The sequence below is a fragment of the Phaseolus vulgaris genome, chromosome 11 (assembly GCF_051622355.1).
Source record: "Phaseolus vulgaris cultivar YP4 chromosome 11, ASM5162235v1, whole genome shotgun sequence".
In the NCBI taxonomy this organism is placed as follows: Eukaryota; Viridiplantae; Streptophyta; class Magnoliopsida; order Fabales; family Fabaceae; genus Phaseolus; species Phaseolus vulgaris.
The window spans coordinates 950,213-1,090,980 of NC_143508.1; the positions used below are offsets into that span (position 1 = coordinate 950,213).

Below are 140,768 nucleotides of genomic sequence, written 5' to 3' on the forward strand. Positions count from 1 at the left end.
TCTGTTTAAAAAAAATATGATTTTATTTTAATAATGTACAATAAAAGTTTATATGAAATATTAACATATACTCAATGAAACTCATAAAAAGTAACACTAAAATACTCAAGGAACTGTATATAAATTTTGTCCAAAGTAAAATTGCTGAAATATTCAAAGGGTGGCAAAAGGAAAATAAGAGGTTGGGTAAAGATAGTTGACTAATTTGAATAAATCAAAATATATAATAAAATATTATTTAATATATTTTTATATGATCGAGAAGATCACGTCTCCTTCCTCACGTGGATTTTTTAGATTTTTTGGTATCGGCTTAAATTTGATGCAAAATTGTTTTTTTTTAATGTTTAAGTAAATATTTGATATTCGTTAATTGATAATTGATGATAATAAATATTATTAAAAATATATAATATATAAAACAATAAATAGAAATACAGCTTAATTTTTTTTTAAACAAAATAAGAAGAGAGAAGAGTAACGTCAAGCAGTTATTATTATTTATATTATTATTTATTATTGTGTTATCTTATTTTTCATTTTGTATCAAAATACTTATTATATTGTGCTTCTCTCTTTTACTATATGAATACCACTTAATTTATTTATTTTTTATTTTGAGAATAATAACATTGAAATGTGAAATTTGTTTATATTTAATTGGTTTGCTTATGACAGAAAAAGTTTATGTCAATATGAATCAAACTTTTTCAGTCTTTAGGTAAGTTACGTAACATCAATCTATACAATTCTTTTTCTACTTTCTCTTTATCAGAGTTGCATGAGTTATATATATATACATATATATATATATATATATATATTAGGTGATTTTCCAGCTGGATATAACATTTTCTAATTCAACTAGTTTATGAAAATATCTTTCACATTTTCTCCAAATCAAAGGAAAAAACTTACATATAATAATATCATAACTACAATCTTTCATAGTATCTAAAGTTTTATTTTGATATTTTATTAAATACATCATATGTTACCAAAATAAACTTATAAATAATTGAATAACAAGATCAATTATGATGAGTTTTTTTAATTAATTCATTAATGTTTTTAAAAGTCTCAACAATGCAAAATGTTTTATAAAAAAAACAAAAAATAAATAAAAGGGAATGGAATTAAATACACAATAATTTAGTTTGTTTCATTTAAAGTATTATTAACCAAATTTCACTAAAAAGAGTTCTTCATCCTCTCAAGTATAATATGAAGATCTAAGATCACACTATAACTCCACGAATGATGAAAAAAAAAGAATTATTAATAACACATTATTTCTTGAAGGATTATTATAAGTATGTTAAGGCAAGTGTTTCTTACTCAATAAAACATTTATCTTTCTTCTTTATTTTGTATTCTTTGGCATTAGTATATATTTGTAAGAGAGGTGTACTTAGTAAATAGGCTTAGATGGATTTTTTTCAAGCTTCTTTACATGTATATAACTTTGGTTAAATGAAAAAAAAAGAAGACAATGGAGAAGATGCAAAGAAGCCTAAAAGCCCATGAGTCGTAATTTCAAGACAAGGAAAGCATTGCAAATGAAGCATGGAATGCATGCACAAAGTAATAATATCTTCATATATTAGAAAATAAATCATTAAATATAAATCAATTTTAAAAACTAAAAATAATTAGTTGTTATATTGACTAAATTATATATTATTTTAAAGATTAAAAAAAATTATTGATACCTAATTAACTACCAAGGTTTTAATAACCAATTATTTATATTCTAAATTTGGTAGCAAAAATCTTGGTAACTAATACTAATTTAAAAACTATTCGTCAATAATAAAATTAATTTAAAAATTAATAATTTTTTTAGTCTCTAAAATAGTATCTAATTTAGTTAATATAATAATTATTTTTTTCTATAAAATTAGTTTCTATTTGAAGATTTTCTTGAGTGATAATTTTCTATAAACAAAAATTTAGTTTGAATTTTGAATTTCAATTTTTTCCTTTTTAGGTCCATATTTTGTGTGCTTTAAGGTCACATTTGCATTACATTTTATTAGAATTAGGGCATTTTTTTTTGGACTTGCTTACTGTAAAATAACCATCTTTCACCTTTGTAATGTTATTTTTCTTGATTGATTCTTTTTGTCACGTTTAGTTTTGTTAGAGAAAAAGTCTAACACCTAGAATTATGTGATTTCACAATTTAATTAGTGAGATAAATAATAAGTGAATGAAAAGTATTAAATAATAATAAAAAATAATCTCTAATATTATATTTATAGACCTTACATGAAAATGTGGGTTAATTACTTTTTCCGAAGATGTGTGATGACTTCCCAAATTGTTATAAATACATATTAATTGTGCCATAGTAGCAGAAGTATTAATCATTTCTACTTTTTTTTCAAGAGTGAAAATTAAAACTTATAAGCTTTCCTATTTTCTCTGAGCAAGAAGAATACAAAGAAATAGATAAAAAAATATTTAATTTAAATTTCTCTTTTTAGGAAGGGGAATATAATTTTGGATTTTCTCATTTTGTGTGTATTAATTATTTCCTCTTTATTACCCCATCTCTCTTTTTTCTTTTGGCAGACAAAAAGCATGAAAAGGTGAAAAAAGTTTGATATCTATATTGGGTGAGATAGTCCTTCACCCCACATTCTTCCTTCCTTTTGGGTTATGCAATCACAACAACACATCAAACCATTTCTTACTTTCATTTTTCATAACTATATTTTGGTTTTCGCTACCAAATCCTCTTTAAAATTATCAAATTAAACCAAATCTAATTGATAAGTATGGTTTAACATATATATTACTACTACCTCTTCAACAAAACTAAAAATTAGTTACACAAAATTATAATTTTTTTTTAAGTTAAAGATAAGATTTACATCCATTTATTTACAAAATCAATTTAAAAAATAAAATTTGAATCCACTGTTTAGTATAAAATTTTATCTTTAATCGATCTATATAAAATGTTATAGTTATATGATATTTCCAACGAACAAAAAAGTATTTCTCAACAAAAAGTTATTTCCATTATTTAATTACTTCCTTTGGAATCTAAAAGCTGCTTCTGTTATTGATTAGTCACTGACTCGCTGCTACTGAGAAATTTGTTAGTTAGTGATCAAAATGCATTGAAAAATTGGGAAAGGTATTCATATATATATATAGAGAGAGAGTTATGGTACATAAATAACAGCTTAGTGAAACTAAGATCATCATTTTCACAGCAAAACCTTCTTCATCTCATTCTTTATGCCACAAATAGATTCACCATTATAGTACCTAAGTGTTTAGTCAGAAATAACTTAGGATCAATGAGTTTCATTTAGAGAAAAAAGAGAGACTAAGAGTGATCACCATGATATACATATACATATATAATAGATTACTTGAGTTTTGGAGAAGAAGAAGAAGAGGAAAAGAGTTGAAAGAGATAATATACAAAAGAAAGCAATTAGTTGTAGTTTGATTTGATGTGAACTAGAACAACTTTCCTTCTCTTAAGTAGAGAATGGTATACAAATTTATAGTATAAAAGGAGTATATTATGAACAAAACTTATAAACACTCACTAATCATGGGAGCATAGAAGCATAATGATGCATCTTCTAAGTATGTAAAACCTTCCTCTACCTTCTTTGAGAAGGGCACCCATGTCTTTGCCCATTAGTCTTCTTTTGGATACCCTAATAGTTTCAGCTTCAAACTTCATCTTCTTGTTTTCTCTTTTCTCTTTTTGAAACATGTAGTGTACTTTATAGGGCATTTATGTGTTCTCTCTTTTGTGCTTTTTGAGAGGCTTTGGATGTGCAAAGGAGTTGGAAGATGAAGATGAGGTTATGGTTAAATTGCATGAAAAAGGAGGGAGAAGAGTGCACTTATTATATAGGGAAAAAAACTAAAAGGGTTTTGTGGTGGTCCTGTGCTCCTAGCTTTCCCTGGTCGCCATTCAAGAAACCAAACGTGGGGTTTGTGGTGGATCATATGAGATGTCTCAACTATACAAATTATTAGATAATCTCACACTAATTTTTTTTGTGTGTGTGTGATGATTTCATATTAAACAAATATTATAAATCATTAAAAAAAATATTAAGTAAATAATTTTAGAGACTGAACAAAATCTTTGGTATCTAAATTAATTTTTATTATTGATAAATAATTTTTAAATTGATATTTAGTTAACTTCCAAAAAGTTTTAGCTACAAACTTTAGAATCTAAATGATTGTAGCTAAAACTTAAGAAAATAACTAGATACCGAATTAAAAATTATCTATCAATAGTAAAAATTAATTTAAATGTAAAAAAATTGTTTTTTTTTCTATGAAATTGATATTGAGTGATTTTTTTAATAACAAATATTTTTATTTTAAAATAGTTTATTTCAATTATTATTTTTCTATTGCTTTCATTAGTTCTGTTTATTTAACACTTAAAAAAATAGTATAATTATGAGTGAGAAAAAAAAATGATAAAAGTAACATGTATAGTAGTTATGGACCATAAAATAATTTTTTGCAGCTATATTTTGGGGCCCAACACTTCTGGCAAGCTTCAATAATAAAGAAGGAATGTTGAAAACCATACAACAAACTCTGTGTCTCTCTCCTTCCTTTTGTTTTGTTATTCCACCTCATATAATCAAATTATGGATGCTTAGGGCTTTCAATCTTATCTCCACCAAGTACTTCTGTGCACCAGATTCCTATCATCATGTGGAATGGAGAAAGTCAGAAATCCATTTTTAATATTATTAAATTTGAACAATATTATGAATCAATACACTTTAATGTATTAATTTTAAAAAAGTTAAAACTATAACTTGTTTAATGACTCTTTTTTTAATTTATAACTCTTTAATAATTTAACTCAAAAATTTGTTAGAAAAATATGTCCTTAATAATAATTTGCACAAATTTATGGTTCTTTATAACTTTTATTTTGAAAGTTGCATTATTTTAGGAAACGAAAAGTGTGATTAAAAGAGGATAACTCACTAAAAGTGGTCAATTATATTTTCTAATGGAGATGAAAATGAACCACTTAATGATATTCTGTACTAAAAACATAATTACAAAATGAAATATTTTCAATAACATGCTAAAATTATTTATTTAAAATAAAATGTTACTTCTTCTTTTTTACATAAAATGCTGTAATAGACATATATTCTTAGCACATGTAGGTTACCACTTTTGGCCAGACCAAGAATTGGTATGGTTAGGTAAGTGAGTGTTCATCACCTAAACGTTACATGTGTTGGGCACTTTTATATATCTTATATAGAAGCATAGTTTTGTTTTCGTGTACTTTTTAGTTCTTCATCAATCAAGAAAATTAACATGTATTTAGTCTAAACAAAAGCCATAATCTACGATTAGAAAAAGAAATGGTAATGTTTTTTATGGATCAAGAATTGCTCTTCTATTCCTTCTAAATAATATTGTGCGAGATTCGATTTTTCTCTGGTCTCTTTGGTACGTACTTCAAAAGGTATTATAATACCTAAATTAGAATTTGTTAGGTAATACTTATTAAAATTTTGTATGTGATAGTGTTGAGATTTCTTTCTTAATTTAGTGAAACCATGATGAATGAATATTGATAATTGATTCATTAAATATATTTAATGATGGTCATTCCAAAAGTCTCTGTTGAAAATGTGATAAACATTAATTATCTACTATCTCTTTATAAAGAAACTTTCCTCTCATTCTTTATATAAAGGAAACTTTTGAGGAAGAGATGCAAGTAAACATAGAGAGAAATGAGAGAATGTATATCTATCATAGTGTGAAATTAAAAATCCTAATAAGATACCAGAGATGTATTGTATTATATCCTTATTGAATGAGATTAAGTATTATCCTCACATAGTAAAAAAATTCTTACTTCCATATTAAATATATTTTCTGAACTAAGTCCCATAAATTTTAGTTATGAAGTAGAAAAAGTTTTCCATATTAAAAATCATTAGCATATTTTTTCTTTTGTTCTATTTTTTATTATTTATTTATCGCTTCCCAAGTACCTATTTTGTGTTTACAGAAAAAAAGGGAAATATGTTCTGATTTTTCCTAACAGATAGATAACTTTAATTATATTATGTGATTTTCTAAAAGTTGATTTAATCAGATTATCTATAAAATATCCGATCATATCATTGATAGAATATAGGATCACGTCACTAATGGACTACTCAATTGTTGATACCGATGGTAAAGATAAAATTATGAGTGTCTCATGGTAACACATTTTTCATTAAAATATGTGGTAAATGAAAACGCTAAAAGTGACAGTGGTGAAATTATGAGTATAAATGTGAGGCTGTGAAGGAGGTGATGAGAATCCTGTAACAGCCTCTGAACAGTATATAATGATGACTGATTCAATGATTCTGAAGAGAATCCTCTCCTAATCCTATATGCTATGAATAGTTGGCTAAAAAGAGAAAACAGTTAGAAGATCTTCAACTTTTGTCATGCACTGTTTATTTACCATTCTCATTCGCAACTTGTTTCATAAAAGCTTCACCAATCAAGAGGAAGGACAAGCTCGCCATGCTAACGTCTTCTTTCTCATCGTGGACAGCATTTTCAAAAATGAAAAATTATCACATTTTTATAATTTTAAAGACAAAATTTTATTTTTAATATATAACAGGCAGTGGCTGTCTCAAAAATAAAAAAAATAAATATTACAAAATTAATAAACGTCTAAGTCGTCATAATTTTCTTTAAAAAAGTGAAAATTTTAAGTGATAATCTTGGCAGGGAGACGAGGAGAAAGATAATGTTAAGCTCTCAATAATTAGTGTAAAACCTGACGTTTTACCATGATTAATCATACACAGTTAATTAAAAAGTATTTTATACTTGATTTTTAAAATAATACTATAGTACATAAAATAATATTATAGAAATCACCAATTTTACAGTTTATTATTAGATAATCCTATCAATTCATTCTAACTAAATTCTAAAACTCACTCTAAATACTCTAAATAAAACTATTTATATGGAATTTACAACATTAAAAGACCCCAATAAATCTCGTGGATAATCAGTTAAAATAACCTATCAATGTTACATCTGACAAATTTTGTTTGGTTGGTTTGATTATATATACTGTTTTTACTTTTAGTTATAAGAGTATCACCTTACTTTCATTTTTATTTTTAAATTGCGTAAAAGCATGATACAGTTAAAGGATGTTTGTATTTTTTTTTTAAAACTACCGTAAACAAAACATAAAGTAAATTTGTTATATTTAAAAATGAAAATGAAAAAGCATTACTTAAATCATATGACTAAGTTCATGTTTGTTTTTTCATTCAGTTAAACTGAACATGATTCAACTATTTATTTCTTTGTTAATTAGGGTATTGAAATGTTAAAAACCTTTTCCTAATACATCCTTAATAAAATTTTAGTGAAGACTTGAAGATTGAAAAACAAAAATAAAAAAAGGGTACCTGATTTGGCTGTAAATCAAGATCCAAAGTAACTTAGAGATGTCTCGTAGCTGCATTGATGGCAAAAAGAAAGGACATTAGTAGGAAACCAAAATCAATCTTTGTGTTGCACGTGATATTCACGTGGTAAACAAGGTCGCTGTCTCTGATGCAGAAGACAGCATTTGCTTGGTGTTCCTCCTCATTCAAATTTTTTCTGTAAACCACACACTACTTTCCTTGGCTGAGGGAGCTTCCTGTTGTTTTCCATCTCTTGGGTTCCAAGCGTTTCCCTTTAACTTGAAGGAACTATTACTGGCTGGTGGCCTCACATTACTACAACACGATAATTACAGCATGTTAAAATATTTTATTGTGATTTAATATTTATCATAAAATTGCTACTTTTGTTATATAGTATTAAGTAGATCAATTATGACAATGAAATAGTTTCCTACGTGCAACAGCATCGTGCATTCTGAATTATTGTGCAGGTTTAAGTAATACAGATCCCCCAAACCTTCCACATCAAATTCACCTGGAAGTTAAAATAATTGCAGCGTTGTCGTCAGTACCGTAAACGATGATCATGATTCTCACTCATCTGATGTTGAAAGGGCCAAATCAAAATTGACAAGTCAAGAACCTTTAGATGGATGGGCATCGTTCTGCATATAACTAAGCCCTGCATACCTATATTTTGAAGGAAAGTATGTTGCTTTTACTGTTTGTAAGATAAGATCAGAAAGGACATTATAACTGCAGCACTAAAATTGAAAATCTGAAACTCTAACACTGTAAAACTTTTAATAAGTTACAGCCCAAGGAAATTCTGTCCGAAGATAAAAATAAACAGAGACGTATAAGTATGGTAAACCTGTTTCAAGTGGAGAAAAACCTTGTAATTTGCAGAAAAGGTTGGCCGTTTCACGATTTGATGAATGAGTTTATCATTTATGAGCAGCCTTACTCACAAATAATAACCTGAAAGCCCCAGTTTGTTTCTTACTGTTATACTTAAGCAGAACCAATGCTCTAAATTATGGGTCCCAAACTGAAGCGGATGGTGACAAAACAATCACATACTATTACGTAATGTCAATAAGCTAGTTTGTGGAGACTTCGAGCCGGACCCCTACCCAAAAAGGGCAACTCAAATGAGCATATTTGTGCTTTTGAGAGCTAGAAAATGATATGAGGAAGTCTCTTTTCAGGTACGAACGATGTCAAGCACTCCCTGCGGAAAAAAAGGTACATACAGAGAGAGTACGAAATGGAAATACTTCCTTGTCTTAATGTTGTCGTACCAATTCAAAATCTATAAGCCTGTGAAGTCTGTAGTTGACCAACACAGGCTAGTGGCCATAACCCACATGTGAGGCAGCATAATCCTCAGGAGCAACTGTATCCAAACATGAAAAGCTGCTTCACCGCAAAGAGTTTGTTGCCCTGTAAAGCTCATACTGCGAGAGAGATAATTCAACAAGAAAACTATCTTTCACTGACCTGGTTGCAGTTCTTTACACCTGCCAACTTCAATGGAGCAATAACACGTGCTTCATTTTTTTCTTCAACTCTTCATATAGTTGTTGCCTCTATCTGGCGCCTGGGACTTTGTGACCATAACTTAGTTTTGATTCAAATGTGCGCAGTAGCCATTTACTTGCTAGTCGCTATTCTACGTATATTCCGTATGTAGGTTAAAAATTTAAAGTAATATAAGAGAATTTGAATGAGATATCATGATGCTAATTAATAATGAACCAAACGGACTAGCATTCTGGCATTGTTTTGTGCTCATCACTTGCCAGAACAAGGAAAATAAGCTGACTGTTTAGTTCTTTAAGTAACTTTCCAAGTTTATATCCATATCTAAACCTCAGTAAAATATCACTAATAACCAAACTTGACTAATTGACTTGAGACTCCTGTTAATTGCTTAAAGAAAGGAACTTTTTGACCATCATCGCTGGTCCCAATTGCTGAAAGCAGTGTGGTCTTCAAATCATTGATATCCTTGAGCAATTTCTCATTTTCCCAGGTACTCCTCTGTAACTGAACTTGTAATGCTGCATTAGGGGGCGCGGGGAAGTGGATTGGAAAGGTTGCAAAACATCACTGTCCAATAATCAACATCTAATACTTAATTAACTTTAATGATTAGTTTTATATACCAAAATGTATGTAGATATATTAACTTCCCCGTGTATGTCGTCTTTAATTTGGCTTAGTGTGAGAAACTAAATTCCAAGTACAGGACTAGCAAATGATCCTAAATAGCACAAGCAGTTCTCACAAATACAGATACAACAAAAACAAATGTCTCATACCACTAGCGATACACAGATCACAAGAGAAATTTAAAACCTGTTTTCATGTTCAAGTCTTAAATTCATAGGACTGCGGTTAAAAAAAATCTACCTGAGTTCGAACTATGAAGATCTTCAAGAATCTCCTCCACAAATGCCAATACGGAATTTTTAAGGACATTATTTTTATTATCCAAAAGTTCAATTTCATTTTCAAGGGAATCTTTCTCCGACAACAAATCTCTCACTTCACAATCTTCTCTCTTGTCAATTTCTTGCTGAAATTCTAGACATAGGGTTGTAAAAGCACCCCTGCATCGAAAATAGTCACCCAGTCACCAAAATTGAGATGTACGTTGCAAAAGATAACGTCACTTCCACGGAGGAATAACTTCATTTTAGAATTAGATCCCATGAGAAAGCTATAAGTGAGGCTTCAAATGGTATTCGAAGTTGAAATACATAAACAAATACATGAAGGCACTAATGCATATGTTCTATTATATTAGCCACATAGCAAGCAAAGGGGAGTGAGAAACTAGCTTCAAAGGCTATATTCAGTCAGGTATAGGATCATAGAACTGGTCCTCAAACTAGATCCTGTATTATTTTGTAGAAATAACACAGATCCCATACCTCGTATGAATCTCCGGGAACAGTTTTTGTCATTCGAATTCCTCAAAGTACCCCAAAATAAATGCGTAGACATATAGCAATCTTATAACTTTACATCTAGTTCAAAACTGATACTTCTTGCACTATTCAATTGATATTTGAGAGATGTTGCCGCCTATGAAAAATATTTGCTGGCGGAGTTACGGAAAGCCCGGTACAAGACCTCAATAACTACATCTACGTATATTAATTAAGAGTTTTTCAATACCGTTTTTCATCCATGTCATTAAGGATCTCTTCCCGCTTCATTTTAAGACAGCGTAACTCCTTCTCCAAGGTGTTTACTGAGGTCTTGAAATCAGCTATAAATGAATAGAAAAACATTGTAACAATGTACATAAGTTGAACAGCAAAAATAAGATCTCCAAATTATGATTTGTTAAAGGAAAATTAGCTAACACAGATCCAGCCATTAAAGATCCAAGTTCCGATAAATGAACGCTTTTTAAAGTAACTAGAACTTCAAATCTGCAACATTTATTTCATTCAGAATTAGTTCTTGTATATGGAAGCAAACATCACCAGAACGTCGGAAAAAGGGACGGAACACGTGTTTTTAGGAAGTATACATATTTCATTTTTGGATGAATAAATCTAATCTCAATATAAAACTACATACATAGACCAAGACTCATGAGTTTGGAAGAAACATATTATTGGAGTGCACGGAGATGGATATGTTGAGTAATACATACATTAGTGGAAATAGCTCATACATCTAATATCTTAACAGTTTGAATTGGACGTAATGTCACATTTGCTTATATAATTTACTCATGACCTAATTTGTGATGCACGTCTGAGAAAAAGGCTTACTGCTAGATAAAGATGTGCATGTTGAGCAGCATTTAAGCGGCAACGACCCATACATCTAATGTTTAAGGTTTTAAGTAAAAAGAAAAATATTAGAAGTCAAAATGTAAATTTAACATGGAGTAAAAAATCAAGACTTAAGAACCTGTTTGGATAAAATAACGTGTTTTTAGGAGTTTCTCTATTAAAAAAAAATATATACATTTTTAAGTAGCGAAACTCTCAAAAATATTTCTAACATGTATCTAAAAACAGCCTCCTATATTGCCTTCATTTTTTTCCAAACAGGGAAGGGTTAGTGGTACTAAGACTAAAATCGTGAAACTTATTAATTAACATGTCCAACAAGTTTCATAGTATGTTATTACGATGTCTATGGACTTTGAAATGAATCTGATAAATGTGAGGAAAAAAAATATTCTATTAATAAAAAAATAACTTGTAGCATTGGAAATGGTCTGCGGCATTAAATATTAGGAAAGCAAGTCCAGAAAGAAAATTTCCAGCAACGTCATGATAAATCACAGATTATATTTGTTTTATCAAAAACAACTCGCCTTTCCGGTAAATATTTGCATATTTATTTAAATAATATTTTCGTTACAAGTCTATTATAAAATAAAAGACATAAACAATAAAGTAATAAAAGTAATTGATTAATTACCGATCAGTTGATTTAGGATTTTTTCACGCATGGATCAACTTACAGATGAATCAGGAATTTGAACCGTATATTATTATAAAAAAAACCTATAAATTGAAGTGCATTAGGAGGTTTTCATTTAGCTTGTTTCTAAAAATTCAGGAATTAATTGATGAAAGCAAACATCTAATACTGCAATGCAAGCAACTAACTGAATGCACGAAGAGCGAATTGAAGTTAGCAGAGTCTATGATATACCAGCGACGGTGACGTATCCAACGGTGTCGAACTGCAATAAGGCGGAGGTTTTGATCAAATCGGCTTCCCTAGTTGCCAAATCGGCCTCGATCTCCTCGCACTTGACGATGCTGGATTCAATCTCTCGAGTAATCTCAATATTAGCTTCTATTTCTTCGTTTACCTGCTTTTCTCCAACACAAATCAACAACGAATGAAGAAAAAATAGCGAGGATAAACACAGATTCATACCTACCTGATCCAGCATTTCCTTCAGAGATGAAATGTGAGCGAGCATCGTTCCAGAATCTTCCATGCTTTCTCTTCCTCTCTCTGTTACGCAACGAACCAGTGCTTTCCCGCGCTATTTAATTTAAAACAGATATATATATATATATATATATATATATATATAAATTAATAACCAACTGAAATTAACCTGTTTTTTTTTAATATTTCTCTGCTGACGTAATTTCTTTTTTAAATAATTAAACCAAGCCACCTAAAATTATTTAAAATTGTGTTGATATGGAAATGCAGAAAGTGCTAAAATAGGGAGATAGAATAGTGGAGGTATGAAAATGACTTTTGAATGTATATGTTAGGGAAAGAATATAAATTATTGTTTTTTCTTGTACAAAAATTATTTCCTATTTTTGACATGTACGTTTAAATCAATTTAATTTTAAATTCATGTTAAAAGTGTTTTTTCGTTGAAGAAAAGTATGGAAAGTACTTTAATACATAATATATATTAATAATATAAATATTTATAGAAAGTATCAAATTGACCATATTTCTTGTAATAAATCCAATTTTATGATTGATGTATTATTAATGAATCTTAAGTAAAATTTTAGAAATTGTCACATAACATATTCAAGAAAATATCTTGTAATTTATATAAATAATATACAAGGATATATATACTATATCCTATCGGTTTCAACAATTATTTATAGAAGATTGATTGTTCTTTCTTTGCTTTTTTTTTTCTACTCGATATTTAAAAAAAAAAAATCTCCAAAATATATTTAGTGATTAATATATTAATAAAAGCATATCTGGATTATTGAATACCCTAAATTCTAAACACAATCTTATTAAATCTGTATATGTACATGTGTGGATGTTAAGACATAAGTAATGTTTGTTCACTTGGTACATAATTCGTTATCGTGCTGGTAGTCTTCAAATCCTTCCAAGTTTTTTCTCTCTTGTGTGTGTTCCGTCGGTCGGTGGAGGTACCTGCGATTGCATTCCGACGCTCAAATTAGTGCTTGTGTTTTATTTGTTCCCTGGTATGAACAATGTACATTTTTCCCTTCAAAAGTCTCGTTTATAAGTTGACTTTGACCTCTGCTTGTATGTGACAGATAATCAGTTCACCTAAACGTGTATAGTGATCACCAAAACATGTATAATAGTCTTCAGATCGTGCGTAGTGGTTCTCTGATATTTTGAGAGTGATGTATCTTTGGCTCATTCAACTTTAGTTACAAATAATTCTTTATTACGTATTTGTTATATATTGTGAATGTCGCTTGATTCGATCTTTCATACCCGACCGGTAAAAAATCTTTTATGCGAATTTATAACGTATTATTTGATTTGTCGTGTATTTTTTTATTTTAATTTTATCCAATTTATTAGTTTCCGATAGAGAGTAACGTGGTTCACTCTATCTCTATCGTTAAAAATAGAATTTTCATTATTCGGAATGTCACAAGGCTTTTGGTTTTCTCTTCTTGTAGTGAAGTTGAAAGGTTAAAGGGCACTTAGCTTGTTCTCATTTGAAGTCAAAAGGGAGTCCCATAAGCATGCAGACGCTGATCCTCTATCGCTTCCTCCACCCAATTTCTCAAAACGCTGTCGTTCCCCGCTACGCCATGTCTCGTTCCTCCGAAGCCTCCTTTCCCACCATCACCACTACCACTATCTCCTTCTCTCAGCTCCAAGTATCTCTCTCTCTTTATCCTTCATGTTCCTTGTTTTCGTTTTCCATGTTTTTGTGATTTTTTAGAGTCCGAAATAAACTCTCAAGTCGCGTTCAGCTTTGAAATACTACTATCATTCGTATGATATGCGTTTGATCCTCTGTTTTTGTAATGCCTTGCCTGGTTCAGTGATGGCTTTGTCTTTGTTTTTATGCAGTGCCGTGTATTTGTTTGATTATTGATCTTCTTATTTCGTTGTGACAGGATAAGAACGCTGACTTGTCGTTGAAGATTGAAGAAGGCTTTGGAACCAATGGATTAGGGATTCTATCCGTCACTGATGTACGGGCTGTTTCACGTGTTTGTTTCCATTTTTTCAGTTTTAATCACTTTTTTCATTTCTGCAAAATCTTTATATTAACCCATACACCTAGAAACTAGCTGTTTTAGTCTTTACACATACACTTTTTAATCCGATTTGGTTTTTAAATTTTGGTATATTTGTTAGATATCCACATCGACTAAGAGAGTAAGAGATTAGAACATTTCATAATTTGTGAATGTTACTTTATAAACTAATTTTATAAAGTTGAGTTATGTTTAAAATTCATTTCTTAATAATATTATAGAGATTAAAATGGGGAGTTTCTAGGTGTTCAGCTTAAAACGCAAAGTAAAAGTAATGGAACTTGTTTCAAATAAAACATGCTTTGTGTTTGATCCTCTGTGTTTTTCGGGGGAGGGGTATAATTCGTTGGTTTCTGGAGTTGCTCTTAACAGATTTAATTGTTGATGATGTTTGTTGGTGTTTGGATATAGTGTTGAACCAAGTCTGTAAAAAATTATCTACTGAAACAACGAATACAAGAGTAGAACTGAAGGCTGCGTCTGTAGTACAATTTACCAGCTATCATCGTTTTTTTTTTCATTGAACAATGTAGTGTAGCAGCACTTACTTCCGAAACAGATTTTTTTGTACCAAACCCCTCTGCTAGTTTATATAATTATTTCTTCTGTGATAGATGCGGAATGGGGTTATGTATGCCCATTTATCGTTATAAACATAATTTTTTCCTTCATAGTGATGATTATAAAAAGATGTAGCATCTCTGGAGCTGGCAATTCCTGTGTATTGATTTTCTGCATGCATTACAATTTATGCTGTCATAATTATTTTATTGGAATTAATTACAGGTTCCAGGATACCCTTCATTCCGCAGAAATCTATTGCAACTTGCACCTAGGTTTTGTGCTTTTGAGATGATATTTCTACATATATATTCCCGGTGCATTAGTTTTAAATCATTCAAGGAGACCGTTGGAAGCCGATATTTTGTTGATGATAACATATTCATGTTCCTTGGTCAGGTTGGCAAAACTTCCCAAAGAAGTGAAGGAGGATCTTGAAGATCCTAACAGTAGGTAACTTGTCTGTATTTAAGACTTCTTACTACTAAATATTCACTTTGCATTGCATATTCTGTTTCATTCATTTGCCTTACATATTTTCTTCTGCCGTTAGTTCAAGGCCCTGTGTTCATAGCTTTCTGTGGTGGCAAATAACTTACGATGTTTCTATCCACCCTTAATTCACAGGTACAATTTTGGTTGGAGTCATGGGAAAGAGAAACTTGAGTCAGGGAAGCCAGGTAATTCTTTCATCTGTTAGACATAGTAATTTTTGGTCGTTTCTCTTTGAAGCCTTGAATTTTTTATGGGTTAAATTTTGTTTATTGCTATGTTCTCTGGTGTTTCAACCCATTTCTATTTACTGTGTGTTCTATTTTGGATATGCATAATTATTTGAAAAACTTGCTGCGCATTTCTTTGGTATTTTGATTATTCTGTTTATGAGATGTCTTGTCATGCCCATAATTGTAATTATTTTCTCTGTAATAAAAACTATTTTCTGTCTGGACAAACACAGGAGTTATTTTTGTTTTGTTTTTTGTTTTTGATCAGCTGAGCTATTTTTGTAATCCTATGCTTCCAAATTACTTATGAGAAAGAGGCCTGGTTTGTTTGAAAATATTCAGTGAGAAATATGAAATAGTGTATTTTTTGAAGTTTAAGATGTAAAGAAACATGTAAAGCATAGATACATCATACATAGTGAATATGAATTAGTTGTACTTTTCAAAGCGTTATGTGAATTGTGATAGCATAGCCATGACAACTCTTTGTCTTAGAATTCCATGCCTGGTTAATATTTGATCTTTAGATGGAAAAATAGGCAAGCAACCTCTGGTTGATACTTAGATGTTGAGCAGATGTGCTTTATTCAGCACGGAATGGTTTCATATGGAGACCAGATTTGTGCATTACCAATCAGATGCTTTGAATTAGAACCCCACACAGATTTGTCGAAGTTTTTTCTGTAGTTACTGTGCCCATTGGAGAAATTGTTATATTGATTTCTGGAGTCAGGATGCTGGATTATTAAAATATTATTTGATCATTCTACAAGTAAATTATGATTTTCATTTGTATGGAAGTGACTTTCTGTCAAAAGAAAGTAATGACTTTTGTGTTAAAGTTCTTCATAAAATTAAAATCTGATCTATAATTCTAGTTAGTAACTTGAACTATATGATATTTATGATAATATTTATTTGTATCTGTGAACTTGGGAATTCTGGTGCCTAGTTGCTTGCGTGCATGCATTTTGGAAAATCCAGAAGTTATCTTATTAAGTACGGCTATTTTCGTTATCTAATTCTTTTATTTCTTGAGTGCAGATATATTAAAGGGATCTTACTATGCCAATCCCATACTTGATACACCCACAACAGAGGTTTCCCTGATACAACGGTAATAGTGATAGATGAAAACATCATAGAATTTTCAATTTTTTGTGTTATTTATCATATTGGGAAAAACTTAAGTCTCATATTGGTTAGAGATAGTGGCATAGCATCAGTGTATAAGTTGGAACAACCTTCTCGTTATGAGCCGATTTTATAATATTGAGTTAGGTCCAATTCCCAATTCTATAATAGTACCCTAGATCTATTAAAGGAGTCACCCACCATCTTATATATGTACCAAGCCCAATAATGCTGGACCTGAAGAGGTGTATTGGGAAAAACATAAGTCCCACATTGATTAGAGATAATGTTAAAATACAGTATATAACTAGGAGACAACCTTTCACCTTACAAGCTAGTTTTATACGAGTGAACTAGATTTAAAGCCAAATTTTAAGATATTATAATTTAATTGTTATTCTTTTAGATATATGGCCTTCACATAATTTATCACAGAATTATACCAAGTTATCACGTCACCTCACCTCACCTCACCTCAGTCAACAAGTTATTTTTAGTTATCATATAGAACCAATGTAGTTTATGTTTCTCTTTATTGTCATCTTATCCTTCTTACTTTCTTAGTTGCATTTATATTATATTGTGTAGCTCTGTCTGAAATTCTGTGTCTATGATCATACACATCTCCTTGGATTTGTGTTTTCTGCAGGTATCCATCATATTGTGGATCAAATATATGGCCTAGGAACGCTTTACCAGAACTCGAAGTGGGTAGGCCCTGAAGCCTGAACTGATTTTGTATTGCCGAGTTTGCTTACCTGATTTGTGGAGATATATATTGCTGTCTTTATAGATAATTGTGTTTCCCATAGTTTTACACAAATGATCATAAGATGATGATTATAGATGATAAGTTATGCCTTTGTGAATGCAGTAATCAACCTCTGTCGTTACCTTTTGTCAGTTTTTTGTGACTCTTTACAAGTTCACCGTAGATACTGGAAACATTACTTAGCGTAATTTACACTTACTGAAAAAATATTTCATATTGTACAGAGAATCTTGTAAAAATTACTAAAAAGGAATTCTTGGTAAAAATATTTCCAATCCAATCAATAATTGGTTACTTATTTATGTCTTGAGCAGCTGAGTGCTTCCTAACTTGAAGATATTTTCACCAACAATTTCCTTTGTAATTTTCTTGTAGTCTTTTCATTCTTTCTGGATAAATGATTAATGTATTCTGAACTTAAAGTTTGAAAATTAACATGATATTCATACTTCTTCCAAACGATGTTTAAATTAGTGGGTGGATGAATGTAAATTATCTTGGTTTATTTTTTCTTGATGGTAAAGTGATTGGTTGCAGTTCATCATTTATTTATTTTCAACATGTAGCCTTCAAAGCACTTGGCATGCTGATATTTGATGTCGGATTGATGTTGGCATATCACTGTGATCAGTATGGTAAGACAGGAAGCACTATTTCATTTGGCTTTAGACAAAGACATCTTGAATGGTCTATGGTGTTCACCTAGCTTTCTATTTCATTGGAATTGTTGCCTGTGGGAAGTTCGACTCCTTTTTTTTGCTTATTTATTCCTTGTAAAGTTAATTTTCCGTCCTATTTTGGAATCAAATAGAGATTTTTTTTCACTAGTTGAAGTGACTTATATAATAGAGAAGTTCTTAGTGGTTTTACATTGAGTAGGAATAATAATAATCTGGTCTAGAGATTCTTTCTTGAAAATAACAGGATTTGATTTTTATCCCTAGATATCTCGTGGAATTGTTTTAAAGGATATAATACTGCTTCTTTTTTAGCAACAGTAGACATAAGTTACCTCAAAATGCATGTTATTCCTTTTCCCTCACTCTTGCCCTATAAGCTAGGAGTCATCCTTAAATTTTTTTAGGCTGGTGCAAAATTTTCATATTTACTAGAGATAGAGCTTGGTAAGAGTATTTAAGTGGGGGCAGCTCTCACCTCAAAAGTCAGTCTTGAAGAATTAAGTTAGGCCCAAAAATATATTCTATAGTTGTATAAGAGCAAATCCTATATCTAATAAAAGGGTCACATATCACAGTGTTATCCACTTACATCCAATAGTGTTGGGCGTGATGAGGTGTATTGTGAAAAACCCAAATCCAGTGTCTACGAGAGATAGAGCCTAAAAAAGAGTATGTAAGTGGAGGGCAACCTCACCTCACTGGCATGGCAATTGCCACTCACCATTTCTTTTTTTTTGCTCATAACAACCGGTTGTACTTTTGTTTTTACTTCTATTTCTGTCGTAATATATTATCACACTCAAACAACTTGTCAGTATCGAAAGGGATGAAAACTCATAAGGATGAAGGTCTGGAATCAATACTTCGTCGCTCCCGCTGTCACAAAGGACGTTTGCTGTATTATTTTCCTTCCCAACAAGGGTAAATCTGTCATAAATAGTCTCCTTGCTTGTTATAAGATTTCTGTCATAAAAAATGTTCTATATATTTTTTTTTCTTTCTAATTGGTGAAATTAAAGTCAAGACAATAATAAACCTGGAATTGTTTTAATATTAATATGGTAATTGAGAATCATTTCAACTTGAATGATATCACATTAAAAGAACATTATGTTGGTTTTTTCTTTTACGTAAAAGTATCAATGTGGTTTGAATTTACGATCCCATGTAATCCTACTAAAACCCCTCATCACTAAGTCAATTCTACTGGCTATTGTACTGGCATCCTTATTTTAGTTTAAACCCTGATTATAGGGGGCCTAGTGGAGGGTTGGACCTCTAATAAATTATCACCATGTCTCGAAATCTAAAAAGACTGTGGATAATTGTTGTAAGCTTGATGCTAGAGTAAACATTTTCTATACTTTAAGTTGTTAAGGAGATTGAATGTGATGCTAGTGGCGGAACACTTATCTTTGATTGCTGTTTAAAAGGCATTACATTTCTTTTTATGGATATCCTTACTTATGGACTAGGTTATAGCCTGGAATCCTAATGCTTTTCAGCTCACTTCAAAATGCTGTTTAGAGTATATTTTAGTTCTAGAGTTTAATAAGTTTAATATAATTATATATACTTGAAAAGCACAATCATTTCTAGTTATACATGTTCATATGCATGAATATATATATTAACAAGTTACAAATGATGTTTAACAGAGACCCAGATGGTAACTCTTTATCTTCTTGGTGTGGATGGCATACTGACCATGGTTCACTGACAGGTTGTTTTGTATGTTTATTTTTATAGGATATGTGTTGTGCTCTCATTCTTTTTCATTCAGTGTGAGATTAACTTCTCATAATCTTCCTAGTTAACTTAACTAAAGAAGTCCGTGGACATTAAGAAGTTAAATTGTTGCCAAGTGTATAGTTCTTCAGATGCTATCATTTGCCTAATTTCCATTTCAATTCAATATGTAGGTCTAACTTGTGGTATGTTTACGAGAGATGGTGTAGAAATGTCTTGCCCTGATAGTGCTGCTGGCCTCTATATTCGAACAAGAAGTGATCAAATTGTCAAAGTATAAATTCTTCTAGAATTACAAGTAAACTGGATATATAAATGATTAAAAAATTACATAATTGAAAAATTAAAATTGGTTCTTGATTCATCTTTGTTTCAATGTGAAGAACCCATCCTTTCTTGGCAGGTAAGTTCTTTTGACAGTATTGAGTGATTTTGGACAGAATTTTTTGTGAAGTGGATTCAGATGCTTTAGACAGGGATGATGCAATTTTAGATAGGGAAATGCCCGTAAAACACTCTTTAATAAGGAGTATGAATGACTTAAATGATTTAGTAACTCACGAATTTCGTCCAATAATGTCATATTCAAAAGAGTTTGTTGCTAGAAATATTTCCGTTGGTATGTAAATATGTCAATTCATATGACAGCATATAATGAAAAATTTTATAACACGTCAGCTGCAAGAAATATTCCTTGACTTCAAAAATAATAAAATCACTGTTTGAATTGTTGAAAATTTGAAGCTTAGACTTTTAGTGAATTAGTATAATGCATTTAGTCATTGTTTATTCTATATTATAGGTTGTCTTTGGAAAAGATGATATAGCATACCAAATTGGTGAAACCACTCAAATACTTTCTGGAAGTTATCTTTGTGCAACACCTCATTGTGTTCAGGTAATTTAAAAATTCCAATGGCATACATGTTATATCGCCCCTTTTTTATAATAGGCATGTAGAATAATATGTCATGGTCACCCTGTTGAAGTTGTTTAATATATCTTGCTCCAAGGTGTTGGCACCCAAATCCAATCAAAATCCAAATATTTGAACCAGATTTTAAATTTAAATCTATAATTTTTATAAAAATAATTTGGATTAAATTTTTATAAAAATGCAATTTCTTTTACTCAAGTGTTTCCTTTTTTGTTCAGTTTCCACAAGCAGTCTTTTGTAATCAAATGTGAATGTTAATGTTATGATACTTTTAGGCTCCCAAGGGGAACAAATCTTCTGGTATCGAGCGCTCGACATTTGCATTATTTATGCAACCGGACTGGTATGCTCTCCAAGGCTGAACAATAATGCTGGACTGTTCTGTTGCTTAAATTATGTCAGGAGCTATCTTCTGTAGAACATTAGGGAAATCTCAGGTCAGTGATCAATTCTGTGAATAATGTGTCAATAATTATGCTTTTCAGGGATGAAAAACTCAATTTTCCCGAGGAAATTCACATTCATAAAGAGGTACGTATTAATCTTGAGGTCATGATAATTCTTCACATTTAGCATGAAATAACTCACCATACGAGATTTGAATTAGTAAAAGATGACATTAAAAGAAAGAAAAGTAACGGAGTGACTTTTGCAATATCATATGTGACATGCTAGGCAATAACGTTTCAGGGTTCCACCCAAAAAGTATTGTTTTCTACATAACCGTTTAACGACACTAAATCCATCTCACTTTGAAATCTATGAAGTTAGCATTCTGCATGTAGATGATACGGCCTGAAACTGCTGCTTTCTTCATATTAAATGAGGTAAGCCTTGTTTCTAATCTCAAGAACGGGCTTATGGGCTGAAATTTTATCATTTCTTTTCCAGCTTATTCCATCAAATGCTTCCCTTACTTTTGGAGAGTATTCAGAGATGCTGCTGGACAAATATTATCACCAAAAACAGTAATGTTTATATCTTGACCATTGATGTTGATCAAACTCGATCTTTTTTTGGCTATCTGTTTTAGCTTCATGTTTATCTGCTTCGTTTTGCTCTGGCTCTCTGATGGTAACTTGGTTTACTGTTCCTTTTTTCCAGGACCTAAGGTCGATCACTTGTTGCTTCTCTGCAAACAGGTATAACTGGTTGAAGAAGAGACTTGGCCTGTTAATTCAAATAATACTGTGTAAATGTGTAGTTGCTATTGGATAGTAGCGAAAGAAATGGATAGATGGTTGACTTGTTACTTATATGCCAACAAGTATAACTAGTTGGGAAGAATTAGCCTGTTTGTGTAAATAAATGTGCAGTCACTGTTGGAAAATAGCAAAAGAAAAGGAAAATTATTATAAACTACGTAGAATGAAAGCTACTGTAGAATCCAATGTTTGCTTTCTTTATAAGGTACATAGTTCAACTTTTTTAGTGTTATCACATCATGAGCCTTAAGCCTATCTAGCTTAACAGCATTAAAAGTTTGATTACTTTTCTGTGATTTGGACATGTTAATAAATGCATGGATTTCTGTACCATCTTTCTAGAGGAAAGTTGTCGAGCAAACTACACGAATCCGCAGGCAAACACCGGCAGATGGATCGAGTTTAACTAACAAAATGATTTGCAAAATTTTATATTTTTAGTTCACTTTAACAAAAGAAAAAGGATAACTATTTCTTTAATTCCTAAGTGTCCAAAATTAGATGTCTCTTTCACTAACATAAAATCAAACACGGACAAAAAATGACCACCAAATAAGATAGTAAATACTTTGGGCGGTCGAACTATTAAACAGTCGTCATTGTGGAATGTAATTGGGCTACACTCTAGAAGCCTCGCCGAGTCTATTTAAGAAATAACACTGGGTTTATATATATATATATATATATATATATATATATATATATATTTATTTATTTGTGTTAGTTAGGATTATTGTACCTGTACGACAGTTGAAAATGATTAAATTTATTATATTAAAATAGAAGATTAATAAAATTAATTCATAGTTAGAGAATACATTTTTAATCATATCTAAAATTTTAATTCGGTACAATGTCGAGGAATTCATGATAATTATATAAAAAAAGGTGTAAATTTTAAAAATCAGACACACGTTCTCACTCAATATTAATATTACTTAACATTAAGATCTCATTTTCTTTTGTTGGTATCATCCAAACTTGAAATTCTAAATAAAAGAGTGAAAGAAAAACGTAAAGACCACTTCAAAAAGAAAGAGAAGTAGATCGATCTATCGAAAAGGAGGAGAATAATTCTTATTTTAATAAGATGTTAATTTTTTTTCGTATTCGTGTCATAGGTTACTCGATTTGGTCACTTAAGTTGAAGAAATTTGGTAAAAGATAAATTGAGTGAGGAAATTTGGAAGCATGGTGATGGTTTAAATAGTAATGATGGTAAGGGTTGAGGGTGACTAGGCATATTCAATAATTGAATCTTATCTGGAATGAAGTAGCCGACATATTGTGTTTCTGCCGCCAAACTGAGCAGTGGCCACAAACTGCACTTGAATCTCATACTTGTTACACTCAAACTTCTATTCTTCTTCTCTTATTTCCTATTTACAAAAACGTGATTGATGTATATATAATATAAAGACGATAATGCCACCTGGGTTGGACGGGGAGGTGTATATAGAAAGGAAATTTCCTAACACCATCAATTATTCTATTCCATTATTCTATTATTCTATTATTCTATGGAATAAATAATGAATTCATATTCCATACACATACCAATTCTCCTCATTTTTCATTTATCCACTCTTTCTAATTGCTTATGGAATCATCCTTGTCATCCATGCAACTTTCTCCTCTCTCTTTTTGACCATTTTCTATTCTTTTCTCCCTCCTTCTAGATTCCTATCAACTCAGTGTATGTATTAAAAAGCATGCAAATTTTTCTTTTACTTCTTTTTTTCATTTCAAATCAAAATGGTACCTTTCATTGGATTCAAAAAGATATTTTTTTTCCTTATAAAATTTGGACACGGTACTATGATTATAACTAGTGTTGTTTTTTTTAACTAAAATTAAAGTTTTATTTGCATAATAAATTATTTCACTAATTAAATTTATCTTCAAAAACTTAAAGTTAACTCCTTAATATTTATTCATAAACTCAAAAAATATACTTAAAAATTAATTACAAATAAAAATATTTCAAAATATATAAATATAGGTTAACTTATAAACACTTTATAAACTAATTTTATAAAATAATTAAATTAAAGTCTACTTATTTGAAGTGTTAACAAATATTTATATTTCCATGCTCCTCCATTTATGACTTTTTTGTGTGAATTTATGTGAAATAATGATGACGAAAAAGTATGTTTGTTAAGATAGGATCTGAAATTGGTGGTTGAATTTTCTCATACGCGTAAGGTATAATACTGTGGCTTAGAGGAGAATGATGGTGACATGAAGATGAGAGCATAATGCATAGTGAATCGACATGAACGTAGAAAAGTGGGCCCAAAACAAGTTGAAGATCAAAAGAGTGGACCCCAACATGTTCTATAAAACTAAGGAAGAAGGTTGTGTTAATGTGGCATTCTTTGCAAAGTGCAAACACCTTTGATTCATCGTACCTTACCATGCCTCTCTCTCAACCTTGCCGGAAAACCAGCCTTCGAAAACGGTGCTTTGTGGTCGCAAAGCAGCAGAAAACGCGCTTCTACATATTCGGACGCTGCATAGCCATGCTCCTCTGCTGGCACGACCATGCTATCTCCGATTAGATCCTCACTTTCAGCTATGCAAGCATCGGAATTTTTTATTTTGCCCTTCTGGGCACCCTCGGATCACGCTTTTGTCACTGTTCCGACCTCAAGTCCGTGATAACATCGTGGGATCAATTACTACATTCGAGGTATTCGAAATATCGTATGCTTTGAAGTTCGATGTTCTGTCACGTCTATCAGGTGCTTCGGTGGGTTAAAGAAGTAAGAAGTATTTAAAGTGTTCTTGACTTCAACTTCTGTAAGATTATATTGACGATACCGGAACAGCAGACAAGATGAATCACAAGGAGGGGTGTGGGAAAGTGGAGGATCACGTTGAAGAATGAAGGTCAATCACTGCAAAGAGTTGTGTGGTGCATGATTGAGGTTGGGTGAAAGATGGTGGAAAAATGGAGTCTTTTGAAAAGGGTTGGTTGAAAAAATTGACCCGTTTGAGTTGAGTGGCAGAAGTTGGGTACTTGTAACCACTGTTGTTGTAATTATCTGAGCTTGTTTTGGACAACAATTTTATTGGGCTGAAACAAGTGTGTGTCTTTCCTTGAAATTAGTTTGATTCACAAATTGGTTAAGGTTACTTGCTGATGTGAATTTTGCTTGCTGTCCCTCACCTATTTTTAAACGGATTGAGGGTTGAGACCGAAAGTTTGGGTTCTGTACGCAAGTATGAGTATAATGAAAGATTGTTGTACTTGTTTGTTGAGAAATAACTTGTGATTGTTAGCTAGAGTTTGTCATGGAAGATCATTCCCATAGTAGATCTGTTATCAACTGCTAAGCTTTTGAAATCTTTCTGTATACTGAGTAGTAACTGCTGACTAAAATCATTGTCTATCCTAGTTGTTATGTAGGCAGTGTAGGCAGAGACGTATCGGACCATTCATTATATAGTTTCACGCACGAGTTTCTAGATCTCAATGTAAAAAATGAGTTGAAAATCCCGACTAAAAGTTAAGACATTTTATAGTATATAAATTAGTACAAACTCTATCGATTTCATAAAGTTGAGTTAAACTTAAAGTTAAGTGGTCTTTTTGAAAAATTCATATTGTGTAGTTATACTTTGGAATGTTGGCGGAACATACCAAGAATTTGTTCTGCCTTTGATAGACATATTAATTATAATCGGTGCTGATCCCAATACCTTCACATTCAATATACTCTTTGCTTAGTTATCTACATATGGTTTTGCAGTTGAAATTTTGGATGCATTTCTTGAATTCATGTGGGTGATGAGATGTGAAGGCAATAGGAATTTGGATGAAATAATTGCACATAGTTGTAAACAGTGTTTAGATAAAATGCAATTTGCCTACTTTTTTAGGGGTACAGTAACTATTTCATGTGACCCACTTTCTATTCTATCTTTCTGTTCCAATTGATTCAAGTTAGTTTGATGTTAACTCAATCATCTCCTTTTTTTTTTTTATGTGAGGTTATGATTGAGAAGTGCCTCGTGGGTTCATTCTTAGTTTTTAGTGGCCAATATCACCACTTACTTTTGACTGGTAAATTAATCTCTTACAATATTTTTCATTTTTACTTATTATGTTTGGTAGTGTTTTCGAACGGGGTTGGAATCAATACAACAATTGTCATTTCTTCTCAGTTGGTCGGTCAGTCTACTCCTCCTCTCTTCGTGTAAACTCCTTATACTCCTCTTATCTTTGTACTTGTCATCCTTGTGAACTCCAAGCTCGGATGGTACCTGTAAAGGTATTTCGACGTTCAAGTGATATTTCGGTATTCGACACTCAATGTATAATGATGACATACCTTATTCTTAAAATTTGTGTCTATTTATATGATTATCATGAGTCATTTTTTATTGACCGAATTAAGGATATGAACCATAATTAAGAACATATTACATAATGTTTAATTGTTGATTAGTCTGTTAACCTTCTTAGGGTATGGTGGTGTAGGTCGAACTTGACCAAACATAGCTTCTAATCGATCGTTCGGTCCTGATCGGATCGGTACAGGTAGAAACAATGCTTAGGCAACAGGATACACTATAAAGTGATCAATAACAGCGCCACAAAGAGATCCGTAGTTGTGAATTCTTGTATGATAGAAAGAGCTGTAGAATGTTATTCTGGTTCTGTTTTCAATTGCTGTGAACTTGAAGCTCACAGTCTTGAATTTTCCCTTTCCTTGAGATTTGAAGGGAACTTTGAGGCTGTCTTTTGCTGCATATGCTTCAACCATCATTGATCCATGAGAACCATTTTTGGCGTCTCCAACTGTGAACTTCATGTTGCAGACTCTAGTTTTCTTGAGGTATCTGGGGTCTGGCTTCTCCTCAAAGTTACCATTTTGGATGATGTAAACTGTCAGAAAACAAAAAACAAGCACAAAATATTAGTACATGTGAAGATTGTAACATATGTCAAGTGTCAGAATCAAAGCACATTTGCACATATAGTACAATTTTGTAATCAGAATTAGAATATACGAAATGGTATGAATAGAGAGCATTACCTTCTGGCAACCTGTGTTGAAGTGCTGCAAAGGCTGAAGCAGCACATAGCATAGCCAGAGAAAGAGTGAATATGAATGTCACTGACAAGCAAATGTGAATGTGCAAGAACTGGGAATGATGATATGTTGATAATCATATACCAGATTATAAAAGAAAAAAGAAATAATTTTTACTAAAATAAAATAATTTTAAAATTACAATTATAAACTGATGTCTTTTAATTTTAATTTGCAGGTGTAAAAAAGTTGTAAAAAAGTAATATGTTTATTCGATATGTGTTGGAATACTTCAATATATTATTGGAATAACTTCAATATGGAAGAATTTGCAACTTTGTTTTGTCACATATAATTTATATAATTTAAAATGTTCAAGGGATGGACATGGAATGTGATTAAAATTTCATTTGTAAGTGTGTTAAAAAAAAGTATAAAAAAAACATTTAGCATACTTTGTTAAATGTTTTAATTACTGAAATAAGTACTAAGTGATTTTATTTTGTAATAAACTTTATTTTCTAATAATCCTCTGAATAATTCCGAATCTCTTTTAATAATGTATTCATTTATTAAATAAAATATTCAATACTTTAAACATTTAAATATTAATTTAATATACTTGATTTTATTTAAAATTTTGAAGAGGGTAATATGCAAATATGAATATTATATGACATTAAGATGAACTGGGATTAATCTTCATAATACATTATAGATGACATTTAATTTTATTATTATTTTTAAAACATGTAAATATTTGTATTAAAACTACGATATTTGTATTTCATAAAAAATACTACTTTGATTTAGTATTACCTCATATAAAATCCAAATGATTAAAAATATATTTTTACCATTTCTACTTTTTCTACATCATATATTGTTTTTATTTTAATATCATATAATGCCATTTCTTCCCATTGAAAGACAATTCTCATGCAATTTTAATATAATGTTATCCTTAAGTTATCATTTAGATTAATGTTCTTAAATTGTCTTTAAAAGCCAGTTATTATTTAAATATAGTAGTTCAGAGAAAGACTTCCACAGTATCGTGAATCTGACAACCTATATAAATAAATAATATATCATATTTAAATATACATAAAAAAATAAATTATATATACATGACTAGTAAGAAGAAAAATAGAGGCAAAAGTTTATTGGTATTATTTTTTTTATTAAAAGCATTAATATAGAATGAAAAGTATCTTATTTGTCTAAAAATCTATTAGTAATTTGACATTAAAAAAATTAAACCTGATCATGGTAACTAATTTGTTTTTTGCTTAAATATATTTTTATTTTAGTTCTTCAAAAGTATTTATTATTTATTTTTGTCTTTGTATTGTATATATTACTTGCTTTTTTAGTTTTTTATAAAATATTTTTCAAAAGGAGTATTTCAAAATTGTATAAAGACTAGAACAAAATACAATTATGTTTTAGGAATTGAAAAAGAAATTTAAGACTTTTTTATCTTTATTTTAAATTATCTAAAGTCAATTTTTAAGAAATGTGATGTTTTGTTTTGGGATTAATATGTGAGGGTACTTTTATCCACCATTATAAAGATGAATTATAGAGAAAAACCAATTTTGTCTCAAAAGCTATTTTCTCATCTTCTCTTCCCACTTAAACTAAGTATTTTATTTATAAAATATTATATATATATATATATATAGAGAGAGAGAGAGAGATTAGAAATATATTATATTAAATAGAAGTTTATTAGGACGAGTTTCTCGTGACACTAAACAATTACAAATAAGTTTATTTAAATAGAAGTTTTTCAACAACTACTGCGTTTTGTCAACCTGAAAAATATTATATGATTGAACAATTGAATCTATTGAAAGATAAAACCCAGTAGCACATTTCTTTATTTTAGGGTTACAGAATATAAAACTTGTATTAAATTTAAACCAGCTCACCTTTTTCTCCATTCAACTTTATGCTAAGATAGAATTCATAGTTTAATTAATCAAACAATTTAACAATTATTATTTCAAATACCAGAACTATTCCTGTTTCTTTTTCTCCTTTTATAAGAATGAATACATTTTAAAGATTATAAGTATCTCCATATAAATGTGGGGTGATCTTCATATCCAAAATCACTGTGTTATATAAACATGAAATCATGATTTGAGTAGATAGAACATTAATGAAGTCATGAGTTGATAGCATGGTTTAAGGTACAATGATGAGCAATGTTATAATATCATAATTTGGTGTGCTGAGACAAGGCATAAAAGAGCCTGTAGAGCAAACCCATCTACATCATCTGAATGAAAATCTATTTAACTTGCTTTCATAACTGAGATTGTTTCATAAGACTAATAACTGCTGTGATAACTCTACAGGTTTTGGTTAGCAGCTTAAAAACAAAATAAACTACAACAACAAATAGATACAACTACGATCAGGAGGACTAAAGCAGCTCACACAAATAGGATGGTGTGGCATCAGAACCTACAAATTTCAGGATGGGACATAATACATTTACCTGAAACTACTATTCTAGATTTTTTTTTTATCTGATCATCACATGGCAAGGCTCATTTTAGTAGCTTCCATTTTGGATAACAGATCTTTAATGTCTGTCTCCATTCTCCTTTTCATGTTCAAATACTCCAGATGGGCCCTCTCTAATGCTTGGGCTTCTTCAAATTTTTGTTTACGAATTTCATCAGTCTCAGTCAATCGCAACTTGGCAATTCGATTGGCATATTCTTCCTCAATTTTCTCATTCTTTGCAAGGGCAATGCGCTTCAACTTTTCAGCATCTCTTCTAGCATCATCAGCACGTGATTGAAACATTTTAGCCTCTGCCTGTTTAACTTTTACTACACTCTCCAATTCGTCAAAACAGTAGTCCTTCTGGATGCTACTCATCTGCAACTCTTGCGCAAGAGTTCTTTTATCATTCTGGTCGAAGGTAGGAAGGATATTCGCTGGCCTCTCTAACAGAGGTGGCTTTTCTGAATAAATAGATTTCATCCAAGCTGCTTCCTGGCTAGGCCCTGCTACTCCATTGTTTTCTTTAATTTGCTCCTTCCCAGGAAAGTTTGCTGTCATGGCTAATTTGGAAGAATCACCATCTGCAATGACCATATCGTACGTAAATACACACCCTTACAGTTCACCTTTCACAAAAACTACTTATCCAAACGTCAAAAGAAAATCAATGCTCAACAGATAAAACTTAGGAAAAAGCATGACCAATATCTGTAATATCTTAATCTTAAATTTTGCATAGATCTAGTATCTACAACACCATAACATTTTCCCCAGGTTTTACATTCAATACAAAATGGTTTCCGCAAATTCCAAACATACCAGGTTAAACAGCATGACTTGCTACAGCAAAAACAATCGATTCATTCTTAGATTTTTTTACTTTTACATAAACCAAAATTTAATAAAGTGTGATTCTTTTAGTCAGAAGTATTCCAAATCAGACAATTAAATATTTTTCTTCATTGTCATTCCATTATAAAGGATGACCTTCAGTAACAATAACGATTTATCCAATAATATGCAAAGAAAGGTATGCTTCACATGATTTATCCTTGTTTTAATTATTATAGAAATTGGAGTACAGGTGACAAGCCCTTCAGCATTAGTTAGAAGAATTTAACACAACCAATATGGAAAGTATGAGTATCTTGGTTCACATATAATATGTCAGATGTTCTAAATTACTAGTAACTAACTGCAAGTTAGCAAAAGCAGTTAACTCATCAAATAAATTTCCATGTACAGAAATGAGAGCTTAATGCAAACATTTTACGTACAGCAAAATTTAGCCTACAGAAATAAAACAGAACAGTCTAAGTATGTAATAATGGACAAAATTCGTTTCTTACCAGAAAGGAAAGACATGATGTGCCTCAAAACCTCAGAAAGATTAGACTTATTTGCCAACCTTGGCAGCATTTGCTCTGCAATTTCATGCAACTGTCTCCCTCTCATATCCTTGCTAGCAGAAAAAATTCTCTTCACATATTCAAGCTCTTTGCAAAGGGCTTCAACAGACCATTCTTTTGCAAAATTATGAAAAACCTCCTTGACAAAGCCAAACATCTCAGAAGGATGGTCACAAGCAATACAGTGAAACTGCATTTCAGCCATCCCTTTTGTCCCATGCCCATTTCTAATATAAGATTCCCGTAATCCACAGTCAGTATGGCACCAGTGAAGGCAAACATCACATCCAACCCAGCTACATGTATTTGAGGCATTGTCAAACTTAGAACACACAAGGCACATACATTCCCTGCAAAAACCACTCTTCTGCGCACAAACCTTGCAATCACATTCATCTACGGGTAACTGACTTCGACATGAAACATTCTTACACCTTGAGTTCAGAAAAATTTGAGCCAACTCAGAAGACGAAATGCTGCTGTCTAAGTGAAGGAAATGAGTCAAACCAGTTTTCAAAGCAACCAAAATTTCCAGTTGCACTCGGTGGCACTTCAACAGAACATCCAAGATTACATCAGACCTGTTCTGAAGAACTTTTTGGAAAGCAAGTATCTGCCCGTGCTTATCAGCATTGAGCATGATTTCACGAATACCCTCTTTCAGACATGTTATGGACTGTCCTGTCATTTCATGAAATTTTCTGGACATTGCATGAACAGGTTCAGAAACAATTCTTGCAATGATTGTCTCAACAAAATCAGCTCCACCCATCATTAGTTGTTCTTGTTCCTTCTGGCTGGTAGTTCGATACAGACTACCACTACTCCTGTCTCTAACCTCCCTCTTTTTCTCAAAGCTGTAATTTGATCCAATATCATGAGACCCAACACTCTGTGGCGGAGATCTAACATCATCATGGCGTCTTGATTGCCCTGAAAACTGCTTGTGAAAACTCAATTGCCTGTCAAGTCCACCAGCAATTTTTGAACTGCCTTCTAGAACTCTGGAATGTTGACCCTTCACAGCTTGACTGTCTAAAACACCCCACGATGTCTGAGACTGGAAAAGGGAGCCATTTCCATTAACCGATGTTCTTTGACCAAGAGGAACCTCTTTCTGTTTAGGATCACTCTGAGACTGGCCTTGCCAACACCCCTGAGAAACTTGATCTATTCCCTGGAACAAAGGGCGACTGCCAACAGATTGTTCGTAGTCCACAGAGTTTTTTGTCAAAGAACAGCTTGGATTGTGATAAAATGATTGGGAACCTGAAAGGGACATTGATGCAGGAAAACCATCTGAGTTGGTACAAAATGTATTACTTAAAGACTGCACACTCCGTGCTTGACTGGGGGATCCAGGGGCTTGTGATGTTGTTTCATGAGCTCCAGTCTCTTGAGCACCAATAGGTAACAAAACATTCGGCAAGCTAAGAGTAAGATCAAGCTGCTCCATGTCATCCTTGTGCTTGTAGAGAACCGAGTGGTCCACTTTCTCCACTTTCCTTACAGGAGATCTGGAGAACAACTCAAATCCCCTTGTGCTTGGACCTTCTATAACATCAACAGAACACGTTGGGAGGTCCATCGATCCTCTGTCCATCCACAAGCCATCATCCGAAGAATGAGCAACATCAGTAGGAGGTGCAAGTGCAACAGAAATTCCTTTCCCCTTATCCTTTACATTGTTGACCAGACCCACCATCGTCACTTCTCTGACCACTTCCTTGGGGACTTCATTTTCTGTTGATACTCCATCATTTAACTCAGGTTTGATAACATCCGTCCTGGTTCCGAGATCTACACCCTTGTCCTCTTTAGACTCCTCTTCATTCAACACCACCTTCTCCTTCTCCACATCCCCACCCTTCTTTGTTTCCTCCTCGCACTCAGCACCGACATCCAAACACTCCTCTCTTTTATCGTCATTACCATTCCCCACAGAACCAGGTTCAGTTTCAGTAACGGCCATTTTGTCGGTCGGATCCTCCTGAATATCAGGCACTTTATCAGCCTCTTTCTCTGCATCCTTAACCTCACAACCAACCTCCTCCTTAGGTTTCACTTCTTCCTTAGTCGACAACTCCTGATTCTCATGCATGATAGCATCAGTGTCATCATCATCGGGGTGGCATTCATTCTTCTGAACTTGCTTCTCATCAGCCTCCAAAGTAACAGAGGGGGTCAAGTCTTCACTCGCAGGAGCAATCATTTCCGTTTGGGGTTCAGGTTCAAGCTCCCCTTCTTCCATCTCACTACTACTCCCACTCTGAACCTGCTGCAACAACTCCTCTTCAACTTTCTTCACCTCAACACTCTTGGACTGCTCGCTCTCCGAAACAGAATCCTTAGACCAAGTGGGAGACTTAGACTTAGACTTGTTGGAGTTACCCTCTCTGAAGGGTCTCGGAGAAGAAGATCTCTTCTTAGATTGCTCGCTTTCCGAAACAGAATCCTTGGACCAAGACGGAGACTTCACATCCCTCAAACCCTTGGGCGAACGCACCACCCTCTCCCTTTCATCCAAATCCTTCAACCCTCTCCGCCAAGACGACACACTCCCCTCCCTCCGCGACCTATCCCTCTCCGACCGAAAACCCTTCGGAAACTGATCCCTCCGCGACCCACCGCTGCAGAAACTCTCCGACCGGTGCATCAAACTCCGATCACTTTCTCTGTACCGATCGAACCCTTTCCTCCTATCAAATCCCTCGAAATCGTGCTCAGATCGCTTCCGAACCACCCTAGAACCCTCCCGATCCTCCTCAACCGCCCGATCCCTCTCGTACCGCGACGACGAAGACGACACCAAACCCTTGCGCGCATTATCTTGCTTGTAATAGAAACTCCGCTGAGCCGACGAAAACGAACGGTTCAGATTACCGGAATCCTTGCAACCATTGTTATTCTTGTCCCCGCCGTACGAGTGAAGATCATCGCTCGACCTCAATCTCTTCATATTCAAAAAATCACCAAAACGCAGCGTAAAATCGCCGTTGTTTATCTCAGCCAAGTGAATCTGAACAACTCCAACAAGGTTCGCCCCAGACTCATGGAGCAGTGACAGCAACAACAGCAGCAGCTAGGGTTTCCGAAACCCTAGTTCGATAACAAAAAACGGAGCAGAGAAGGTGCTTCGTGTACAAGGGAAGCGAGAAGCATAAATTATGACGGAAATAACAAGAGCAACGATCGGAAAAAGTTACCGGTGAGGATATTCCGGCGAACGGTGGCGGTGCGGCGGTGTATAATAATAAAGAGAAGAGAATGGAAAAAAAAGGAAAGAAGCGAAAAAAGTGAAGGTTTTATCTCAGTCAACGCAGTTTAACTACTGAAGAGAGAGAAGAAGAAAAAGAAGAAGGAGTTGGACTTGGATACGCAAGGTGCGCACTACGCACTGCTCATGCGTGGAGAGGGGGAAAGGAAAACGGAACAGAGGGGTGCGCACTGCGCGTATCCGGCGCATTGTAGTGGGATTATAAAAATAGGAACGCACTTGACTTGTTTGTACTTTGTACTGTAGTGGTTGGAGTGATTTGAATCTGGTGTGGTGGGTTCACCCATTCTCTGTGTTCTCTGTTCCTGCACCCTTCCTTTTCTGACACCTGTCCCTCTCACATCTTTCTCATTTCAAATTCAATAAATAACTGTTGGACAAAATTAGGTCTTTTTCTCCCAATCCAATAATGTCATCAACAATAAGACTCAATCCACTCTCAAATTTTGTTGAATTCTCTTTCCTACATTAAACCAAGTTATATTATATTCCATTTTAATTTTGAAAAATAGTATAAGGTGAATTATCGTATTTGAAGTATTGTTTGTTTTGGATATTAGTATTCTATCACGATTTTGTTCTTAAAAGATGTTTCGTCATGTTGAAAACTGAGGTAACCCAAAAATAAAAAATCACAATTTAAAACTATATATAACTTAAGATTTATCGACGACAAAAGATACGGACTTTATTTAACAGAAAGATACTCATAATAAAAAATACACTAAAAACAATATTAATTTTTGTCACAATGTTGAATTCATACAAAAATAACCACTTTTTCAAATATTTTAATAATCATAGAAGTATGATGCAAAGTAAGGAAGAAATATGTATTTAAATTGTTTTTTACTTCAATCGATAGACAGACGATGTGAGAGTTTTTTAAATTGGAATCTGTTACATTTCATCTTTATATATATAAATTGTTTGTAATATCGACTTTTAAACAATGTATAACTATTAATTAGTTAAGATATTACAAATTCATCTGGAAAATGTATCATTCTCAATTTTGTCTCTTCACTATATTGGCTCTTCACTGGATTAACCAAGTTGGTGAAAGTTGCAAATTTAAATTTGCATTAACCATAGTTGTGTTTCAAAAGCTAGGAAGTTGGTGTTTGATAACTTTTCATTTATTAATGGAGTCAAACATAGAAACTAGTTAGGTAGGTAGTAATGAACATTGGGTTGAACACCCCCACAACAATTTTAAACTCACAACAGAAATTATTATTATATTTTTAAGGACATTATTTTTACATTTCAAAGGCAATAAAAGAAGAAGAGTTAAAGCTAGATTGAAAGACCTAAAGTCTCAAAACTAAAGGCTTAAAGTTTTAAATTTAATGTGTGGGTTTTTTTTCCTTTGAGATTTTTATCTTATTAGGTATGTTTGGTCTGAATTTGGTTTAAATTTATATAAATTTATTATTTTTATTTTATAAGCTTTTTTTTGTATTATTTGGTTAAAGTGTTGGAGTAAGTAAAAATAAAGTAAATTAAAAAAGATGATAAAGAGAGAGAATTAATTAAACGGAAATGATAGCGTGAACGTGATAAAAGCTGGCATCGTTTGACTCTTGTTAATGCTTTTGACGTCACGTGTTGACGCTCAGTTTTATTCTCTGTGCCCCGTTTCGTTTTATCTATATACTCCCACTCCTCTCCTACCCAATCAAAACCGTTCATTTTTATTTAGAGATGAATTCACAAAACATAATGTAAAACAAGTTTAAATACTTTTAACCTCTTTGCAAATGCTAAAATGTTTTTGGGATAAATGTTAAGAAACTATTCACAGATTCATTTTTCTAATACACTTTTTTATTGATTAAAGCTTATTAAAAATTACAATTTTATAAAGAAAATTAAGATTAACACTGAATCAAGAGTTACGTAACACAAACACTTACACAGAAAGTGATACAAACACGGACAAAGAGATATTATAATCTTTAAAATGCAGAATACGAAAACATAAATCTAAAAATTTATGTGCACAAATATGTTTTAGTTTTAGTTTTGAAGCAGAATGGTTAATTCAAAATGATTTGTTCCTTATTTTTATAATCATACTAAAAATTAATACAATAAATTTGAGTTGTTAAAAAAATTAATATATTTCTCCTTTTTAAAATTGTGTAAAAGTCGTGTTAGAATTGTTATAAATCCAACAAATATTTTTTGAGTTTGACATTTCATCCATAAATATTCTACGAGTGTAATACGAGTGTTAGTGTCCAATACGTGTATCCAAACCATTTAAGAGAAGTGTTATCAAGAATCATGAGGAAATAATATTGAAATTTTGCAAAACAAAATGGTAATTTATTTGTCTTTGGTTGGATTGGTGTTCCTCCACCACACAATTCGTGGTTGTACTGAATATAGTGTGCCCCTTATCCATTTGGGTATTTGAAGAAGAAGAAAATATCTAAGTCTAACATTGTGCAACAAAATTCTTCTTCTTTAGCGTCAAGAAAGAGACCACCTATTACCAAGTGACAGGTTTATCTTCTTCTGCTTGTTTGCTTCAAATTCCAACCATCATATCTGATATTTATATTCCACACAGTTGTGTATCAGTAAGCACAATCTGATCCTTCTTCCATGCATGGCATGGCAGCTCTCACTGTAGGCCACTGTTGCAGCAGCAAAAGGGCACCTTCTCATCATGAATTCACAAGCAGAAACAGACCCAGGATTTTGATTCTACTATCCTGCCAGGGAAGAACACCAGATCCGGAAGAGAAGAAAGATCAGAGGGGAGGAGGGAAGCTAAACTTGTTCAGATGGAAAATGTTGAGTGATATTGAGAAGACTGGGAAAAGGGTGAAGCAGAATTTGAGTCCACAGCAAAAGGGTGATTGGAAAGACTTGTTGCTGATGAGTATATCGTTTGCAGTTTATGTGTACATATCCCAGATGTTAGTGTGTGCCTATTTTGCTTGGACCACTGCGCCCAAACCCATGTGGTAGCTGCTTATTATTTTCATTATGGTTGTAAGCAAGCACAGGTCATTTTATTTGCATCAGAGAAATCCGATGTATTTTATGTTGGGAAAATATTGCTCATGTATACATGAGTGGCACTTGTTTGTATTGGTCAATGGTAATAGATGATGGCTGCAGAATGCCATTTATAAACCATTGTTTTTGCTTTGCCATGTGAATATTATCTTTGTGATTCCCTATACATAGATTAATTGGGAAAGAATGTGATGGTCATAAGAGGATGCTTGTGATTTTCTCAGTTCAATTGCAGAGTAATCCTATTTCTTCTTTACATTTTTCACAACAATTTTCACATTAAATTAGATAAAATAAGTGATGCAATGAGAAGAAAAGGGAAACAGTGTGAGAATGTGCAATGAAAATAGTATTATTCAGGGCATTATAAAATGTTTAATATCCATGAACAAGAGCTACCCCAATCATCAATTAATTCAGAGGCATATAACTACAAATCTTTTTAAAATAATTATCTGGTTTAAGCGACACTGATAATTTCAATTTCAATTATCTGATTTCAGCAACAATGAGGTTCTGGAAAAACCACCAAACTATGAAAAGTAACATAAGAGCAGATTGATAGCATTGTCAAAGATAAGTCCTACGAGTGAAATACCACTGGTTTTTCAACGTCTGATTGTTCCAAAAGCAAAAGGAAAATAGTGAACATTTTTGTTCCACAGCTCACCAATGGTCTTTTTGTTTAGTCAGATTTAAGCCTTTCACGCTTGAAGAGGCTGACAAGGCCATTGAATACTGAAAGCAACCACTGCCAAATAAGTATGAGCCAGTTTCTTGACTTAGGAACTGGTTCAGGTCTTGGTCCAAATATTCCTTTATATATCTCTTTCTGCTTTTGGTAAACGGCCTTGTCGTGTTCAGCAAGCAATTTTAATTCTCTTGCAATTGCTTTATCTTGAGGGGCATGTTTCCTTGCCTTTAGAAAATCTTCCCTGGCAGCATCTGTTTGCCCAAGTGTTGCTCTAGCCTTACCTCGCCTAAATAATGCCTTCACATTGTTCTCATCCTCACCCAGTACCTGCAATTTCCATCATAAAGTTACACACAAGTGGGTGACCAAGATGACTTGACTTTTGGATAAACAACTTAATTAAGCACTTACTGAACAACTACCTATCAGACTAAATTAAACATGTGTTTCTATAATAGAAGAAGAAATAAGACTAAATTGTTAAGTTGTTTTTAAAAAATTACCAGAGAAGTTTATTGAAATAGGCTGAAAGCAACTTGAATACTTATGCTGTAAACTCAAATAAACTGTTAATAAAGTCTTCCAAACACAAGTGAAACTGATTATCTCAGTTTCTGTCAGAAAATCACGGTTTAACATTACATCATAATTCACAATCGTGGATAGCTAAAATTCTAAGATATTAGGCTTAATTGGTACTCTAGATGAGATGACACAACACCCTATCCTATAGCATAATAAATAAACTTAATGCGGTGCCCATAGTTACTTGCTAACCTGGCAACACGAAAAACTCTAATGTGAACAGCAGCTACGTAATTTCTTTGACAAAATATGAGAGGACATGCTTAGTAGTGAATGGTGACAAAGTCGGCATATTCTATTTTGGCATGATCTGACAGGGTAGTCAATAATGCAAAAGAACAAAAGCAACGAACAGTTTGAAGTTTTCCTTCAATAAGATTAAAAAGAAGCCTTGTGACAAAAAAACATTAGCTGTCTTCAACGTCTCAAAGAGAGATTATGATCTCAATAACGTCTGACACTAAAGCAGCATATTATTAGACTATAATTTTACTTTCATAATATTGTATCCCATTCACAATCCAAATCTGAGCGAAAGTAACTAGCAGAAAAGATAGTTATAACTTATAATGCTATTTTATATTTTATAAAAAGAATTATTGGAACACCGATCAATAGTATGGCTTACAGTTTTTTTTTTTAAAAGAGCATTTTATGCAGAATTGATTGGTTAAAGTTTTGTCTTATACTCACGATGCTGCAGTGTCCTATAGCTTCTTCATAACGGTTCAGCTTAATCAAACAAGCTGCAATGTTAAGATGGCATGGATTCTTTACAGCCAGAGCCATATCTCTGTATTTCCCAAACAACTGGAACATGAAGTCATCTCCCATATACGCTATGGCCTGAAAAGAATCAAGGCAATCACAAATTTGTCAAACAACCTAAAATAAAAAGCAAAGAAAGAAATTTCCATGGACTAAGAACAGTAAAGAACTATGCAGAAGAGCGCAAGAAACATGAGTGTGTAACCATTTCATACTGTTGCATAGCCTCCTCTAGTTTTTCATCCTGATACAAAGCATTTCCATCCATCTTTCTCCTGTCTGCTGCACCAATTCTTTCTTCCACGGTCATATCACTGCGAGCTTTCCCCTGTGAAAATAAGGTGCTATAAGCATCTTACCAAGTCACAGCCATCCACTATTTAATGCAACTTACTTCTTTCGTTTCATCAAAGCCAATGAGCTCAACTTCATAAACTAAATCTGCCATGGGTGGAACGTTTGGAAAAGAAAAGCTTCCTTCCTCTCCATATCCTAACTCCCAGCCTACACGCACCAATGCACGCTCCCCAGCTTTCATGCTTGCCACACCAATGCCCAACCCAGTCATTTCTTTCTTTTCTGTTCAAGAGAAATACATCAAAACCAAAGGAAAGTAAAGGGTCTAGAAGAGATAGCCTACTAGCCTATTGATTAACGGAAAAAGAAATCCAATACTTTAAACTTCCAGGAATATACCTTTACCCAAGACCATCTCAATTGGCCTTTGCTCCAGCCATGTGTCTTCAAACTTGTGCTGTGTTTTCTCAGACCAAGCCCTGTAATGGACTACGACCATATACCATGTAGCAATCATAATCTTGACCCAACAATGAAAAGAAAAGTCTTTGCAGGAAAGGGCTACTAAGAACGGTACAGTGGCAGATATTAGGAAGTAGTGAACTTCTCCTTGATATAATATTGGTCATTCCAGCTTTTGTCCCCATTTAACCTTAACAAAAGAAATTTACCTATGGACAAACAGCATTTGAGGTCCAAACAGTTTACAAATCCACATCAAATCATGGCCATCAATGGCCTAAATTATAGCTCAGGTAGCTATAGATAACTAGACAGACACAATGCAAGCCATTCCAAGGAATAAAGAAATTCTGATATCTCATAATTTGATTTAACATATACTCTCAAATACCCCTTCATTACTGCTATAATTAAAGCATGTTCCATCTGGGACTGTGACTTAGCCCTTGAATTTATGGTAGCTTGAAGTAACAGCACAAGTAGTCGAAAGGGATAAAATCAATTGTGTAAAAAAAATAATCACATACACAATTACAAATTAAATTATGTAACTCTGGAGCTTTTGCACTAGTAGGAAACAAGAATTGGGGGCCATTGCAAACAAGATGAGTGAGACTAGTACTTACAGAAACAAGTTGAATATTTGGAAGGCTTCTGGCCATGGCCTTCCTTAATGATTTGTTTGGCGACCTTCTCATGAAGGACCTCAACTTCAGAGTCAACTTTTGGGGGGCTACTACTGAACTCTGGGGCTGGTTCCCCTTTAACAAATGATGAACTTTCAGTAATCACTTCATTGTCATCTTCTTGACCTGCAGCCATTAACAGTTCGAAAAAAAAGAGGTTTAAACAAGTGTATGTGATGTTGAAAGAAAGACCATTTTTTTATTCCATGAAGCGCAAGCAAATTACCAGGCGATGGTTGGGTTTTGGACTCTTGAACTTCCTCCATTCTGCAAAATTTTACACAACTTAAGGAGAAAGAAAAAAAAAACTAATTAGAATAACAGATTTTTTGAAGAACCAAACAATATGGGAGGGGGAAATTCTAGAAGTGGGATTGTCTTACGTTGACCGGATCGGTTTTGTTCTTGTTGTGTGTAACGACTCAGATCGGAGTAGAGTAGATTCTAGAGAGAGAGAGAGAGAAGGAGATAGTGAAGCTGAGATTACAAAGGAAGAAAGAATTTTTTTTTTATAGCATTGGTTATTTTAATATCAAAAGTAACCCATTTTTTTTTCATACAAAGAGTACTAGATTCTTGACCTGTACAATTCACGGGGAATTTCTTATAAATTTCATATTTAAATGATAATATTATAATAATTACGGATAAATTATATATATTATATAATTTTTTCATCACATATAATATATTAAATTATAATATTAGTTATACACAAATTTATAAATTAAAATTAAATAAATTAATAATGATATAAATTAAAAATAGTTATTGGTATATTAAAAATACAATATAGAAAAAATTTAACAATAATTAACAATTTAAAACATTTAGAAGATAATCAAATGAAATAAAGTATAAAGTATATTTATTTCTTATAACAATAATAACCACATTACATATCAGTAAAATTATATACTTAATTTATAATATTAAAAAAATAAAGAAAAATAATGTTGATATATTACATTTAATTTGACATTAAAATTGAATATAAGATTTATCATAATTATAAATCAAAATTACATCAATTATTACTAAATAATTCAAGAATAGATAAAATTGACAAAAAAAATATATTTAAGTACTTTACAATATAAATATTTATTTAAATAATTACATATTTTTAATAGATAAAAATTGAAATGCATAAAATGTATTATAACTAAATTTACAATAAAGTAATTTTAATAAATAAATTTATATTTCGATTTTTAAATAAATAATTAAAATTATGATATACATTTGTTTTTTAAAATAAAAAATAGATAATTAAGAAAGTCAAGTAAGGTGAGAATGATAAAAATAGTAGTTTTGAATTGTTAAAAAAACATCTTTTTAGAACTTTAACGAGTAACAAATGAAATACATTTCTCTTAGTAGCAGTCAAAAGAAAATGAGGTGTTTATATGATGAGAACTCCTTTCAAAGAATAAATAAATAAATATATATATATATATATAAAACAACTTCCTTTATTAATATTATAATAATAAATATAAATAAACATAATTTTTTTAAAAAATATTATTATTATTAAAAAGAGTTATTTCAAATATAATTTATCAAAAAGAGCTATTATCATTGTATATATTGCTATTAAAAAATTATTTTAAATATTAATTACTTTATTGTGACGATTTTTGGTTTTAAAAATTATATTGGGTTGAACTTACTTATTATTTCATGTACTAATACTTTATTCTGAAAATTATTTTAAATTTAAATTTAATTTATGTATCTTAGATATATATACTTTCTTTTTTATTATTATTATAAATTGGATCATTCGGTAATTATACTGTATGATCATTAACTTGGATCACAATAATATTTAAGAGAACAAGAAGTGGTTGAAGATTCTAATTTCAGTATTAAAGTATGTTACAATCATAATAAATATTTTTAAATAATATAAATTATATAAAATTTTACTTCAATATATAAATTATATTTAGTTATAGTAATAATTTAATTTGTAATATATATTTTAATGTAAAATAATTTTAAGAATATTAAAAATTAATTCAATGAGAGTAGAAAAAGACAAATTATAAGAAATATTGGTTAAGATAATCGAGGGAAGTAATGCTAGAATAACATTTTAATTGCATATGCAAAAGATGGAATTAATTTTTTTTTAGAAGGTTTATATGAAAAAGTGGAGAAAATATAAGTCAAGATGTGTATTTTAATTTTAATTTATAACATTCTAACCACTAATTAAAAGGAAAAAAATCTTTCAAAATTTTGATAAATAATAGATGTTTATTTAATGGAGATAAAACAATTTAAATCGTTTGCATAAAAGTTAAAATTGTTAAATACAACATCTTTTGCTATAAAAAAAAAACATGCAACGTAATTATCCTCTTTTTTTCCCTACAGGTGAAAATGAAAAGAAACAGATATATTGAATTTGGAGTTGAAATTCAACTTCAGAATTATGATCAAGTTTCTCAATTAGGAGTTATATATTTGGTAACATTATAAAAAATTAATTCTCAACAAAAAATAATAATAAAGGACATTTTAAAACCACTAAAATACTATGCATAGAACATTCAAAATATAAACACAATATTTATACAATCATATTACAACTTCAATATTATTATTTTAATATTTTTTTATATTATTTAATTACAAATTTTCCTTTACTATGTATATTTATTTATAAATTCAATCACATTAAAATTTATATACAACTTGAAAAGTTGTGAAATATCATTTTCTCATTCAAAATGATATAAAAACAAAAAGGAGAGACAATATTTCAGACTCAAACTAGTAAAATAACTTGAGTTACTCAACAGTGATATTTTGGTCATCTCCCACACATACAGATTTAAATATATAGATGTTTTTGTAAGTGGTTATAAGTGGACTTAGGACACAGTTTATTTTTATTTTAATTTTTGATTGTAGAGGAAGAGGAAAGTTTGTGAAGATAGCTAGAAGAAAATGGTTTGGGTTTGTAAGTTGGGAAGAAGAAGGATCCCTTGTGCTGAATTTGAATATGGTATTTATATTGAATTGTACTAACCCGGCGGTTTATGGTAGTTCTTCTTCTGCGTGCTCTAACTGGGAACGTAAACCAGAGCAAGAGTGGTATACCAGCCATGAATGATCAAGTTCAAGGTCATAGCAATCCTTCCATTTGCAGACTGGATTCTCCGCCTAAAAGAGTTGTCTTTACAAAATTCTCGCACCCCAACAATGGTGAGATTAAAGAACAATGAAGGAAGGAAAGAAAAAAGAATAAACGAGACGTACAGATTTGCAAGAGCGGTAACCTATGCACATAAAAACATCTCTGAAAAATTTGCAAGGACGCCAATAAAAGACACGCCTCCTTGCTGGAAGCAAATCAAGGAAAAGATATATAACTCAATGAACAGTTTGATTGATAATTGTTGCCCTAAAAAACACTGATCCAACCATAAATACTGATTGAAAGCAGGCAGTGCAACTTTTCCGAGCATCTTCTTCTGTATCAACTAATGTGAGGAAAGTGTTACCAAGAAGCTCAACTATGAGAATCACCATCTTCTATACCAGGAATCAACAACCGGCTGCTTTCAAGAAATTATCATACGGACGTGAGGCTGGCAGTTGAAAGAAGGCAGCCTGATGCTGGTATGCTGTAGCACAAGGCCTTGGAGCAGAGTCAGGCAATGCATTGTGTGAGGTAGAGTCCAAGTTAGAATCCAAGAATGGATTTCCACTCTGCATCAAAAAATGGGTGAGTGCTTAGCAGAATTTCATGACTGAGAGCAGATTCTTGAAGATCCCTAAACGAAGCATGGAATGTTTATCAGATATTTTAATGATGAAGTAAAGAAGTACCGAAGGTAAAGCCTGTAGAATATGGAGGTTTGAGGATACCCCGTCCTTTTCCTGGCGGTATTCAGTGGGGATCCTAAATGAATATCCTTGTATTGAATGAGTACTCAGGAAAGTGGACATCTTCTGCTGCTTTCCCACGAGGAGGGCCTCACAATGGTGAGCCATTTCTTTGTAAGGCATGTCAAACGGTGTTGAAATAGAAATTCTTCCTACTTGATGTGTTGTCTCCGAAACCTTCAGATAATATCATTTTTTGTAATTAGAAAAAATAGTGGATAAGACAACATTGTAAAAACCTTTTATATTTGTCATTTAGGATGAATTTATTAGTTTTTATAATAATACTTTAAATGTTACACCGATACTAATTCTAGATATTGACATTATAATAAAATTCATTACTCTAACTTTTGAGAATTTAAATTTAAATATAAAAAGCATAATTATAATTTTTTTGGGAGAATAGAAGATTCAATATTATGACAAGAGCTAAATCAACCTCAACATAATTTGTTAGGTGCAGGGCCAGGAATAGTTTCTCTCACAGGTATGACGTTATTAGTCCTTTGGATTGTTCTATGTTTCGCATCAATCAAAATCTAGAGTTTTTTTTAATAAAAGTGATTTTTCCTTAGAACTTAATTCAAACTAAACATGTTATAAGTGTGTATATGTTAATGAGAAGAACTTACTGAGCCCAATATGTCATCAACACTCAACAGGCTTAGATTTTGTGACGACTGCTCCTGTGGATCAGGATTAGCGTGGGACTCCAAACCACTATGTGAAATGTCATCGTCAATAGTGAATAATGAAATGTCAACCTGCATTATTTCTTGAGAGTAAGCAATGAAGGTTTAAATAAAATGAAAATACTTAAAAAAAGAGCAGAGAAGAGCAAGTTACCATATCAGGAAGTTTATCATCTTTTAGTCCAGACTGGTACATATCCCCTGTTGTTTCACTGGATAACTGGCATCCCAAAGGACAGGCATCATCAGGTGTAAAATCGCCGAGCAGCCGTTCTTTTAGGATGGATGATTCCTACATAGAAAGGACTCACACTTAGTTCACTGGTTATGATAAGCTGATGCAGCAATATATCATATTTAGTCATTACATTAAACGATATTCCAAGACTCTGCACAATCATGGTAGAAAATGATTCTTTAGACTGGCTCTCAGTTAACTTTATGGCTGAAAGTGACTTCAAAGCTTCCTCATCGTCCTCTTTTGATCCATAAGCTCTACTTGGCTTCCTGACTGCATCAGCAACTGCTTGTAACTTGCAATCACTAACCAGCTGCAGGAATGGATCCATCTAAAAGCACAAAAATTCTAAGAGATAAAACAAATAGCAATTGATCACCAAAAAAAGGAAATAGATAGCATATTCAATTGAGTAAATAATCAACGCATTAGAAAGCAATAAGAGAAAGTAGGGATAGTAAGGAAACTATAACAACTTAAATGAAAAACTTTGTATGGAACAACATATACATACTGTTTTATCAGTCAATGTCGATTTAGCAATAGAAATGAGAGAGAGGATGTTGTAGGCCTTGGAGGTGAAGACAATCATGGCTGTTGCTAGTGTAAAGAGAGATCTGCGGCGAGATGGTTGCAGTTTTACTGGAAAAAATAAGTGTTTCAAAACTAGGCACCTTAACAACACCTTGCAACTTTAATCCATTTTGTCCGAAAGCAATATAGAAAAAAGAATAAAATAAACCGAATATAAAAACATATTCAACAAAAAAAGTACACGCTATAACCTCTCAAGTTCGATTTGGTTGAGTATGTAAGAAATGATCTCAGTAATTCTATACATCACAGAAGACTGCCATGCTTATTTTAATTTTTTTCTGGTCAGCCACTTTAAAGTCCAAGATAGGCGACATTGCATAGGAATCCAAATAAATGTTTATGGCTTCCACCCAATAATTGCAAAATACTAATCAGCATCAAATCACCCTTCTAGCCATAAAACTATTCCAGTCAGGTACATGTTTAAAAGAAGAGAAATTTGAAGTAATCACTGGATAATCATCAATTCAAAAAAGAGAGTTCTCTTTTGATTAGATTGAAATGAAAATGGAGAAACTGTTGGTAGAAAATTTATTCCCATATTAGTTGACCTTACCCTCATATTTGATCTGAAAAGTAAGCGTAGACAAACATACTTTTAGTTACTAACAATGCCCCCTTTAACCTAAAGATTTAATTAAAATAATAATATTTAAACGCTTGTGAGACAAAAATTCAGAGTTTGTATTATTGGTTCAATTAGGAAAAGCCAGAGATGAGTTTAATAAGCATGCGAATTTATATATATATTACTGAGAGAATGTTCCATGTATTTGGAATCAATCTAGAACGGAATCATAAAACAAGCACTAATTCATTCATACATGAAAGGAATGATCATTCCCACCTCACAAGGATGGAAAAGTCATCCACGTCTTTGCAGAATCAACTATTGAAATGGAATTGTTACGTCTTCTCTAGATGACAATTTAAGAAAATGCCATCCCTGCATAGTAGAGGCAGGAATGGTCTCTCCAATCTCGAGTACCAAACCTTTCAGAAGGGAAGTTTGGAAAGAAATAACAAGATTCTAAAATATCCATCTATGCCATACATTGATCATATTGAGGTTCTCGTTCTTATATGCAAACTAGTAACATACACACATCAAATAATATGGGAATCAAGACTCTACCATTATCATTGAGAGAAATGTTCCTCAAGGAAAAAGCCAACTGAAAACTTTGAGTTAGAGCTTCATGAGATGAATTCTGCAGGAGATAGAATTTACACGATATGAGGATAAAATAAAAGCTACTTTTAAAAGATAACTTGTGCCTTAAAAACTTCAAAGAATATTCAATTACAGAACTAAAATCCCATAATGATTACAGACTTGATTGTGAAGCAATGATAAAAACATCTGAACAGCAATAAAGGTGTAGAAATACTTCCATGGCCAATACCAGAACTTATTAGAACATTAAGAGCAATATAATTCAACTTCGAAAATTTAATTGAAGTTCTTGGACTAATAAATTACTTCATCAAATAATTCTCTACATGAGATGCAGTCAGTTACCAATCATAAAAAGATAAATAAAGTAATAACTAAAAGCGACCACTCAGTAAACTTAATATGTATTCAAATTTAACTTCCAAATATCAAGTATGTTGCTTCGGACCACACCACAGCTATTTTATCACACACTGTTGGTAACAATTAACCACCACACTGAAAAGAAATGGAGTAATATACACCATGGATATTGAGGTAATTAGTCGGCACCACATAATAAAGAACATTTGATGCACAGTATTCATGGTTACTTACTGGTGAATGTTTTCAAAATGCCGTACACATAAATCTTTATTAGAACAAATATTTTATAACTTAACTAGAATTATTTGTATTTAATATTTATTATAATCATGTTTTAGTTAGTCACTTAGCCTTTTTTCCAATCAAGCTTCTAAAATTGTATTTATTAGAAGGTAATATGTCAAGATATTGTTCTTGCCAATTATATTAATTTTTCTCATCATTCATAGGAAGCGAAAAATGTGTCAAAAATATGTGGCACGTTACGTTCAGCTTCGTTTGTCATCACAAATTGGTTTGAGCAAGATATATATAAAACACCAAACAAAGTGTTGACTAAGCAAAGTAAATTGATATCAACATTTTTGTTTATAATCTATTTATAGATATTAAAATGACAAAAGTGAGCATGTTACCTTACTCCGAGCAACTAGCAGCAGAAGGCTGTAGGTATGAGCAATCGCCTCAAAATTTTCAGGCGTATTTTGGGAATATACAGACTGGGCCCAGATTGATGATAACAAAAGGGTAATCTGATGACTACTCAATCGAATGGGTAATACCTGCGACATAGTAGTCATAAGAATAGTAGTGGCGTCTGGTGGTGTTTCACACGGGAATACTTTCACTATTACAGAAATTTAAAAATGAAAAAGTGCAAGTATATACATGTTTGGTAGAAGTATTTGTAGTATTTTCCTCCACAGTTGTGTTTACTTGCGACTTCCTCATACTGGTAGCACGGCTGTAACTAGACTTCAATCTATTCATCACAGAAGAATTACTACTACCCTTTGAGTTCCTGTTATCCATATATTCTACACTGGCCAGAGAAGATTTTCTCGAACTAGCAGTCCGGCTATAAGTTGACTTCAATCTGTTCAAAATGGAGTTATCATTGACCTTGGCATCTGTATTACTATCTTCTGACAATAAATTTTGCTTCCTCTCCAATTTCTCAAATAGTGCAGCTGAAGAAGAAAACACAGAGACATTTCTTGAGAGCATTCTTTGAATATCAGATGACTTTGTTGTAGGGAACTCTGAAGAGGAGGGTTGAGGACAAACTGAAGATGGCACGAGAACAACAGAAAATACGCGGTGTGCACCCACCCTGGTTTCATGGTCTGCATGGACCATTGCCAGAAGTAACTGATGAAATAATGCCTCAGGGAATGACTATAGGGTAGAGTTCCAAATTTGCAGACAAACATAAAAGAATGAAGAAAAGTCAGAAAGAAGAAAGGAAATATTACAATCATAGCCAATAAAGCAATTTAACTGATCTTGCCTTGTTCTGATATGATAAATTTGGTATTGAAGCAACTATTTGAGCAGTTCTATAAACTGCAGCAATCAAGGTTCTGGCCATAACAGTAATATTAGACATGTTTTCCAACAACACGGCCATGGTATCAAGAATAGGACCTGCATCTGCAATCTGCATAACATTATAGCCAGTAAGCACAAAAGAACATTAGATCATTCAAAATAAAAAAAAGTGGACGTTTCACATCCAAGTGTGCATACAGATCTCTATATGTTAATCTAATTTGTTACACTCTCAATTAAAATCATCTTGGGTAGTAGGGAGTTTATTTTCACCTTAATTGTTAGTTGTACGAGGCATTCATCTACTTCCGTTCGGTATTTTTGGTTCCATTGTATTATTTCAGACCCCAATTTTGAATCATCAAGAGAGCAATGTATGCTTTTCCGCAGGTGTCTCATCATATCACTCAATGCACCAATTATAGCCACAGACTGTTGAACCCTTGTTTGTTGGGCAAGATGGGTAATAACCCCAACTATGTCAAGTTGCATATTAGGATTCTTTAAGACATTCTTGTGATCAAGGTGCTTGACTAAAATGGACAGTAACAAGTGTGTATTTTGTCCTGTAAATTACAATAAAACCGATTACAAAATTGTTAAAATAGGGAAAAGAAATTCAGATAAAAAAAGCTAATGTTAAAGCACACAAGAAAATAAATACCAGAATTTTCAATTATAGACTGCATGTTAAGCAGAACCGCAAGAGCAAGGCCATGTTCCGGAGACCAGAGATTGGCAGTATCAAAATAGCGGAACAAGGACTCCAGAACACGTCGGACTGTTGTACCCTCCTTAGCTAACTTTGCCATATTTTGTACGCAAATCCGTGACCAAAATCCTGGTTTCTGGGCATCATCCCTGTGGAGGAGGAGAAAAAGTAGTTAATAGTGATTTAAAACTGCTGAGCAACTCAAAACATATGCAATTATGATAAGAAGTGCAGTTACACAGGCACGTTAAGTTCTCCTTTGTCATTCACTATCGTTCTCCAAGAATAAAGCCTCATTGCGTTCTCATTTTGAGACTCTTGTTGGACATCCCCATAATTTTCTAAAACAACGGAAACAACCTGAGGTAACAAGAGACGCGTAAATCTGTCAAATGCAAGATGCATACTGAAATGTAAGACAAATAACCCAATGGAACTATTATTCCAGGGGGGTTACAAACTATGGTCTATGAGAAAGCCAAATTCATATGACAAATGATTTCAGTCAATAGAGGTGATTTTCACTCATAGAGTCAATTTGTTACGTGTTAAACAATCAGAACTAGCATAATTAAATTGATCAAAAGAGTAAGGGAAAATTCCTTACATTGTCAAGTAAACATACTGCTAACTTACATTGTCAAATTCCACAGAGATATGAGTAAATTCTCCCATGAACCAAACCTGTAAAACATGAAACCAGTTGTATCAGTTTCACTTCAGCGCTGCATCACCTCTTCCTTGATAACTTTATCATGTTTGGCGTGTTGAAAAATGAATCAGCAATGAAAGGAGCACACAACAGTAAGCAGCATATGTCCGAGTAACATTCTAATTACCATTGACGAAAGGACTTGAAGGCCAGCAGCACGTAACTGTTGTATTTTGAAATCATCATCGCCAGTTTCTTGAGCTAGATTGCAGAGTTTTACAATAAACGCATCTAAATTGAACATATAAGTACCATCCTTCTGCACAAACAAGAAATCCCATGCATTTGAAGCATCCGCACTAAAAAACTTCAATCGTTGTACGTACTTCAAACTCGTAAATAGCAAACCTACCAAAAATCCCCCACCTGATTGTTCACAAAGTCAAACAAAGTCTGGCAACCTAAAATCTGCACTTCGTCATGCCGTGATTGATCAAGAAGAATCTGTATGATGCCAAGCAAGCTACTCGCAAACAAAGGCCTGAAGTAAGAAGGCGAATATGAGATTGTCCTCTTTCCTCAGGAAGCTATTTTCATACTACACAAGAGAGGCTATACAACATGCAGATACAAAGAACATATACAGCGTCATTTAATCGAAAGCTCCTCAACTAGTTCACTCACATCTGGTCTTTGCAAGAAATCAACAACTTCCTATAAATCAATATAACAACTTTGACGGATTGGTAGTTTTCCGTTCTCAACTCCCTATAACACCTCTGCTCCAGATAGCTCGTTATCTGAAACAAACGAAAACATGCAGTTATTTATTATACATATATATATATATATATATATATATATATATATATATAAAATAGATAGATACACAAGAATTAGAAGGAAAAAGAGAAGAAATAGAGGCCTTAGGGACGCGGAGAGGATTCCTTGCGGCGTATTCACATAACTTGCCGATCATACGCTCATTCGGTTCCTCGCCCTGGAATCATGAGCAATTTGATGAATGAATGAATGAATGAATGAGAAATTGAATCGAATTGATAGGTACCGGAGTGCGGGGGAAAATGTCGGCGAGAAACTTCTTGTAACGCTTGATAGGATGGCGGGAGCGTTCGCGCAGGGCGGGGCAAAAGCAGCAGAGGCTGCCGCAAACCGGCCAGATGTTCCGAGAAATAACGCTCATCTTCTTCTTCTTCTTCTTCTTCTTCTTTCAATTCCAGAGAAATTAGCGTAGAAAATTGAAAGAAAGAGACAGCACATGAAATTGGAAATGGAGAGAAAGAAGAAGAAGAGAGGATTGGAGAATGAGGAAGAGAGGGAATAGAAATGCGAACGAAACTGTTATTCCGATCCGAGGGCACCGCGGAATGGAAGGCTCGATCCTCTCTCTCTCTCTTTCCGCGTGCGTCTGTTTTGTGCTTCTTCGGATGCCTTTCTTTTCCAATCATCGCATGCTTTGCTTCCTCTTTGTATTTATAGTCTTCCCTTTCTCCGCTTCCGACCCCTCACACTTACCAACCACTCTCCATTTTTCATTTTTCCTATTTCTATTTTTTCTTTTTTTTTATTCAATTATTTTCTTTCTATTTCTTCAAGAAAATCTTTTCATTATGAACTATTATTTATTAAATTACGAACTATTATTTATTAAATTATGAACTATTATTTATTAAAGAAGATCTTTTCATTATGAAGTATTATTTGTTAAAGAAAATCTTTTGATTATGAAGTATTATTTGTTAAAGAAAATCTTTTCATTATGAAGTATTATTTGTTAAAGAAAATCTTTTCATTATATGAAGTATTTAATGTTGACAACAGAATTTAGGTGTTACAACAGTTTGCGCGGGATCATTAATTCATCTGAAAGTTGTAACAAAAAATTATAATAATCACAGTTATTTATGATGTCACCGAGTCACATCACTACCTCTTTTAGGTATCATGAGTTTTGAATAATCCAGATATATATTATTAATTATAATAAAATAATTTAATATAGAAATACAATAATTATTTTAGTTTATCTAATAAAAAATTTAGAAAATATTTATATGATTAAATGTTTTTTAATTAATATATATATTAAATTAATTTTAAAAATATAAAATTTAAAAAATTTGATGAGTCAACCCACTACTTTATTTTTTTTTGGAGAGGTGGAGTCAAAAAATTTAACTTATTTTACTACAACGAGCAAACGATGAATCGAGATAAAACGGAATAGGATAATAATAAATCTATTTCTCATCAATTATTTTTAAATATATTATTTATTACATAAAATTAAAAGGAATTGTTTTGTCTATTGTTGTGTTTGTGTCTTTTATGATTTCAAAGTTGTCTTTTTCATAATTTTGAAATATATATTTTTATTACATAAAATTAAAAGGAATTGTTTTGTCTATTGTTGTGTTTGTTTCTTTTATGATTTCAAAGTTGTCTCTTCCATAATTTGATTGTGTTTGAAATTTATTTATTTTTATGATTTGCTTGTTGTGTGACATTAAGGAAAAACATTGGTTTTTTCAAATATCTATTTGTTTAATTTCAAATATCTCTTTCTACATTTTAAAAAATTATTTTAATTTATTATTGTACATGAAATATATATATTATTGTATATTTTTAAATTTTTAGTGTGTAATGAATGCATCATAGTTTATTTACGTAATATAAAATTGATAAAAAAAAAATAATTGACTAGTCTTCTTTTTCCTCTATGAAGAGTGGTATAAGGATTCTGATTGGAAGTTACGTACAGACAGAAAAGGAGTGTCTCTTGATGAAATTCTTGGAACTTTTTGACTTTGTGTTTTCGACCTTTGCAGAACCAAGCTTCCATACACTGATCATTACCCTTTTCCCTCGCAGGAAAAAAAGAGAGAGGGAGGTTTATTAGTCCTAGGAGTAAAGTTTTTCAAAAAGAGAAATGATGCTTTGGAGAGTTATATACCATTTTGATTTGATGTATTTAAATATATATAATAAAAGATAAATTTATAATAAAATGATATAAAAAATATTAAAATAATAATATTGAGTTATAACTGCTTATATAAAAAATATAGGTGTTAATATATTATAATTCTTTTTAAAAGGGTAAAAGGAAAAAAATATACTAAGGTAATTCTCTCACTCAACAACCCATACCTTATTTCTCTATTTCTATATATATTTTTAATTTTAATAATTTTTTTTTAAGTATAATAATCACTGCAAGAAAATCATGAAATAAAAATCAATTTTTAGATACCAAAATAATTAGTTGCAATAGTAACTAAATTAGAGATCATTTTAAAAACTAAAAAAAACATTGGTTTCTAAATTAATTTATATTATTGTTAAATATTTTTAAATTGATATCTAATTAGCAACCAAGATTTTAACTACCAATTATTTCGTTTCTAAATTTGGTAGCAAAAACATTGGTTGTTAATTAAATACCAATTTAGAAACTATTTAACAATAATATAAATTAATTTAGAAACCAATTTTTTTTAGTTTCTAAAATAGTTTCTAATTTAGTTACTATTGCAACTAATTATTTGGTCTCTAAAAATTTGTTTATATTTCATGATTGTCTTGTAGTGAATGAAGAATGTGGTATTTTTATTTATTGAAATGGTAGTAGTTGCTTATAGTAGATGATAGTGACGGTAAAGAATGTTGGTAATTGAGGTAAGTTTTGTAGTATTTTTACTGGTTGTAGTTTTATTTTTGTGCATTTTTTTAAGCTACAATATTCAAGAGAAAAAAAAAACCAATGGGGTGCAAAAATGGAGTGAAAACATTGAATAAAATAGATATTTTTGTCAATTCTCTTACACGTTCAAATAATAAAATTGTTCTTTCAACGTTGCAGATGCAGAAGAATGGAAATGTCACAATTAAGAGGAAGAAAGGTATGAGAGTACAACTAAAATTATTTAAAAAAACGAAATTGTACTTTATTTATAATTATTTAAAATCGATTTTTCAAACATAGAGATGTAAGCGGAAGATATGGAGATGGAAGAAAATTTTACTAAAATAAGCTAAATTATAAGCCCTATCTCAAACAAACACAATCCCTCTAATAAATTTCCAAAGATTTGGGGTAATTGCAACTTATGCATTGGCTTAGAAATTACTTGTAATAAGGGATATTACTTGTAATAAGGGATGTTGAGTGAACTATGTATTATACTTATTCCACATCCATCTCAGAAGATAAGTACAAGACATGTAAAGAGAAATATAAGCAAGTTTGTGAGCTGTAAAGCCTTAAGATAAGGAAAGGGAATATCTATTTTCTTACCTGTTTGTAGCTAAGAGTTAAACGGTAAAAGACAGTCACATTCTTCTCATTTCTTGGATAATGAAGCAACACTTTATACAACCTAATCTTATTTGTCTTCACAGTGGATTCCATTGTCTGCACTAAACCATTTTGCCTGCACCAATGAGGATAATTTGGTGTCTGTGTAGTCATTTTCTTGGGTAACACCAATTCAACTTGGTTATTATTATCTTCAGCTCCCACAGAACAACTTAAGTTTAATTAACACTAAACCTCAAAATTCCTCTCAGGGTCATAAAAAAGGTATGAACTGTTGTTTTCAATCTATGAAAGGGATATTTTGTGTACACTTGAACTTAGGGAAAAAAAAATCCAAATTCAAAATTAACAAAGTTAGTTATTTTTTATTGGTATGTATTAAAGGAAATGAATACACGAGTTATTGAAAGATGCTAATATTAATTGTGTCTTTTGTAATTTTTAGTTATTTTTCTTTATAGAAGTGTATAACCTTTATTTTGTTTGTTCTGATTCTGCTATTTATTGATTGACTCTTTATTTTTCATTCTCTCTTTTTAGCTAGACCTAGAATGAGTGTATTGTTTATATATATTTAGACAATTTATTTTGATTTTAATTGAAAAATAAAATAGATATTCATTCTCATGTCCTTTGTCATTCTTTTTCTCTCTTATTTGTCTTTATTATATCTTATAATAGTATATAATAGTATGTGTAATTTAGTTAATATAGTGACTAATATTTTTTTTTTCTAAAATTTGGTTCCATTTAATGATTTTCTTGTAGTGTTTGTTGGACATTCTCTCAGAGGTTGAAAGACCTCTAAGTGTCTCATACTATTTTATCGATAAAAAATTTGATATCTGTTATTGAAGAAATAGATGGATGGATATGGAGTGAGTGTTAAGATTCATGATGAAAGGTTGTGTTTGGCAATTGCAATGATTGGTATAAACCAACATAGAAGAAGGCTTAAAAAAACAAAAGGGAGGGCTTTGTATGAATGATTGTTAATTTGAGAATCAAACGTGGGTTAGGGTTACCACCACCACACCTACTCATGCAATGCAAATGCATTGCTGATTGATCTTAAATATAATAATAATATTATTATTAAGGAACATAACTTCACTTTATTTCATTTGATTTGATTTGTTTCCAACCACCGGGCCTCACTACCCAACAGCAAAGAGTAAACTTTGACAATTAAAATATAAAAGTTTTATTTTAAAAACATTTTCAACAAACAGAAGCCTCACAACAATAACCCAAAACCTCACTGTGTTTGTCATATACCCCTCTTTGTGGCTGGTCATAACATACTCTTAAAATTGTATTACAGAAAGCAAGATTTTTTAAGTATACAAGTGAAAGTGCAGCTATTTTGTAAAGTTTAGTGAATTATGATGTATTTCAAACTAAACTATTGGTAGAATAAAATACCAAATTAATGGTAAATTCAATATTGAACAAATTATCTATAAGTAAAAAAAATAACAGACAAAACATAATTTTGTTAGTCTATATTGAAGATCTCACTTCTATATTGAAGATCTCACTTCGACAACTGTAAATTAGGATATTTCATAGTATAAGTTTTCGTGATAGACCTAAAGTTCACTTCTTAATATGTTATGATAGTGTAGTTTATCCTAATGAAAGTTTGTTAGACTTATCAAGTCACTAGCTATCAAAGCGTTATCAGATCACTTATAAATATATAATCTCACGCACGAGTTGACAATCTCAGCATCAGATCACTTATAAATATATAATCTCACGCACGAGTTGACAATCTCAGCATCAGAAAATATGTTAAAGATCTTAGATTCACTAAAGATTAAGATATTTTATAGTATAAGTAGATGAAATTCACTTTATACTTAAATTTAAATTCTTAGTAGTCTCCTAAAACTAAAAAGAGTTGCATGTGAAATAGGAACAGAGTAACAGACATAGAAGTTGTACTGCTGAGAAAAGGAACCGGAAACTTCAATATTCCCACTTACTGCAACGTAGCTGTCTCTGTTAGTGTTACCTAAGCAGTTGCAATTTTGTGATAATGCAAATTCCTTGCAGAGTGATCACAACATGACGAACCCAAACTTTGCTATCGGGTGGGACCCATTAGACACCACCACTCATGGAAGCAGAGACCTTAATCTTTTGTCCCTTTCTCTTTGTTTTCTTCAAATTATCTTTATATGCCAAACTACCATATTAATCTACGCCACAATTTTCTGAAACCAAACTTTGGGCAAGGTTAATGATATTTGCTTGATTAAAATACAGTGCAACTTCAATGCAAATTTAACTACTTGCCAAGAAATCTCTTTCTTGCTAGCATGCCTTTAACACGCAATAGGGTAATTCTTAATTGCATCTTGTAATTGATTTATTGAAACCTTGTTCAAAAACAGATGAGATAACGACTGCTGAAAGATTTTGGTGATGCCATGGGAGGATGAAGAAAGAATAAAAGAATGATAAGGTAATAAATACAGCATAATACAAGAGGCCATGATTCAAAATCTTACTTGAAATAAGCCCAGAAGTTGACAGATAAAAAACCAAAAGCTGGTAAAAGAATTGCAAAAAAGGACCACACAAGTGCTGGTATTGAAAATTTATTTGAGCTGCTGCATACAAACAGGTTATTCAACCAACAAGCAATGGCACAGTTTTTACAATTTTTCAGCAGCAGCTTCATGTATCTGTAATGTAACACAACAGCAGTCATGTGTTCCTGAATCATTCATACATTGGCTTTTGCATTTTGTTCATGAGGAGGAAACAAAACCTTTGGCAAAGCTTTTTGAACCAGGTTAAGGGGCCAAAAACCTACTAAAAATTAAGAGATCATTTCTGAAATCCACAAGTAATGAACTAACAACAATCTACACAATTTGCAAGCAAGAAAAGCTCACAAGCCACTCCAATCAAATGTTTAAGCAGTTAATTAACTAGACAACCTCAGCAACAGCCAGAGAGTTCAAATTCTTCGAATTTGAACCAGAAACACCTTCATGTGTTGAAGTGGTCTCCCTCTGACCTACAACAATCTGGCCTTTACTCAAGCCAAAGGCATCCTTGTCACTGCCACATGGCCGGTACAGGTTCCTCCCTCTTATGGAATATCTTCCACTGCCAAACCTGGAGCTAGAAACTTGTTCAGCAGATTTAGAACCATGCTCCACCCCATCAGCATCTCTCAGAAATTCAGGCTCCTCAGTGGTAGCCATCAAGTCCATCAAGTTGCTGCTGAACCCCAAATCAGAATACACCCTCCGGGAATACCTCATTGCAGACTTGGACAACCTCGCATCCAAAGCATCAAAATTTCCCTCCTCCACAAGCCTGGAACTGAATTGACCATTTCTTGCTTCAACAGGGCGCCCCACAGTCTCAACCATCATGCAAGGGTTGTTGAAACCATTCCACGAATGAAGAGGCACCAGCTTACACAGCCCACAGAGCCAAGTAACAACCTCCTTCATGGAAGGTCTCCTCTCCCTGCAAGACCTCACACACTTGGCAGCAATCACAGCCAACTGCTTCCTCACAACAGGATCCTTGGGAGGTGCAATTCTGGGATCATAAACACCCAACAACTTCCCTTTCTTGATGAGAGGAATAGCCCAATCCACAATGGAAGGTGGTGAATAGGTGATATCAATGGCTTTCCTTCCGCTTATAATCTCCAACAGCAAAATCCCAAAGCTGAAAACATCAGTTTTGGTGCTCAAATTATCAGGGGTGACATAACAAGGGTCAAGATAGCCCATGGTGCCTGCAGGGGGAGTGGACCTGAGTCTGTAGTCATCAACATGGCCTCTCAAAGCCAAACCAAAATCACCCAATCTGGCATTGTAGCTGCGGTCGATGAGAACGTTGGCAGATTTTATGTCACGGTGAATCACAGGAGGGGTGGAGGAGTGAAGAGTGTCAATGGCTTTTGCAGTTTGCAGAACCAAACGAATCCTCCTACCCCAATTGGGAGTTCTGGGAGAGGAATGAAGAACATCGTAAAGGGTGCCATTGCTCATGAACTCCACCACCAAAAGCCTGTCTCTTGAATCGTTCGTGAAACCCACCAAATTCACCAACCTGGGGCTCTGGATTTTCGACAAGATGTCGATCTCGTTGTCCACCTCGTTGGTGATCTCCAGCGGCGCGGAGGAAGACACAGGGCGAGGAACCACCCCGTGATGGTGCGAGCGCGACGGACGCTTGACCGCGACGGGACGGCCGTGAACCACCGCCTTGTAGACATAGCCGTGGCTCCCTTTGCCGAGGAGCTTGCGGTCGGAGAAGCCATTGGTGGCAGCTTCGAGGTCACTGTAGTGAAACTCTTGGATCTTGATGCTGCTGCTGGTTTTCTCCTTCTCTTTATCTTTGGTGGGTTTGGAAGAAGACACCGAATCGGAGGTTGAAACTGCGGATTGGGCTCTGCAAGAGAGGTAGAGGTACTCCATCTGAATTGTGTGTTGTGTGTGCCTTTTTGGAATATGTGAATCAAAGAAGGGAAGGTGGAGATGAAGCAGAACAAGATAGAAAGATGAAACCAAACCAAACAAAAAAAACACAGAGAAATGTGTTTCTGAGTGTTACAAAAATCACAATGTTTGTTGTTTTATCATGGGATTGCAAAAATATGTGCAAACGTTTCATCATTTATTATTAAAATTAAATGCTCGTGTCTTGGGAGATGTGAATTTCTGTCCCTCTCTACAAATTACACAGAAAAAAAAAAAAAAAAAAGTAGGGACCCACTTCTTCTATTTATACAATACGGATACAGATACGATATAAGGTAAATATGAACACGAATATAGAGATACAGATAAATACATGAACGTGAATACGAACATAGATATAGACATAGATATATATACAGATACAGATATGATACGAAAATACATATAATTTTTAAATGGTATGATATGGGAATACAAATCTATATGTTATATAATTATGATATATAAATTAACAATAAAGATTTATGTGCACAAGTATCTTTTAATTTATTTATTTTTAGAAAAAAATGTTTTTCATAGTTGGTTCAAAAAATATTTATTTTTTACTTTTAAAATTATGATAAAAAATTATATAGTTTGAGTTTCTATAAAATTAATGTATTTTTTAAAAAATTATGTTAGAATTGTCAAAAATGCAATAAATATTTTTTTAATTTGACATTTTATCAATACGTTTTCTACAAGTATCGTACGAGTATCGGGTATGATATGTGTGTCCAACACGAATACATTATTTAAGAGAAGTGTCTGAGTCTCGTAACACTCCTTACGAGAATCTAAAGGTCCATTTTTTTGATAGATTAATATTTTTTATCATAATGGCTTTATTTATTTTATCATATAGTTTTTTTATAAAGTAAAATGTTATACAAAATTAACGTAATTCTCACGTTTGTTTTCTGGAAAGTGCAGAGAAAGGAAAGAAGATGATTCTGGTGTTTGTATTGTTGTTTGTTTATGAAGGTTTGGTGTGCCCTTAAATTGGGTCATGCCAATTAAGAATATTCACGGGTTGGGTTCACATGTCATGTACTTCAACTTTTCATCTCATTTTTCTTTTTTTTTCCTTCTTTGACAAGTTAATTTAGTTTGTCACCTAATACAATAGAATAAATATTAAATATATTTTTGGTCTTTTTATTATAAATTTAAAACTAACTTTTGGTTTATGTTAAAAATAATAATTTTTTAAAGTATGTATAATAAAAAATTATTATAAATTTTAACAGTATTTTTATATATAATAAAAAATGGTTATTATAATATTATAAGATCCATTTAATAATAAGTTAGTATGAAATAGTTAATATTTTAATTTACATTAAAAAATCGTTTAAAATGTAAAGAAATTGCTAATAATTTCATTCGAATGGTTTTCATATATTTTAAAAATTTAAAATTTAGACTAAAAATAAAAATCAATTTTACATTAACATAAAAAAATATTTATTATTTAACCTAAATAGAATAAGATATACAATTTACTGAGTTTTTATTTATTTTCGCTCATAACGTAAAAAGTTTAATTAATAATTAATGATCACGTTACGTTATTTTCAAACGTTTTTATTTACTTATTTATTTAGACAGCGTTTTCTTTAATTTAATGACCTAACTTGTTTGGAACACTTTTAGTGACTAGTATATTTTAATATGAAATTCATAACTTAATAGCACTGAATAAGTTGTTTCTTAAAAAAATAATTAATTTTTCTGTGACATGATATTGAAAAATACTCAAAATCATAATTTAAGACCCAATGTCATGTTCAGACAAAATTATTCATTTGTCAAACATGTTGTTTACAAATAAACCAAAAACAGTTTAAATTTCTCAAATTGGGTTGGGAAATTACATGCATTGTGTAAACTATTTCTACTCCTATGTAGAAATTAATGAAATGTTTTGTTCTTTTGTGTTGATGAAACCACCCCAATTACTTTAGTTTTGGACCCAACTAGCTAAATGTGGAACTGCCCTTCACCATATTAGAAAGTCACCTTCTAACTTCCATCTCTAACTTCCATCTCTAACTTCCATAAGAGATAACAATGGTAAGCGGGTTATGCGGGTCAATTTAGAGATTATCTCTTATATGGGATATGTCAGTAAAATGACTTTGTACTCCTTACACGAAAGTCACAAATTCGATCCGCATTTTGCAGGCTAAACACATGGGCAGGCTACCCTTCATTGTCATCCCTAACTTTCACAATGAGAGCTGGTCCGCCCCGCGTTTAGTCTGCAAAATGCAGATCGAGCCAGTCTTCATTATTATTTCTAACTTTCACACCTTCCAAACTCTTTTGATGCAAATATTAGATACGAGTGTTGATATGTTGACAATTTTACATCAAATTACAACTGAAAAAAGAAAGAATGTTTTGTAAGATGTGAACCACACGTAAAGAGATGAAACAATTTTAAAATTATATTTTGTCACATTACAATTATAAATTGATACATTTTATCGAATAGTTGTCAAAGTAAAAAATTTCATATTAAATTAGTTGGTTATACAATAAGATAAAAGGTTTCCTCTTCCTAATCAGATTTCACCATGAGTTGATATTACTATTTAAAGTTTCCAATGTTTGAATTACTTATCTAAATCAATAGTAATTTGTTATGTATGTGTTCCTAATGATTGTTGACTATAAGAGGAATGATAGTGTTGCTAGATTTTTGTTGTTTTGATTGTTTTGGCTTTGGTTGGTGAGATGGTGAGGTGTCCATTGGATTTTTGGTATTTGGTCCAACCCATTGTAAGGTCAATTCCATTGGGATATTGTTTTTTAATGATATACTATTCAATTCAAATCATAAAAAATAATAATTTAATAGGTTTGAATATGTCATATTTGACTAAGAAATTTATCAATTTTATTTATGTAAAAAAAATAGTATTTTTCTCATCAATTTGACCCTCCTAATAATTTTTTAACCTTGTACTAGCCATTCAACTAGTTAACATCACTAATCAAGCATAATCAAATTCACATTAATAAAATACATATAAAAACTAAAATTAAACATCACTATATAAGATCTTAACTTTTATGATTTTTTATTTGGTTATGATGAATTATTATTAAAAAAAATTGAGACTTTAAAAATTAAAAATGTTGAACAAATTACCAAAGTCGATGTTATTCAACGTATCTACATAAAAATAAAGTTAATATAATACTAAACTCAGTTTCTGCTCTTTAATTTACATGATGACACGTGGCAATCCATCATTCACTGAAGAAACTCTCCATTGAGAAGCCGACAAATGGCAGCGTGAACTTGAAGAGTCAAATGTGGCGCGTTTTGAAGTCTTGCAATGAAGACATGTAAACCTTTAACATGGCCCAAGATAAAAGGCTTAAAGGCCCAAAATCTTAATCTATTGGGCCCAAAATACAAGGCTCTTAATAAAAGCAGGCAATTGCTTTTTGCACCATATTACATAGCACCCAATCCAGTGAAAAAGACGAAAATACCCTTAAAAAAATGGGATATCTGAAATTTTATTTTCAGAACACAATAATCTGGATTTATTTTTTTGGAAAATATTATTTTTAATTCTTAATTTTTTTATTGGAATGTGATTTTGATTTTTTGTTTATAGATTTTTTTTTTCTGAAATACAATAATCTCTTTCAAGATTTCATTTTCAGAATAAAGAGCATTTTCGAAATTTTAAAATTATGTTGAGGTGCATGTTAAAAAATGTTGGGTGCAGGAAGCAATTGGCATAAAATAATAAACTAGGTTAAAGAAAAATAATTTCATAGGAAATATCTTCTGCTTCATTCTTCTTAGTCTCGATATGTTGATAGCTTATAATTAATTTGTATTTTCTTTTTGATAAATAAAATGATACATGTTTTCCTTTTTAAGAAAAGAGATTAATTGTGACAATGCACTTTAATTTAATATACGAAAATAGTGTTGTTAAGATTTTGGAAACCAGTATTCTTAATATGAAGAGAATTAATTTGATAGTATGAAGCATTAATTAATATCTAAAAATGAATTTTTAACCTATTTAAATTATCTATTTTCATATCTGAAAGGGGAAAAGATTTAAAACTTTCAAAATCAATAATTTAAGATATTTGTGAAACATATTAAATTATACCCAATAGCATGTATCTTTTCATAAGTAGGAAAAACAAAATCAGCAGAAGAAAACAAAAACCAGTAGCCAATAATTCTCTTACAAATGAAGTCTCAGTAGCATTCTTAGTCAGCCAAATGGCACAGTGAGTGGCTTAAGAATGAAGCTTAAGGAAGAATCAAATTGATTCATCAAAGAATCAGATTCACAAAAGTCATTTTTGTAAGCAGTTTTGCTACTGATTTTAAGCCATAAAAAATACCATGTTCCTCCGCACCTATGTAGCACAAATACAGACAAATACAGACACTGACACGATATGGATACGGGCACAGAGATGCGTATAATCTCTAAAATGTAGGACACAATGACACGAATCTATATATTATATAATTTTGAATTATATAAATTGAAAATAAATATTTATGTTCAAAAGTATGTTTCGAATTCTTTTGGGAATAGGAAGATATTTTTCATGACTAGTTCAAAAGAATTTGTTCCTTATTTTTATAATCATAATAACAATTAATACAATAAATTTGAATTTTTAGAAAATTATTGTATTTATACCTTTTAAAATTGTGTTAGAACAGTGTTAGAATTTTAAAAAATTCAACAAATATTTTTTGAATTGAACACTTCACCGATAAGTGTCCTACGAGTGTCGTACGAGTGTTGACACGAATACGTATGTCCAACACGGATACGCCCATTTAAGAGAAGTGTCCGAGCCTCATAGCTCCACATTCATATAATTATTAGGCCTTTTATGAAATTTCAATAATTGTTTTTCCTTTTTCTATTTTTTATGATGGATTTCTGATTGAAGGTGGGAAATGAGTTGGAATCTCTCCAGCCATGTTCTTTGTGCCATAGCTTTGTAGATGCATCCAACGGCTGAGAAAAGAAGTCAACCAAGTCAAACAAACAGTTCTGGTTTTTCCACAACAGGCCTATTTACCATCTGCAGCTATTGTTCCTCCAATATTAGCCAATGCTTTTCATCTCTTATTTAGATCATCACCCAAATCCTCAACAAAATTAAGGAACACATCATCATCATCATCATTTTAATGTTTTGGTTGGGGAGATTGAGCATCATCATCATCATTTTAATGCTTTGGTTGGGGGATTGAGCATCAATAAAGGAATGAAAAAGACATTCAATTTCATTGATTTTCAAAAGTCACTGCTGCAAGATCCGTTGGTACTACACAGGGCAAGGTATATTGACATTCCCTAAATGGCTTGCAATTATAATATCTCCATCATAAATGGCTGCTTCCTAAACTCTGTATCTAAACCAAAGAGTGAACACTATTCCCAATTAATATGAGTTGGTCCCATTGATAACGAATAGGAAAGCAAATCATAAATGCAGATTAAATTTTACAATTTTAATGTTATGTGCATTATAAATTGATGCAGCAAACTTTGAGATTCAAAACTAACAACACTTGCTCACAGATGATTCTCCAATCTTGTGAAGCCTCAAAAGTTGAGAATTGCTCTCAGCCTTCAGAGTTTGGATTCTGGAGAAGATAACATCACGATCTGGTTTCTTCATACTTGCATTGATTGATTGAGCAGGTATGGAGGGTGACATTGTGACTCTCATGAAAGTGTGGCCCCCAGTTGTCATCTCTTTATGCTACTGCTATTGGATCCGCAAGGTTGTTCCTCCAGGAACAATACGACTCCTCCTTCTCCTTCCCATCATCTTCTTATACATTGTGCTTCCTCTAAGCTTTTCTTCTGTACATTTGTCTGGCACCATAGGGTTCTTCCTCGGCTGGCTTGCAAACTTCAAGCTCTTGCTCTTTGCTTTCGACAAGGGACCTCTCTCCTCCGGCCAATTCATCTCTCTTCCACGTTTTGTGGCCGTGGCGTGCCTCCCCATCAAGATCCAACAAAACGCACCAGGTTCTACACACACCCAACATTCTTCAACTAAAAATGGTAAAACCCCACATCCAGATCCATCAAAAAGTTCCGGTTTTGACACCCACCCTTCTTCAAAAAAGCCAAATTCTGCTAGCCAACCCAAACAAAACCTGTCTTCCGTAAATGGGGGTACCCCACTTGTAGGGTATGCCCTAAAGGGCGTTGCTTTGGGGGTTTTGGTGAAGATATATGACTACAGTGAGAGCATTAACCCGAAGGTGATTATGTGCATGTACTGTTTCCACATCTACTTCATGCTGGAGATAATCTTGGCAGTGGTTGCAGCAATGGCGAAAAGCACGTTGGGGATAGAGCTGGAGCCGCAGTTCAAGGATCCACTGTGCTCAACCTCACTGCAAGACTTCTGGGGGAGGAGATGGAATCTCATGGTCACCAGCATACTCCGACCAACGGTGTACGAGCCGACCCTGAAAGGCGCATCGAAGGTTGTCGGTTCCAGGTGGGCCCCACTGCCGGCGGTGATGGGCACCTTTGTGGTGTCGGGTTTGATGCACGAGTTGATACTGTTCTACTTGGGGAGATTGGAGCCCACCTTCAGAATGACGTGCTTCTTTCTCCTTCATGGAATCTGCTTGGTGGCGGAGATTGCGTTGAAGACGACGCTAACCGGCAGGTGGCGGTTGCCGAGGTTTGTGTCGGGGCCCTTGACAGTGGTGTTTGTGATGGGTACCAGCCTTTCCCTGTTCCTGCCGGAGTTCATCCGGTGTCGGGTTGATGTTAGGGCGTTTGAGGAATACGCCGCCTTGGGCCACCTTCTTACAGCTCTCAAATCATTTTTATGACCATCTTTATTACTGCTATTTATTTTTTATTTAATACACATTACATGTTAAAAAGAGATTTTTTTTAATTTTTTTTTTTACCAAAATGGATACGTTTAAACAAAATTACAAATTTAAGCAAGTCGTGCCAATTCGGTACGACTTCATAGGCAGAAGTCGTCCCATTTAGGCACGATTTCTGTCCTATCATACAGAATTCGTTGGCATGACTTCTGCCACATCATAATTTTTTTTTTAATTTTTTTTATATATTAGGTAATAGGTTATGTAATGTTAAAAATTAATTTGATACATAATTTTTTAAGAGTGTTAGTTTTAAGGAACAAAAAATTGGATAATCGTGTATGGATCATGTTTGACGGTAATGTAATACAATAACTTGATTATTTGATTAATTAAAAAATGAAGAAAATTGTTATTGAATTTGGAAATAACTACATAAATGAAAATTTATTGTATTTGGAAAATAAATAGAAAATTATTGTTGTGAATTTGCAAAATAAATAGCTTGAGAAATAATGATTTTACAGAACACGTAATAAGGAGAAAAGATTAATTAGAATTAAACAAATTAGTAATATTCATTACAAGATATAAAATAAAACTATAAAGTTAAACTAAAAGTAAATTATTTATGGGAATACGTGACACAATGTGATCTTCGTATTTGTCGTCGAAGTCTTCGTAGGATCATCAACGACATGTTCATCATCGTTGTTATTGGCTTCATTATGAGATGTTGGTGAGAGCATTGTGGGTTGATAGTGCATGAGTGATGTTGGATTATATGCAAAAAGAGGGGTGAATGCCGAAATTCCAAATATATTTAGTGGAGTGGAAAAAGTACTTGGAGGAGAAGGTAAAAAGTTATACGTGTAAGGAATCTGATGGTCTGGAGAATGAAGTGACAGATGGTCTGGAGAATGAAGTGACAAGTTGGCACGACTTCAGTATGACAGGGCAGAAGTCGTGTCAAGTTGGTACGACTTTAGTATGACATGGCAGAAGTCGTGTCTAATTGAAACGACTTCTGCATATGAAGTCGTGCCGAATTGGCACGACTTGCCTAAATTTGTAATTTTTTTTAAACGAACCCATGTTAGTAAAAACAAAAAAAAATAACCCATCATGATAAAAAAATCGTTAAACGATGATGCTTAGTTTCATAAGTTACAGTTTTTTCACTTTCTAATTTTATCTCAGGATAAAAATTACTACTTTTCAACCACACTATTGTATGTATATGTCGTGTATACGTGATACATATTACTTTTATATAAAATACAAAAACATCATTTTATATAATCATATATAAATATATTTTATTTTTTTATAAAAAAAGATTGAAAAGTATATGTATCAGTATCAAATAGAGAATGTCCGAATCCTATAGAATACACTATTTGGAGTAATGTTTACACGATGTGCAATTCGAGTAACACTAATGTTTTTTATTTTATTTTTTTAATTAAGTTTGAAGGAATCATAACTAGAAGCATGATTTTAATATTTTTATTAGGCAAGACTTGTGTTTTGTTTTTTCTATTGTTAAGAGTAAACCTCTCTGATCAACTGAATCAAATCTTATAATTAAAAAGATGGTTCTATGTTTAATAATATTTGAAAATAAGAAAAGTTGCAGAGGGATCATGTTTGAAGCATATCATACACTAATGCTTATCAAACATTCTTATATTTATATCGTACTTCACAAATTTAAACAATACAAATATATTATGTAATATTCACTTAAATACTAACATAAATAAATTTATAATTCATCTACAACATTAATAAAGGATTCCCTTTTTATTTGTATATAACTAACCTAATTGTTTTTTAAAATTAAAATAATTATCTATAATAGTAAAAATTAACTACAATAAAATTGTAATTTTTTTTATATATTATAAATTGTATTATTTTTTAATATAATGAAAATGGTGAATATATACAATAACCCTGCTCACTACTACACCACAAGTCATTTGGTATTTTTTTTAAAACACTTTTTGGTTTAGCTATATTTAGTTAAAAAAGTAATTTTTTTTGCTACACATGCATATATTTAATTTTTATTGTTGTGAATCCTTTTAAAGAGATAGGTTCAAGAATGTGATTTTGCATGGTTTAACTGAACAAGTGAAATGCAAAATTCTTATAAAAAACGTTCTTAAAAGATCTATCAAATTTATTTATATGAATGAATGTGTATCGTACTAGTTTTGTGATTATGGGCAATATTTTAAGCCTTGATAAAAATGGACTTATTGAACCAGAAAAATGTTAGCAACACACCTTCTTTTTATTATTAATTAAATTTATTAAAAACCATAAAAATTTAGTGGATCTTACTTTTGATTTAAACTCTACTCATTTGATCTTATAATTTTTAAGAAATTTTAAATTGCATCTGAAATTTTTCTTAAATACATTGGCAGTTGAATTACAATGGATCCAAATGAACTTTGTGCAATTGATTAAAACACATACACAATACATTGGCAGTTGAATCACAATGGATCCAAATGCCAAATAAATTCTAAGTGAGTGCAGTGGAGTGAATCTTTCACTTTTTTCAAAGCTGCTTGTCTGTGTTGCAGCAGGGGTGATGATGGATCTTCACTTTGTTGGGAGAGATGGTCATTTTTATTTTTGCGGGGAGCTCTCCTTGAGATAGCTTTCCATTTTGATTCAAATATACTAGCTACAATGATGTACAAAAACGAAACAAAAATGCTTAAACTTCTTAGTTATGAGAAACTGCTGCCAATACTGAAATCCTTAACAGATCAAACATAACAGGATGAGACAATCTTGCTTAGAAACAATATCCCAGTCAATTCAGTAAAAGATAGCTGGATTATAATGTTGCAAGAATGGCTTCAGGGTACTACAAATGCACAGAAAAAAATTCCCCAAATTACCAATCACCATTGGATGAAAATGGCTATCAAACAGGACAACAGATTACAGGGTAATACAGTAAAAATGAGAAATATAAATCAATAAATAATTTTCATCTTATTTCTCATCTCAGCACTCAGTTACATCAGATTACTACAGCTAAAAAAGTACCCCATTTTTGACAGTAAAAATAAATTATTCTATTACATATAACATAAATTAATTAGTTTATTGGGTTATCTGTCAATTAGTAATCTATTTCCTCATCCAGATACAGAAGAAAGAGTTCCATATTGATTCAAACGCTCTATCTACGAGATAGGGATAGAGAAAGAGAAAAAAAACGAGGATTTCACATAGTACTTTTGATCAAAAAATCAATCTGATTTTTTTCGTACTTTTCGCTCAATGATGAAAGAAAAGAAAAAAAGAAAGTAAATAAAAATGAAGTAGAAGAGACCTGATTCCAAACGAAAAAATTCAAACTTGATTGAAAAGGATCTTTATGATTATTGAAGATGTAAAGGAATTGGTATTATTCCCAAAGTCAGGAACTTGATCAAGATAGAAATTTGTGCACAGGAGAATAAGGAAATGGAAGGTAGTTTCATGAAAACAACATCTCCGGACACAAAGAAGGTCCTCTTTCTGCAGGACATTCAATTTCTAAAGCTTGTAAGTTGTAACAAATAAGATAATCCACAAATACAGCAAGGACAGCCTGAGAACTGAATTTAGTCCTCAGAATGAGTCGGGTGGATGCAAAGGAAAGACAACAAAGCCCTTACTGGTGAGTAATCCGACTTCTTTTAAGCCATCAAGTTAACTTGAGTACCATCACAAGGTTATATGAATGAAAGAACGGGAAATTGATCAACTAGCTCCCTCCTATAACTTTCTACTAGTCCTAACAAAGATTCAATTGAATAGAGGTAGAAACCAGCTGACTTTTAAGTTCAGTTCAGAGCATCTAAATCACCATGAGGTCCTTAGTTAAGGGTAGAGTTCACATATGACACAGAAACTACAATACAACTACATCATGTAATTAGCAGCTTGTCACAAATAGTACCTACCAAAAAAAAAAAACATAAATCGAAATAATCTATAACAACAGAAAAGCAATCATGTAAAAGGTAAGTAAAAGAACACAAAATCAGACACATACCCTCACTTCGGTCTGTAAAACCGCAAATGATGCATGCACAAATCCAAGGCCTTCCAGCACGGGATGCCTTTGCACCACCGTTAAGTTCCCCGTTGTGCTGCTTCAAACTGCACCAATTAAGTACGAATCAAACGTCTATTATTACTTTAACTTGGGTGTAAATTGCAGACATCAGTTTTGTAAAATCAAAAGAATTGCAAAATCAGCTAGATCAAAAGAACAAAAATTGAATTGGGTGTATGAGAACTCATTAAAGTAAGGATTTTTGCATTCATTAACCTGTAGCATAACTAGTTTCACAAACTGGAGTTCAAAAAGTCCTATGAAATTTTACATTACAGAACAAAGGCATTGTGATTTACCTTGGAATGGGAAAGACATAAGACACAAGGATACAAAAAGCACGACACTTTTCACACATAAGCACAAAAAAAATAAAAAAAATCAGCACCCATAGAATCAGATTACAAATTAATCGAAATTTGAAGTTAACAGAGAGGAATGATTGAGCTGGGAACATCGGAAAATTGAGTTACCGGTGAGGGAAATTGTTTGTGATCCCAACGTAGGTTTTGATTGGATGGTTGGTGGAGAGGATGAGATAAACACACCATGAATCTGACTCTGATTTTGGTTTGGCATTGAATTTTATTTCTGATTTTGTAGGAGAGGACGATTTGCATAATTTAGGGTTTGGATTAGGGCGTTTGATTGAACGAAATTGGGTAGACAGCGTTCTCATAATCTACCGTTGTACCGTTGGAGCAGTTACTACTCGCCATTTCAAACAACAAATATTGAAATAAATATATAGTTTTTGAAACAAAAATGATAATTTGACAACACAAAATACTCCTATTTTACGTCTATATAATAATATATATTAAAATATAAAAAAATATAATTATAATAATAATATATTAAGTTATCAAATTGAAGTAATTCTTTTAATTGGGTCAATTTATTGGCACTCTTAGAGACCCCAATAACTTATCGTAGCAATTATAATTTACCTAGTGCATTTTTTAATTAAAATTTGATTTTTCGAGAGTTGAAATTCTCACCCTGTTGCAATCGTGTTAAATTCTGAATTTCTTTTTTTTTATTATTAAATATTGGAGAAGAAAAATTTATGAAAAAAAATAAATGATAAATAAGATGAGTTGAGGAAAATATTCACTATTAAACATTACAATTTTTATTAAAAATACGCATTAAATATTCACTTTATTCATTTATCAACTCCAACTTTAATTAATTATATTTTCTAATTTTTAACATTTTTTAAAAAATAATTTGTATTTATAAACAAAGACCTACAATTTTATATTTAAAAAGAAACAATAATAACTAATATACATTATTTCCTTCATACAAATTAGAGTTGAGATTAATGTTTCATGTCATTGAGATTCAGCTGGTGAATTTCTGAACTTGGAGCCAGATTTCTCCATGTAAGATCTTATTCTGTCCAAAATCGAGATTCTAGAACCCAAGAATCTCACCATGGCTGATTTTCTTGAACCTTCTCTCATAAATTCTAACTCCCACGCATCAGCTTCTTTCAGACACACTGCATCATCAAGCAGTGGCAGTGAGACAGAACCTTGAGACTCCACATTTCTGATCCACCCACGTAGCAAGAAATTTATGACCTGCATATCATAACAATACTTGCAGTATTACTGTTGAGCATCAACCATTTTCATGCAAGAAATTGTGATGCATACCTCAGGGACTTCATCATGAGGGCAGTGACCAGCAGGGCTGATTTCATAGTATGCAGCTTCAGGCACCTTCCTTTTTACTTGCACTCCCCAAAGTGGCTTTACCCAGGGATCTTCCCTTCCGTACATGAGGCAGATTGGCACATTGGTTCTTCCACATCTAAAATGCAGATAAACTGAAAATCCTTAAGTTTTGGAACCACAAATCTGATACCAGTTACTAGGTTTTAGAAGTAGTTATGTCTACCTGGATAAGGATTCATTGAAAGATAATTCTGCCTGAGGAGCACACATAATTGAAGCAAAAGCTGCTGCTGCTGCAGGATGCTGTGTGGTGTCTATAATGTGTGAAATTAAACTATCTACATTCGTTGAATGGTCTGCATAAACCTGATTAAGTACCTCAGAAATACTTGCAGGATCTCTAATTTTCTCCCACCTAGAGGAAATAAAACATTTATTTAATCAGATGACAATCTAATGTGTTGGAGTACAGACATATTTCATAATATACAATGTAAGTATTAGCAAATATCATCTTATAATTTTATAAGTCGATTTTGTAAAGTTAACTAAATTTTTTTTTATATGGTATTCTTATTCTAATATCAGTCACATCCACTGAGGGTTACATAGATGAAATGTGGCACAGTAGTTCATAACTACAGCATTGAAAAAAATGTCTGCCTAAAACACATATGAAGCAACATAAAATGAAGTGTTACTTACACCAACTCTGTGAGTCTTCTAACAGTTGTTGGTAGGGGAAATGTTCCAGCCCATGGAAAAATTTTTGCTAGGCGTGGATTCTTTATAGGATTAGGAAGAAACCCCCAAAAAGGTGTTGCATTAAGAAGTGTGACACCTTTCACTAAATGAGGGTTACGTGCTGCAAAATACAATGCAACATATCCTCCCAGTGAGTTGCCCACAATGTAGACTGGTTCACCAATGACCTGCACCAAACCAATTTGCTTCATTCATCAATGCTCAAAAGGAGTTTACTTGCTAATACTCAGTATTATCCAAGAAATACGTGTTGTATTCGGGAGATTTCTGCAACACTGCGAATAAGGCCTTACAGATAATTTATCCATAGAAAACTAATATTTTCGTGTTTTCAGCTTTAATTCACTACATTTTTTAACACATGGTTTGAGTAAACATTGATTAACTGTGATGAAAAACCAGCTAGCTGCTATGAAATAGCATGTCACCAACCTCTTCTACGAAGTATCGAACTTGATCTTGCCATAAATCGATGGAGTATACAAGGTTAGTGGCCCATGGTTCCGTTTCTTCTCCAAAGCCCCATGAAGAAGCATTTCCATTTGAAGTAGCACCTTCCTCATTGCAGTGAGTTGTAGGATCTTCAAAGGGCAAGGACAATCCTTGGCCTAGAAAATCGAGTGCCCATACTCTTGTGTCACGCCCCAAATCTCTCAGCTGCTTTTCATAATGGAAAGAACCAACACCAAAACCAGGAAGAAAGAGAACATGTGGAGAATCCACGTTCTCACACCCTGCCTTATCGTAGTGAACGTTGAGTTTAGGCCTCCATTCCCAAAAGCAACTGCTTATTGAAGCACCACATTCACCATTTGACCCTTCTGGCAGACCTGGAATGACAAGGTTAGTAGTTGCAGGCTCTTGTATCCCTGAAACATCTCTTAAACCCTTTTCACCACCAATCACATAGCCCTCATATCTATCACTATAGGCCCTGCAATTCATTCTTTTGGACCCTTCATGAACAGTCACAGACCCAGAATCTCTTTGCTGCTCCTTATTATCATGAAATCTCACTGACCCTCTTCTAGAAATGGCATTGGTATAACAAACTCCAATAATGGGAAACCTTGAATGACGTGAATTCAAACACTTGTCATCAAATTTCCAGTGCAAGTCCACTACTTGACAGCATGGTCCAGATCTACACGAGAGAATTTCCATACCCAGAAACTGAATTCTACAATAATCAGCCACCAAATGAAGTTGTGATCATTGTGTACAAAGGAAGAAAAAAGAACAAAAGGGTAAACTTTTTGGAAGTCAAAATTGATTTTTTTTCATCTTTCAAACAAACCCAGTAATGATTTTAACTGTTCATACAATGCCTTTAGAAACAAAACCAAATTTGTATAGCAAGGGATAGAAGAAAGGGCAAACAAAACTAACCAGAAAAACAAGCACAGAGTAGGAACACATAAATTTATCTGAATGTTCAATGTCTGAATCTCCTATTTTCTTCATCTGTTGAACATTTTACCATGATTAATGAATACATAACTTCAACTGTTAAATGTCTCAGAAGTGAAATATGATGATAGTTGGTGGTAAAAGAGTTGGTGACTCTGAAAGGGATCCTTTGTTCTTATCCAGTGTAGCCCAGATTACAGAGTCGTGTGTGGCTTGTTCTAAAGAGATATCTTAGCTTCAAACCTGTATGTGATGGTGAAGTGCACTCAGTAGCTTGTAACCACAATCTTTCATCATGAATACATCAAATTTTATCTAAAGATTTTTCATGTGTGTTTGTTGATTTATTTGAATTCACATATTTTATGTGAACCGGAACATCAAATAAAGTTCTATAATAATTTGATTTGGTATTTGCAAGTAAATAGAGAATAATATGAATGATATTGGGCTTCGGTTGCTGGGGACTGGGCCTCCACCTCCATAGTTACTTTCTGCACCTCCATAAATATTTTAATTCCAAAACTATCCTTCAAAAGATGAAGAGGGTTTGTTTCTTTTTCTTCATTTCCGAATGGGTACTTTATACAATTTACAAACTCTAAAATTTGAAATATAAAATTATATTTTAAATTTTAGAATTGGGAAGATATTTTCTAAGTTCAAAAATGTATTTTCTAAGTTTAAAAATATCTTTCAAATTTTAGAATTTAATATACATTCTAAACTCTAAAATTTAAAATACCAAATTTTAGAAAGAAATAAAGATGTCAATAAAGAAGATGAGAAAAATGACAAAATTATCATTTCACACCTTCTAAGTAGGTGAATGACAAAATAGTGTTTTAAATAGTATTCCTTTATAAGAATGTTTGGTGAGTTAATGGAAGGATAAACCACTTCTTATAATGCTTTTAATTTAAAATTTAGCATTGTTTAGTGAGTTAATGGAAGGATAAAATACTTGTTAATGCTTTCAATTTAAAATGGTAATGAATTGCAATCAGATTTTGATAATTTACATCATTTTAACTAGTGGAAACACACACGCGATTCTGTCGGTGTATCCACATTTTTTTCTATTACTCAATTTTCACAATGATAGAAATGTAAGATATATACAGAAATAATATTGGATGAATCAAAATTGAAAAAACAAAAAATGGAGTGTAGAGAGTAATTGAAAATAGAGATGATTTTATTTTATATGTGAGATTTAGTATGAAAATGTGTAAGAATATATTTTCTTTATTATCTTAAAATAAGGAACTAAAGTAAGATTACACTCTAATATATCCAAATTCAAACATCGACATTTTTTTTTCAAATTCACACGCATCCACTATTTTAACCTAAAAGAGAAGAGAGAAGAGAAGATTATGATGATTATGATTTTCACATGTTGGGAAAGAAAGTGAAAGAAGAGATAGAATCTTACTTGTGTTTTAAATATTATTCCTTATTAAGGAAGCATGCATGTTGAGTGAGTTAATGGAAGGATAAAACAATAGTTATAATGTTTTTAATTTGAAGTGATAATGAATTTGAATATTAAGTAGGAAGCAATAATTGGTTTAAATGCGAATAGAAAATATCTAATTGAAAATGGCGTCGTGAGTAACCAACCACTTTACTTTTCCGTTGGCAGTGACGGAAGTGGAAAGAAACGGAACGAGATGGTTTTCACGGAGTCGTCTCTTCTCCTTCCCTCCGGTTCGAACAGCAGGAAGAGCACCGTACCGGAGGACAAATGGGATTTGGCGTACATGGTGTATTTCACCCTGGGATTCGGCTACCTTCTCCCGTGGAACGCTTTCATCACAGCCGTTGATTACTTCTCCTATCTCTACCCCGACGCCAGCGTTGACCGCATCTTCGCCGTCGTTTACATGCTCATCGGTCTCGTCGGAATCTCCCTCATCATCCTCTACAGCCACACCTCCAGAGCCTTTCTCAGAATCAACGTTGGTTTGGCCCTCTTCGTCGTTTCGCTCCTCGTCGTTCCCCTAATCGATGCCTTCTACGTCAAGGGTAGGGTCGGAATCTCCGGGGGGTTCTACGCCACCTCCGTCGCCGTCGGCCTCTCCGGCGTCGCCGATGCGCTCGTCCAGGGCTCCATTGTTGGCTCCGCCGGCGAGCTGCCGGAGCGGTACACGCAGGCTGTCATCGCCGGCACCGCCGGTTCTGGTATTCCTCTAATTAATTACTATTAGTGGTTCTTTTTTCGTGGAGTTGTTCAGTTTGATGAATGCATCCTTTGTGTTTTGTACGATGTGGTACTTGAGTTGGGATTTGGTATCTATTTTTAATTTCGGTCATTTTCTTCTTAGATGTACTCTGATAACTTCCTTCTCTAACATCAGGGATATGTAGCACATATTTCTTCAAACTGGGTGAATTTTAGAAGCACGTTCGTAGTGTAGGAATCTTGGTTTCTTCGGGAGATTTATCTTTTGGGGGTGAACATTCTTAATCATTTTAGCTCTTGTTTGTTTAGCTTATCATCCCAATTAGTATAGGTCGTTATGCCGTTATGTGATTCTCTATAATATATTTTTCCATACACAAGCTCTAACTCTTGACGTGATTGAGGGGTGTGTTGAAGATCACACAGACTAAAAATTAAAAAATTTATAGGATATAAGTGATATAAAATCTCAAATTATAAAGAATTAGGTTTAAAATTCACTTCTTAATAAGTATTTGTGTCAAAAAGTGATACGGTATCCATGGTGGTGTCCCGAGTCTCTCCTTTCCCTTAGCATTTATGTTCTTGTAATAATGGCTCATACACTGAAGAATTATGAAACACTCAAAACAGAGTGTGTGCAAATATTTTGTAAGAAGTTATTGATATATATTCGAACTTGGGTGGATAAATGGTTCTCTCTTTTTATTGTGGATGTTTTTGATTTCAGGAGTGCTTGTTTCAGTCCTGAGGATAATTACAAAAGCTGTTTACCCACAAGATGCTGCTGGCCTACAAAAGAGTGCAAATCTATACTTCTCTGTGTCAATTGTGACTGTGTTCATATGCATGGTTTTGTACAACACGGTGCACAAACTTCCTGTTATGAAGTACTATAATGAACTTAAGGTTGAGGCGGCCTCTGCAAATGAAGACAATGGTCCCCTGACAGGAGCTGTCTGGAGGTCAACTCTATGGGATATTGTGGGAAGCATCAAGTGGTATGGATTTGGCATTGTGCTCATTTATCTTGTTACTCTGGCAATTTTCCCTGGTTACATTACTGAGGATGTGCACTCTGAAGTCCTTAAGGATTGGTATCCAATTCTCCTAATTACTGCCTATAATGTGTTTGATCTGGTTGGCAAGAGTCTCACAGCAGTTTACTTCCTACAGAATGCAAAAGTTGCCATAGGTAGTTGCATAGCAAGATTGCTGTTTTTCCCTCTCTTCTTTGCGTGCTTGCATGGCCCCCAATTCTTCCGGAGTGAGATTCCTGTGACGATACTAACTTGCCTGTTAGGGCTTACCAATGGGTACCTGACCAGTGTATTGATGATGCTGATTCCTAAGGCTGTGAAGTTGCAGCATGCAGAGACTGCAGGGATTGTGAGTGTATTGTTCTTAGTTTTGGGTCTGGCTGCTGGGTCTGTTGTAGCTTGGTTTTGGGTTATCTGACCAAGCAATTTGTGGTAAAATGGAGACTCTGATACCTCTTTTGTGTCATGGCTCAATCAGAAATCAAAAACTGAAATGAATTTCCTTGATTTGTTTAAAAAAAATGAAACTTTGTAAGCTTATCTATTGATATAATGATTCTGCTTTCAATTCTAAACAACTGGTGTCGGTTTAGAGTTTAGTTGATAGATGGATAAACAAAGTAAAGCCTGGGAAAGCATGATACATTTGGAACTTTTTCTGTTTACAACAAATGTAAGTTGAGATGCCACTAACTGCAAAAGATCCTTATAATTATATAAAATTACATTTTGAATTCTAAAGTTCAGAAGATCTACAATACAATTTGAAAATGAAAAAATAAACCTAACACTTTTTGTTGAATGGTAGTTTTGGAATTAAAAAAAATTATGGAGGTGCAGGAAAAACTATGCAGCGTAAGAAGAAAACGCCTGAACTCATTATCTGTAGTCACAAATGGACAAAAGGACTACAGTGCAAAGGTGTTTTCTTTCTGCACCTCCATACTTTCTGTGAAAGTGAAATGTCTAATTTACCATTTTGAAAAGTATTTTTTGGATTCATGAACTCTAAAATTCAAAATATAAATTTGTATTCTGAATTATACAATTCATAATGCAAATTTTATTTTTGAATTATACCATTCAAAATGTAAAAATTTATATTTCACATTGTAAAATTATTTTCGAATGCAAAACTTGCACCATGATAGCTACGTTAAAGCCCATTTGGACTATATTATTTTTTGGGATTTCTAGGATAAGATTTTTAGGAAGTAAATATCTAAATTATGCAAGCAGATGAATTATGAAATATTTATCAAAATTTTAAGTGTTTTTCTTTTAAGAGGGATCAGTTTAGAGCAATATTTTTTTTTTCTGAAAAAAAATAGAACTTTGAAATGATTCAATGATTGATTTGGAAAAGTGTGTAAGTTGCATTTTTATTTTATGTTTGCTCCATACATTCTCTTATAATCATAACAAAATGTTTTCTTTTTTATTACATAATTATCACATTAAATTGAAATGAGAAACTAATACAAAAGTTGAGAAATTAAGACAGGTAAACAATTACATGGAACCACAGTATATAACCTCTTATTCAATATGAAAAAAAAATGACATTTTCATCATTTTATGTAAAAATTGAAAATTTAGATAAAGAAATAGAATTTTAAACTTGTACAATTAAAGGGGTTCAACAACTAGTGACAAGATATGTTTTTTGATATCTTTATCTTGGATTCCAAAACCATCTCCATTTTGATAAAGGGTATGTGCTACACGAGCTGCGTTTATTGCTTGAGTAACAAATGGCTCCACACAACAAGAAGAAGAAGAAGCAAAACACTTCTTGTTTATCTTCTTCCATGCTTCAAGAATTTTATCTTGTATATGCTTTCTTGCTTTTTCCTCTGAAACACCCTTATCATTCATATAGCATACTATTGAAGAAGCTGCATCACCCCTTTCTCTTTCAGCCTGTGAATTTCATTGTCCATTATTAGCGATGCAATATCACACATCACTGTTAGAAAATCATTAAATAGAAACTAATCTTATTTTTAGTCTCTAAAATTGGTTTCAATTCGATGATTTTCTAGTAGTGTATGATTGAAACTATAAAACAAAGATGGATTATATACCACACTGGTTCCTAAATCATTGCAAAGTCTGATCACAAGGGAAACATTGTACACCAAATCCTCGTATGTCTGTAGAAAAGGGTCCATGGAGTCTTTAACTTGATACATTGTAGCAAGATATGAATGCAGTAAAATTACAGGCCCAGAAGATGAAATCCATGCATTGCTTAAATATTCTTGCAGGGATGGAATGTATCCCTTGTTGTACCACTTTGCCTCCTTGTATAATGCTTTGCAAAACTCTATCCACTGACAAAGTGGTTATAGTCATTAGTAATACTACATTAATCTGTGTTTGAAAAAAAACAGATTAAGAGAAGTGGTTATATTATAGTAATGTGTAATGTTACCGTTTTCTTTAGGTAAGTTAACACCAAGTGAAAGTTATGTTCTCCTCCAACTTCATAAGCAATTTCATTTGTGACATCTTGAAGTGCATGGATGCATGTTCTCATGTACGTTGGAAGTTCTTCAAGTTCTGTGTCGTCCCATCTGTGAATAGGACACTCATGAGATTCTTCTAATAACCCTAAACATGTACTATAAGTAAGGTTAGATGTAACAATCTTTCAACTTTTGTAGTAATGAAACAAACCTCTCAAATGCCATTGTGAAGGGCTTTAACTCTTCAAATGAGGCATGAATATCATAAACATCATCAATGACTAGTACCAAAACAATAACTTTGGTGAGCCATTTTCTGATGGATTTGTACTTGGGCTCAAAAGCAACTCCTGCTGCACACATGAAGCTTTCAACCAACCTATTCCTTGCAAAGCTCAATTCTTCTTTTATGCTAAGATTCTCCCACCACCTAAACAAAAAATTGAAGTATTGTAACAACAAATAGAAATCCGAAGAATGTATGCTGGTATGTTGGTCTTGTGCCGAGCAAATTGACTTTGGTCATTTTATGTCTAAGGGTTTAAAGTGTCTGTATAAAGGTTGGGACATCCCTGAAGTGTCTGTATAAGAGTTGAGATACCCCTGAATTTGTAACAACAAATAGAAATCCGAAGAATGTATGTTGGTCTGTTGGTCATGTGCTGAGCAAATTGGCTTTGGTCATTTTATGTCTAAGGTTTTAAAGTGTCTGTATAAGGATTGGGACATCCCTGAAGTGTCTGTATAAGAGTTGAAATACCCCTGAATTTATTTATTCTTTGTTGATTAAAAAAACATACAGAAGCTTGGTATTTTCTTTATCAGAGTTATTTTGGTTGGTTTAAAAGTATATATACCTGGATAATTCCTTGAGCTCCAATTGAAGTGTGGCCTGAATCATATTGAAATTTAATTTAGACATTTCAAGTAAAATGGGGTCCTTATTTTTCTCCTTGTTGTATTGCTTTATGTGCCATTTCACTTCAAACCATTGTACTCTCCAATTGGAGGGAAGCTCCAATGAGTGGACCATTCTTTCAACATCTACATTATTAGATAGTTGGTTCTTCTTGATGGAATTGAGAGAATTTGTGGCACAAATTTTTGCCTCATACATTATCTTTTCTCCTTCCAAGCCTAAATGTGAGGCCTCCAAAAGCTCCACAACATCTTTAACATCACCAACATGTGGGCTAATTGTCCTCATAACATCACCCTTTTTATCCAAGAACTTGCTTAATATATCTGAGTTTGACAAGTAATTAATAAAAAAATATATTGTTAATTAATCTAGTAATGACCAGCATAAACAATAAGAAAACTATTAAATAATAATCAAATTTAGAAACCCAAAATAATTAGTCACTATATTAACTAACTTAGATACTATTTTATAGACTAAAAAATATTGATATCTAAAGTGGTTTCTATTATTAATAAAAATTTATAAAATAGTTTCTTTTAGTATCTAAATCAGCTACCAAGGTTTTGATTACTAATATTTTAGATTTTGAATTAGTCTCTAAAAGACTAATAAAAACTAATTTAGAATATAAGTAGTTAGCATATAAAACCTTAGTAGCCAATGGTTAGATATCAATTTAAAAATTACTTTATAAATTTTTATTAATAACAGAAATTACTTTAGATACCAATGATTTTTTTAGTTTATAAAATGATCTCTAATTTAGTCAACATAGTAACTAATTACTTTGATCTCTAAAATTAGTTTCTATTTCACAATTTTCTTATACCGATAATAATGAGTCTGAGAGAGAGAAAGCTTTGTTACCTGGCAAAATTGCATATCCATGATTTCTTAGAAGCCTGAAGGATAATGCAGATAGGTGCAAATGTTCTGAACTAAGATTGAAAGTGCTGGTTTTGAAATGAACTGCTATAGATTCAAGAAAGCCATTTATTTCATTTTGAAAATGGTTGGCAAGGCCTAGTTTTTGGATCCAATCAACCAACTCTAATTTTTTCAAAATATCCTCCTCTTGTAGAAATACACTCTTCACTTCCATCATTCGCTTGTTTAACAGTGCAACAAATTCATCCTTCTGCACAATCCATGCATCTCGAGCTTATTAGTGAAAATGATCAACTTTTAATACCAAACACTAAAAACTTACTAATTGGGTTAATTAGAACTTTAAGAACGCGGAGAACACTGAATCTTAGACCCTAAACCCTAAACATTTTTACTTTAAAATAACTCTAAACTAGACTAATATGTTATAAAATTGAAATTGAAATTATTAATATTATTATTGTTAATATAATAAAAATAACATTAATAATAATAAAATAATAACAATAATAATGATAATGGTAAATGTAAGATGACAACACAATTTATTTGATGTAGTGTAAAAAATATTGTCTTTGAGCAATGTTCATGACACTAGCCTCCCGAATGAAACAAAATTTGAACTTTTGTTCTTAAAGGTCTTCATGTCATATACTTTTAAGTAGATTGTTTTTATAAAACAAAAAAGTTGAGGCAGATGTGAACAAAATAATAATGGATGAATATATACAAACATGCAATTCATAATATTGGAAGATGCTTAAATAACTTTGAATTTAAATATTAAAAATAAATAATAGTATATAAATGTGTACAAATTTTATCTCATGAATTAGTTTTATAATATTAAATTAAATTTTTAAATTTATTTTTTAATATCATATCAGAATCATTAAAATATGTATAATATATCATATCAACATAATACAAATTTTATCTTTTGATCGAGTAAAATTCATTTATTAAAATACAATACATACTTATTTTCCATTTAGTTCTTTTAAAAAAGATGTGGGTTGAGTCTCTATCAATTGTTTATTTCGTTTTCCAACATCAAAATTCTGAGTTAAGTACTGAAGTAGACAGAAAAGAAAAAGTGGTACAAAATACAAAAAAAAAAAAAAAGTTTCTAATACAATAATACTAAATTTAGAATGTTGTAGAAATAGAGAAAATGTTTAAACAAAATGAGAAGAGAAATATACAATTTTTTATTTATTTTTTTTATCAACAAAGAATAAATAAAATAAAAGAAACACTTTAGGGGTGTCTCAACTCTTATACAAAACCCCAAAGAAACACTTTAGGGGTGTCTCAACTCTTATACAAAATCTCAAATTACATGATCCTAGAACCCTACCAACTAAGGATTCGACAAACATTGTACTACATGTCAAAGGTAAAAAACCAAACCAAGCTATACAAACCCACCAGATACAGTTGTCTCACCCCATCAAAGCGGTCACACCCTCAAATAAAGACATGCATCCAACAACAAAACAAGATCATTGTCATCAAGCTGAAGGACCTTACCCAAGAGACAAACTCAAAAATACAAGACACAACATCCAACAACTAAGTCATAACTTTATAACAGACTGAGTTGTACCAAAGACCCAAGTACTAACAACGACAAACAAACTCTTATTAGAAGAGAACGTAAACCAATTATACCTAATATATATATATATGAATAGGTAAGAAAGTATCTCACATGATATTTACTGCCAAGTGACTGCAGAAATTGGTATTTCCAAATGTTTGGTTTATAGTTTGCAGATCTACGTGATAAAATTTGAGAAGAGAGATTGAAGTTTGATTGACTCATTTTGCAGAAATGCAGAAAGTGATTGTGCTGTGTTTCTGCATACTAACTCCCTTTATATAGGCCACACATAGCTACCTAAGTAGTCACATGTTATGTTACCAAATAACCAGTGCAAAATTAATACTATTCCTACAAAATGATGTGACTTTTTTCTTATCAACTTTTTAAGCACTGTGTGAGCCACAAAAATTCACATTTATTCTCAGGTGGAGCTATCAATCATCAAGAGTACCAAATACCTGCATATATATATATATATAATATCTCATTCAATGTGTATTTTTAACTTCATACCTTGTATAAATCATATTATGGATGATTGAGTTGGAGTTGATTTATTTCACATGAAAAATAAAAACATAATTGTTTTTATCGTGATTTTAAAATAAGTTTTTTGGTATATATTTAACAAAATTCAATACATGAAAAGTAAGATTCCAAATATATATTTATTTTGAGGACACTAGTTTTATGTTTTCCCCCTTTTTTTAGGTTTTTAACAAACTTTATGGTCCTTGAAGCTATTATTTATGAAAGGATGTAGGGTGTAGTGATTTGAAAGACATTTGAAGCACTTTTTTAAAATTTGTTTTTTAGGAAGTGTTATTTTTGTAATGTTTCTTGTGTATAAAAGACACGTTTCTTTATAATTTATCCTGTTTTTGTAATGTTCACTTTCAAGAAATATTTTATCCTTTGGAATGTAGGGTGTGTTGGGAATAAAACTTTGAAAAAAAAGTTATACATAAAATAAATATAATCTAACAAAGAAAATAAAATTGATATTATAAAGAAGATAAAAGGTTAATTATAAAATTTATTTCAAAATTTTGTCAATTTCAATATAGATATGAGTAATAAAGTGGGTCGGATTCAACACGTCAATCCACCAACCTGTCTTTATTTAAGTGGGATAAGTTAACTTTTCACAAATTCTTCCTTTATTTTCATACTTCTTCTCACACCTCCATGTTAGTTGTAAAGAGTCGATTTTAACTTTTTAAAAAATTTAAATAGCTCGGAATGAAGTATAATCTCATAAATTTAAATAATTTCAATTACACCTTCATACAAGAGTCGATTTTAACTTTTTAAAAAATTTAAATAGTTCTAAATGAAATATAACCTCGTATTTTTAAATAATCTCAATTACACTCTCACATCCTGTATCTCCATTCTAATCAAAACACTATCATTCTCAGCATTTGAGAGAGCAGTTTTATCATTTGACATGTTTTAATTTATTCCAAAAGATAAATTCACACTTACATGAGGGTTTGGACTTATAGTTATAAGTTTTTCCCCACACAACATCATATCAATTTTATCAAGAAAATAAATATTCTTGCACTTGCAATGGTTTCATGAAGTGGATTGTTATTGCAATCTGAAGCAAATTCTGAACCCTTAAAAACAAAAGTTTCTTCTATAGCGTGAAGATAATCTTTTCTTTTAGTTTTATACTTCATTTTTGCATCTCGCTAGTTTTTTTTTTTTTTTTGGTTTTATTGCTTTTAGATTGTATAAGAAGTTAACGAAAACACAACCACCACCAATTAAAATACCACAAAACCTACCTCAGCCACCAATGTTCACCATCAACCACCACAAGCAACTAACACCCATTGGAAATGAAGAAGAAAACACTACATTCTCCACCATACATAGAAGAATATTGTTGAAATTAAAAACTACTATGGAAGTGCAAAGGGATTGTATGAAGGTGGTGGGAGAATTTGTCTTAACCTTTTGAATCTGTCAACTCGCATTGGCTCTTTTCGCCTAACCTGTCAACTCCTCGGTAGTAGGCAAGGTAAGAAGGATTATTCTTTCATCCTTTATTTAGGGTGTTTTTTAGAAGGGTGTCATGCTTTTAAAATAAAAAATTAATGATTGTCAATACTTTATACAAAATTTTATTTATATTAATTTCTTTATATATCATTTGATTTACTGAATTATTATTTATATTTATTTTGTTTTGATACATATTAAATTTTGATTTGATTAAAATATTCAATTTGATATTCAATTTTATTATTATTTTTTACATTTTTATTATAAAAATAATAATACCAATAATTACAACAAAATAAATATATTTTAAAAAATAAAAAATAAAATAAAAATTACAAAAAATTTTAAAAATGATGGGTCAACCACCAACCCATCAGTCCACCTATGACACCTATGATATATATGACATGATGAGTTATCAAAATCACATATTTTAATATTTATAAAAAATAATGTCAATTTTTGTTGTGACCAAATTTTTAAGGAGTGCCCTAAGATTTACGTGAACCACAAAAATTCAGATTTTCTTATCCTTCATTTATTTTACTTTCATTTTATTTGTGGTCATTTCAACGTCTGTGGGCTCTTTCATGAACAGTACCAAATATCATGTGAATTCCATCAATCTTTAATTAATTCATAGGAGATTTAATTCTTTTTAATTTTAATTTTAAAATATTAAATATATATATATATATATATATATATTTGTTTTTCTTGCTCAATGTTAGGATTTCTAACTTCATACCTTATTCATATTATGGATAACTGAGTTAGATTTCAATTATTTCACATGAAAATATAAAAATATATTTACTTTTTATGTAAATTTTAAAATATTTATGTTTTGAATTTATTTTTGATTTTTTTATATATTTAATAAAATTCAATACATAAAAAATAATATTCCAAAACTATATAAATTAAAAATATTACACTAATCTAATCCTTAATTCTCATAAATCTCAAATTTTTTAGGTTCTAACCTTCCTTCCCTTCATTAATTCTAAGTCTTCGAAGTTTTCACGTAAAAATGTAATGCATTAAAAAAATTGAAATTTTAGTTTAGGATGATGATATTTTAATACTCATTAAATAAAAAATATTTATTTAACACTCCTAAATAAAAATATTTTAATGATATTTATTTTAGATTTTAATTTAAAATTTTAATATACATTATTATATTATTAAAGTGGGTTTTTTTAAGAGTCTCAAAGAAATATTTCTCTTTAGTTTAACATTATATTTGCAATAATTATTTTTCTTCCTTAAATGAGATTGAGTCTATCCAAACAGGTTTTAATTTGAGAAGAGAAATTGTATGGTCTAAAATGTTCACAAAAAAAGGATAATTTTTTAGGGTTTAAACACGTGCTAAATGGTTCACTTTATAAGTTGCGATTCATTATTACGACTTTATCTCGCACGTGTTTAAACAATCGTACATTTTTTTTTAACTAAAGTAATGCACCACGTTTTCTTAAACAAAAGTTATACTATACACCATTTGTTTAAAAAAAAAACAAAAAAAACTATACATGTTTTGTTTTTCCTATAAAAGTAATACATCTTCTAAATTTAAATGAAAACTCTTAAAAAAAAATAAATTATCAGACTATTACTGACGGTATAACTCAATTAAATATGAATTGATTATGACTTGGATGAACATAAAATATACTTCAATTTTTTATTCTATTTGAACCGGACACAAAACTTATTTCTATCTATAGATCTATTCAACTTGATTTTGACTCGGGTTGATTTGGCTAATCTACAGTTTAACTTAAACCCAAACCAACTTATTTGATCTGAACTTTGATCGACTTGACTTAATTTTAATTTGGACTGAATTGATTAATCTTGTATGAACTCAACCTCATACTATCTTACTTCAGTATGATCTGAATTAACATATTTTATAACTTAAAATAATTCTGTAAATTAAAAAAAAAAATTAAAAATATAAAATAATTTTAAAAAAACTTTAACAAAACATGACATCGATGAATATCTACTACAAAATATTAATAAAATTTTAACACTTAGTTAATATTTAAGTAATATTTTTAATATAATAATAATTGAAATTATTTATCTTAAAAAAAATTAAAATATATTAAATTAAATTTATTTTATTTAAATATATTTAAAATAAAATAATTTAAAACAAGATAAGTTCAAATTTAATTTATTTAAATATATTTAAATTATGGTTTTTCTATCGAAATAAAAGATGTATGTATTTTGTGGTTTGGTCTAATTGATATTCGTTTCTAAACCCGCAAATAACATGTGTGGTCACTTTTGGGGTGACAAGTTTTCAAACCGAAGTTGACTCCTTTGTCCTATTTGGCTATTTTTTGGTAAAATTAATTCATTTTTTTCTAAACTTACATTTTTTCAGTTTATCGGGTTGTATGCATTTTGCCAAATATAAATGACTGCTTTTTTGTGTACCAGATGAATTTAAATTTGCATTCAATATATTTTCATGAATTGTTTTTTCTTGATTTAAAAGATTTTATCTTCCACGTTATATTCGTAAGTCAAATCAGAAAGTTTCAGATATGTAAGTCCAAAATTAATATGTCACTTCTGGATTTGGTCATTTTGAAGCTTATTTTGACAACATAAATAACTTTATGGATGCCAAGATTCATAAGCAGCAAACATAAATGAGTGTCGGATCTCAATCTTCAGCATCATTTACAACACATCATTCCAAAATTCATAACTCACTTTTGTATATGACTATATGAAAGTTTAAATGAAGCACGAAAATAATCTTCCAAATATCTAAATCCAAAACATATAACAATCACTTATAGATTTCTGCATCAATAAACAAACATAAAACCAAAACAATATTGAGTTTTAAATAGTACGTAAAATGTATGTCTTAAATGACACGATTTACCAATATAAATTTGATCATATGCTATAGTATAATATTTCAAATGTTCATGATATTATTTTTATTAGAAACTAAAAATGAACTTCAATAATTTAAGCTTGCTATTTGTGTTTAGATTTTTGTAATAACATTTTAGTCCTGAGAAAAGTTGTCAACCACAACTTTGGATTACTCTTTTTTTTTTTTCAAAATAATGTTTTAAATGATAAATTTGAAGTTGTTTGGTGTACAAGTTGAAGCGCAAATCGCACATTTATAACGATGTGAATGGGAAGGCGTTGAACAATCATAATAATTTTTTTTTGTCATTTATCTCTCTTGTATTTTAATTTCTTAAGTGTTCTATTTATTCTATGTTTTTCAATGCTCCTCATTACTGTTAATTTTTATTTTGTCACTTTTTAAAATTTTTTATTAATTATTTATTTTGTTGTAAATTTATTATTCACCAATTGTACTCGTATGATTCGATAAAATGTATTTCTTGTTTTTCTGATGTTCATTTTCTATTAGTACTAAACAACATTTCAGTACAAGAAAATAATGAAATAAAAATAAATTTTAGAGAAAAAAATAATAATCAGTTGTTATGGTGGTTAAATTAATGACTATTTTAAAAACTAAAAAAAATGGTTTCTAAATTAGTTTATAATATTGTTAAATGGTTTCTAAATTGGTATCTAATTAGCGACCAAGGTTTTTGCTACCAAATTTAGAATCTAAATAATTGGTAATTAAGATTTGGTTGTTAATTAGATACTAATTTAAAAACTATTTGATAATAATAAGAACTAATTTAGAAACCATTTTTTTTTAGTTTTTAAAATGGTCTATAATTTAATTATTATTGTAACTAATTATTTTGGTATCTAAAAATTAGTTTCTATTTGATTATTTTCTTTTAATGGTAGGTTTCTATTTCTATTTGAGTCATTAGTGTGCTTGGATTCAATCAATCAAAATATAGAAGAAAAATTATGAATGACAATTAGACATTTTGTATCTTATTAAAATAAAATAATAATATTATCTAATTTAAAGACAAAAGTTTGAAGAACGTTAAATCGTTAACTTATTGTAATTAATGCTAAATTCAGTTTTCTTTCTATAATGGCTGCAATTGATGATGGCAAGCAAGGGAAAAATAGGATTTAATATATCAAAATCATATTTTCTGTAATCTCATAATTTTAATGAGTCATACATTTTTTTTTTTGTATACTGAAAATAATTAATATAAATTATGACTGTAGTTAGATTGGGTCAAAAATTATAAAAATGAACAAGAGAAAAATGTAATCAAGAAATAGCTTAACCCTAACTAGGTGTAATTATCATTTATTAGACCTAAAACTTATTTACAAATCTTAATAAATGTAATCAACATGTTTTTTACAGTTTGTTCTGCATTATAGTTTAGGTATAAGATGAATGAATTGGTAAAACTTATTTACGATTCATAAATAAATGTAATTTACTAATGTCTATATTAATTTTTTTTAATTATAAATTATAGATAAAGTTAATTAAAAAAATAACATAGAAGTGAGTATGACACTTAGCAAGAGAGTGAAGTTAAATAATCACACGAGTTTAGTTTAACTCACTATTTTTGTTTGTAATTTTTTTTACATGTCCATAACACTTAAAGTTAAAGGTTTAGGGTAAGACATTAATGCCAGGAACAAATTGATTTATTTCTTTGAATTTATTATCCTTCAACGTTTTGTCTTAGTGTTTGAGTTATCTGACACTCAAATAAGTGTTTGGTATTCAGATGTAATAAATGTTGTAATAATGATGTATTTTTGTCTTGATGGTCGTGTCTATTTAGATGGTTTTGGTTGACTATTTTATTGTTGGATCGATGTTAAAATATACACTATGATTAAGAGATGTATTACCTAATCTATTGTATGACTTATTCAAAGTTAATATTTCATTTACATTAATACATTTTTCTTGTAATGATAGTCATGATCGACTGGTACACGGTACGAGAATGTCTTGCAATGATCAATTACATATGAAAAAATAGTTGAAAAGTTATTTAAAATTATCTAATAATTGGAATTAGTTGAAAATTGAAAAAAATAACTAGTAACTAAAAGTTATCAATTGTAGAATTCGAAATTGAAATAAATAAAATAAATAAAATTTATGTGAAATTTTGTATATAATTTTTTTTAATTTTATTTCATGGTTAAAATAATTTTGAAATATTTATTATTTAAGTCTTTAATTAATATTAAACTTTTATAAATTTTATTTTCTAAATAACTTATTTTAATTACACTTTTAAGTTCTATTTATTATAATTTTTATTCTATTATTAATATTATAACTTTGTTTTTCTAAATTTAAAAAGTGATTCCAGTTTGGCGAAACTGTATTAAAATATATATAAAAAATCATTTTTGTGAAACTAGTCTATTAGATTTTATAATGTAACATTTTTCGATGTCATATAATTTTTTTTCATAAATAATTGAATAATTTGTTTAAATTATTTAGTAATAAAAATATTAAATCTATAAAAAGCCAATATATTTATTTTTAGCAAATGGCAAAAATAAAATTCGTACGCAGAAGATATAAAAGTATAATGAGTTTAGCATCATAATACTTTTTTTAAAAAAATAACATGTTTTCGCTCAATAGAAAATATAAAACTATAATAAGTGTAACATCATAATCTCTGATCCATATTAATAATCCAATCTTTTTATTTTCCAAGCTTTCGATTTTTTTGGGTCTATTACGGATCTATGGCCCATGAAGGAAAACGCCCCGTGAATCTTAGGCCCATAACTCTCCAACTAAACCCTTTTCCAGCTTTTTAACCTAACTTTTAAAACATTGCAAAATTCTTCGTGCACCTCCGTGTTTTACTCCTGCACCCTTATGTTTCAGAAAATATTAAAATTACCTTTCTCAGCTTTCCAATTTTGGAACGTAGAATCTAAAGACTTTTCATATTACAGAGAATTTAGATGTTAATATTTATGATATTTTTATTCTGAATCGTATAATTCGAAACACAACTTTTTATGGGTAATCCAAAATATAATTTTTTTATTCTAAATTGTATAATATTGAATACAAATTTTGCATGCCAAAATATGCAATTTGGAATCTAAATTTTGCATTAAAGATTGTACATCATGGGATAAATTTTTGAATTATGGATTATACCATTCAAAATGTAAATTTTATATTTTGAAATATATCTTTTAAATGGTACATTATATGTTATGGATTGCGTAATTCAATTTTTTATAAATTACTCAATCTAAAATACAATTATATAAAAGTGAAATATGTTTTAATAACCTCTGAAATCATAAACCTTAAACCCTAAAGTAAGAGAAGAGGACAGAGTGTGTGACTCTACGATGGTGCGCCTGAAAAGATGAAAAGAATGTGATGTGGGATTAATGTTATTTCATCAAGGGCAAAACAGTATTTTCACCATCCTATATGGTGCAGGATAAAACCACGGGGTGCAGAAAGAATTGGCCTCAAAGTGATAGTGGTGTAGTGTATGATGAAAAATATGAGAAGATTTAGTTGAAACAATATTCTAATAATATTTGATTAACTTCATAAATGGAACAAAAACTTGACAATTTCTTTCTGCACCATATCACTTTTAACCTGCACCCTATCATTTTTGAAAATTCTCAAAATTACCCTTATTTTTGGATTTGAAAATCTGAAATAATAAATATAATTTAAAACTAAAAAAAACATTTTGGATAAAATAATCAGGAACACAAAATTGAAAGTGAATTCTGGATAAGAATTTCTAGAATTTAAAAAGTGTTCTGGAAATTTAAATCCAGAATATTTTCAGAAAAAAAAAGTTTTGGAAGTAATTTTTATTCACACCTTTTTTTTATCTAAGATTAATTTTATCATTTTTGAAGGGCAATTTTGTCATTTTAATAATAGATTGGGTGTATGTTAGAATTGATATGGTGCAGGGAGAGATTGCCCAAAAACTTTCCCACTCGTAGCAGTTTTAATAACCCTTTATTGGGAGGTTGTGATCAAAAGTAAAGATTATTTGGACAAAAAAAAACAAAGTGAGTGAGTTGGATTAGACACAAGACCACCCAATAACCTGTCATTATCTCTCAAAATCATTTGTAATTAAAGATTTAGTCTCATATTAGCATCTTATATTAAACCATTTCTGAGTTTTAACACTGATGCTGAAGCCTACTTTTGTCATTTATACAAAATACCTCTTAATCAATACATAATCACATCAAATAATAGAAAGATACACCCTCAATCTCATAAAATCTATATGTAAAAGGTAAAATTTACATTTATTTATATATTATGAAATGTGATAATTTATAGTAAATGTGAAATTTCTAATACATCTCATCACGTCGAAGTTTACATTTATTTATATACTATAAAATGTTTTAATTTATAGTCAATATGAAATTTCGTATACATCTCATCACGTCGAAGTTTACATTTATTTATATACTATGAAATGTCTTAATTTATAGTCAATATGAAATATCTGATACATCTCATCACGCTGAGACAACCAACTCATGCATAAGACTATATATTATGGATAGTTCGGTAACGGTCTTTGATAAATTCAACAAACAATCATTAGGCCCAATAACGATCTGATAGCGGATGATCATCTGATAAACCCAACAAACAATTGTTAGGATATATTTAAAATGACTTTGATATCATATTAAGAATTAGACTTAAACCCTACCTCAATCTCATTGACTTATAAAATAAAGTTTGTACCATTTATATACTATAAAATATCCTAATTTTTAGTCATGTGAATCTCTAACGTCTTATCAATGTTAAAAACTACACAAACAAAAACATAAATCATTAACTATAAACAGGAACTTTTTATGCAGAAGCATCATAGAAACATGTTACATGTGAATAAACATTGAAGTGTCTGAGAGTAATATTTTTGTAGGTGTTTCTAAAGACAGTGGTTAAAAGAGGAATTGGTGAATAAAACAATGGTGTGGGTTTTGAAGTTGCAAGTTGCAGAGAGTCCTTTTTGTTTTGAAGTATTGATTGTATTAAAGGGTGATGTCTGAAAAATGGATATTATTTGTAGTCAGAAACGACAATACTTTGGAAAATGATGTGCACTCACTCAACCAAATACACCCCACGGCATCTTATTCATTCCACCTTTTTCTCTTTCTCTTTCTCTTTCTCTTTCTCTTTTACCACAACATTGCTCCTTCACTCATTAATTGCATTTACTTTCTACCAACTTTTCATTCATTCTTCTCTCTACTTATTATCTTCTCATTTTTCAATATTTTTTCATCATCACTTCCACTATTTAATCACACAAAAACCCTTTCAATACTGACAAAAGTGTATAAGCACACTGTGTGTATAAATCAAGATAAAAGTGTTTTAAGCAGTTTTTATTAAAGATAAAGTGATGAGAATCACAACAATGATTGGTATCAGAGAGGGGTGAGAGATTTATAGCTTTTTTTTTAATACTTTATTTTAACTTATATTCATATTTTACAGTGATATGATCACAAAATGACTGGGAAAAAGCTGCCACCTTTTCAACACTAGCTGTGTTATGCCATCAGAAAAGCTGAAAGATATCTATCATGTTCAGAGTGCAATATTGACAGCAGGTTTTTAGTTTTTACTTATTACAAACAGAAGAAGCTTCAACCAGTACAATATGGAGTTAATACTGGAATAAAGCTAAGTCATCATCAATCATGTTTAAACTCTACTGAGTTAGTGATAATTAAGGGTAATTTTCAAACTTTCTTAATTCTTGTTATGATAATAACATCAACACATTTTTCTGTACTAGGAAACACGTGACAAGCAGTACATTGTGACAAAAAAACACTGATTATATATGCATGTACATAGATCACAGAGTAGAACAGTTCCTGCTTCTTCCTTTTTTATAGTTTAACTACATCTTTTTAGAATATTATTTTCAGTTGTTAGATATTTCTATACTAATTGAAATGAATGTCACTTTTCTCCTTTTCTTAGTCATCATATCTGTGTGGAAAAATGAATAGGAGAATCATAAATAAAACATCTTCCTGATAAATAACCACAGCCTTCAGACTGTGTAACTTCTGCATACTTTTAGCATGTAAATATTTATATGTATGTAGTAAACTTTGGTTTCAGTAAATTCCTAGTTATGCTGTTCAAATACATAGCCTCTCTGCACTTGATCACAAACAACTGCACGAAAATGAAGTTATATTTTATCATCACTGTTGTTAAGAAGTGAACTATAAAACTGGTTTATAAGATAATGTTTGCATTGATTTTTAATATATTTTTCACGTCGAGACTACTAACTCGTGCGTAAAAATATATTTTATGAGTGATCCGATAGCAGGTTACACGATAGATCCAACAAATTTTCGTTAGAATAAATTTTAAATGTTTCTAATACTATATTAAGAACTGAACTTTCAGCCTAACTCAACCTCATAAAACCGAGTTATAAAATAAAATTTATATCCATTTATAAATAATGAAATATACTAATCTCTGATTGATTTGCGATCTCTAACCAAACAAGTGTTTTATATATATATATATATATATATATATATATATATATATATATATATATATATATATCAAGAATATAGCTTTTCATAACTCCAATTATATAAAGTTGGTCTCACTCATTACTAGCAAATTTAAATCTGAAATGTAGAGAATGTCGTTAGTAGATTCCAACTCATTTGGAAAAGTAACTATAGATATACCATCATTTTGGTAGTCCTACTTGAATTTAGGATTGAGATAGACAGGTAGTATATGGTAAGTACAATCCTAAAATCAAATACTGCAGTTCAAAAAAGGGAAAGAAGAGAGTAAGAGGAACATTTGAAAATTTGCACAAGTCATCAAGAGCTTAGACACCACTATTGAAATGAAGAAAATAAAGAAAAGGTTTTGGTTTTTGTGCCATGATTGCATCTCTTTAATGTGGTAACAACTGCTAGAAGTACTACTAGTAAGAGAAGTCACCATCTTCACAAAAATATCAAAAGGGGGTATGGTGTGGGAGTGGTCCCAGGGGAATTGAAACCATATGTCTTTTATTTGGTATTGGAAGCAGAATACTTAACATTTTGGCCAAAGTTAGAGACAGAGCACATGCAGAGGAGCGTGCAAGCCACTTCATACTCATATCTGCAGTGAATGTCAAGGTGATTTTCTCTGTTTTCTTCTGTGCTTTGATTACTCTAAATTAATTCCTGCACTGCTACCGGGAAACAAAGGCTAACCACCCATTAAACAAACCTGCTGTGCTGCTCCTAAGAGACACACATTATCTTTGTCCAACCAAGTTCTTTTAATACAAACACTAACACATTTTTGCTCTAGAGCAAGATTTTTCCTTTAAATTGTGTTGTAATCTTAGTACTGCTTCAATTATAAGAAGTCTTGTTCCTTTTCATTATACCATGTTTGAATTAGTACAGATGTACTAATGATGCAAAAGAAGAATTAATTGAGAGAGATTCTTCATTTTGCTTTACATGTATTTTTTGTGGTGTTCTTTCATTCTTCCTAAATTTAGAGGTGGAGGGTCAGTTTTTTCCTTTTTAATTATTAAATTAGGTGGTTAAGTTTATCAGTGTTTTTTTTTTCTCTCTCAGGTTGGTGGATTGGCAATTTGTCCTTTGAGATTAAGAGACCACAATGATGAAACATGAAAAATCATTGATTCATTATTGTGGTACATGTTACATGTTAACATTTGATTGTTTCCACAAGCAAAAGGGTGTTAGAACATAAGCAAAACTCAAGATCATGTCAATCCAAACCAGCATGGAAATATTCCTGAGATGAGGTGAAGCAACTTTGCAGTCCATTTATGTAGTCTTGCATGCAAATCCATTCCCACCTAATAAGAGAAAAAAAAGTGATGGAATGAACATGACTCATGGCTTCAATTGTTTATCATAAAAGAACACGATGTAAACACATGCAATTCAGCACACACATCTACAAAACAACATATATTAATGACAACTTGCAACAGCACTTGTTTCTTATTAAAAAAATTCAAACATATTAATTAGTACATGATTTAACATGAACATGACACAGTTTGGTATCCATTCTCTAAAACATGCAACACAGAATACGAAATTATAACCACTGTATCAGTCAACAACTCAATTATTATTGTTAAAACCACTGTATAATTTGACTCATAATCTAATGAAAACAAAACCTTAACTAATTCAAGTAATATTTTTTAAATGAATTATACATGTATAGCTTTTAATTTACTAACAAAAGCCTGAGTTTTTCTTCTATAACAATTGCTAAAGGGGTTAATTCACTTTATTATATCAGTAATATGATTAACTTCAAATAAAATTCATCATTTTAAGGTATGGTAAGAAAAAGAGAGTTAAAATGATACCCCAGATACAAAACTATTCATTATTATTTAAAGGAGGCATATATTTATCAACTAAACTAGTATGTTAGGTAATTCAGTTAAAGGGTACAATAATTGATTGAAAATGTGGGAAATTATTCAGCAGAGGCATGAGCTGTCTATTATATATATATATGCTATCTGTTAAGTGCAGCAAATATAATTTTAAAAAAGCTATTAGCAGAAGAAAAGAAAACAGATTGTGTTTAAGATTGCATTGACAAAAACTAAATAATCTAATATTACCAAGCTGTTTGGAAGATGATATCAGTTTCATCACTAAATTGAATTAGAATCATGTTTAAAAATTAATAATACATTACTAATAGGTTTATTATTTACATATTTATATATAAAATTTTAAAGAACACACCAAATTAAAATGAGTGGTAATATATTTACAACTTGAAATATATTATAACTTAAAAAAATATATTTTATTAAAGTAGAGTAATTTTGAAAGAATAAAATTTATTTGATATTTGTAAAAATATACATTCTACTACTTTTTTAAAATAAAATACTATACTATGATAGAATAATAATTTTTTAAATATAAAATTAATGAAACTGCTGTCAAATTATCATTGTTTTAAAATTGCATAGATGAAGTTATGAACTAAATTACATTGACTAAATCACAATAAAAATTTAACATTTTTATTAAAATATATATGTTAGTGTCTAGCATATTTGATTATAAATTAAAAAACAACTGCATAATTCTATTAATTTATTATTTTGAAACAATAAATATCCCTCTTCTACTACAAACAAACAAGCAACTTTTATAAAAGCTATAGTTAAATAACTTTAATTTTTTTTAAAAAGTGTGCTTCATTGGTGGGTCTATTGGTGGTGTGTAAAGACTGAAATAACACAAATTCAAAACACCATTAAATAAGTCTCATGAAAATATACAGACATTAATGATTTTACTCACACATCATATATAAAAGCTTTGGTCAAACATAAAAAATAGAAAAAAATGTGGTTAGTAAGTTAAACCAACTCACAAGTCTATAAATTTTTACATTAAATTAAATTGAAGCCAAATATTATTTTTAACCTAAAGTTTTTAAACTAGTATGATTTCATATATTGAGATGTTATCATGGGTTATGAAAATCTTTTGACTTCAACACTGAATGAAATGTACCCTTGACCAGTCATCAATAATATAAACATTGAAAATGTTTAAATGATACAAGTAATTGCACAAAGATGTTTGATGACAACTTCTTAAGTGTAAAAATTAAATTTTTAAAAGTTGGGTGTTTGGGGTTGGAGTAAAAAAACATGAAAGTAACCACCTTTTTTTCTCACATTAAATCACACCAACAATCATAATAAATTACAAATCTTGGGATAATGGTGAAGGAAACTTTGAGAACAAAGATAGAGTAACAGCTTGTGGGACATTACAAAACAATTAAGAAACAATTCAAATGGGAAATGATGTATTTAATAAATATAATGAGAGATGGAGTGGGGTGTGTTTGATTGGGGTGGCATTGACTCTTCCCAAGGTAAAGAAGACACCATGATGAAATCAAGGCAAAACTTGAGGGCGTGTTGTTCACTCTCCAGTGAAAATTCTGACACTGAGAGAAACCATTGGAGCGTGGAGACCAAACTCTGAGAGAGAAATTGGAGTGAACTGTGATGAGCAACAGAAGCAAAGAAGGGTGTTGAGTTTAGGTATGGTTGTGCTGTGTTTGGAAAAGAAGTGAAAGTTGAGAGAATTGAAAGTAGTAAAAAAGTAAATAAATAGAGAGGGTTGTGAGAGGTGAAGATGCAGTATTTGAAACAAGGATATGGATCTGATAGAAGAAGCACACAACACAACATAACATTATTATGGGGGCACTAATACCACACGCACGCACTCCAAGCGTTTGTTAAAGATACCATGGCATGAGAGGGAAAGGGTCTACATAACACAACATAGAGAAAGTGGGGCAAAGTGAGTGGGAGTTGGGAGAGAGAAGAAAACATTGGCCTAATTGTTGAGAGTGAGAGAGATAAAAGGGCAAATCAGAAATAGTTCAGCTCTCAACTTCACTGCCCACTCATGCCCTGAACCCCATAAAAACACAGAAGGGGCACTGAGGCAATTGATGGTTTTTCTGCTGCTTCTACCTGCAACCATGTTATAAGCAGGGCCGTGGTTTGGCTTTTGTAGTAACTTGACAACCATTGTGTTTGAGGTTGAGGGGTACAACAGCTTTCAAAGACATTAACTTTATTTTCCTTTCATAGGTAAGATCCTACTCTTTTTCCTCATGTCTGCATTTCAATTTTGATTTGGATAAGGTTAGAGATTTAGAAGGAGTTAAATAAGTCGGAGGGAGAACAAAAGAAAGAAAAAAAACCGAACTTGTTTGTTGTAAGGTTGCCCTTCTGTTGTTTCTGCAACTTTTACACTCATTACTTCATTATAGAGCAATTCAACCACCATCTTATGTCCATCTCCCTTTTTTTCAAGTTCTCCTTTTTATCAAAGGTAACTTTTACACCCTTCTCCATTAGTCTTCTCCCATTAATCATCCACACGGGAATACTACTTTTAACACTCAACTTTCTTACTCTCCTTTCTTCTTTAACTTACTTTTCTTTGCTTGCAGGAATATGAGAAAGAAACTCACTGTATCACCACTCATCTCAAGTTGGTAGGTAGGGTTTGTGCGTGGTTGAGAAAGAAACTTTACTTGCAACAGGAGTGAGAAAGATAACCACTAGTGAATAGAGAGAGAGACTCAACCTGAAAAAGCAGATTTTGATTTTTTGGGATAGGCTAGTTTCTTGTGGAACCATGTAATAATCCCTTTTGTTCAGTCATGGATGGTTACGAAGCTACACGAATTGTGTTCTTCAGGATCCAAACTCTGGACCCTGAAAATGCTTCCAAAATCATGGGTTTACTTCTGCTTAAAGACCATGGTGAGAAGGAAATGATTAGATTAGCATTTGGTCCAGAAGCACTTGTTCACTCAGTGATTGTTAAAGCCCGCAAGGAGTTAGGTTTACCCTCGAACTCTCCGCCAACACCCTCCACTCCTCCTTCTCCTTCACCCTTCCTTCCTAGGCAGAACTCTACTTCTTCAAGGCTCAGTGGTATCAACCTCCCTCCTGCTCTCACCATTCCAAACCCTTCTTCTTCATGGCCTACTATGTCTGAGCTTCAAACCCCTGATGGTTTGATGAGCCCCAACCATTTGGTTGTTGGCTCTTCTACTTCTTCATCTTCCTTGTCCTTTTATGCAAATGGAGGCTCAGATCCAATTGATGACTTCCAACTTCAAGACCAGCTCTCTTTCCTGAATGATGGTTCTGCTCCTGCTCACAAAAACAACCCTGATTTGTTTTACCCTCGTCACTCAGACTTGTCTTCAAGTCCTACTGCTGCTTCTGACCCTGCTCTCTTTCCTTCCTACGACTGGGGAGGGTCTCTTCATCGCAGGAGTTGTTCTGTCAATGATGTTTGTTTGGGCTCTGAGGACTCCAATTCTGGGTTGGGGTGGAAGCCTTGTCTTTACTTTGCTCGGGGATACTGTAAAAATGGCACTAGTTGCAGGTTCCTTCATGGTGGACTTGGAGATACTGATGCTGCTTCTCCTGCTGCAATGGTTGGGTCTCCTAGCAAGCTTGAGATGATGGAGCAGTGCCATGAGCTTTTCAGATCTAAATCTTCTCAACAAAGACTGGCTGCTGCTTCTCAGCTCATGGCCTCTTCTACTTTTCCATACACCCCAAAGTGCATGAATTTGCTGTTGCAGCAGCAACAGAATGATACTCAAAGGTACATAGTACTGCCATGCAATCATGTGTTTTGATTAGTGTTGTCTTTGTAAATAGTTGAGGAGTAGGATTCTAATCATGATTTATCATAATTGCAGAGCTGCAGCTGCAGCTCTGATGATGAATGAGGATTTGCATAAATTTGGACGATCCAGGCTTGAAAGAAATGATTTTTCTCTGAACAGTCCTGGAATGATAAACCCAGCTTCCCGGCAGATCTACTTGACTTTCCCCGCAGATAGCACTTTCAGAGAGGAAGATGTTTCAAATTACTTCAGGTTATTGTTGTTTAGCTTTTGCTGGACTCCCAATGCATAGTTTGGTAATGGCAGATATATTAACTTAGTTTTTATTTACGTGTTGAAGCATTTATGGCCCAGTCCAAGACGTGAGGATCCCATACCAGCAGAAGCGAATGTTTGGCTTTGTTACCTTTGTTTACCCAGAGACAGTGAAGCTTATTCTATCTAAAGGAAATCCTCATTTTGTGTGTGATGCTCGAGTGCTTGTTAAGCCTTACAAGGAGAAGGGCAAAGTCCCGGACAAGTACAGGCACCTCCTCTCTCTACTCTTGCGTTATCTTTTTCTTTCTTGTTGTCTTGAGTTATTTTTGAATGTGTTCATGTTTCTTGTGATATCCAGGAAGCATCAGCAGGTAGATAGAGGAGATTTTTCACCAAGTGGTACTCCCACTGGACTAGATTCTAGAGACCAATTTGATCTTCAACTTGGTAGGTTAATGCTTTATTATCTTTTCAGATTATGTTGGTCAAACCTACTCTACTTAACACTTCTTACATGTTTTCAGGAGGCAGAATGTTCTACAATACGCAAGACATGTTGTGGAGGAGGAAGCTGGAGGAGGAAGCTGATTTGCAGCAAGCTCTTGAGCTCCACAGTAGGAGGCTGATGGGTCTGCAGCTTCTTGACATCAAGAAGCATCACCAGGGTGCACTCTCCACTGGAAGTCCAATTCCTTCCCCCACCCACTCTCTCAACATGTTCAACCAAAATCTTCTTCATCCTTCCTTTCACAATATTTCCGAGGCCCCAAGGGGTATATCTCTCTTTTACATTTGGAATGCAGCTGCTTTTGAATTGAACTTGGTGCATTTTTGGGGAGTCTTATGAATTTAGCTTTATGCTATTTGGTTCCAGAGAATGGTTCAACTTCTGCTCCACCTTGTACTGCTTCAGTTTCTGCTGGTCAGCAATCTGTCGACATTTCTGTTGGAAAGGAAGTGGTGGTCAATGGCGAGAATGGATTGAATGAAGGCAATGAGAAGCAGAACTCTGGTCATGAAGATATTGATTTACAAGAATGGTATAAAACTTGCTTTCGTTTAGAATAGCTAGAGGGCACCAGAATAGTAAACACCTTTTTGCACCAAACTCTTTTCAGTCCATGCCAAAAACAATTGTGCATTTATTCAGGTTTTCCTAATTTCCTAATTTGATTGTCCTATTTTAAATGGTTTATGAATAAATACAGTTTGGAGCATAATCTCCCTGATAGCCCTTTTGCTTCCCCAACAAAAGCTGCTGGAGACTTGATGGTTTCCTTCTCTAATGGAACTGCTGAGGCCATTGACACAGATGCCTCAGGTGCATCTGTCAATTCCAAATTTGGTACTAGTGCATTGCTTCCACCAGCATCTGCAATTGACATGGCGACTTTCAAATCCTTTAACTGCCAAATACCAAGGTATTGGCGTCATTACATTTTAGCCTGCTTTTCCCACGCCATGAGTTTTCAGTATCCTTAAACTTTTGAATTTTTTATGATCCTGGTTTGAATTTAGGTTCTCCTCTGGCCATGGAACTTTTGGGATGTTCCCAGGCACGGGTGGCCCGATTGGCATTTAGTTTCCTGAGTTCAGGTAAAAGCTAGTTTGGAAGTTTATGTTGATGAAGTTCTGTTGCATGTTGTCTTCAAGGTGAATAGGTTTGTTGTTTAGTATATTAAATTTGGATGTCGGTTTGGTCTTTTTTGTGCAACATTTACAGGAAATGAAAGATGACTAAACAAACCTGGACAAATCAGTTGAGAACCACCACCACCACCACCACCATGACGGCCATCACCATCAATCATTAATACTATACTACTTACAACCATACAAAATGCATACGGAAAAAGCAGTTGAGTAAAGGAGGTGGGACAGGCATTCCCCTTCTTTTGCTATTAGCATTATTGTTGCACCATTTTCTTTTTATCGTATCTGTAGTAGCTGAATGAACCACAGGTTAAAATAACACAGAAAGAATCACCAGAGTCAAATGTGTAATAGGAACTCCCAAGCACTGTAATTTCATCTCCTACCCTTGGTTATGTAGTAGTGTAGAGTGTTAGTTCTATGTTGTTACAGGTATAATTTCAAGTCTTTGTATAGCTGGAGCATTTCCCAGAGAAAACTTGCACAGATGAAGTGGTAAAAGCAAAAAGGAAGTGGTTCATAACTCCAAGGCTGATTCAACCCCCCCTTGAAGGGTAACTTGAATTTGAAAGCTAGAAGTGAGGAGGGTACTGTACAATTGTTAATCTTAACTGATTAAAGTTCAAAATGGAGTTTTTTTAGCAGGGAGGTTGTGTTTAATCAGTTATGCTTGTACTTCTACTTAGTTGTTATACACAGTTATCAACCCAGACAGAAAAGAAAGAATTAGAAAGAAGAATCAAAAGTGAGTTTTTAGACTAATTGGTCTATTTGCCCCCTCTTGTGAGCTTTTTTATTTTAGAGGAGAATTTGTCTCTTAGTTCTTGCAATTATTTTTGCCTTTCAATTTGTAAATTGGTGGGGTCTGTCTTTTTTTTTGCCATTATTGGAGAGGAAAGAAGGGGGTCCAGAATGTGCACCATCACATGGGGTTGCTGACACTGCAAGTGGGCCACACACATTTATATAATGCCAGGTTGTGTATAGGCCCTACCCACCAGCACCTACCCATGTGAGTGATGCCACTTTTCTTTTTCATCTACCCTTTAATTTACAATAATAAAATATGTACCCTTTAGTTTATCTTTCATGACTGGAAAGGACATGCATAGAGATCTAAAAGTGGGGTAGATGCCCCCACATATGACAAAAGTGTCCAGTTACTCGAATCTTTGGGGCTCGATGGTCTTATGAATGTGTGTGACCTTGGCTGAGTCACTGTGCTTTGTTTGTTTAACTTGCTCTCTTTCCAGTTTTCAATACTCTCCCAAGTGTTTCTGAAAAATTAAAATGATAAGCTCCATGTTGAAAACTAGAGTCACCTTAGTTGCCTTTAATGACCACAAGCGACAATGTTGCTTGGTTTATGACCTTAGTTGCCTTTAAATTGATCACACTAAAGATTAGTTTTAGCATGTATCAAGTTGTCTATTACAGCAGCCAACAACAGGTTTAATGTGTTTGTCTTTTTACCTCAAAAATTTAAATATTGGTATCACTCCATAAATATGATCATGCATGGAAACTAAATATGGTCTTGAATTATCAAATGCTTCACTATATTTGAGGTCTAAGTTAATATTTACATGTCACAGTTCAGCTCAACCTTGCACTTTAAATAGACAGATGGACCAATTAAATAAATTATGGTGAATAAAGTATGAGAACTTATGTTGTCAGAACACAAAACAAAACCACAGTACACGTTGGTGCTGTAGTTAACATCCCTAAAATGTAAACAAGGTAGTTCACCAAAACAGTCATTAATTGCTCACATTTTTAAGACAGTAACACCAAAATACAATGTTGGTAAGTAATGATCTCGTCAAATCAGACAAAAATTTGGTCAGAATGCATGGAAGTAGTAAGGTGTGCAACATTAACCAACTCCTTGTAGTGACTGCAACTGCAATCATCCCAACATGCTTGCTTGAATTGTAGATTTGTAATTAAATGGCTTAATAGACATTAAATGTAATGCCTAGTAGCTACATGTAAGTTGCTACAGTTTACTAGGACCAGTAAAAGTTGGGGGGAAAACACCAGTATCAATAACCAACTTATTTTAAAATAGACACTGCTTTCAAAGTTTGACCTATTAAATACATGGTCAACAAAGATATCAAGTTATAATAATTAAAGTGAGAAGACAAATGATTTGGAGTGCATTTAAATGAAAAAACTTTTAAACATTTCATCTGATATTTATAAAACAAGTCCTTCAATTTATAGTACTTTTATATTTTTATTTTTCTCAGTAGTATTTTATTAATGTAAACAACTAGACCCTCAAGAATAAGTATAAAACTTGGATCTGAGTAAGCAAGTACATGTTGCCAGAATGCTCTTTATCTTCTTTATCCACTATTTGGTTTTGAAAAGTGTATGTTTACAACTATAACAAAATTTCCCATTTGAAGGAGACATTTTGAATGTTTCCATGTTATATATAATTCAGCCTAAAGAAGAACCTTAGTCATAGGCAAACAGAACATTACCTCAATGGTGGTGACCCATGACTAGTGCTTGTGGTTAGCAAAGCCATGTTTGGTTTGTTGAAAGTTCAAGAATTATTAAATGTGTAATGGGAACTGAATTGTATGTGTGATAAACAACAGTGTTGTTCTGTTCTAATCCCTTTCTGATTAAGACATGGTTGCAAATGCCACTGTCTTATACGTGCATGTGGTTATATTTTAGTTGCATAGGATCCTAGAAACAATGTCAATCATGGAAAAGAGATGTTGACCTCTGGTAGCAATTTCAAGTGCAGAGTCTGTGGTAGGTTAGTTTCACAGGAAAAGTAATTTTTTTTCAAAAGTCACTATCTTATTTTGCGAAAAAAAATAAAATTAAACAGATTTAAATATATTTTTTCGTTCTTTTACTATCACATTGGTTTTCGTATCTAGTTCAAAAACTTTAAACCATTGAATTATTTGTGGTATAAAAACGATTGAAATTAATCAAGTTGATGATTTTTTTATTCATTTTCATACTACAAGTATCTGTATTGTTTAAAGTTTAGACCAAAAGATGAAAATGTTACTTTTTCTGTTTTTAAAACAAGAAAACAATAAAAAAGTGTTTTTACTATTTCCATACACTTTTGAAACAGATTAAAAAAAATCAATTGAAAGTAAAAACAAAATCTATTCTTTCTAACAAACCATCTCTGGAAATAGTAAAGAACAAGCATATCCTTGTTAGAATGATGATTAAGTGGGAAATGGAAATTGGTTTTATTTAAATGAGGAATGCTGTTCACGTCTATCAAATGATTGAAATGGCCATTCTTAAACTGAAAAAAAAAATGGATTGAAGAAGATTTTGAAAATAGAATATTGATGAAAGAAAAGTGATTGGAAAAAGCATCATATTTAGAAGGAGGAAGAAGGTGTTAAAAAACATGAGGAAATTGGAAAGGTCAAAGGTAGAGTAGAATGTGCATAACATGATAATGTTGGCATATTATTTTGCAAGAAGATTGGTTCCACATGTTATGAATGGATTAAACTAGTTGAAATGCACATGCACTCAACCACACAAAAGTCTCAACACTTCTCACACAATTCAAAGTTTAAGATAAAAAAAGATGTACTATGTTTGTAGATTGTTGAGACAAGAAAAGAAAGATTTGTAGTAAAAAAACTAAGCACAAAAATAGAAGCAAAAGTACAAAATTTTGTGGCAAAGAGAAATAATTACAAGAATCAAATTAAATTTAAATAAATGGTTAATGTTAGAATTTTAAGTAAAATTAATTTTAGCTATCTATGAAATATCATGAGAATGAAGATTGATGAGAGTGTAGGTACAAAACAATGTTCTTTTTTGTGTCATCCTAATATTTGTGACAACATGTGGTGTGGATAATTATGCAATAGTAGTGTGCTTTGCAATTTATTGAATGTGAAAAGATAATGTAAAAATCTCATAAATGAGAGAGTGGCTATTTTAGGTGGATTTTTCTTATTAATATTTTTTTAAAATATTAAACTTATTAATAAAATATTAAACGAAATTTAAAAATTAATCTGAGTGATCAAACTGAAATCTAAACACATTTTGTTTGTTACTGTCAAGAAGGGAAGAAACCGGGGTAGAATAGGAAAATGAGCATAATATTGGGAGGTGTGAAGTTAAAAACTTGGGTGTGAATATCACGGGTCACACAAATGGGTTCAAGTGATTCAGTTTAACAGTTGGCCCAGTTAGTTTTTCTTTCTTCATTTTATAAGCCATGTCTATTTGAAGATAGGGAATTTTTCCCTGCACCCCCTTGGTGTTAGGTTACATAATTTAGATGTTTTTTTTAATGAAAAAATGACTCTAAAATTATACAATCCAAAAAAGTTTAAGAAAACATATTTGGCAATTTCTAGCTGCTCCATATCAATTCAAACATCCATTTAATCTTCTATTTAAAATGACAAAAATGTCCCTCCTAAATGATGAAAATAATCTTATATAAAAGAAGAGTGTAAATAAAAATTGCTTCCGGAACCTTTTATCTGAAAATATTATGGATTTCAATTTTCATAACACACTTTTAAATTATGGAAGTTTTTATCCAAAATGTATTTTTAATTTTTTTTAATTATATTTACTATTCTGGATTTTTAAATCTGGAATAAGAATAATTTTGGAAATTTAAAAAAAATATGATAACGTGCATGTTATAATTGAGATGGTGCAGGAAGAAATTGCTAAAATGATTTTTCATTTTGTATTTTTTGAAGCCATTTTTTATTTCTAGGTGTAATAAGAAAACATTTTTAAAAAAAATAAGTTTTTGGATTGTATAATCCAAAAACTTTAAAAAATAGATTGCGTGATCCATGAATGAATAAAACTTTAAAATTACAGAATTCAAAAAGAATTTTTCCATAAATCAAAAGAAAAAAAGTGGGGATTTTCATTTTTATGGGGTGCAATGGGAAAATATGGGGTGCAAAAAGCATTTGCTTGAATACAATTTTGTATACTATGTACAGTTTTGATTCTTTAAAGCTAAATGGATGACAATATTTTAATGAGGTCATTTATTAAAAATTAATTTTTCATCCTTGTTTGTTATTCTCTTCCTAACAATTTTATATAGAGAATGAGAAAGGTTTTTTCCTAATGAGATAATGAATAATTAATGTTTGACACATTTTCAAAATACCTTGGAAATACTTGTTCTCACCGACTCGAGGTTGGTCGAATTTTGGATGAGCTCCTAGTGGTCTCCCTTCAAGCTCTAGTGATTTAGTCTCTAGGGAATGAGGGAGCTCCTCCTGCAGAAAATAGTATGATGCTCAAGTCAATAAGAACATAAAATTTTGTGTATGTAGTGAATATATGGCTAAGATTTGAGTTCAGAGTACTCCCTGCGAGTGGTCATATTTGACCCTGGTTTCTTCAGGTTTTTAATGTGGCATATTAGAGTATCATTTCATAAAATCTGGATATCATGTATATAAATAAGAAAATTTTGTTAGAGCATTTATGTAATATAATAAGGAATATTGAGCAAGTAAATTATAGCTTTTATGTAATATAATCAAGGATATTGTGCGGGTAAAATCACGTTAATTATGCATTTATAAGATTGATTTCCACACTATTTATCTAAATTAATATAATTACACTAACATAATTATGTGAGAGTCTATAATAATAGTCCAAAAACTTAATTGATTGTATTGCGTTGGTTAACATGTCGAACTAGTTCTCATGAGTGGTAACTCCTTCCATCCTATATCATAACCAAACTTTGATACTATTGTTGGAAAAATCAAAACTAATTCTCCTTCCTTTGTGTATATACAAGATGGACATCTGCAGAAGCAAACAAAAAAAAAATATAGCAAAATATTGAGAAATTTTAAATGGGTAAATCTCCTCAACTTAATAAGTAAAAATGTTCATGACCTAGTATAGAAAATGTCTCTACTATAAAAGTAAGATTACAATATTTGTTTATCTTACATTCTGAGGGTAACACTTAATTTCATCTAAGATGACATACAATGTCTGTCTAGCATCTCAATAGTATTTATAATGTCAAATTATGGTTGGTATCAATTATCTCATTCCCTCTCTATCTTGTTCTTCACCCTTGTCACTTTACAAAATTTCCCGAGAAATACTTATTCATAAAAAGATGATGGATAATTAATGTTGGTCATACTTTCAAGATAACTCGAAAAAACTATCTTTAACTTTCTAGGTTGAAATTCATACTTTTCAAGAGAGATACAATCTCAAGACTTTTGAATGTTTATCACTGAATATATTTAATACATCAATTATCATAATTCATTGATATGATCTCTCATTAATTAAGGAGAAATTCCAACAAATATTTTTCTTACAAACTAATATTAATTAAGATTTAGAAAACTACAATTGAACACCAAACAAACATAAGGTAAGGTAATATTTTATATTTGTTCTCTTTTTCTTTTAATAAGGTAAGGGGTTTATTGTTATTTTTTGTACATAAAATATAAATTTTTTTCTCTTTATTACAAAAACTATTCATAACTATAGATAATTAGTTTGTTTTTATTAGTTAACAAGTTACTGTAACATTTAGTTAGTAAATATTTCATAAATATTTGTATATTATAATGTTTATTTTGATCATTGTAATATTTTCAATATTTATTCTATTATTATGATATCATAATTCGGTATGTTAATATCGGTTGATTATTATTTTACGTATTGCATTATTTATACAGTATATATGTTGACATAATAAAAATAAAATATCTAGTACGTAACATATTATTTTTTTTCATTTCAAATATTATTAATAATATAAGGCGAGTCACACAATACGAACATATATAATCTATACCATATATATTTGAGGATTTTCTATTATAATTATTTTTGGTTTACGTAGATAAGAAAATAATAATAAAAAATTTAAATTTTAAAAATTTTAAAAATTAGAAGAATTATGAATGATATGTTATATACAATTTTATTATTGATATAATTTAATTAATAAAGATATTCGTTAACAACAATTTGTTATATAAATATATAGATCTATACCTAATATTTTTTGTAAACTCACACACTCAAATGTCGATGTCCCTTCCGATTCTTTCAATTGATCTCCAATTGAAGATATTTTCGTACCTTCCATGCAAGGCAATAGTGAGATCTATGGTTCTCTCCCATTTACACCATTCCTTACTCATTTCACCTGAATTTATCTCTAGACATCACAAAAAGTCTCGCAACAAGTTTTTTGTTCTTCTGCCCTCTTCCATTTGTCTCTGCGAGGATGATGATCATCTAACTGTGTTCCAAAATAATTTGTTGTTGCCGTTCGTGCATCAAATTTTTGATGAGAGCATTATCGGTATATGTAATGGTATTATATGCATCAACAAAACGGATAGTCATATCTTGTTCATCAATCCAATGATTCGGTATTGTTTTAATCTTCCATTACATTATAATGATGATGAATATGAAGATGGACTCGGCTACTCTTTTGGCTTTATTAGTCGTGGATTATCCGATTATTTAGTTGTTAAAATTGATTTAGATGAGAACGATGTAGGTGAGTCCATTCCTTCGTGCAATGCTTGGGTCTATACCTATTTAGAAAATGATTGGAAACCTCTGAAAATTCATGGTTCATTTTGTCCTACGAGTTGTAGTGGTGAGGTTTACCATGGGCTTTTGCATTGGAGTGCAAAGAAATGGGTTGAGAACGCATGGTATTTTTTTATTTTGACATTTGATAAGTTTTTGGAGAACTTTTACTTCCTGATGATTTGGCTTATGGAGAAGGGGCTATTATTGTTCAAAATAGTACCAAACCCTTAACCGTGTACTCTTATTTTCTGTCAGAGGAGATGACCTATTTTACTACTGTTGTGTGGGTGATGGATAGATATGGGATAACTGAATCCTGGAATCAAATCTTCACCTTTAGTTTTACTCGCACATATATCTCTTCAACTTTGTTTGGCTTCAATCCTGATATTCATACGCAGGTAGGAGTTCCTTTACTCTTGTCTCATAGAAGTGACGGTACGTTGTTGTTTGGTGTGGAATTCAACAAACAACAATACTCGCTTCGTTCCTTGGATATAAGCCATGGAACTTTTACTGTCCTTACCAATGTCCTTACTCATAATGTAAGGAGAATGTTTGAAGATCTTTATATAGGTTACTCTTCTCCAAGTTTAGTTCTTTTAAACGAAGTATCTGCATCTAGTAAGTGTTATGTTATGCATATTCTTTTATGACTTAAAATGTTTGATTTCATTTAAATAATATTTTTTTACTAATTTGATGTGCAGGATACTAGTGTGGATTATTTTCTATCCCCATCCATACGTCGAGGAGAATATAAACATACTATTACAATAAATATACTCTCATTTTATTATATATATGCTTCATTTATATTTATATTTTCTTTTTAAGAACAGCACTTTTTGGATATAAAGATTATGCTATTACAATGAAATGATAAAGGTTGCAATAAGTAAAACTTTTCACTGATTTTGGTCCTAGGAATGATTACTGATATTAATGGTTTTGTACATAGTTAAAATATATATATATATATGCATAGTATCACTGAAAATGAGTAATCATTAAATTTTGCTTCTTTCTCATCACCTATTGAAATATTGCTGATTTAAATATAGACTGTTTAATTTTTTTTTGAATTGTATTAGTAAAATTGTTATTGTTTTATTTTACAATTTTAGAATATAACAATTTTATGTTTCTCGAATCTATGCTCTTAAGAAAATTATATTTAAAAAAACCTTAAACTCTACCAAAATATCTATATATATAAAGAGGTTTTATAACTGTTTTTTTAACACCAACTTATTCATATTTTATTTTAAATATTTCAGTCATTTTTTAAGTATTTATTAAACAACTAATTATTCTTATAATAATTGAGAACTATTTTTTTAAAACTAATATACGACAACAATTATCAATTTGAAATATAAAATAATTTGTTTGAAAACAGAATTTGAACGATTCCTACTACATATGAAGTTTTCATATTTTTTTTCTTTTAAAAATTATAGTTTTTAACTTATTATTTGATGTAGTTGTTATCCGTTCTAATCATTTGATTTTTTATTTTTAAAGTTAATTTTAAATTATAATGGTTAGATAATAAAATATTATAATTAATATAATTATAAGCATGTGCCTAAAAGAAAGATAAATAATTTAAAATTTTAAAATTCACTTTAATAAAAAGAATCTTATAACGTGTTTATTTAATTTAAAAAATAATAATTAATAATTAATATATATATATATAATATTTTGATATATAACTATATTTATAAATATTAAAAATCTGAAAAAATTAACCTTAAATATTATAAATAATTTTGAATATATCTTTCATTAATAACTATATTTATAAATATTAATATTTATATAACTCTTAATATAATTATTTTCACAGAATTAATTTATTTTTAAAATAAATATTTTTTTATTCCACTCTTTCCATTAGGTTTATTATAAAAAATATCATAAAAATAAATACAAAATTAGTGTTATGGTTGGAATGTTGTATAAATTTTGATTGTTTAATATTTAATGTTTCTATTTTTATTCTTTTACTCTATTTTTCATCTTTATACAGCAAATGGAGGCGGAAGAAAAAAAATAGAGAAGTAATAAAAAACTTCTGAACATTCCAATTGAAAATATTTAATAGAATTAACTGATAAACTAAATAAAAAATTATTAAATAATCTTGATCATATTAAATTTTTATATATTTTTAAATAAAACTATATTATTATGTAATTATAAATACTTTATCAGATGATCAAATAAAAAAAAACTAAAACTTAAAAAAGAGAGTAAGATGCCATATTCAAATAAGAATTAAATTGGTAAAAGTTTACAACATTCAACCACTTAACCAAACTTAAATGAACTCAAATCTATATATATATATATATATATATATATATAATCTCAATCAGATAAAACTACAATAAAAACAAATTCTCAAAGTTCTAAACTCCATTGAATTTACTTTTATTTGATAACACATACAAAATGTTATCAACAAACAATACAACATTAATAAACATTTTCAAATAATCTTCACTGGATCAAAACATAACCATTAAACAATTTGACATAAACACTTTAAAAAAAAATAAAAAATAATTATGACCAAATCATATCCAAAGTTTATATTTTAATTGGTGTCATAAAAAATTAACTTCCATAACCTCAAACTATTCCAAATCTAAACTTATAGGTGTTTTGTTTCACACATGATGCATCCCTATAGTCCAAATCTTCTTCATTCTTCAACCCTAAAACGTTATTATTAACAATTAATTAACTTTTCTCACGTGAAGTTACAATTATTCTAAACCAAAGTTCCTACAAGTTCTGTTTGCACACATAAAACTCAATTATATTCAGACAATCCTACACATAAAACATTAATTTCTAAACATAAAACTAAAGATATCACTGTGTAAACATAAAACCAAAAACATCACTATGACTATATTTGTAGAGATTAATCTTTTGCCATTGAAAACAACACTCAAACACACCCCTCATGCAAACACAGCAACAATAAAAAAAATGAAAATATTTTTTAGTCTAAACAAAATCATGATTGGGAGAATATTCAATATGACATACTCGAATCACAATCTTAAAAAAGAAAGCAGAGAAATTTAATTTTAGAGAATTAATATTTTTGTGAAATAAGATTTAAATAATTAATTTTTTATTTTATAATTTTTTAATTTAATTAACAAAATATTTATACTTCATCTTATTTAGATCAATTATACTTTTAAATAAATAAATAATAATTAATTTATTACCCTTATTAAATACACTATAAAATAGTTAACTTTATCAAGAAATGCAAATATTCATATCACTTGTGTTTAGATGTATTAAAAATGAAAAAAAAGGTTTTATTAAAATTTGAGAAAATGAATGAGTTTAATATTTTTTTGAAGTTTTAAATATATTAAGAATAAAACTTTAATCATAACTAAATTTTATAATAGTAAATTTGTGAGACTATATATATGGATGGTTCGCGAATGATTTGATAAGGCTAACAAACTTTTGTTAGGATAAACCAATTGATAAATAATTTATAAATGATTATAATAAGTTTAACACAATTTTATAAATCTGATTTAATGAATTTGGATCCACTTATATACTTACAAAAATATTTTTCAAAATTATATGATTTAAAATTTTATAGACTTCTAAACTTAAACTCAATAACTTAAAGAGTGAAATGTAATTATTTTGAATCAGAAAGAGTAAGAAAGAAACAGTAGTACTTAGTTAGGATATTGGTTGATGAATTTTGTGTGATTATTGAAGATAGTGTTGGTGAGTGATTAGTAATATAAGTTGTGAAGTGATTTGAATTACACGAGTAATGATGAAAAGATGTTCATCCAACCTTTTCAAAGTATAAAAGAATGCATTTTTAATTGTTAAGCATTACTAAATATACTGATATATATATATATATATAAGTTGGGTGTTCAGATTTGAAGTGAGAGAGAGAGAAAAAAAAAACACATTGTGTCATCATTTTTATTTGTTTGTGGGGACATCTCAAAAACGACAAGTGAGAAAGGAAGATGCAGCTATCATATCTCTATACAAAATCCCTTCCATAAATAAATAAATAAAAAAATAAAATCTCTTTTAAATCTTTTCTGATTTTGCAGCTTCAAAACAACAACCTCTCTCTTTCTCTTACATAATAAAACATTATATTATCATGTAATCATCACAACAACAATCATAAATAAATTACATATATACTTTCGATAATTGCAAATGGACCCCTCACAGAAAAGAGAGGAGCTACATCAAACAACTAGTGGGACACCACCTAGCAAATAAGAAACATTCCATGGATAAATAAAAATTACATTTTGTCAAAAATTTCTGCAAAAGTTTGAAAATTTATAATACATTAAGAGCTTAAAAGTAATTGGGTATATGAGTTGGTGTTAATATGTTTTAAAGAGAGAAGATGGTGTTTGATTGGGGTGGCATTGACTCGTCCCAAGGTAAAGAATGATGAGGCAATGAAAGGAAGAAGCTTTGGGCGTGTTCTTCACTCTCCAGTGGTGGGAGGGTCCCAGAGAGGCTCTGTGAGATGGTGTTGGAGCGTGAGGGCCAAATTCTGAGAGAGAAACTGGAGTGAGAAATCATGAGTAAAACAAAGCAAAGCAAAGGGTGTTGACTGTTGAGTTTTGCTGTGCTGTGCTCGGGAAAGCAATGAAAGCTCAGAAATTTGAAAGTAAATACTAAATACAACAGAGAGAGAGAGAAAGAGAGAGAGAGAGAAGTGTCAGAGGTTAGGGGCAAATGGGATCTGGATCCGCTCAAAGAAGCACACAACACAACATAAACATAAGGGACACTGCCACCACACGCACACGTTGTTCTAAAGAGAGAGAGAGCTTCATAGTGAGTGGGAGAGTGTGAGAGAGAACAAAATATTGGGTTCATTCATAGTTGAGGTGAGTTGAGAGAAAGAAGGGCAAAATAAGAAGGATAAGTTCAGTTCTGAACTTAACTGCCTAGTGTAGCCCAGAACCCCATAAAACACACACTAGGGCAATTCATGTTTCTGCTGCTGCTTCTGTCTGCAACTGTGTTATAAATAAGGCGGTGGTTTGGCTTTTCTAGTAACTTTGACTACCATTCTGTGTTTGAGGTTGAGGGGAACCATTTTCTTCACAAAACCAAGAGAAAGGCTTTATCTTTCTTTCATGGGTAAGGTGGAAATCTTCTACTCGGATTAGGATTTCAAATTTAATTTGGAAATTTTTAGAAGGGTGTTAATAAGTAGGAGGGAGAAAAGGAAAAGAGTAATTTGTTGTTGTTTGTGAGTTTCTCCTTTTGTTGTTTCTGCAACTTTTGCACTCATTACTTCTTTATAGAGAAATTCAACCACCATCTTATGTCTCTCTTCCTTTTCTTTCTTTTTCTCATTCCTTTAATCAAAGGTAACTCTTGTCATCCTCTTCCGTTAGTTTTCCCCCATTAATCCTTCACACGGGAATACTCCTTTTAACACAACTTTTTTACTCCCTCCTTCTCCTTTTCTTCTTTTGCTCACTTTTCTTCTCCTGTTTTGCTTTGCTTGCAGGATTATGAGAAAGAAACTCACTGTGCCACTTCTCATCCCAAGTTGGTAGGTAGGGCTTGTGTGGTTGAGAAAGAAACTTTTCTTGTACCAGGAGTGAGGAGTGAGAAAGATGACCACTAGAGAATAGAGAGAGAAGGAGAGAGAGAGAGAGACTCACACACACACAACTCGAAGAAACAAATTTGAATTTTTGGGATAGACTAGTTTGTTGTGGAGCTTAAGTTGCAATCTCTTTTGTTCAATCATGGATGGTTACGAAGCTACTAGAATTGTGTTTGCAAGGATCCAAAACTTGGACCCTGAAAATGCATCCAAAATCATGGGTGTGCTTCTTCTTCAAGACCATGGTGAGAAGGAAATGATTAGATTAGCATTTGGCCCAGAAGCTCTTGTTCACTCTGTGATTCTCAAAGCTCGCAAGGAGTTAGGTTTGCCTTCGAACTCTCCGCCAACGCCCTCTACTCCACCTTCTCCTTCGCCCTTCCTCTCGAGGCAAAGCTCTGCTTCTTCAAGGCTTGGTGCTATCAACCTACCTCCTGCTCTTACCATTCCAAACCCTTCTTCTTCATGGCCTCCTACTATGTCTGAGCTTCAAACCCCAGATGGTTTGATGAGCCCCAATCATTTTGTTGTTGGCTCTTCTACTTCTTCATCTTCCTTGCCCTTTTATGTCAACGGAGGCTCAGATTCAATTGATGACTTCCAACTTCAGGATCAGCTTTCTTTCCTCAATGATGGTTCTCCTACTAGTACTGTTCTTGCTCACAAGAACAACCCAGATTTGTTTTACCCAACTCACTCAGACTTGTCCTCAAGTCCTACTGGTGTTGCTGACCCTGCTCTCTTTCCCTCCTACGGTTGGGGAGGGTCTCTTCATAGAAGGAGTTGCTCAGTCAATGATGCTTGTTTAGGCTCTGAGGACCCCAACTCCGGGTTGGGATGGAAACCTTGCCTTTACTTTGCAAGAGGGTACTGCAAAAATGGGACAAGTTGCAGGTTCCTTCATGGTGGACTTGGAGATGCAGATGGTCCTGCTGCAATGGTAGGGTCTCCGAGCAAGATTGAGATGATGGAGCAGTGCCATGAGCTCTTCAGATCCAAATCTTCTCAGCAGCACAGATTGGCTGCTGCTTCTCAGCTCATGGCCTCTTCCACTTTTCCATACTCGCCCAAGTGCATGAATTTGCTGTTGCAGCAGCAACAGAACGATACTCAAAGGTACACAAAACCACCATGCAATCATGTGTTTTTGATTTGTGTGACATTCCAGGTGCAGAATTTTAATCATGGTTGATGATAATTGCAGAGCGGCAGCTGCAGCTCTGATGATGAGTGAGGATTTGCATAAATTTGGACGATCCAGGCTTGAAAGAAATGATTTTTCTCTGAACAGTCCTGGAATGGTAAACCCAGCTTCCCGGCAGATCTACTTGACTTTTCCAGCAGACAGCACTTTCAGAGAGGAAGATGTTTCAAATTACTTCAGGTTATTGTTGTGTAGTTTTAGCCTTAGCTGGGGTCAGTAGGAGTATTTTGGCAATGGCAGAAACATTAACTTGGTTTTAATTCTGTGGTTGAAGCATTTATGGCCCAGTGCAAGACGTGAGGATCCCATACCAGCAGAAGCGAATGTTTGGCTTTGTGACCTTTGTTTATCCTGAGACTGTGAAGCTAATTCTATCCAAAGGAAATCCTCATTTTGTGTGTGATGCTAGAGTGCTTGTTAAGCCTTACAAGGAGAAGGGCAAAGTCCCGGACAAGTACAGGCACCCCTCTTTCTGCTCTTGCGCTATCTTTTCTTTGTCATTGTCTTCTGTTGGTCTTGAATGTTTTCATGTTTCTTGTGATTTGTAGGAAGCAGCAGCAGGTAGATAGAGGAGATTTTTCACCATGTGGTACTCCCACTGGACTAGATGCTAGAGACCAATTTGATCTTCAACTTGGTAGGTTAATGCTTTAGGTTGAACCTTCCACTTAATTATCTTTTCAGATTATGTTGGTCAAACCTACTCTACTTAACACTTCTTATATGTTTTCAGGAGGCAGAATGTTCTACAATACTCAAGACATGCTATGGAGGAGGAAGCTGGAGGAGCAAGCTGATTTGCAGCGTAGGAGGCTAATGGGTCTGCAACTTCTTGACATCAAGAAGCATCACCAGCGTGCACTCTCCACTGGAAGTCCAATTCCTTCCCCAACCCACTCTCCTAACATGTTCAACCAAAATCTTGTTCTTCCTTCCTTTCACACTAGTTCAGAGGCCCCAAAGGGTATCTATCTCTCTCTTTCATTTTAAATGCAGTTGAATGCATCTGTTTTTGAATTGAACTTTGGTGCATTCTGGGTAATGAAACTAATTGGTTAAGATTTATGCTTTTTTATATCAGAGACTAGTTCATCTTCTGCTCCAGCTAGTACTGTATCGGTTTCTGCTGGTCAGCAGCCGGTCAACATATCTGTTGTTGGCAAGGAAATGGTGGTCAATGGAGAGAATGGATATAATGAAGGCAATGGGAAGCAGAGCCCTAGTCATGAAGATCGTGAATTGCAAGAATGGTATAAAAATTGTTCTTATTTAAAATGCTAAAAGTGCACCAGAATAGTAAACACCTTTTTGCACCAAATTCCTTTTTCAGTCCATGCCAAAACAATTGCATTTATTCAGGTCTTTCAATTTCCCCAAATTTTATTGTCAGAATTTTATATGGTTTATGAATAAATGCAGTTTGGAGCATAATCTCCCTGATAGCCCTTTTGCTTCCCCAACAAAAGCTGCTGGTGACTTCATGGTTTCCTTCTCCAATGGACCTAATGAGGCCATTGATGCAGATGCCTCAGGTGCATCTGCCAACTCTAAATATGGTACTAGTGCATTACTTCCACCAGCTTCTGCTCTTGACATGGGAACTTTCAAATCCTATAACTGCCAAATACCAAGGTATTGGCGTCATCACCTTTTAGCCTTCTTTCCCTGTGCCATTACATGAGTTTCAGCATCCCACAAGTTTCTGAGTTTTTTTGTTGATCTGGATTTGGATTTAGGTTCTCCTCTGGTCATGGAACTATTGGGATGCTAGCAGGCACCGGTGGACCAATTGGCATTTAGTTTCCTGAAGTTCAGGTAAAAGCTAGTTCTGAAGTTCATTTTTTTTATCAGCCTCCCTAGACTGTTGTCTTCAAGGTTTATAGTTTGGTCTTTTTTGTGCAACATTTACAGGAAGTGATAGAAGACTGAACAAAGCTGGAAAAATTTGTAGAGAATCACCACCACCACCACCACAACCATGGCGGCCATCATCTTCAATCATCAATACTATACTACTTACTACCATACAAAATGCATACGTAAAAAGTAGTTCAGTAAAGGAAGTGGGGCAGGCATTCCCTTTCTTTTGTTGTCATTATTGTTGTACCATTTTCTTTCTTCTAATGTCTGTAGTAGCTGAATGAACCACAGGTTAAAATAACAAAGAATCACCAGAGTCAGTGTGTAGTAGGAACTCCATGGCACTGTAATTTCTTCTTATTGGATGTAGTAGTGTAGATTGTTAGTCCTATGTTGTTATTACAGGTATAATTTCAAGTGTTTGTACAGCTGGAGCATTATTACCCAGAGAAAGCAAAGCATGCATAGATGAAGAGTTGTATAACTACTACTACAAGGCTGATTGAAAATGAATCCCCCCATGATGGGTAACTCGAGTTTGAAGGCCAGAATTGAAGAGGGGTGTGTATAATTGTTAGTTTTAGCTGGGTTAAAGTTCAAAGTTGAGATTTTTTAGCTTTGGATGTTATGTTTCAGTTATGTTTGTAGCTGTTCTACTTAGTTTTGTTATACACAGTTATGATGAACCAGACAGAAAAGAGAAAAGAATTAGAAAGAAGAATCAAAAGTGAGTTTTTAGACTAATTGGTCTATTTGCCTCTCCTTTGTGTGCTTTTGATTTTAAAGGAGAATTTGTCTCTTTGTTCCTTCAATTATTTTGGCCTTTCAATTTGTAAATTGGTGGGGTCTGTCTTTTTTTTGCCATTATTGGTGAAGAAAGAAGTTGGGGTCCACAATGCACACCATCACATGGGGTTGCTGACACTGCAAGTGGGCCACACACATTTATATAATGACAGGTTGTGCATAGGTCCCTCTACCCATGTGAGTGATGCCAGTGCCACTCTCTCTCTCATAGATATTTATCTCTCTTCCCTTTAGATTCTCATTCATGACAGGAAAGGACATGCACAGATCTAAAAGTAGGGTAGATGCCCACACGTATGACAAAAGTGGCCAGTTAATCGAATCTTTTGGGCTCTGTGGCCTTGTGAATTTACTGTGCCATGCTCTTTTTTTATCTTCCCCTCTTCCAATTTTTCAACTCAAGTGCCCCCTAGGTGTTTGTGAAAACTACAAATGTTCATGTTTTGGTGAGAAAAAGGTTGAAAAGCAGTGAGAGTGGGATAAGCACAAGCCGCAATGTTGGTTGGTTGTTTTGTTTCCTTTGACACGTTAGTTTCCTTTTAATATGATTCAACTTAAGACCTTAGGCAAACAGAAGGTTACCTCAATGGTGGTGTGACCCATGACCTGTGACCAGTAGTAAATCCATGCTTGGTTTCTTGGAAGTGAATTGTATTGTATCTGTGATTAATAACTCTGTTCCCTTTATGATCAAGACATGTTTTCACATGTCACACTCCTATGCGTGCATGTGGCTATATTTTAGTGGCATAGGATTCTAGAACACATGGTCAATGTGGAAACAGATGTTAACCTCTGATTGCAATTTCAAGTGCAGTGTTTGTGGTCGGTGTATACTACTTTCACACCAGAAATCTTTGTTTTTAAACATTTACCATCACTTTTCTTGCCTAATTTTCAAAAATATCATGCGCAGTACTTCATACATATATGCACATTTTTGGTTTTCTTCTCACAAGTCTTCCACTTTTGACTCTCCATCACTGTCTTCCATGATTGAGCAGCCCAGCACAACTAGGATCAAAATGTTCAACACCTGTCACTCATGTAACATACTCCACTTTATACATTTTTTTTACCTCCAAATATTTTAGCACATTTTTTCTTTCTCCACATAAGTTTTTATCATCTAAAATATATTTTTATTATTGTACAAAAGTCAAATAAATGTTTGTTATTTAACCTATGTAGCATAAACCCAGATACAGAGACATGTATAATATCTAAAATATCTAAAATGTAGGATACGAAAACATAAATCTATATATTATATAACTAAAATGTAGGATACGGAAACATGAATCTATATATTATATAATTATGAATTATATAAATTAACAATAAAGATTCATTGTACAAATATTCCAATTTTTTTTTAGTAGAAAGATGTATTTCATAGCTGTTTCAAAATGATTTGTTTTTCTATTTTTATAATCATAATAAAAATTTATACAATAATGTTTGAGTTTTTAGAAAATTAATGTATTTTTCTTTTTTAAAATTGTGTTAGAATCATGCTAAAATTGTCATAAATAAAACAAATATTTTTTTAATTAAACACTTCACCAATACACATTCTACGAGTGTCGATGTCTAATACGTATATTCAACGCAGACACACCATTTAAGAGTTAAGAGACCTGTTCGAACCTCGTAACTAAAGCTTTATATAAGTTTTTAATACTCTTGTAAGTAAAATTTTTTTTACTTGGAAAGTAGCATACATGGGGGTTTAATTTGTGATGAATGGTGTGGAGATTTTAAGAAGTTATTGATAAAATCAGTAACTTGGAAAATGTAGGAAGAGATATTAAATGGGTTGGTGAATCCTTCAGTCAACTGTCTTTAATGGAGGATGAGCTTCTCCTTCAAACAAAAAGGGAAATATGAAACCTTTCTCATTTTTTTGTTATGCTGGTTTCCATGCATATATCTAAATTTTCCTTCACTATGTTGCATTTAAGGTTGTTTTGTTATGTAGATATATAGTATTAAATGATGGGAAATCGTACTTACTTTAGATACCAATTTAGAAAATATTTTATATATTTTTATTAATAATAAAAATCACTTTATATACTAATAATTTTTTAGTCTCTAAAATAATATCTAATTTAGTTAATAATGATTAATTATTTTTGGTTCTAAATTTGATTACTATTATTATTTTAATTTAGTTAATAATGATTAATTATTTTTGGTTCTAAATTTGATTACTATTTAATGAATTTTTTATAGTAATATAAGAATTTTTATGGTTAACTAGTTTATTTGTTTCTTTAATTTATATTTTAAAAATTTAATTTTACAAATAATATTATTTAAATTTTCGATTTTAAAATAAAATAAATATTATTTTATTAAAAATATAAATGGGATAAATGTCTATTTAAATGTTAGAGAAAATATAAATGTCAACTTATTATGAATATAAAAAAAATGTGTATTTGGTATAAGGTGAGAATAAAGAATTGTATATTCTCATAAGTGTATTATTGCAGGTAAACATGTTATAAAGGAGGAGTTTTAAGGATTTGAGGAACAAAATAATAGATCTAATAATTAAGTAGTTAGATAAGATATATTAATTTAAGTTATCCAAAGATGAAATTAAGCAGGTTCCATCATGCTAAATCCATATAAAAATTGTTGGGTTTAGTGTCATAAAAAAATACAACCAAAACATAACATAACACGTTCTAATTCATTTCGGGAACAGCTATTGTGTTGCCCTTTGGCCAATACATTTATTAAAAAAATCAGATTGTTCCATTTCACATTTTTATTATTATTTTAATTTCCTTATTTTAGGTTGCATATGAAACTTGAAACAAAACAAAAATGAAAGAAATAAAATAATAATAATAATAAATAATAGTAAGATTTTGAATTTATAAAGGTAGAGTGAATATTATTCTGCTTGAAAGAGGATCAAACTCATCTTTCTTCAGTGGTTAAGACATATGAACATTATATAATCGTATTTGTATATTAAATTATTTATACAATTTATTTTTATACTATATCTAAAATATGAACTATATATTTAATAACTAGTTCATATGATTAAACTAAGGAATTACTGGTTGTACTAGTTAATAAAAAATTTAGTATCTTCACCAACTTTATAACCGTCCAATTTTGATAATAATAACGGGAAAGGATATATATATATATATATATATATATATATATATATATATATTAATATTGTGAAGTACAGATAGTTTTAACTTAAAAAGGAAAAACACTAAGGATTTATTATGAGATAAATAAATTTAGAACAAATATTTTTTTAATATATAAGTCATGTTATTAATTACAATTAAAATTCATAAGAAATAAATAAATTTATTTTTAATAAATGATTTAAATTGTGATACAAGGTTATTCAAAAACAATATACAATACTTTAGAGATGTAGAAATAAATTGAAATACGAAAATAGTTTTTTTTATCAAATATGCGTAAAAAGATTAACGTTTTTATAATTAAGAAAAAATAATGGTAAAAAGTTCTTAAAATCAATCTAAAACCCTTTTTAATTTTCTCCAGTAAAAAAACATCTTTTAAATTATTTAAGAAAGAAATAGTCTAAAATAAACAGACTAAATACTATATAAGAGTATTCCACGAAATCTAGACCTTTGAGAAATAAATATCAGTTGAGTAGTGAATTAATAAATCTTAGTAGAATGCTTTTATATATTAACTTTAGAATATAATTTTTAATTTATAAAATATTTATTTACTTATTTTTTCTATAAGTTCATAATGATGGATAAAAAAATGGCCTGAACATATCTAAAGAAATAATGAGTGTAAAGAATATTAAATTCTGGATTGATCTTTGATGCATTATATGAAGAGTGAAGTATATGATAAAGTTAATGTATTGTATGAATAACATTATTCTTAAATAAACTAATAACTTTGAACAATAATCCTGAGCCTATAAGTAGAACTTTCTAAACTTAGGCTATAGTATGATTACTAGGAAATTAATGTTGTAACTACAGACAAAAACCATTCTACCAAAGAATTGTGATGAAGGTATATAAAGAAGAGAGAAAGAGAGTGTTTAGATGATGTGGTACTGATGAAGAGAATGGAACAGCCTAACTCTAAAATGAAAGAACCAGTGGTGATAAGTTATGGTATCTCTTTGTTTAAGGGTATCTTTCTCTGAGGGTTTCAAAAAAATGGAATATATATCTATATGTATGCATGTGGAGTGAAGCTGAGTATCTAATCTATGGTGTTCATGCCTGATCAGGGCCACTGGGGAGCTCCTCGTAGCCATCATGGTGGGTGGCGACGTAGGTGCTGGATGGAACTGGAATGCACTTTAGGACAACAGAAACAACTAAACTTGCAGCACCAATCATCACGCTTGCTAGCCATAGTTCCCGGCTCAGAGGTACCGTTTGGGCAAAAGCACCCAGATACTGAACTATCAAGACTTGAGAGCATATCGTTACACCCATCACTATCAAGAAAACCCAGCTGCTTAACATGCCTTCAAACACATTGATCTTCTCCATGTCACGGCTGTTTATCTCGTTGAACACCTATTCATCACACAGACGTTGTTTTCAATCACAGGAGTTGCTTACTATCTGCCTCAGCATCTATGGAAATTACCGAAGCAATCCTATTATACTTATTAAGAATTGGATTTAAGCCTAACTTAATCTTTTAAAACTGGTTTATAAGATGAGGTTTACACTCACATATATATACTACTAAATATTTTAATCTCTAGTCGACTTGTAATCTCCAAGACACTCCTCACGTCAAGACTGTAGGTCATCTATTATTGGACCGTTATCAGACCATTCATAATAATATGTTGTTCCACGTATAATTTGTCACTCTCGATATCACTCTTATTGTGAAATGGTTTGAGATCTTACATCGACTAGAGATTAGAACATTTCATAGTATACTTTATACGTTGATTGATTTTATGAGATTGAGTTAGATTAAAAGTCCACTTCTTAACCTAAGATAGGAATTGAGAATCGGGAATGAAGAATATGAAAATGGAAAACATTTTTTTGAGGAACAAATATGTTTTAATATTAATATACAAGTATGTTAATTGATGTGTTACCTGACAAAATACAAAGGTGTTGAATATGACGGTATTGAGAAGTACGGGAGTATCAGGTCCATTGAGCTTGAGAATCTGTTCACCACGAAATTTGAGAATCAAAAGGACGATAATTTGATAGATGCTCTGACCAATTATGTTCCTCCACATGATTCTGGTGATGAATTTGGCGTTCTTTCCAATGGGTGGCCTCTTCATAAGCCCATCATGGGGAGGTTCTGTAGCCAGGGCCAACGCGCCGAGAGTGTCCATGATCATGTTTACCCAAAGCATTTGAACAGCACTAAGAGGAGCAGAGCCTGAAGTGAATTTCTGCTGTGATTAGTCATCTGAATTGAACCAATTATTTAGCTATGAACTGAAAAGCTAGTTGTGCGTATTACCTGACACGCAGGCTGAAACGAAATTCAGCATGAGAGCTACAACATTAACTGTTAACTGGAACTGAACAAACTTTTGTATATTGATATAAACTGCACGCCCCCATCTGGTAACCTTCACTATGGTTGAGAAGTTATCATCCATTACAATCACATCCGCGTTCTCTTTTGCAACCTGGAGAAGATCGAGGTTAATAGTACTTAATAACATACCATGCTATGTAAAATAAGTGACCAAGCCACTAGAATCAGATGCTAAATGTGTTCTAGTTAAAGATACAATGCAAGCAGAAAACGGCACATAATCTCAGATAGAACAATAAATGGCTGCAGTAACAAACCTCTGTCCCTGCAATGCCCATAGCAAGTCCAATATCAGCCTCATGCAACGCTGGGGCATCATTGGTTCCATCCCCAGTTACTGCCACAACCTCATTAAAATCCTCCCTCAAAAGGGTCACTAGTTTGTGCTTGTCAAGGGGCAAGGATCGAGCCATTACCTACACACACCAAGAAACAAATTTGTAAATGTATGATCCTTGCTAAAACATTCAAAGGAGCACCCAGTGAAGAGTAATCTAGACCTGTATTTTTGGAATTATCTTTTCCAATTCTTGCGGGGACTTGTTCCGGAAATCAGGTCCCTCTATGGCGATTCCATCAGTCAATATGCCGCATTCTCTAGCTATTGCTTTAGCAGTGTTTATGTTGTCACCAGTCACCATTCTAACCACAATGCCAGCTTCTAAACAAGTCTTCACAGCTTCTTTCACTCCAGGCCTCACAGGATCCTTGATCCCAACAATAGCTATCAACGTGTATTTGTCCTCAGGAATACCATCACTTTTGGAAGATTCTTCAATATCCTTGAAGGCAATGCAGAGTGTTCTCAGAGCCTCAGAAGCAAAACCGTTGATAACTTCTGTGATGCTACTCTTTTGCTGTTCGTTCAAAGAGACCACTCTGCCCTCTTCGTTGACAACTCGGTCGCACATTTCCACAATCAATTCTGATGCTCCTTTGCAAAATGCTCGATACTTGTAGGTGGTGCCACCGGGAAGAGCCACCATCACTGACATCTTTTTTCTGATCGAATTGAAAGGCTCAACCTTCACTATTTTATACTTGTTGTTGTAAAACTTGGAATCACCTCCCAAAAGCAAGCCAAATTCCAACAGTGCGGATTCTGTGGGAGTGCCCATGATCTTGTTCTTTCCATCCACCCCTTTGACTATCTCTGAGCCAGTATTCTGGAATATCGATTGCAAAAGAAGATCAAACGTTTGTTCAGAAATCAAGGGCTTCAACACATTTTCACTTTTAATGGCCTTAGTTTGTCCGCAAATCCATATCTTGTCTACAACCATGTGATTTGTAGTCAAAGTCCCTGTTTTATCAGTGCAAATGCACCCTGCTGAACCCATGGTCTCGCATGCAGAGAGATGCCTCACCAGTGCCCTGTCATTCATCAATTTCTTCATTGCAAATGCAAGGCTCAGTGTGACTGCCAAAGGAAGCCCCTCGGGAACTGCCACAACTATGATAATCACAGCCGTGGCAAAGAAATTCAGAAGGTTTGATGCATCATTCAAAGACCATTTTGTGATCTCATCCTGAGCTATTTTCCCCCACAAAAACCTGCCCGTCAGAACCATGAATGTTACCAGGGCAAAACCCAAGCCTATCTTCCCAATAATGGTTGCAACTCCATTTAGTTTGACCTGAAGTGGCGTCTCATCATCTCCTCCTTCGTTCAGAGTATCCATCAATCTCCCCCATTCCGTCCTCACACCAACCGACGTGACCAACATCTTAGCAGACCCATCTTGCACAGTGGTCCCAGAGAGAAGAAAAGGCCTCCGATCATCAATATTTACAGCGTCGCTCTCACCTGAGAGAGTTTTTTTTATCAGCAAAGATTAAACTAGTCAATTCAAATGTGACAACCTTATACAAATAAGAAAACAAACCACATGAAAACTCACCTGATAGAGTTGATTCGTCTATTAATAAGCCGAAACCAGATATCAACAACCCATCTGCAGGAACTATGTCTCCTATTGAAAGATGGACTATGTCTCCTATCACTATATCATGAATCAAAACTTTTTGCCTTCTACCGTCTCTTGTAACTTGAATGCTCACATTTTTCTTTTCTTTATCCAAGTCCTTGAATTGCAAAGACTGTCTATAGTCACTGATCGAAGTGACAAACACCACTAAGAGAATAGATAGTATGATTCCCACTCCATCGTACATACCTTTCGGCCAACCTTCGGTTAAAATTCCAACACCTACTGAAACCAGAGAGCATGCCATGAGGATGATCAGAGTTAAGTCCTGCATGGCATCCCAAACGAACATCCAGAAGCTTCTGGGAGGCTTCTCGGTGTGGCGGTTGAAACCATAGATGTTTTGTCTGTGCTCCACATCGACTGAGATAACGCCCTCTTGCAAGGACACACGAACAGCCCTTGCTACTCCTTCCAATCCTTCGTAGCGTTCTAAACATTTCTTGTCATGGGACCGAACAATGGAGGCTAGTTCGTCGGGCTCGATTTCGAAGCCTGCTTCCTGAGTCTCTTTTGAGAGCATGTAACCGAGACTAGCACCGCTGTCGCTGCCGGAAACACCGTCACCTCCGCCGCCACCTTTACCTCCGCCGTCACCAGTCCCGCGGCTCCCAGCTGGATGAGAAGGAAAAGAAAAAAAATGTAACAAAACAGCGAGTGAAAAACAATAGGGTGAATGAAAGTGCATACCGTTAATAAAATGCAACGCTGCTTTTTGCACATAGAGAGCCACCCTTATTTTTTCCTGGTCAAGATAGTTAGAGCATATGCAAAGTGTGTTAGGGCAACTGATAAAAAATCCATGTCGTTCAACGTTTTGAAAGGTATGTATGTATATGTAAGCTCATCGAATTTTCATCCTGCATGATGTGCTTTCAGCTAACAGCTTACTGATAGATATTGCATTTTTTATTCACTTCAATAACCATTTTCATAGTGCCAGAGATTAAGTATAACAGTTCCTTGGATAAACAAAAAGCACACAACTAGACATAAAATTTACTCACCAATCTAAAAAAATGAGAACTGTGACACTAGAAAAGAAAAATAAAGGTGTGAAAGAAATATCAGGGTATACAATATTCTTCAAAATAGAAGTGGGAATATAGAGGAAAAGATCAATTCTGTTATCAAGACATCATTCGACTAAATTTTTCAACAGCTAAATACATGCATGAACAGCCTATATCAGTATCTCTAACATATAGATAATGTAAAGTTCATTTGCATGAGATTGGTAACAAATTAAATATTACTTTTACTAAATTAAATATAATAGTTAATATGTGAAGCATTAAGGTACTTTACATATATATGCTATATGCAATATAAAAAAGCAAAGATATACCCTACTTTGAGTCCTTTCTTCTTCACCCTTGGTGTTTATTCTTTAGTTTTTACCAGTGTCTCTCGTGTTTTCTTCTTTGCCCTTGATTTTATAACGTTTCATACTATTTATCATAAACTATAGAAGATGAGAGGTTAGAAACTGTATGCTTAGGAGTTATATGCAGTCCCTGGTTTAGTAGCTCAATACAATTGTGTTATAGCATTCTGAATAATTTGATGGATCGTCTTAGTTCTTTTAATAATAAGAGTGTAATAATATATGGGCAATCATATATGAAACTCTCATTTAATATTTTTTATTTATTTTATATATATATGTGTGTGAGAGAAGAAGTTAACAATAATTCGTGTGTATCCTAAACAAATTTGTCCAAGAAAATTAACTTGGAGAAGATGTTTTATACCAATTAATTATCTTATGCATTTGGTTCTTTTTTAGCTATATAATCATTTGAGTTCTCTTGTCTATCCACCTAATTGGTGAAAAGAAAATTTGTTGTGATCCTTGAAGGTTTTAAGAGAAATTGTATTTTACTCATTAATTATTGTTAATGGATGTTTTTACTTGATCAAGTCTCGTGGATTTTTCTTTCATATCAAGGTGTTTTCTTACGTTAAAAGTTTTGGTGCGTGATGGTTTTTTTCCAGAGCTTACTATTATTTATAAAGGGAAGAATTGATCCGAATTTTACTTCCCCTTGTTATTTTTATTTATAAATGTACAAAGCTAGTTGTGAAAGGCTTTAGTCAAAGAAAGAATTTGATTTTGTAGAGATATTTTTATTTGTGGTTAATATGTCTTGAAACAAAGTTTAAATTTAGAACTTGACCAACTTATGTAAAAACAACCTTGCTTCATGGTGAATTGGAGGAAGAGATCTATATGAACACTTTGAAGGTTTCACAGTCAAAGGTAAAGAGAAGCTCGTTTGTAGTTTAAGGAAGACTTACATGGATTCAAACAAGCTCAAAATTTTTCTTACATGTATTATAAGACTTGTTCTGATCGTCGTATTTTTGTGATGAAATTTTCTAGTGAAAAGTTTATTATTCTTTTACTCTATGATGATGACATGTTTATTGTTTGTCATGACATATGAGCAAGATTCAAAGATTTAAAGTGGAGCTAAGCAAATCTATTGCAATGAAAGATTTAGGTCCTACAAAACAAATCATTGACATTAAAATTAGTTGATACAGGAAGAATGGAAAATTGAGGCTATCACAACAAAAAATATATTGAGAAGGTACTACAAAGATATAATGGACAGTTCTAAGTTTGGTAGCACTCCACTTGCAAGTACTTCAACTTGAGCTCAAAGCAGTGTCCATATTCATTTACATTTGGTAGTGTGCTATGGTGTGTGTATGTCCAAACATTCCCATGTTGTTTCCTTTTAATCATATTGAAAAGAGCATTGACAAGCTCTAAAGTGATTACTCATGTATCTCAAAGCTATTTCTAGAGTTTGATTATGTTTTGGAAGTGGCAAGTTAATGGTTAAGCAAATGCATATATAACTAATGATGTGGGTTCTAGGAAGTCTACTTCTAGTTCATGACAATCTAGACAACAAAAATGTACTGCTCTATATTATATAAAGACAAAATATATTGTTGTTATAAAAGTTGCTAAAGAGTTTTTGTGAATGCTTAAATTCCTACAGTTGGGACAATCACAATTAGTATTGCTATTGTCAAAGTGCAATCCATCTGAACAATAACAAAGCAAAACATAATCCATCTGAACAATAACAAAGCAAAACATTGACGTATGATATCATTGAATATGTTGTGCATTAGAGATGAAATAATTATGATTACAAAAGATCCATACATATGATATGAGAATGACTTAGATATGATGACAAAGATCTTACGTATTGAAAAACTTGCCATATGCAAGGAGAAAGAGTTTGGTTGACTACTACCCTAATTATGAAAGAGTTATCAGATTAAAAGTTTTGGTGTCTTCTTGTTTTCCTTTTCTTGGTTTGGTGTATCTCATTGTTTGTTTTATTGTTTCTTGTTTGATATTAAGGAAAGAAGTGAACCCTACTTGAGACAGCTATATAATACTACATTACAAAAATATTTAGGTGAGAAAGTATATGTTCTTTATTGGAAAACCCTACTTGAGACAACTATATAATACTAAATATAATCATCTCCCACAACAGAAATTCAAACTCACTGTGTCCTGGAAAGGTAACCTTCTAATAAACTAAAAAAAAACTCATTTTTTTTAATATATATATATATATATATATGTATGTATATGTATATGTATGCATGTATATAGGTTTAAAATACCTCCAAAAAGATAAAGTTGGCGAGAGAGAAAATTTTTCAATCACTATATCAGAACCCTTAAATCTTAATCAATTAAGTTTTGATAAAAAAAAAATACAATTAAATTTGGCCGTGATCTTGTGGCGGAAGCAAAACACCGTTTCCAAGGTAGAATTTGGCGACAACGTGAGAAAGAAGCTCCGACGGCACTATGTTAACTGGTTTAATAAGGACTTAATTACACTAAGAACTAGTTTCATTGCTCGCTACGCTATGTGCCTGCATTTTCACCGAGAAATTCCATGGAACGTGGACATTCGCAAAAGGAGCAAAACCAATCGGATATTGATCCAGTGTGAGTTTTTCTGAAGCGGAAAATGGTAAAACAGATACGCACATGTTTGAACAGCGGAATCGTTATATGATCCAAAAGCGAAAAGGAATTCAGAGAGATTAGGTATTGAAATGGAAAACGGAAGAGAGGAAGGAGTACCTGGAGCTTCCTACGCTTGTGTTCAGCTTCCGCGCGCTGGGCGAGATTGGCGACCATGCGGAAGCGGCGGCGGGGATTTTTGACGACGGCGACGGCGGATCTCCATCGGCGGAGCGCGGACTCGGAAGGGTTCTTCGGCTGGACGCTGAAGTTTTCTCTGAGGTACTTCTCCATTGTTATCCACTGATCACTCAGCTCTCTTCATTCACAATCACTCTCTTCTTTTACTATTGTGATTTGATTCAGAAAAACGATAGGAGGAAGAGAATCAAAGAAACTTTCAAACGCAACGCCGAATATGGCGCCAACAAGAGAGAGAAACACCTCCCACAGACTAAAGCACAATAATTAATTATATTCACCTTCTACATGCATAAATTAACTTTATTAATATATATTATTATAACTGTTATATTTCTTGATAATTAATTAACGTGACTTACTAAATTCGTAATAATAAACATAGAAATTAATTTTAATTTTTTTTTGTTAAATTAAATGTGAAATGCATGTTTTTCACGTGGGTAATTGAAAAGGCGTAAAGAGTGGTGAAAAATATCTAGTCACAGAGTGTGCACTTATCTTCTTTGGTGCAGTTTCGTCACCGAGAATTGGCGTTGGAGAAGAGCTTTTCGCGGGAGAAAAATCTCCGGAGAAATCGGCGAAACGAGAATGTTGATAAAAAGACGGCAACAAGGTAATGCAGCAGAGGTTGAGGGAAGAAAACAGAAGCGGCGGTTGCAGGATTTCACAGAGAGAGAGAAGAAGAAGAAGAAGAGAAGAGAGTGAAATGGAGGAGTCGTGCGCGCTGTGCGAGAAGAGGGCGGTGATGCTGTGCGAATCGGACCAGGCGAAGCTGTGCTGGGAGTGCGACGAGAAAGTTCACGGCGCCAATTTCTTGGTGGCGAAGCATTCGCGCGTGCTTCTCTGCCGTTCGTGCCACTCCCCCACTCCCTGGAGAGCCTCCGGCACCAAACTCACGCCCACCGTCTCCTTCTGTCAACCTTGCGTCGCGAATCAGCATGCCAGGTTGCACCGATTGGTCAACAATGTCTGCCAACACCACAAAGAAGAAGGGGAGAACGAACCGCTCCCGGTCTCCTCGGCTTCCGCCACGTCATCACCTCACAGTGCTTCCAGTTTATCAGACTGAGAAATAACTCTTTCTCCATGGATTCCCATGTAAGGCTCTCTTTAGCCACAAAAACATCTTCCAACAATTTCTTCAATTTTGTTTTGATTACTGTTACTCTTTGTTGTGATTTTGGTTATAGGATGGGAAAGCGTGTTCTTCGTGAGAGATGCTTAGGGTTGAAACTTGTATCTTCTCTGCAACTGAGTAAGTAAAGTGGTGAATCTGAATTATTTTTACAGGTAGATTTAGTTTTGTTTTGGCATTGAATTTGTACTGAATCGCGCTCAAAATAACTCCGTGATTCACGATTCATCATATATATCAACCATGTACATATCTTTCATTCTTCCTTTTCGCCACCTTTACCCTACAATATTGGAACACAAGGTTCATTACTTTTTTCTTTCTCTTCGTTGAATACATGTTTTTAATACTCACGTAACATTCGCCTTCAATGTTAGTCCAAATTTATAAAATTGTAATTAATGGATTTCTCCTATAATTTTGTATTTTAATTGATAATAAATAGGGATTATGAAAAATGTGGTGGAGAATGTATTACTCTGTAATTTATTCATTAGGGTTGGAGATAAACTTGTTGCAGTACCGGTTGAGAAATGATGTTTTGACAATTTTTTATATATAATTTTTAATGTGATAAATTTAAATATAAATATATATAATAAAAAGTAAATTTATAATAAAATAATATAAAAAATATTAAAATAATAGTATTGAGAGTTATAAGATAATTTTTTTTTAAAAAAAATTATGAATATATCATTATCGGATACAAAAGTAAATGCAGTATAGAAACAAAATTTGCTTGGATTTTGTGTCCAGAAAGAAATTCCCAGTTCCCTAAGTAAGGGAAATTTATGATTGAGAACAGAAAAAAATTAGTTTATCTTCAAAGAACATTCAAATTATCCAGAGAACATTCAAATAAAGAAAACTTCAAAGTGCAGAGAACTCAAAACAGCATGGTTCATTACAAAAACAATTAATGAAATGAACAAAATTTGTATCACTCCTTTGTAAATTATAAATTGACGTCTTTCATTGTCAAAGGAACATCTTCTTCTCACTCTCCTGTGAGAAATGAGAGTTAAGAACATCACCATGTACCCAATATGCAAAATTGTAAAAAACCTTTAAAAAATCATTAGATGTATTACAAAGTGTACTTTAAATCTAAGTTCATCCCATAAAACCAGCTTTATGAGATGAGATTTGCATCCACTTATATATAATGAAATGTCTTAATCTCTAGTTGATATGAAATCTCCAACACTCCTCACGCCGATAGTGATAGCTCGTTCGTGTGATAACATATTAGCGAGTGACACGATACACCCAACAAACACAAACAAACACTCACTAGGATAGACTTTAAATGACTCATATTATGAGTGGTTCAATAACAGCCCGATAGTGGGGGACACGATACACCCAACAAACACAAACAAACATTTGTTAGGATAGACTTTAAATGACTATGATACCATATTACAAAGTGAACTTTAAGCCTAACTCAATCCTATAAAACCGACTTATAAGATGAGATTTAAGATGAGATTTACACCCACTTATATATAATGAAATGTTCTAATGTGTAGTTAATGTGGAATCTCCAAGAAGAAACATTATGATTATTATCAACAAAGTTGTTCAAATTCACTCCATTATTATTAAAGATCAATAATTAAACTATGATCAAATGTTTATATAATAATTATAATTAAATTAAATAGATTATACATGGATAAGTAATACAATTTTTTGCTGTCATTATTCTATCATAAAATATCATACAATATAAAATAATAATAAACTCATACAATATAAAATAATAATAAATTCATACAATATAAAATGATAAGATATCAAGATAGAAAAATATCCATTAATATAAATGACTAAATTATATTTTTTGTAATAAACATTACTAAGATGATTTATAAGTATTTGTAATTCTTCTTAAATATGTGTTTTTTAATTTATTTTCAAAGTATTTTAGATTAAATTTAAAAAATGAAAAATGAAAATACTAGTTCTAACTGATTTCTATAGCGTTTTTTTTAACTTATAACAAGTTATCACTAATAAGCTAAAGAAAACAACTTGTTAGTGATTCTGAAAATGGTGTTATATTTAGACTTAACAGATTGATTATCAGACCAATTATCAATCAGAATAACAAACATTTCCTAAAGAGTAGATACATTCAGATATTTTAATCTCTTTTTTTCCATTGGGATTCGTAAATTTACAATTGCTTTTAAAAGAATAACATTGTTTCTTAATAATAGCTAAAATTAAGTTATGTATAAAGTTAATTTCAGATTTTTTTATATTATCTTATGATCCTATGAATAAATTAATTATAACTTACGAAAAAAAATATATTACTTTTTACTTCAAAAAACATTTATAGAAAAAATTATTAAAAATACTCTTATATGTTTTTTCTATTTTATATTATTATCTTGTGTCTCCTGCAATAAAGAACCTCAATGGCCTTGTTTGTACATTTTGCAAAAATAACCTCAAGGAATGGGTCCTTTTATACATTACATATTAGGATTTCTTCTTGCACCCCATTTTCCCCTTCTGCATCCCATTAAATATGAAAATTCTTTTAACCACCCACATCGAGTGCACATGGACACTATTGGGGTGTAGAAAGAAATGACCTTTACATCTAAGCTCCTTTGAATAGTTAATTAACATATGCTTTTGTTATACTTGCACCCCCGTGATTACTATCTGCACCTCATATTAACTACAAAAAGACTAAAATAACCTCCCTTATTGCACCAGGCTCCGCTACTATAGTTGCTACACTCATTGCTGCCACTGTGTCTTGTTGTTCTTCTCCATTGCATCCTCGTTATCTAGTGCACTCTTGGAGGAAGAAGAAGAAAGAGAGCAAAACGTTGAGTTTGGTGGAAAGCTTGTTCGAAAAAGTATCTCACATGTTTCAAAAAACTTGTTCAGAATGAGTTGTTCTAGAGAATATCTCATATCTTATGGAAAACTTATTATAAAAAACTTCTGATGTGATGGGAAAAGATGTACGTGAAAGCAACACACAATCACGAATTAACTTCAGAAAATAAACAACACAGGATTTTGGTCGCCAACTGCAACCTACATCCACACGGACAACTATTAAGTTTTCATTTCTATCCTGTTGCACATAATTTTATTACAAGCAAAAAATCTCTTAAATAGAGATTATAAAAGGGACACAATACCCACACTCACTAAACATGGTGTCTAATCAACCCAACTCAATTAGTTCTGACTTCATACCCAACCTGATGTATTCTGAAAAGTTTATCCCAAAAAGCTTGTTTCAGAAAATCACATAGATTATGGAAAACTTGTTCCAAAAAATATCTAATATATTCTGAAAATTGTCAAATTGATAATCTAGAACTCATTCCTAAAACATTCACAAAGGGTAAAATGGTCATTTTAAAAGCCATGAGATTGTAGGAGGCAAAAGCCGTTAACATATCATCACATATATTGTTTTAACTGAACAAATGATTTTGTACAAAATGTTGCTTGCAAGCAGGCCCCAACATCACTAGCAAATTATGTGAAATTTCAAGAACAATCAGATGGAAATATTGAATATGAATTCTGGTAATTCAAACGTGAATATCAATGGAAAAGTAAAGTCAATATTTGTGATCAAACACTTAGTCATAGTTTTCTTCAAAAGCAATTTGGTTGATTTTCACTATGGTGTCTGAACTGAACCATGAACTCAAGTTATAATTTGCTTACAGTGATTTGAATGTAAAGTTGCATGCACAGTGGTTGGATGCTGAAGAATATAGTTTTGAAGTACTCATTACAGATACAACATTTAAGAGACAACTTCCATATCATATGCTCTGCTGTCTGTCAGCCCATAATTCCATTCATCAATACATTCTTTCTTGTCTTCCATAATTGGTAGGGACTACCTATGTCCACCCAATTTCCATTTGAGAGGAGTTACAAAACTATGATACTATTTCACGTGAGAACAAAACAAAATAAAATATTTTGTTCCATTCTACTCATAGGTTCCACCATTTTCAGTTTCAAATCAAAGCACACCACCTTTTAACCCTCCAAGTTCTATAACTGTATTGTTTTTAAAATACTCATTCCTTTTAACAGTTTATCAAATGCTACACATGCTTCACTCTTTTTTGTTCTTCATACATCCTATATATATATATTAAGATTCTTGTCCTGAATAATTATTAAAGATGTACCTACCAATCTGGCACTAGTTGGTGCTTGATTACAAGGTGCTTTATGCAGATGGTCCCCTCAGCCTTGCTTTTTCTTTTGTGTATGATTCTCCAATAAGAAACTGCAATAATTTCTGAGTTTCAAACTTGATACATGGTATTAGTTTGCCTAGACTGGTGTTACATTTTTAATATTCATGCAGATGCTAAAGATACTTTGTAAGTGTATTAAAACCGTTCCACACTATTATGCAGCTTCCATGGACTAGTTTTACTACCATAAAGAGGATGATGAGAGATATTCATAGGACACATAAAACAACTTGTACATTTATCTCCTACTTTCATTTCGTACATATATATATCTTACAAAAAATGGGTCTATCTTCACAAAGATAGTCAATGCTTTATGATTTTTATTTATTTTTAATTGTTACAACCTTTGTTTACAAGATTGGATAGTTAGAGTTAATCATTGCATCTGAGATAGTTTGGAGTTTTGTCACTGTTTGTGCTTAAAAGGTGTCTTGGTGGATTAAAGGAGAAAAATGTTTATAAAACTGTCTTTAACCTTGACTCGTATCTGAGGTAATTTGGAGTTTCGTCTCCATTTTTGTCCTTAAAATGTGTCTTGATAGATTTAAGGAGAGAAAAGTGTTTATAAAACTGTTTTTAACCTCGACTTTAATACTGATATGGAACTATATTAGGAGTCCAAAAAGTAACTATGGTCATCTGTGTAGCTCTTTTTGAATGCTATCAATTTCCAAGCCAGTAGAAAATCTTGTGAAGATGCATTGTGGTCTCATCTACGTGGAAAGGTTGTGCTTTACTATGTGATGGGATAACTTTAGTCCATTTTGTGTGGTTGTCTGGTGAGTGGTTTAAAACCAGAATCCAGAAGCAGGCTTTTTGATAGCCAAAACATTCTGGTGCGATGAAGGTGATGTGGTGCAACTTTCACTGGGTGATGTGTATTCCAGTGAACAAGAGAAATGGTCTAGAAGCAACCAAATACCGTTCCCCCTCTAATTCTGACACACCATGATGGAATCTCTTCAACAGTAAGACATTTCCCCCTTTTCAGTTAACTTTTTAATAGATCTTTTCCTTTTTAGTGATGGGAACAATTATGCACTGATAACCAAATAAGGGAAAATATACCCCACTAGAAGTAGTTGAAAAAGAAGGGATAATAAAATCGTAAAACTTTGAATGATTTCCAGAAGTATTATGGCATGAACATGCACAACTTCAAAATTAAGAGGGTAGGGACTAGGTTTAAGAAATAATTACACTTTTTAATATTCTTTTGCCATTAATTTCCTTACAAGCCATCATGCAGATGCTGTTCTTATTCTGACAGTTAGATAAGTTCAGCATACACATTGATGAGTTATGACAAATCATGCTTCATTTAGACAAAATGTAATCAAAAGAGAAAAGGGTCAAAACCAAAGTTTGTCCTTGTTAGTTATTTATTCCATTTTTTATGAACAGTTGCTTCTGACCAAGAAGTAAACCATGATTTAGATTGTATGGACTGTCATAGATTGAATGTTCATCATCTTGCATGTTAGCCATATTCATTTTGACACCATTTTTCAGCAATTTGCTAGAATAATGTCACTATCATCTTATCTCTACTTTTTGCTAACATACTGATATCTTTTTGTGGTGGATGTATAAATATCTGTTATAATATTCTTAATGAACTTGGCTTAGCTGCATGAGAGAGAGAAAGAATAGATAAGGGAGTGTTTAAAAATTGATATATACATTCGGTCCAGTGCTGATAATATTTATAAGTTCTTTTGGAAACCCTACAATAATTAATGTCTCAAATATTTGATCCCTTTTGTTGACCCTGCTGCCTTGGTGCTACTACATGAGCCTGTAATGCAATTTTCTCATCAGTAATGATACATACACACACTGACAACTTTTCCTAAATCTCAGCACTCATCATTCTGTTTTCTCTTTTTCTCTGATATCAATCAATAACCCTCTTTTGCAGTAATTCTGTATGGTCTGTGTGTCCAAACCTGTCTGGATCATATAACATTTTAATTTTGGCACTTCCATGAAGAACTATTTTTTTTTCTTTTTTCCACAGATTATTAACAATAAAATAGAATGTTGGAGACTGTGGTCATGAGAAGGTTATTGCTTTTTGAAATATGCGTTGGCCTGGAGCTAGTATTGCTAATGGATCATAAACAGACTTTCTCTGCAGAAAAGTCTCCCATTGAGGACCAAAATGGGCCCTCCATTCTTGCTGTGTAGTGTAGTGGGGCAAATACTGCTTCACTCCAAGTTGTGATGTTTCACAGAATTCTAAAATTCTTTTGTTCTGACTCAGTATGTATTCTAGGCCATCAGTTCCATTGGAAGAGGGAACTGCAGATGTTAGAAATGCCACTAAGTAGAAAATATCTTCCTCAGGAATCACAACAGAAGTTCTGTTGTCCCACCTGCAAAAGACATAAATACATTACATCAAAATTAAATTTTGACGGCTAAAACATTTTCTAGAGTTTGTATTTTCTGAACCATTCATTACTTTGATTTGTTCACTGGGTAGATAAGGACGGGGCCGTTGCTAGTTTCTGTTAGGATCTTCCCGAAGACGACTTCTGCAAAGTTGTGTATTTGGCTTTTGGGTATCAGAAGATTTAGCCACGGATGTGGAATATCCCACAACCCTTTTGAACGCAATTTGACCTCAGATACATGCACCCTGTCTAAGAAATCTACATATGCAACTTCTGTTGAAAAAAGGGTTGATGGGATGTAGCTTAAACGGGACAAATGTTCCTCAACTTCCTGCACAAAAAAAAGTGAGACATGGTTCATTTAGCTTTTCTTCTTTCACCATGACTAATGAATTAAGTATACACTTTTTTTTTTATCATCTAGATTTAGTGTTGCAGGCCTCACCTGGTTTGCTGCATCAGTTTCTTCCACGTTGAAGTATTTAGCCATTTCAAGGCAGAAGAGGGTTCTTCCATCTGACTTGAAATGGCTAGCTTGAACCGGGTCTTGTGGGTTGAAGGATGATCTCCAGTTATTCAGCAGACCAGTTCTGTTTATTATCACAAATCCTTCAATGTAGTCAAACGTTTGTTCTGAAGATATTAACCGCTCTTGGTCTCTTGTGAATGCTGTGAAGTCTGAGTACAACACTCTAATCCATTTCACCTGTTCCAAAAAATAGAAAAATTTCGGTTATGACAATTTGTGCTCCCAAGACACAAATCAAAACCAAAAGACCTTGCTTCTGGTATAATCACTGATGCAGTGATGCATTACCATGGTAGGTGCTGGTTCCAGGATAATTCTTGCTCGGGTTATAATGCCAAACTGGCCTAGTCCCCCAAGAACGCTGTGAAAGAGTTCCCCATTATGCTCCTTGGAACAGTTCACCAACTCCCCTGTTCCTGCAGCCATTCATGAACCATCTTGAAATCATTTTCTGGAAAATTGACCAAAATGGTGTAATTTACTTTCAATACTACACAAAAGGTAAATGTAGAAAAAAATGACATTTACGAGTCAAAGTTATCAAGTAAGCAACATCAATTAAATTCACTAA

The 140,768-nt window shown here is 32.1% G+C and overlaps 16 protein-coding genes and 2 long non-coding RNA genes across 34 annotated transcripts in view; 7 read left to right on the forward strand and 11 right to left on the reverse strand.

Annotated features, from left to right (window-relative positions):
- Positions 1–9,181: 9,181 nt before the first annotated feature.
- Positions 9,182–12,489, reverse strand: LOC137836200 (uncharacterized). 2 transcript variants are annotated; one of them, XM_068645051.2, is made up of 5 exons: positions 12,388–12,489; positions 12,153–12,315; positions 10,647–10,740; positions 9,876–10,075; positions 9,182–9,523 (listed from the first exon to the last, which is right to left on the reverse strand). In XM_068645051.2, exons 1-5 carry the CDS (start codon positions 12,445–12,447, stop codon positions 9,348–9,350), a joined length of 693 nt encoding a protein of 230 aa, XP_068501152.2. In that variant the 5' UTR covers positions 12,448–12,489; the 3' UTR covers positions 9,182–9,347. The 2 variants fall into 2 exon arrangements, with proteins under 2 accessions (XP_068501152.2, XP_090153411.1); XM_090297285.1 differs by lacking the exons at positions 9,182–9,523; positions 10,647–10,740 and having other exon boundaries at positions 9,915–10,075.
- Positions 12,490–13,825: 1,336 nt separating this feature from the next.
- On the forward strand, positions 13,826–22,426 carry LOC137826675 (2-oxoglutarate (2OG) and Fe(II)-dependent oxygenase superfamily protein). Of its 4 annotated transcripts, XM_068632750.2 has the most exons (16): positions 13,826–14,089; positions 14,333–14,410; positions 15,263–15,312; positions 15,437–15,490; positions 15,665–15,717; positions 16,807–16,879; positions 17,546–17,607; positions 18,235–18,303; positions 19,164–19,269; positions 20,007–20,071; positions 20,271–20,371; positions 20,900–20,995; positions 21,310–21,377; positions 21,520–21,565; positions 21,926–22,002; positions 22,139–22,426. In XM_068632750.2, exons 1-16 carry the CDS (start codon positions 13,952–13,954, stop codon positions 22,143–22,145), a joined length of 1,143 nt encoding a protein of 380 aa, XP_068488851.2. In that variant the 5' UTR covers positions 13,826–13,951; the 3' UTR covers positions 22,146–22,426. The 4 variants fall into 4 exon arrangements, 1 of the variants encoding a protein (XP_068488851.2); XR_016517495.1 differs by lacking the exon at positions 20,271–20,371; XR_016517496.1 differs by lacking the exon at positions 19,164–19,269 and having other exon boundaries at positions 13,837–14,089.
- Positions 22,427–24,612: 2,186 nt separating this feature from the next.
- LOC150022941 (uncharacterized) lies at positions 24,613–26,797 on the reverse strand. Its single transcript, XR_016517131.1, has 2 exons — positions 26,706–26,797; positions 24,613–26,511 (listed from the first exon to the last, which is right to left on the reverse strand). It is a non-coding gene; the product is annotated as an uncharacterized LOC150022941 (long non-coding RNA).
- A 2,773-nt stretch (positions 26,798–29,570) lies between these two features.
- Positions 29,571–34,678, reverse strand: TTA2 (fibronectin type III domain protein (DUF1423)). The gene is made up of 2 exons (XM_068624949.2): positions 31,160–34,678; positions 29,571–30,391 (listed from the first exon to the last, which is right to left on the reverse strand). Exons 1-2 carry the CDS (start codon positions 34,176–34,178, stop codon positions 29,835–29,837), a joined length of 3,576 nt encoding a protein of 1,191 aa, XP_068481050.2. The 5' UTR covers positions 34,179–34,678; the 3' UTR covers positions 29,571–29,834.
- Positions 34,679–36,967: 2,289 nt separating this feature from the next.
- Positions 36,968–37,761, forward strand: LOC150022942 (RNA/RNP complex-1-interacting phosphatase). The gene has a single exon (XM_090297043.1). The coding sequence runs from the start codon at positions 37,113–37,115 to the stop codon at positions 37,479–37,481; it is 369 nt and encodes a 122-aa protein (XP_090153169.1). The 5' UTR covers positions 36,968–37,112; the 3' UTR covers positions 37,482–37,761.
- A 230-nt stretch (positions 37,762–37,991) lies between these two features.
- TWD1 (FKBP-type peptidyl-prolyl cis-trans isomerase family protein) lies at positions 37,992–41,526 on the reverse strand. 3 transcript variants are annotated; one of them, XR_016517212.1, is made up of 8 exons: positions 41,408–41,526; positions 41,251–41,309; positions 40,965–41,150; positions 40,276–40,365; positions 39,974–40,158; positions 39,795–39,907; positions 39,505–39,657; positions 37,992–38,553 (listed from the first exon to the last, which is right to left on the reverse strand). XR_016517212.1 is itself a non-coding variant. In XM_068623137.2 (8 exons), the coding sequence occupies exons 2-8, from the start codon at positions 41,288–41,290 to the stop codon at positions 38,218–38,220; spliced, it is 1,113 nt and encodes a 370-aa protein (XP_068479238.2). In that variant the 5' UTR covers positions 41,291–41,309; positions 41,408–41,526; the 3' UTR covers positions 37,992–38,217. The 3 variants fall into 3 exon arrangements, 2 of the variants coding, with proteins under 2 accessions (XP_068479238.2, XP_068479230.2); XM_068623137.2 differs by having other exon boundaries at positions 39,785–39,907; XM_068623129.2 differs by having other exon boundaries at positions 39,785–39,907; positions 41,251–41,291; positions 41,408–41,515.
- A 2,839-nt stretch (positions 41,527–44,365) lies between these two features.
- Positions 44,366–52,397, reverse strand: LOC137819337 (protein SEMI-ROLLED LEAF 2). The gene is made up of 19 exons (XM_068623148.2): positions 51,988–52,397; positions 51,844–51,918; positions 51,603–51,718; positions 51,345–51,459; positions 51,106–51,237; positions 50,903–50,950; positions 50,505–50,626; positions 50,219–50,415; positions 49,828–50,120; positions 49,514–49,663; positions 48,892–49,401; positions 48,639–48,785; positions 47,596–47,671; positions 46,378–46,505; positions 45,994–46,194; positions 45,780–45,917; positions 45,566–45,697; positions 44,874–45,107; positions 44,366–44,753 (listed from the first exon to the last, which is right to left on the reverse strand). The coding sequence occupies exons 1-19, from the start codon at positions 52,120–52,122 to the stop codon at positions 44,589–44,591; spliced, it is 3,114 nt and encodes a 1,037-aa protein (XP_068479249.2). The 5' UTR covers positions 52,123–52,397; the 3' UTR covers positions 44,366–44,588.
- A 5,434-nt stretch (positions 52,398–57,831) lies between these two features.
- LOC137824265 (Protein kinase superfamily protein) lies at positions 57,832–59,897 on the reverse strand. The gene has a single exon (XM_068629828.2). The coding sequence runs from the start codon at positions 59,715–59,717 to the stop codon at positions 58,206–58,208; it is 1,512 nt and encodes a 503-aa protein (XP_068485929.2). The 5' UTR covers positions 59,718–59,897; the 3' UTR covers positions 57,832–58,205.
- A 4,904-nt stretch (positions 59,898–64,801) lies between these two features.
- ASAT1 (acyl-CoA sterol acyl transferase 1) lies at positions 64,802–66,916 on the forward strand. Its single transcript, XM_068636315.2, has 2 exons — positions 64,802–65,113; positions 65,357–66,916. The coding sequence occupies exon 2, from the start codon at positions 65,482–65,484 to the stop codon at positions 66,634–66,636; it is 1,155 nt and encodes a 384-aa protein (XP_068492416.2). The 5' UTR covers positions 64,802–65,113; positions 65,357–65,481; the 3' UTR covers positions 66,637–66,916.
- Positions 66,917–69,049: 2,133 nt separating this feature from the next.
- LOC137830654 (Excinuclease ABC, C subunit, N-terminal) lies at positions 69,050–71,494 on the reverse strand. The gene is made up of 3 exons (XM_068638117.2): positions 71,248–71,494; positions 70,712–70,818; positions 69,050–69,343 (listed from the first exon to the last, which is right to left on the reverse strand). The coding sequence occupies exons 1-3, from the start codon at positions 71,451–71,453 to the stop codon at positions 69,150–69,152; spliced, it is 507 nt and encodes a 168-aa protein (XP_068494218.2). The 5' UTR covers positions 71,454–71,494; the 3' UTR covers positions 69,050–69,149.
- Positions 71,495–72,012: 518 nt separating this feature from the next.
- On the reverse strand, positions 72,013–74,975 carry LOC137819345 (pheophytinase, chloroplastic). 2 transcript variants are annotated; one of them, XR_016517132.1, is made up of 6 exons: positions 74,617–74,971; positions 73,660–74,407; positions 73,168–73,394; positions 72,686–72,877; positions 72,442–72,614; positions 72,013–72,366 (listed from the first exon to the last, which is right to left on the reverse strand). XR_016517132.1 is itself a non-coding variant. In XM_068623159.2 (6 exons), the coding sequence occupies exons 2-6, from the start codon at positions 74,389–74,391 to the stop codon at positions 72,115–72,117; spliced, it is 1,560 nt and encodes a 519-aa protein (XP_068479260.2). In that variant the 5' UTR covers positions 74,392–74,407; positions 74,617–74,975; the 3' UTR covers positions 72,013–72,114. The 2 variants fall into 2 exon arrangements, 1 of the variants encoding a protein (XP_068479260.2); XM_068623159.2 differs by having other exon boundaries at positions 72,442–72,598; positions 74,617–74,975.
- A 1,055-nt stretch (positions 74,976–76,030) lies between these two features.
- ENT1 (equilibrative nucleotide transporter 1) lies at positions 76,031–78,440 on the forward strand. The gene is made up of 2 exons (XM_068622972.2): positions 76,031–76,824; positions 77,556–78,440. Exons 1-2 carry the CDS (start codon positions 76,314–76,316, stop codon positions 78,281–78,283), a joined length of 1,239 nt encoding a protein of 412 aa, XP_068479073.2. The 5' UTR covers positions 76,031–76,313; the 3' UTR covers positions 78,284–78,440.
- A 1,014-nt stretch (positions 78,441–79,454) lies between these two features.
- Positions 79,455–83,982, reverse strand: LOC137823689 (alpha-farnesene synthase). Its single transcript, XM_068628918.2, has 7 exons — positions 83,864–83,982; positions 82,129–82,399; positions 81,194–81,581; positions 80,548–80,766; positions 80,303–80,444; positions 79,953–80,201; positions 79,455–79,788 (listed from the first exon to the last, which is right to left on the reverse strand). Exons 1-7 carry the CDS (start codon positions 83,975–83,977, stop codon positions 79,495–79,497), a joined length of 1,677 nt encoding a protein of 558 aa, XP_068485019.2. The 5' UTR covers positions 83,978–83,982; the 3' UTR covers positions 79,455–79,494.
- Positions 83,983–95,862: 11,880 nt separating this feature from the next.
- LOC137824260 (uncharacterized) lies at positions 95,863–96,666 on the forward strand. The gene is made up of 2 exons (XR_011083228.2): positions 95,863–95,935; positions 96,389–96,666. It is a non-coding gene; the product is annotated as an uncharacterized LOC137824260 (long non-coding RNA).
- Positions 96,667–98,605: 1,939 nt separating this feature from the next.
- LOC137812659 (zinc finger CCCH domain-containing protein 46) lies at positions 98,606–103,682 on the forward strand. 4 transcript variants are annotated; one of them, XM_068614999.2, is made up of 10 exons: positions 98,606–99,444; positions 99,810–100,984; positions 101,082–101,261; positions 101,350–101,529; positions 101,626–101,714; positions 101,792–102,040; positions 102,142–102,307; positions 102,476–102,688; positions 102,786–102,863; positions 102,991–103,682. In XM_068614999.2, the coding sequence occupies exons 2-9, from the start codon at positions 100,023–100,025 to the stop codon at positions 102,847–102,849; spliced, it is 2,103 nt and encodes a 700-aa protein (XP_068471100.2). In that variant the 5' UTR covers positions 98,606–99,444; positions 99,810–100,022; the 3' UTR covers positions 102,850–102,863; positions 102,991–103,682. The 4 variants fall into 4 exon arrangements, with proteins under 4 accessions (XP_068471100.2, XP_068470942.2, XP_068471178.2 ...); XM_068614841.2 differs by having other exon boundaries at positions 98,672–99,444; positions 101,350–101,535; XM_068615077.2 differs by having other exon boundaries at positions 98,914–99,688.
- Positions 103,683–114,935: 11,253 nt separating this feature from the next.
- Positions 114,936–120,013, forward strand: LOC137812902 (zinc finger CCCH domain-containing protein 46). 6 transcript variants are annotated; one of them, XM_068615190.2, is made up of 10 exons: positions 114,936–115,727; positions 116,104–117,321; positions 117,410–117,589; positions 117,684–117,869; positions 117,958–118,046; positions 118,143–118,373; positions 118,491–118,659; positions 118,829–119,041; positions 119,146–119,224; positions 119,321–120,013. In XM_068615190.2, exons 2-9 carry the CDS (start codon positions 116,348–116,350, stop codon positions 119,207–119,209), a joined length of 2,106 nt encoding a protein of 701 aa, XP_068471291.2. In that variant the 5' UTR covers positions 114,936–115,727; positions 116,104–116,347; the 3' UTR covers positions 119,210–119,224; positions 119,321–120,013. The 6 variants fall into 6 exon arrangements, with proteins under 6 accessions (XP_068471291.2, XP_068471490.2, XP_068471487.2 ...); XM_068615389.2 differs by having other exon boundaries at positions 114,937–115,960; positions 117,684–117,863; XM_068615386.2 differs by having other exon boundaries at positions 114,937–115,727; positions 117,684–117,863.
- A 4,149-nt stretch (positions 120,014–124,162) lies between these two features.
- LOC137822805 (putative calcium-transporting ATPase 11, plasma membrane-type) lies at positions 124,163–131,953 on the reverse strand. Its single transcript, XM_068627807.2, has 8 exons — positions 131,780–131,953; positions 128,335–128,389; positions 127,558–128,211; positions 126,157–127,463; positions 125,914–126,072; positions 125,576–125,747; positions 125,193–125,491; positions 124,163–124,647 (listed from the first exon to the last, which is right to left on the reverse strand). The coding sequence occupies exons 1-8, from the start codon at positions 131,951–131,953 to the stop codon at positions 124,339–124,341; spliced, it is 3,129 nt and encodes a 1,042-aa protein (XP_068483908.2). The 3' UTR covers positions 124,163–124,338.
- A 6,978-nt stretch (positions 131,954–138,931) lies between these two features.
- LOC137827600 (cytokinin dehydrogenase 6) overlaps positions 138,932–140,768 on the reverse strand; it is a 2,839-nt gene continuing 1,002 nt past the window's right edge. The window contains exons 2-5 of one of the 2 annotated variants that reach the window (XM_068633808.2): positions 140,486–140,613; positions 140,114–140,374; positions 139,737–139,999; positions 138,932–139,647 (exon numbers count right to left, since the gene is read on the reverse strand). In XM_068633808.2, the coding sequence (XP_068489909.2) occupies positions 139,326–139,647; positions 139,737–139,999; positions 140,114–140,374; positions 140,486–140,613 (974 nt within the window). In that variant the 3' untranslated portion in view covers positions 138,932–139,325. Of the gene's footprint in view, positions 139,648–139,736; positions 140,000–140,113; positions 140,375–140,485; positions 140,649–140,768 lie in introns of both variants that reach the window. The other variant, XM_090297625.1, reaches the window with a different exon arrangement.

Excerpts from the sequence above, each read along its gene's own strand:
- LOC137819337 (XM_068623148.2), bottom strand. The coding sequence starts at position 52,122 with ATGAGCGTTATTTCTCGGAACATCTGGCCGGTTTGCGGCAGCCTCTGC. Across the intron at positions 50,951-51,105 it reads TTCAAGTCCTTTCGTCAATG|GTTTGGTTCATGGGAGAATT; the intron begins GTAATTAGAATG and ends CATGTTTTACAG. Across the intron at positions 46,195-46,377 it reads CGACATTGACTGATAAAACA|ATGGATCCATTCCTGCAGCT; the intron begins GTATGTATATGT and ends TTGTGCTTTTAG.
- LOC137819345 (XM_068623159.2), bottom strand. The coding sequence starts at position 74,391 with ATGGAAATTCTCTCGTGTAGATCTGGACCATGCTGTCAAGTAGTGGAC. Across the intron at positions 72,878-73,167 it reads AGAAGACTCACAGAGTTGGT|GTGGGAGAAAATTAGAGATC; the intron begins GTAAGTAACACT and ends TATTTCCTCTAG. Across the intron at positions 72,367-72,441 it reads CTCATGATGAAGTCCCTGAG|GTCATAAATTTCTTGCTACG; the intron begins GTATGCATCACA and ends TATGATATGCAG.
- ENT1 (XM_068622972.2), top strand. The coding sequence starts at position 76,314 with ATGGTTTTCACGGAGTCGTCTCTTCTCCTTCCCTCCGGTTCGAACAGC. Across the intron at positions 76,825-77,555 it reads CGCCGGCACCGCCGGTTCTG|GAGTGCTTGTTTCAGTCCTG; the intron begins GTATTCCTCTAA and ends TTTTGATTTCAG.
- LOC137822805 (XM_068627807.2), bottom strand. The coding sequence starts at position 131,953 with ATGGAGAAGTACCTCAGAGAAAACTTCAGCGTCCAGCCGAAGAACCCT. Across the intron at positions 128,390-131,779 it reads ACAAGCGTAGGAAGCTCCAG|GAAAAAATAAGGGTGGCTCT; the intron begins GTACTCCTTCCT and ends TATCTTGACCAG. Across the intron at positions 127,464-127,557 it reads AGACGAATCAACTCTATCAG|GTGAGAGCGACGCTGTAAAT; the intron begins GTGAGTTTTCAT and ends AAACTCTCTCAG.
- LOC137836200 (XM_068645051.2), bottom strand. The coding sequence starts at position 12,447 with ATGGAAGATTCTGGAACGATGCTCGCTCACATTTCATCTCTGAAGGAA. Across the intron at positions 10,741-12,152 it reads TGGATACGTCACCGTCGCTG|CTGATTTCAAGACCTCAGTA; the intron begins GTATATCATAGA and ends ATTCATTTATAG. Across the intron at positions 10,076-10,646 it reads AATGACATGGATGAAAAACG|GGGTGCTTTTACAACCCTAT; the intron begins GTATTGAAAAAC and ends TTTTCGATGCAG.
- LOC137824265 (XM_068629828.2), bottom strand. The coding sequence starts at position 59,717 with ATGGAGTACCTCTACCTCTCTTGCAGAGCCCAATCCGCAGTTTCAACC.
- LOC137823689 (XM_068628918.2), bottom strand. The coding sequence starts at position 83,977 with ATGAGTCAATCAAACTTCAATCTCTCTTCTCAAATTTTATCACGTAGA. Across the intron at positions 81,582-82,128 it reads TGGATATGCAATTTTGCCAG|ATATATTAAGCAAGTTCTTG; the intron begins GTAACAAAGCTT and ends TGTCAAACTCAG. Across the intron at positions 80,445-80,547 it reads TTCACAATGGCATTTGAGAG|ATGGGACGACACAGAACTTG; the intron begins GTTTGTTTCATT and ends TCCTATTCACAG.
- LOC137826675 (XM_068632750.2), top strand. The coding sequence starts at position 13,952 with ATGCAGACGCTGATCCTCTATCGCTTCCTCCACCCAATTTCTCAAAAC. Across the intron at positions 14,090-14,332 it reads TCTCCTTCTCTCAGCTCCAA|GATAAGAACGCTGACTTGTC; the intron begins GTATCTCTCTCT and ends TCGTTGTGACAG. Across the intron at positions 17,608-18,234 it reads TTTACCAGAACTCGAAGTGG|CCTTCAAAGCACTTGGCATG; the intron begins GTAGGCCCTGAA and ends TTCAACATGTAG.
- LOC137812659 (XM_068614841.2), top strand. The coding sequence starts at position 100,023 with ATGGATGGTTACGAAGCTACACGAATTGTGTTCTTCAGGATCCAAACT. Across the intron at positions 100,985-101,081 it reads CAACAGAATGATACTCAAAG|AGCTGCAGCTGCAGCTCTGA; the intron begins GTACATAGTACT and ends TCATAATTGCAG. Across the intron at positions 102,041-102,141 it reads TATTTCCGAGGCCCCAAGGG|AGAATGGTTCAACTTCTGCT; the intron begins GTATATCTCTCT and ends ATTTGGTTCCAG.
- TTA2 (XM_068624949.2), bottom strand. The coding sequence starts at position 34,178 with ATGAAGAGATTGAGGTCGAGCGATGATCTTCACTCGTACGGCGGGGAC. Across the intron at positions 30,392-31,159 it reads CATCATGTCTTTCCTTTCTG|ATGGTGATTCTTCCAAATTA; the intron begins GTAAGAAACGAA and ends TGGTCATTGCAG.
- LOC150022942 (XM_090297043.1), top strand. The coding sequence starts at position 37,113 with ATGCATGGCATGGCAGCTCTCACTGTAGGCCACTGTTGCAGCAGCAAA.
- LOC137830654 (XM_068638117.2), bottom strand. The coding sequence starts at position 71,453 with ATGAGAACGCTGTCTACCCAATTTCGTTCAATCAAACGCCCTAATCCA. Across the intron at positions 70,819-71,247 it reads ACAAACAATTTCCCTCACCG|TTTGAAGCAGCACAACGGGG; the intron begins GTAACTCAATTT and ends TAATTGGTGCAG. Across the intron at positions 69,344-70,711 it reads TTTTACAGACCGAAGTGAGG|CTAGTATATTTGAATCAAAA; the intron begins GTATGTGTCTGA and ends ACATCATTGTAG.
- ASAT1 (XM_068636315.2), top strand. The coding sequence starts at position 65,482 with ATGGAGGGTGACATTGTGACTCTCATGAAAGTGTGGCCCCCAGTTGTC.
- TWD1 (XM_068623137.2), bottom strand. The coding sequence starts at position 41,290 with ATGGAGGAAGTTCAAGAGTCCAAAACCCAACCATCGCCTG. Across the intron at positions 40,366-40,964 it reads CAAATATTCAACTTGTTTCT|TCCATTACAGGGCTTGGTCT; the intron begins GTAAGTACTAGT and ends ATATGGTCGTAG. Across the intron at positions 38,554-39,504 it reads CTATAGGACACTGCAGCATC|GTACTGGGTGAGGATGAGAA; the intron begins GTGAGTATAAGA and ends TGGAAATTGCAG.
- LOC137812902 (XM_068615190.2), top strand. The coding sequence starts at position 116,348 with ATGGATGGTTACGAAGCTACTAGAATTGTGTTTGCAAGGATCCAAAAC. Across the intron at positions 117,322-117,409 it reads CAACAGAACGATACTCAAAG|AGCGGCAGCTGCAGCTCTGA; the intron begins GTACACAAAACC and ends TGATAATTGCAG. Across the intron at positions 119,042-119,145 it reads TATAACTGCCAAATACCAAG|GTTCTCCTCTGGTCATGGAA; the intron begins GTATTGGCGTCA and ends ATTTGGATTTAG.